The sequence below is a fragment of the Salmo salar genome, chromosome 09 (assembly GCF_965601325.2).
Source record: "Salmo salar chromosome 09, fSalSal1, whole genome shotgun sequence".
NCBI classification, from domain to species: domain Eukaryota; kingdom Metazoa; phylum Chordata; class Actinopteri; order Salmoniformes; family Salmonidae; genus Salmo; species Salmo salar.
This window is the reverse complement of record NC_138299.1, coordinates 116594549-116738727: the sequence shown is the minus strand read 5'-3', so window position 1 is coordinate 116738727 and position 144179 is coordinate 116594549. Positions and strand designations below refer to the sequence as shown.

Genomic DNA, 144179 nt, shown 5'->3' with positions numbered 1-144179 from the left:
TATGGCCAAACAGTTCTATTTTTGTTTCATCAGACCAGAGAACATTTCTCCAAAAAGTACGATCTTTGTCCCCATGTGCAGTTGCGAAGCGTAGTCTGGCTTTTTTAATGGCGGTTTTGGAGAGGTGGCTTATTCCTTGCTGAGCGGCCTTTCAGGTTATGTCGATATAGGACTTGTTTTACTGTGGATATAGATACTTTTGTACCTGTTTCCTCCAGCACCTTCACAAGTCCTTTGCTGTTGTTCTGGGATTGATTTGCACTTTTTGCAACAAAGTGCGTTCATCTCTAGGAGACAGAACGCGTCTCCTTCCTGAGCGGTATGATGGCTGCGTGGTCCCGTTGTGTTTATACTTGCGTACTATTGTTTGTACAGATGAACGTGGTACCTTCAGGTGTTTGGAAATTGCTCCCAAAGATGAACCATACTTGTGGAGGTCTACAATTTTGTTTTTGAGGTCTTGGCTTTCTTTTGATTTTCCCATGATGTCAAGCAACGAGGCACTGAGTGTGAAGGTAGGCCTTGAAATACATCCACAGGTACACCTTCAAATTGACTCAAATGATGTCAATTAGCCTATCTAAAGTTTCTAAGCCATGACGTCATTTTCTGGAATTTTCCAAGCAGTTTAAAGGCACAGTCAACTTAGTGTATATAAACTTCTGACCTACTGGAATTGTGAATTATAAGTAAAATAATCTGTCTGTAAACAATTGTTGGAAAAATGACTTGTGTCATGCACAAAGTAGTCCTAACCAACTTGCCAAAACTATAGTTTGTTAACAAGAAGTTTGTGGAGTGGTTGAAAAACGAGTTTTAGTGACTCCAACCTAAGTGCATGTAAACTTCTGACTTCAACTGTAAATGCCTTCGAGGCAAGCAACACTGAAGCATGTTCTCGACGACTGTGTGATAATGCTCTCGGTAGACGATGTTAGCAAGACCTTTAAACAGGTCAACATTCACAAAGCCACAGGGCCAGACAGATTACCAGGATGTGTACTCAAAGCATTTGCGGACCAACTGACAAGTGTCTTCACTGACATTTTCAACCTCTCCCTGACCGAGTCTGTAATACCTACATGTTTCAAGCAGACCCTGTGCCCAAGGAAGCGACGGTAACCTGCCTAAATGATTATCGCCCCGTAGCACTCATGTCGGCAGCCGTGAAGTGCTTTGAAAGGCTGGTCATAGCGCACATCAACAGCATCCTCCCGGATACCCTAGACCCAGTTCAATTCGCATACCACCCAAACAGATCCACAGATGACACAATCTTAATCGCACTCCACACTGCCCGTTCCCACCTGGACAAAAGGAACACCTATGTGAGAATGCTGTTCGTTGACTACAGCTGAGTGTTCAACACCATAGTGCCCACAAAGCTCATCACTAAGCTAAGGACCCTGGGACTAAACACCTCCCTCTGCAACTGGATCCTGGACTTCCTGACGGGCCGGCCCCAGGTGGTAAGCGTAGGCAACAACACATCTGTTACGCTGATCCTCAACACTGGGGCCCCTCAGGGGTGTGTACTTAGTCCCCTCCTGTACTCCCTGTTCACCAACGATTGCATCGCCAAACACGACTCCAACACCATCATTAGGTTTGCTGACAACACAACAGTGGTAGGCCTGATCACCGACAACGATGAGACAGCTTATAGGGAGGCGGTCAGAGACCTGGCAGTGTGGTGCCAGGACAACAACCTCTCCCTCAATGTGAGCAAGACAAAGAAGCTGATCATGGACTACAGGAAAAGGCGGTCCAAACATGCCCCATTAACATTGTCGGGGCTGTAGTGGAGCGGATCAAGAGTTTCAAGTTCCTTGGTATCCACATCACCAACGAACTATCATGGTCCAAACACACCGAGACAGTCGTGAAGAGGGCACGACGACACCTTTTCCCCCTCAGGAGACTGAAAAGATTTGGCATGGGTCCCCAGATCCTCGCTCTCGTGTGGCTCAGTTGGTAGAGCATGGTGTTTGCAACGCCAGGGTTGTGGGTTCGATACCCACGGGGGACCAGTACGGAAAAAAAAATATGAAATGTATTCACTACTTACTGTAAGTCGCTATGGATAAGAGCGTCTGCTAAATGACTAAAATGTAAATGTAATCCTCAAAAAGTTTTACATCTGCACCATTGAGAGCATCCTGACCGGTTGCATCACCGTCTAGTATGGTAATTACTCGGCATCTGACCATGAGACACTACAGAGGATAGTGCGTACTGCCCAGTCACTGGGGCCAAGCTTCCTGCCATCCAGGACCTATATACTAGGCGGTGTCAGAGGAAAGCCCCAAAAATTGTCAAAGTCTCCAGTCACCAAAGTCACAGACTGTTTTTTTTCTCTGCTCCCACACGGCAAGCGGTACCGGACAACCAACTCTAGGACCAAAAGGCTCCTTAACAGCTTCTAACCCCAAGCCATAAGACTGCTGAACAATGAATCAAATGATTCACATTGACACCCCCCCTCGCCCCACAAATTTGTTTTTTACACTGTCTGTCGTTCTGCCCCTGAACAAGGCAGTTAACCCACTGTTCCTCGGAAGGCCGTCATTGTAAATAAGAACTGACTTGCCTAGTTAAATAAATGTAAAAAAAAAAAATGGGTATATTAATTGTTCATTCTTAAAACAAAAGATTTGCAGGGAAATGTTTTAATTATATACAAAATGTACAGGAGCTCTCTGCCAAAGTGACCTCATGGCACCATGGCAACCACAGAATTAGCATTAGCCTCAAGCATCACTATTATCATTAGCGTCTTGCATCTTTAGCATTAGCCTCTTCCATCACTAGTATTAGCCTCTTGCATTATTAGCATTACCCTCAGTACTAATTTCTTCATACTGTGCTGTCTGTTGAAAATGATGCAGGTGAATAACCATGAACTTACCTTACAGGTGAATGCAGGGCCCATGGCCTATGCCCGAGCTTTCCTGGAAGAGAAAAATGCCAAGAAATACCCTGACAACCAAGTGAAACTGCTCAAGGAGATTTTCAGGTATTCTTCACAACACTTTTCATGACCTGGATCAAAGAAAATACCTTTATGCACCACTTAGCAGATGCTTTTATCCAAAAAGTACATTTTTAGTATGTGTATGTGACCCCTGTGGGAATTGGATCTACGACCTTGGTGTTGCTAGAGCCACGCTCTTACCAACTGCGCCACACATAGATCGATGATGCATTTGATACATCTTAAGCAAAAGGGTTGGGGTCAAGATAACTAGAACCCAGAGTTTTTCCAGATCAGGTCACATGGTCAGGACAGGGAAAACTCTTGGCCCTTACAGTGCCCTAACAATCTCTGTCTGGCCCTGCAGGCAGTTTGCGGAGGCGTGCGGCCAGGCGCTGGACGTCAACGAGCGGCTGATCAAGGAGGACCAGCTGGAGTACCAGGAGGAGATGAGGGCCCACTACAGGGACATGCTCACCGAGCTCTCCACTGTCATGAACGAGCAGGTCTGTGGAGCCGCCCAGAAAACATAGAAACTGCTGTTTCTTTAGAGAACAGGCTGTATGCATCAAATGTCTCAAAACAGGAGTGCTAACCCCCCTTTGTCATCTTATTCATTGTGATGTTAATAAAAAATAAAAAAAAGACCCTATATCAGAACTCGTATTGTGAGAAACTTGATACATGCGGCCATTGGGCTGCATGTATCAAGCCTAGCTACTTACAGTACTAACCTTCATACTCATCTTATCAATGTTTTTGTTCACTTTCGTGTGGTACACTCTTTTGAATCCGTCATTACTTGCTCTGATATCATTGTTTCATTATTTATTTTTACGCATTATATTTTTCTGGACTAACCAGAGTTTTGTCTCTTGGTCTCATCTCTTTGTGTTGTTCTCTTTGTTCATTTGTTCTCTTTCATTGGATCTCAGCTGCATATACACATCCTCTCATTCAGTTTCTGCGCCTCTCTTTCTAACATCTGCCTCACTATCATTTCTAAGACTGGTACGTCACACAATTCCCCCTCCCCCCACACACACACTTTTTGTGTGATTCTTTTTGTGTGATTTGAAACATGAAATTACTATCTATGTCTCTCCTCCATGCCAAGATCCCTCACACAAGACCACCAGGAACAGAACGACACAGCGCCTTCTGAGCAGCCAGCAGGCATGCTGGAATCTGCCAATGCCCAGGAGGACACGTTTCCCCAAAATGGCTCCTGATGACAGACGTCGTTCTTCCTCCTGCCAGGAATTATACAGGAAGGAGCAGGGGACTGGAACTGACTTTATGGGACCTGGAAAAAAGGGAATTGGATGGGGAAGTCCAGAAGTCTGTAGACTTTGGTTGCGGTAGTCTGGAGTTGTGGTTGTATGGCGTCCCGGTAGTCTGCAGTCCTGGTGATGATGATGATGATGTCCAGTAGACCAGGCTGCTGTACCGTTACTTTGTTTTGTTTTTATCCATGTTTTCACTTCCCTGCCGACCGTCTCATCTCCTTACTCTGTACACATACACACACAGACAACACACGCCTTCTCTCCCCAGCCCCGTCCCTTTAGACAATGGTGACCTTAATAATGAGCTCGAAGTGCGTTCAACAGAGCAAACGTTTGGTTGTAATTCTGGCCACAACCATGTCGATCATAATTTGTCCATATTCTGTTGGTTATCTTTATGCCGCAAATGTATGCCACCTGTGTGGTTGTCACTTCCAAATGGTATTGTAAAATGACAATTCAAGGAATTCTATAAAGGAAATTTGGGTCACATTCAGTAGTCAAACATTGTTGAATGTTGCAGATAGAAATAGCATGAATACAGCCTACATGATTACTTCTTCTATAAGGCCGAGAGACATGTTTGTTCCACATCATTTATTTCTATCAGAATGTTCCACATCGTTGTGTCCTGCTGAACAGATTGACATGTAGCCTAATTCTTATTTGATTAAACACACCTCTAGTTCCTGTTTGAATGTAGAACAACTCCGCATAGCTACTTTGTATCCTAACATTATGGAATTCCCAGCTTACAAATTTTCAAATGGAAATTTTATGTTTTATAACATTTGTATTATTGATAATGTTGTTATTATTTACTGTACTGTTTTAAATTGTAAATAAGAATTAATATTTAAAAAATATATGATTTTTTGTTTGGCTAAATAAAAAAAAGAATGAACAAACTAAAGTTTTATGTATAACATTTAAATAAAATTTGTTAACGTCCATAAACCACAGGGTAAGTGCCCATTTCTCTCTAGAAATATGTTTCTTTACATACCGGTACAAACATACATAGGGGCTACATATATGCATATATAGGGACTGTTCCTTATTCCCCTTTGAGAATAACAGTTGAACTCCAATACTATGCAATTACTGAAGTTACTATGTAACAATGTGTCAATACAATGTTACTAGAGTAATTACAGTGTTAATGCACAGGTATAAGACCAACTTAATGCAATAAGTCTGGCTGCACAAAAATAATAAACTGATATGAAGCAAAGAGAAATTATATAAAGAATGATATTAAAAAGCTTTAGAGCACCTTAAATGACATTTTGGGCAAAAAGGCAAACTCAGCTCCATCATTCATTGAATAAGATGGCTCATTTATCACAAAAAAAATACTGATATTGCCACTACTTTAATAATTTTTTCATTGGCATGATTAGCAAACTTAGGCATGACATACCAAAAACAAATTCTGAATCTACACATCCATGCATAACTGACTAAATTATGAAAGACACGCATTGTAATTTTGAATTCCGTAAAGTGAGTGTGGAAGAGGTGAATAATTCTTGTTGGGGTCTGTCAACAATGACAAGCCACCTGGGTCTGACAACTTGGATGGAAAATTACTGAGGATGATAGCGGATGATATTGTCACACTTATTTTCCAGCTAAGCCTACAGGAAAGTGTGTGACCTCAGGCCTGGAGGGAAGCAAAAGTCATTCTGCTACCGAAGAATAGCAAAGCACCCTTTACTGGCTCAAACAGTCGACCAATCAGCTTGTTACCAACCCTTTAGTAGTGCTATTTCACAGTAAACAAATTAACAACAGATTTTCAGCACGCTTATAGGGAAGGGCATTTAACATGTATGACACTTACACAAATGACTGATGATTGGCTGAGAGAAATTGAAAATAAAAAGATTGTAGGAGCTGTTTTGTTAGACTTCAGTGTGGCTTTTGACATTATCGATCATAATCTGCTGCTGGAAAAACGTATAGTACCAGTCAAAGGTTTGGACACACCTACTCATTCAAGGGTTTTTCTTTATTTAGTTTTGATGTCTTCACTATTATTCTGCAATGTAGAAAATAGTAAAAATAAAGAAAAACCCTGGATTGAGTAGGTCTGTCCAAGCTTTTGACTGGTACTGTATGTGTTATGGGTTTACATCCTCTGCTATTTTGTGGATCGAGAGTTACCCGTCTAACATAACACAGAGGGTTCTTTTATGGAAGCCTCTCCAACATAATCCAGGTAGTCAGGCATTCCCCGGGGAAGCTGTCTAGGCCCCTTCATTTTTTCAATCTTTACTAATAACCTGCCACTGACTCAGAGTAAAGCCTGAGGGTCTATGTACGTCAGCTTCCACAGCAAGTGAAATCACTATCACTTAACAAAAAGCTGCAGTCAGTTTCAGAATGGGTGGAAAGAAATAAGTTAGTCCTAAATATTTCAAAAACTAAAAGCATTGTATTTGGGACAAATCATTCACAAACCCTAAACCTCAACTAAAACTTGTAATGAATAATGTGGAAATTTAGCAAGTTGAGGAGACTTCACTGCTTGGAGTAACCCTGGATTGTAAAACTATCATGGTCAAAACATATTGATGCAACAGTAGCTAAGTTGGGGAGAGGTCTGTCCATAATAAAGCACTGCTCTGCCTTCTTAACAACACTATCAACAAGGCAGGTCCTACAGGACCTAGTTTTTTTCGCACCTGGACTACTCTGTAGTCGTGTGGTCAGGTGCCACAAAATAATTATAATTACAATTGGCCCAGAACAGGGCAGCACGGCTGGTCCTTAAATGTACACGGACAGCTAACATTAATAATATGCATGTCAGTTTCTCCTGGCTCAAAGTAGAGGAGAGATTGAATTCATCACTACTTTTTTTTTAGAGAAGTATTGACATGTTGAATGCACCGTTCTGTCTGTTTAAACTACTAGCACACAGCTCGGACACCCATGCATACCCCACAAAACTTGCCACCAGAACTCTGTTCACAGTCCCCAAGTCCAGAACAGACTATGGGAGGTGTACAGTACTACATAGATCCATGACTACATGTAACTCTATTCCACATCAAGTAACTCATGTAAGCAGTAAAATCTGAGGCACATACACATTCATACACGCACACATGATAACATACGCAGTAAACACACACGTACACATTGATTTTGTGTTGTAGAGTGTAATGTGTTGTGAAATGTATTGTAATGTTTTACAAATGTTATATAACTGCCTTCATTTTGATGGACCTCAGGAAGAGTAGCTAATGGAGATCCTTAATAAATACAAATACAAAGTATTACAGTACCACAATTACAGTAAAGCTAAACTTTAGGTTTAGTCAAGCAAGAAGTTAGTCGTGATGTACCCAATGCATTTACAAGCCCACCTTCCCTACCTCGCTCCCTCACACCCTCCCTCCTTCTCTCATTCGTTCTCTCCTTCACCACCACCTCCTTTCTGATCTCACCTCAGAATGGGGTTCTTCATTCGGCCAACGGTCATTTGCATTCACAACATTATCAGAGGCAACACATTCTGTCCTGTTGTTCTGTGAGAATGAGAGGAGGACTGAGCCAGCTGCGCTCTCCCAGCTGTGCCGCTGCCTGCTCCGCTCCTCGACTGTGTCCCGTATGGCAGCCTATTCCATATAAAGTGCACTAATTTTGACTCTGGTCAAAAGTAGTGCACTATAATAGGGTGCCATTTGGGACAACCCCCTCATTTCCTTTTCGTTGAGTGTGTGAGGAGACAGGGCCGCACCGTCATTATACAGTAGATAATTGCAGGGCCTTCACCTATATCAATGGAGGGATGTGTGTGAAGTGGGGAGCGTGTGATCAGAAAACCTCCTTTTATGCTATCTGACTGCTTGAGCCTCTGAGAAACAAGACAACAATGAGGTTTCTCTCTCTCTGCTCTCTCTCCCAGTTCTCTCTCTCTTCTCTCTCTGACACACTTTCTCACTCTTTCTCACTCTCTCTTATCCGCACGGCTGCTGCAGGAACAACACTACAAATCTATTCTGCTCACTGAACAGAACAGGTCAGGAAGAATTGGGTTGGGATTTGACTGAACAATTCACACGTAGCTGAACATTGATGACAATTAGCAGTGTTAAAAAATGCCTCCAGAAAACATTAGCTATCCAAGGTCCTCTTTCTCCAATGCCCCTTTTTTCATAGGTCTGAGTGCTGGAGAAGAGGGACTGTATTGTATTGTGATGCAGAGGAAGAGGCGCTGTTAGCTTGCTGGATGTCAGACTGACCTGGAGGAATGGATGTGCTGCAGAGTTCTCACTGACCTTTCATTGAGAGAGGAAGAGAGGACACTGTGAATTCAGGTGTGTGTGTGCGTGTGAGTGGGTGTGTACTCTGTCTCTCTAGATGTGTCCCAAATGGCATCCTATTCCCACCCTATTGGCCCGGGTCAAAAGTAGTGCCCTAAATAGGGGATAGGGGGCCATTTGTCTCTGTCAAAGGAACAACCACTCTTTCGCTTCCTGATGGTTAGGGGAGAGTGGGGTAAGTTGAGCCAAAGGGATAAGTTGAGCCACCCTTGTTTCTAGGAAACCATACACAAAATGTAGAATTTTACCAAATATTTAGGAAGAGGTGATAATTTCATGGTCTGTGAAGGAAGAAACCACATGGAAAAAGTGGTGTAGGGATCTTAATTTGATCACCCTGTTCCAGGATAACTTTTCTGCAATGCCTTACGAACAATACACTGAACAAAAATATAAACGCAACATGTAAACTGTTGGTCCCATGTTTCATGTGCTGAAATAAAAGATCCCCGAAATGTTCCATACACAAAAAGCTTATTTCTCTCAACTTTTGAGCACAAATTTGTTTACATCCCTGTTAGTGAGCATTTATCCTTTGCCAAGATAATCCATCCACCTGACTTGTGTGGCATATCAATAAGCTGATTAAACAGCATGATTATTATACAGGTTCACCTTGTGCTGGGGACAATAAAAGGCCACTCTAAAATGTGCAGTTTTGTCACACAACGCAATGCCACAGATGTCTCAAATTTTGAGAGATCATGCAATTGGCATGCTGACTGCAGGTATGTCCATCAGAGCGGTTGCCAGATAATTTCATGTTAATTTCTCTACCATTAGCCACCTTCAAAGTCATTTTAGAGAATTTGGCAGTACGTCCAACCGGCCTCACATCCGCAGACCACGTGAACCACGCCAGCTCAGGACCTCCACATCCAGCTTCTTCACCAGTGGGATCATCTGAGACCAGCCACCCAGACAGCTGAGGACACTGTGGGTTTACACAACCGAAGGATTTATGCCCAAAATGTCATAAAACCGTCTCAAGGAAGCTCATCTGCATGCTCGTCGTCCTCACCAGGGTCTTGACCTGACTGCAGTTTGGCGTCGTACCCGACTTCAGTGCGCAAATGCTCACCTTTGATGGCCACTGGCATGCTGGAGAAGTGTGCTCTTCACAGATGAATTCTGGTTTCAACTGTACCAGGCAGATGGCAGACAGTGTATTGTTTGGGCGAGCGGTTTGCTGATGTCAATGTTTGAACTGAGTGCCCCATGGTGGCGGTGGGGTTATGGTATGGGCAGTGCCCTGTCTGGAACTGTGAGGAGTAACAGCGTAACCTACTGTTGTTACCATGACGAAGACCAAAGCCAGCCGGGAGTACCATTGAGGACAGTGGTGTCTCTCTGTCACAGGTGAAGGATCTTTTAAACGAACAGAAAGAGTTCTACAAGCAGTTGTTACAACAACAACAAAATAGCTTCAAGTGTTTTATCCAAATACTGGTGGAGTCAACTAATGAAAGAATGCATGACCTGACCAGAGAGGTCCAGGACCTGAAGAAGAGTTTGCAGTTCTCCCCAGGTCAGCTCGATGAGTCTAAACAGGAGAACGGCAAGATGACAGCAATCTGTAAGTCATTGAGAGAAGATGTCAGTTCTGTATGTAAATCCATGATAACAATGACGGAGAAATCAGAATATCACGAGGGACAATCAAGGTGGAACAACATGGTTGTGGACGGAATTGCAGAATCTCCCCATGAGACTTGGACTGAGTCTGAGGACAAAGTGAGGGAAATGATCTCAGAGAAACTAAAAATGGACCACAGGAAGATTGATTTGGAGCGTGCCCACAGGACTGGAAAACCCACCACCGGCCCAGGTGACAGGCCCAGTCCGATAGTGGTCAAGTTCCTGAGGTTCAAGGACAAGGTAGCTGTTCTGGAAAGAACCAAGAACTTGAGAGGAACGTATATCTTCGTCAACGAGAACTATCCTGAAGCTGTGCGCCAGAAGAGGAAATAACTTATCCCAGCCATGAAAGCTGCCAGAGCGCGTGGGGACATTGCTTACATCCGCTAGGACAGACTCATTGTCCACCCTCCCTCCCGAAAGCCTGGAAGGGATGAGAGAGCCAAGCCTATGGGTTCGTAGTTTAACCCCAGCAGCACACACACACACACACACACACTTACACACTTACACACACCCACCAATTAATGGACTGCTGAATGAATATTCTTTTCTCTTGCTTTGTTTGCTCTTTTCCATATTATGTCTATCTCTGATAAGCTACCCAGGAAAGGGCTGAAAATAGCCCATATTAATATATGTAGCCTTAGAAATAAGGTTCATGAAATCAATAACTTGCTAACATCAAATAGCGTTCATATACTGGCCATTTCTGAGACTCACTTAGATAATTCATTTGATGATACAGCAGTAGCAATACAAGGATATAACATCTATAGAAGAGACAGGAATGCTTACAGGGGAAGTGTTGCTGTATACACTGCATTAGGAAAGTATTCGGACCCGTTCACTTTTTACAGCCTTATTCTAAAATGGATTAAATCGTTTTTTTTCCTCAAAAATCTACACACAATACCCCATAATGACAAAGCAAAAACAGGTTATTAGAAATGTGTGCCAAAGATTAAATAAGTAACTGAAATATCACATTTACATAAGTATTCAGACCCTTTACTCAGAACATTGTTGAAGCTACAGCCTCGAGTCTTCTTGGGTATGACGCTACAAGCTTGGCACACCTGTATGTGGGGAGTTTCTCCCGTTCTTCTCTGCAGATCCTCTAAAGCTCTGTCAGGTTGGGACGCGTCGCAGCACAGCTATTTTCAGGTCACTCCAAAGATGTTCGATCAGGTTCAAGTCCAGGCTCTGGCTGGGCGACTCAAGGACATTGAGACTTGTCCCGAAGCCACTCCTGTGTTGTCTTGGCTGTCTGCTTAGGGTCGTTGTCCTGTTGGAAGGTGACCTTCGCCCAAGTTTGAGGTCCTGAGTACTCTGGAGCAGGTTTTCATCAAGGAACTCTCAGTACTTTGCTCTGTTCATCTTTCCCCCTTTTACTGAGGAGTGGCTTCCGTTTTCCCTAATTGCTCAGTTTGGTCGGGCGGGCCAGCTCTAAGAAGAGTCTTGGTGGTTTCAAACTTCTTCCATTTAAGAATAATGGAGGCCACTGTGTTCTTGTGACCTTCAATGCTGCATAATTGTTGTTGGTACCCTTCCCTATATCTGTGCCTCAACACAATCCTGTCTCAGAGCTCTACAAACAATTCCTTCAACCTCAAGGCTTGGTTTTTGCTCTGACATGCACTCTCAACTATGGGACCTTATATAGACAGGTGTGTGCCATTCCAAATCTTGTCCAATCAATTTAATTTACCAGTGTCCTGGACTCCAATCAAGTGGTAGAAACATTTCAAGGATGATCAACAGGAAGCACCTGAACTCAATTTCAAGTCTCATAGCGAAGGGTCTGAATACTTATGTAAATAAGGTATTTCTGTTTTAATTTTTAATAAATGTTAATAAAACATTTCTAAAAACCTGTTTTTGCTTCGTCATTATGGGGTAGTGTGTGTAGATTGATAAAAACAAATAATATTTAATACATTTTAGAATAAGGCTGTAACGTAACAAAAATGTGGGAAAAGTCAAGGGGTCTGAATACTTTCCCGAATGCGCTGTATTCAGAGCCATGTCCCTCTAATGTTTAGAGAAGATCTCATATCAAATGTTATTGAAGTGTGGTGGTTGCAGGTTCACCTGGCACATCTGAAGCCTTTTCCTTTGGAGTGTTGCTATAGGCCACCAAGTGCTAACAGTCTGTATCTAAATAATATGTGTGAAATGTTTGATAGTGTATGTAATGTAAACAGAGAGGTCTACTTTCTTGGGGACCTGAATATTGACTGGTTTTCATCAAGCTGTCCGCTCAAGAGGAAGCTTCTCACTGTAACCAGTGCCTGTAATCTAGTTCAGGTTATTAATCAACCTACCAGGGTGTTAACAAACACTACAGGAACAAGATCATCCACATGTATTGATCATATTTTTACTAATACTTTAGAACTCTGTTCTAAAGCTTTATTCGTACCCATTGGATGCAGTGATCACAATATAGTGGCTATATCCAAGTAAGCCAACGTTCCAAAAACTGGGCTTAAAATAGTGTATAAGAGATCATAAAAAGGATTTTGCTGTGACTCTTATGTGGATGTTAAAAATATTTTTGGGTCTGATGTGATTAATAAGGAGCATCTAGATGCTGCACTTGATACATTTATGGAATTTTGATCTTCCAATTATTGATAAACATGCACCTGTTATGAAACTTACTGTTAGAACTGTTAAGGCTCCATGGATTGGTAAGAAATGTATAAACTGTATGACTGAAAGAGATGGGGCAAAAGGAGTGACTAATAAGTCTGGCTGCACATCTGACAGGCCGACTTACTGCAAATTGAGAAATTATGTGACTAAACTCAACAAAAAGAAGAAGAAATTGTTATCGATCAATAATGACAGACATCCTGGCATTGACAACTTAAATGGAAAGCTACTGAGGATGATAGCTGACTCTATAGCCACTCCTATCTGTCATATCTTTAATCTGAGCCTAAAGGAAAGTCTTTGTCCTCAGGCATGGAGGGAAGCAAAAGTCTTTCCGCTACCCAAGAGTCGTAAAGCTGCCATTACTGGTTCTAACAGCTAGGGTTGTAAAGGGTTGTAAACTTTCCAGTACATTTCCATGGGAAGTTAAGCTCGGAATTTTGCTAAAATTCATCAAAAAAGTTAGCTTATATCAGTGAACCTTTTTTGTGGGATACACTTAAGGCAACTCTAGGTCTTGTGGAATATTTTGGTTAAACTATCCCCAATTCAATGGAATTGCAACCCTCTGCATGCACAGTGCATTCTTCCATCACATGTGCAGTGAACTCTTCCATCACATGTACAGCTGATTCTCAAGATCTTGCACACTATTACACTGTCTGAGCCAAGGATTACATGCTTTCTAGTCAGTTTTGATTACAATACTGGGTGGGGTGAATATATTTTATGACATACATTATTTTTTGTTAACTAGTAAATAGTAGCCTACAGCAAAGTGTGTTTAAATAATTTCTAACTTGTTAACAATTTCTGCTAGTTAGTTTTTGCTACCATGTGGGTTTTAGCTTGCTTGAGCCTGCTAACTGAGGAGTGTTAATTCACCTGTTTCCATACATGCTTCATTTTAAAACATTTATCTAACAATGGAGTTGTTTAATCTAACTGCTTAACTATTTATCTCTACATGAAATTGTATGTTTTTTCTAATCTTTACAGGAAAACGCTACGGGCACTATCTGATGTGTGGAGACATTTCACTGCAGCTAATGTAGAAGGGAAAGCTGTAAATATTTGCAAATACTGTGCCAAATCATATGTGAAGAATGCAACAAAGATGCAGAATCATCTGGCCAAGTGCATAAAGTTCCCTCAGCGCTCACAACAAGCAACCTCTGACAAAAGTCCCTCTACTTCTACTCAAGGTGAAAATGATGAATCAGACACCTTATTGATAACAACAGCTCATGGTCCTCCTGGAATCAGAAGTTCCTCAATGGAGGAACGTAGTCAGAGAAATGCTGATGAATGTCTTGCTCGAGCTGTGTATGCAACTGGTTCACCTCTGATGCTCACAGGCAATGTGTATTGGAAGAGATTTCTGAATGTTCTTCACCCAGCATACACCCCTCCAACCAGACATGCTTTATCTACTCATTTGCTGGATGCAGAGTTCAAGTGAAGGTCAAGCAAATCATAGAGAAAGCAGTCTGTATTGCAATCAACTCTGATGGGTGGTCGAATGTTCGTGGGCAAGGAATAATTAACTACATTATCTCCACCCCTCAACCAGTATTCTACAAGAGCACAGACACAGACAAGAGCAGGGACAACAGACATATCGGTCTCTACATTTCAGATGAACTGAAGGCAGTCATCAATGACCTTGGACCACAGAAGGTATTTGCACTGGTGACAGACAATGCTGCGAACATGAAGGCTGTTTGGTCTAAAGTGGAGGAGTCCTACCCTCACATCACACCCATTGGCTGTGCTGCTTATGCATTGAATCTGCTCAAGGACATCTTGGCACTGAAAACAATGGATACACTGTACAAGAGAGCCAAGGAAATGGTAAGGTGTGTGAAGGGTCATCAAGTTATAGCAGCAATCTACCTCACCAAGCAAAGTGAGAAGAATAAGAGCACCACATTGAAGCTGCCCAGCAACACCCGTTGGGGTGGTGGTGTCATCATGTTTGACAGTTTCTGGAGGGGAAGGAGTCTCTCCAAGAAATGGCCATATCACAGTCTGCCGATATGGACAGCCCCATCAAGAGGATCCTCCTAGATTATGTATTTTGGGAGAGAGTGGTAAGCAGCTTGATACTCCTGAAACCTATAGCAGTAGCCATTGCACCGATTGAGTGAGACAATGCCATCCTTTCTGACTCTGCCATCCTGTTCAGACCCTGTTCAGACTCTACTTGCAGATGTAAGAGAAGAAATCCGTACTGCCCTGTCCACTTCACTGTTGCTCCAAGCAGAGAAAACTGCAGTTCTGAAATAGATCAAAAAGCATGAAGACTTCTGCCTGAAGCCCATACATGCCACAGCGTACATTTCAGACCCCAAGTATAAAGTCATTTTCTCTGAGGTAGGCATGTCTGACATCCTCACAGGTCCCAGTGTCTGCTCCCAATCCCCCCTCGAACTCATCTCCTGGCACACCTATATAGAGGGAAACACCAAGCCAATTAATGGGCCCAGCTGTGTACTAATTGGCTTTACACTGAGTACCGATCCCATGAGGAGGGTTCTGTCGCGTCGTCTTCCTCCGGCTGTTCACTGAACCCTCACAATATCTTTGTTAGAAAGAATACTATATTTCCCTTGACGGAGTGACACTGAATGTAAAAAATGGCTCAACTTACCCCACTCTCCCCTACTGATTGGCTGACAAGTTGGCATAAGAAAGTCAGTGTACTTGTATAGTCTCTTCTCACAGCCGCTGGAGTGTGCGGAGCGCCCTGAGTCTGGCAATACTTTCCATGTGTGAAAGTGGAAAAATAATATGATGTATAAAATCTTTGAGCTGAAGTGATTTGGACACTTTTCCTCCTTTGCTGTGTTTGTCTCTATTGACCTATTTTCCTTTGAAAGGGACATTTTTCGGAGTCCAGTTTGATTTGGGCGGTGATGGGCAGCAGTCTTAAGGAAAGCTGTGCACTGTGAATGTCAGCTTTCCCATTGTCTGATGTCAGATTGCGTCACTCCTACGCAACGCTTGTCCCTCAGACGGCTTGTCGCGCTATCTGACGTAAGACAATGAGGTTTTCCATAAATCCCGTTTGGAGGATTCCTAGATTTCCTGCTTAATCCCTCAAGATTTCAGTAATATTCCAACAGGGATATTCCAACCCTACCCCTTATATCGTATGCAGACTCTATAGACTGGTTTCTCAGACATAGTCAAGCCTAGTCCTGGACTAAAAAGCATATTCAATGGAGAATCCCTATTGAGCGTGCTATTGCAGGACTAGATTTAGGGCTAGATTTAATCTCGCGGAAGATCCACGTTAAAATGTATGGACATTTCCTAAATATGGTGGTGGATCTTTGATGTTAAGGGGCTATTTTTCTTCCACTGGTCCTGGGGCCCTTGTTACAGTCAATGACATCATGAGCTTTACCCAGTACCATGACATTTTAGCTAAAGACATGGTTGCTGCTGCCAGGAGACTGAAACTTGGCCACAAGTGGATCTTCCAGCAAGAAAATAACCCCAAAATCCACAAAGAAATGGTTAATTGACCAAAAATCAACATTTTGCAATGGCCATCTCAGTCTCCATACTTGAACCCCATAGAAAACTTTTTAGACCTGACTATACTTATTAAGTATATTTCAGTGATGTGTCCTGGAGAGACAGGGGGAGGTGGTAGAGGGGATGGGGGGGCAGTCTCTCTGAAGTTAGCTTTCTGATTGATTTCCACTTCAAAGTAGAACAAAGTCAGAGACCACATTCAATTAGGACTGAGCCATTCTGGAGAGATATGTGAGAGCCCAAAGGCCCAATCCATTGCTCTCTCTCTCTGTATTTCTCCTGTACTGTCTTTCCTCGCTCCACACCTAATCACATTGTTAAAGGACTTAAAACATGTGTTTGAAGCTTGTTGAATGAACTCGTATTAGAATGATCTAAATATAACTACAAAGATGAAAAAGGGTGTAGATTAAGTGTGTGTGTGCGTGCGTGCGATATTAACTCAGGCCAGGATTTAATCTGACCATGTTCTGTCGTCGTGCTTTGTCGATGCACTATTTAAAGGTCATTTAAAATTCAATTAAGCTGACATATGGAGTGGTTACTGTGAATGTTTCCTTTGATTCTCTCTCTTTCTTTCTCTGTATGTATGTGGGTTTGATACTGTGTCGCTCTCGTCTGTCTGTCTCGTCTGTCTGTCTGTCTGTCTGTCTGCCTGCCTGCCTGCCTGCCTGCCTGACTGCCTGCCTGCCTGCCTGCCTGCCTGCCTTTCTTTCTGTCCTTTCGTCTATTTGTCTGTCTCTGTCAATGTTTGCCAGGCTCAAAGGGAAGATAAGGATCATCATTAGGGATGTCATCACTGCATCGGTGTGCCAGGCTCTTAAAAAATTCATCCACCAGACTAATACTTCAACAAGAATATGAAGATGAGTCCTCAATTATTCAGTGGTCATCTCTATTTGTTGTGTGGGCTCATTTCCGGAGCAATGCTTTAATCCAAGAGAGGGTGAACTGGAGTCTTGAAACAAACTATGTCTGAAGACATGTAATGTGTCTGAATGTGATACACCTAGCTATTATTGGAATTTTACTTTTAAATTAGAAACTCTTCATTTTCGATTATCTATGATACAGTAGCATTTAGTCTTAAAGTAACAGTCCTAGACTGGAATTAGGGTGCCATTTGGGACACAGGCCTAATATTTTCCATCTCGCTGGAAGTATAATTACTGCCCATGGAAAGGCGAGGAGCAGAGTGCCTCTTTACTTATTAATGGTAAGCCTCGTGCTCGAGCAGCACACATGAAAACAGGGTTAAGTGTCCCCGTGGCTTAGCGATAAGGGCCCTGAGTGGGGTGGATGGAGGTAGAGAGAGGCTGAAATGAATCATAGGGGTGTCACAAAATCCTTCCCTCCCTTCCACCCCTCCTTGTCTCCTGTGTCCATAGGTCTGAGTGGCAGTCAGTCAGTCTGTGTAAAAGCGATTGGGTTTCTCTCCCACACAGACAGGCTCATGTATGATTCACACACTGGCCTGGACTCTGCAGGCACAGGCAGGGGGTTTGATTGCTCTGAGCCAGCAGAATCCAAGAACTGGGTTGAATCCAAGAACTGTGTTGAATCCCAAATGGCACCCTATTCTATGGGCCCTGGTCAAAAGTAGTGCACTATATAGAGAATAGGGTGCCATTTGGGATGCAACCGTGGCTGGTAAACTAACTAACGATCATATTCATGAAAATCATTATACTGCTAAGTGTGACTGGTGTAGTAGTACTTTGTCTGACACAATATGTTGTTTTGCACAATTTCAGTACTGCATGATTTTTGTGTTATATGGTTTGTTACCATCGTTAAACCTAAATGTGTCTTGTAATGATCAATAGATAAATCAAATGAGCAGTTACCATGGTCATGATTTCTCACTGGTTGTTTGAGCTACTGACCACATGACCTGCATTACAATACCTGACCACACAACTTCTATCACTGCACGGGGAAACCGTGATTCAGAGACTATGCATATTAGTGTAATTACCTGTAATTTTCTCCTTTGTGTGTTTTGCAGTGTGCTTTTATTTGATGTTTATCACCAGGATTTGTTTTCTTGTTTTTATCAAAAGCCCAGTTTAATTTTGTATATATTTTGGCGTACGCTGTCTGTAATCATTGGGCTGACCCCTGACCCATGGCTTTATATAGTTGGGACATGAATATTCAAAGGCCAGGACCATAGAACTGAACTATCAGTACAACATAATAGAACATCATAAGAACGCCCCTGGCCCATACATGGACCCTAATTACACTCACCTGATAGCACAGCCTCTGATTAGATGATTGGATGCTACTTACTTTCATTGCTGGGTTTTGTTTTGACCAAACATGGCCAATCAATTTAGGCCAATTGCTATAATTCCATTATCTTGATTGTAAAAAAAAAAGCTAAAGTAAATAAGAGAAGAGAAGAAAAGGGAGAGATTGTGAACATTTTGGACCAGCGGCTGATTTGATAGTGTCACAGCTGTTTGAAGGATCGGACCAAAATGCAGCGTGTTTGTGGTTCCACATATTTATTAAACGTGAAACTGAATGCAATACACTTAAATACTTCAAAACACAAAAACAACAAACCGTGATGCAGAGAAGAAAACACACTACTCAAAATATAACAACCCACAAAACAGGAAGCGAAAACTCCCCTACTTAAATATGATCTCTAATCAGAGGCAATGAGGATCAGCTGCCTCCAATCAGAGATCAACCCCAAACAATCCCAACATTGAAATAGAAAAACTAGAACTTAAACTTAGAAATAGAAAACATAGAACAACCAAAAACACCCCCTGTCACGCCCTGCCCAACTCTACTATAGAAAATGACATCTTACTAGGGTCAGGACGTGACAGATAGAGATTTGATATTTAACCAGGTAGGCCAGTTGAGAACAAGTTCTCATTTACAACTGCGACCTGGCCAAGATAAAGCAAAGCAATGCGACACAATCAACAACACAGAGTTACACATGACATAAACAAACGTACAGTCAATAACACAATAGAAAAAGTCTATATACAGTGTGTGCAAATGGCGTGAGGAGGTAAGGCAATAAATAGGCCATAGTAGCGAAGTAATTACAATTTAGCAAATTAACACTGGTGATAGATGTGCAGATAATGATGTGCAAGTAGAAATACTGGTGTGCAAAAGAGCAAAAAAGTAAATAAAAACAATATGGGGATGAGGTAGGTAGATTGGATGGGCTATTTACAGATGGGCTGTGTACAGCTGCAGCGATCGGTAAGCTGCTCAGATAGCTGTGCTTAAAGTTAGTGAGGGAGATATAAGTCTCCAACTTCAGCGATTTTTGCAATTCGTTCCAGTCATTGGCAGCAGAGAACTGGAAGGAAAGGCGGCCAAAAGAGTTGTAGGCTTTTGGGATGACCAGTGAGATATACCTGCTGGAGCACGTGCTACGGGTGGGTGTTGTTATGGTGACCAGTGAGCTGAGATAAGGCGGAGCATTACCTAGCAAAGACTTATAGATGACCTGGAGCCCGTTGGTCTGGCGATGAATATGTAGCGAGGGCCAGCCAACGAGAGCATACAGGTCGCAGTGATGGGTGGTATATGGGGCTTTGGTGACAAAACGGATGGTACTGTGATAGACTGTGAGTGAAGGAGGCTTTGTTGCGAAATAGGAAGCCGATTTTAGACTTAATTTTGGATTGGAGATGTTTAATATGAGTCTGGAAGAACAGTTTACAGTCTAGCCAGACACCTAGGTATTTATAGTTGTCCACATATTCTAAGTCAGAACCGTCCAGAGTAGTGATGCTAGTCGGGCGGGCGGGTGCGGGCAGCGATTGTTTGAAAAGCATGCATTTAGTTTTACTGGCGTTTAAGAGCAGTTAGAGGCCACGGAAGGAGTGTTATATGGCATTGAAACTCGTTTGGAGGTTTGTTAACAAAGTGTCCAAAGAAGGGCCAGATGTATACAGAATGGTGTCATCTGCATAGAGGTGGGGTCGAAAGCCTTGGCCAGGTCAATGAAGACGGCTGCACAGTACTGTCTTTTATCGATGGCGGTTATGATATTGTTTAGTACCTTGAGCGTGGCTGAGGTGCACCCGTGACCAGCTCGGAAACTGGATTGCACAGCGGAGAAGGTACGGTGGGATTCAAAATGGTCAGTGATCTGTTTGTTAACTTGGCTTTCGAAGACTTTAGAAAGGGAGGGCAAGATGGACATTTGCCTGTAACAGTTTGGGTCTAGAGTGTCTCCCCCTTTGAAGAGGGGGATGGCCGCGGCAGCTTTCCAATCTTTAGGGATCTCGGACGATACGAAAGAGAGGTTGAAAAGACTGGTAATAAGGGTTGCAACAATGGCGGCAGATAATTTTAGACGAGAGGGTCCAGATTGTCTAGCCCAGCTTATTTGTACGGGTCCAGGTTTTGCAGCTCTTTCAGAACATTTGCTATCTGGATTTGGGTGAAGGAGAAGCTGGGGAGGCTTGGGAGGCTTGGGCAAGTAGCTGCTGGGGGTGCGGAGCAGTTAGAGGCCACGGAAGGTAGCTGCGGGGCGTTTAAGAGCAGTTAGAGGCCACGGAAGGAGTGTTTTATGGCATTGAAGCTCGTTTGGAGGTTTGTTAACACAGTGTCCAAAGAAGGGCCAGATGTATACAGAATGGTGTCATCTGCATAGAGCTGAAGTCGAAAGCCTTGGCCAGGTCAATGAAGACGGCTGCACAGTACTGTCCTTTATCGATGGCGGTTATGATATTGTTTAGTACCTTGAGCGTGGCTGAGGTGCACCCATGACCAGCTGGGTAGACTTGGGCAAGTAGCTGCGGGGGGTGCGGAGCTGTTGGCCGGGGTTGGGGTAGCCAGGTGGAAAGCATGGCCAGCCATAGAGAAATGCTTATAGAAATGCTCGATTATCGTGGATTTATCGGTGGTGACATTTATCGGTGGTTTCCTAGCCTCAGTGCAGTGGGCAGCTGGGAAGAGGTGCTCTTATTCTCCATGGACTTTACAGTGTCCAAAACTTTCTGGAGTTAGAGCTACAGGATGCAAATTTCTGTTTGAAAAAGCTAGCCTTTGCTTTTCTAACTGACTGCGTTTATTGGTTCCTGACTTCCCTGAAAAGTTGCATATCGCGGGGACTATTCGATGCTTGTGCAGTCCGCCACAGGATGTTTTTGTGCTGGTCGAGGGCAGTCAGGTCTGGAGTGAACCAAGGGCTTTATCTGTTCTTAGTTCTACATTTTTTGAAAGGGGCATGCTTATTTAAGATGGTGAGGAAATTACTTTTAAAGAACGACCAGGCATCCTCTGCTGACGGGTTGAGGTCAATATTCTTCCAGGATACCCGGGCCAGGTCGATTAGAAAGGCCTGCTCGCAGAAGTGTTTTAGGGAGCGCTTGACAGTGATGAGGGGTGGTCGTTAGAACGCGGACCCATAGCAGATGCAGGCAGTGATCGCTGAGATCCTGGTTGAAAACAGCAGAGGTGTATTTGGAGGGCAAGTTGGTCAGGATAATATCTGTGAGGGTGCCCATTGTTTACGGATTTAGGGTTGTGCCTGGTGGGTTCCTTGATAATTTGTGTGAGATTAAGGGCATCTATCTTAGATTGTAGGACTGCTGGGGTGTTAAGCATGGGGGGCAATCAATTCACATATGGTGTCCAGGGCACAGCTGGGAGCTGGGGGGGGTCTATAACAGGCGGCAACAGTGAGAGACTTATTTCTGGAGAGATACATTTTTTAAATTAGAAGCTCGAACTGTTTGGGCAAAGACCTGGAAAGTTCTGTTAAACTTTGCAGGCTATCTCTGCAGTAGATTGCAACTCCTCCCGCTTTGGCAGTTCTATCTTGATGGAAAATGTTGTAGTTGGGGATGGAAATCTCAGAATTTATGGTGGCCTTCCTAAGCCAGGATTCAGACACGGCAAGAACAGAGTTGGCGGAGTGTGCTAAAGCAGTGAGTAAAACAAACTTAGGGAGGAGGCTTCTGATGTTAACATGCAAGAAAACAAGGCTTTTACGGTTACAGAAGTCAACAAATGAGAGCACCTGGAGACACGCAGGGCCCGGGTTAACCTCCACATCACCCGAGGAACAGAGGAGGAGTAGGATAAGGGTACGGCTAAAGGCTATCAAAACTGGTCGTCTAGTGCGTTGGGGACAGAGGAGCAGATTTCTGGGCGTGGTAGGATAGATTCAGGGCAAAATGTACAGACAGGGGTATGGTAGGGTGCGGGTACAGTGGCGGTAAACCTAGGCATTGAGTGACGATAAGAGAGGTTGCATCTCTGGACGTACTAGTTACAGTGGGGCAAAAAAGTATTTAGTCAGCCACCAATTGTGCAAGTTCTCCCACCTAAAAAGATGAGAGAGGCCTGTAATTTATCATCATAGGTACACTTCAACTATGACAGACAAAATGAGAAGAAAAAAAATCCAGAAAATCATATTGTAGGATTTTTAATGAATTTATTTGCAAATTATGGTGGAAAATAAGTATTTGGTGAATAACAAAAGTTTATCTCAATACTTTGTTATATACCCTTTGTTGGCAATGACACAGGTCAAACGTTTTCTGTAAGTCTTCACAAGGTTTTCACACACTGTTGCTGGTATTTTGGCCCATTCCTCCATGCAGATCTCCTCTAGAGCAGTGATGTTTTGGGGCTGTCGCTGGGCAACACGGACTTTCAACTCCCTGCAAAGATTTTCTATGGGGTTGAGATCTGGAGACTGGCTAGGCCACTCCAGGACCTTGAAATGCTTCTTACGAAGCCACTCCTTCGTTGCCCGGACGGTGTGTTTGGGATCATTGTCATGCTGAAAGACCCAGCCACGTTTCATCTTCAATGCCCTTGCTGATGGAAGGAGGTTTTCACTCAAAATCTCATGATACATGGCCCCATTCATTCTTTCCTTTACACGGATCAGTCGTCCTGGTCCCTTTGCAGAAAAACAGCCCCAAAGCATGATGTTTCCACCCCCATGCTTCACAGTAGGTATGGTGTTCTTTGGATGCAACTCAGCATTCTTTGTCCTCCAAACACGACGAGTTGAGTTTTTACCAAAAAGTTCTATTTTGGTTTCATTTGACCTTATGACATTCTCCCAATCCTCTTCTGGATCATCCAAATGCTCTCTAGCAAACTTCAGACGGGCCTGGACATGTACTGACTTAAGCAGGGGGACACGTCTGGCACTGCAGGATTTGAGTCCCTGGCGGCGTAGTGTGTTACTGATGGTAGGCTTTGTTACTTTGGTCCCAGCTCTCTGCAGGTCATTCACTAGGTCCCCCCGTGTGGTTCTGGGATTTTTGCTCACCGTTCTTGTGATCATTTTGACCCCACGGGGTGAGATCTTGCGTGGAGCCCCAGATCGAGGGAGATTATCAGTGGTCTTGTATGTCTTCCATTTCCTAATAATTGCTCCCACAGTTGATTTCTTCAAACCAAGCTGCTTACCTATTGCAGATTCAGTCTTCCCAGCCTGGTGCAGGTCTACAATTTTGTTTCTGGTGTCCTTTGACAGCTCTTTGGTCTTGGCCATAGTGGAGTTTGGAGTGTGACTGTTTGAGGTTGTGGACAGGTGTCTTTTATACTGATAACAAGTTCAAACAGGTGCCATTAATACAGGTAACGAGTGGAGGACAGAGGAGCCTCTTAAAGAATAAGTTACAGGTCTGTGAGAGCCAGAAATCTTGCTTGTTTGTAGGTGACCAAATACTTATTTTCCACCATAATTTGCAAGTAAATTCATAAAAAATCCTACAATGTGATTTTCTGGATTTTGTTTTCCAATTTTGTCTGTCATAGTTGACGTGTACCTATGATGAAAATTACAGGCCTCTCTCGTCTTTTTAAGTGGGATAACTTGCACAATTGATGGCTGACTAAATACTTTTTTGCCCCACTGTATGCTGGGTGAGGTCACCGCATGTGTGGGAGGTGGGACAAAATAGGTATCTGAGGCATGTTGATTGGGACTAAGGGCTCCGCAGTGAACTAAAACAATGATAACTATCCTAAACAACAGTATACAAGGCATATTGACATTAGAGAGAGCCAAAACGAGGCATAAAGCAATCACAGGTGTTGATTGGGAGAGCTAGCTAAGACAACAACGGTTAAGACAACAACAGCTAATCAGCTTAGACAACAACAACAGGTAAAATGGCGATGAATGGGCAGAGAGGGTCAGTTAACTACACACAGGGCCTGAGTTCGAGGCTGGGGCCGACAGATAAACAAAATAAACAAAATGGAGTAGCGTGATTAATGAACAGTCCAGCAGGCATCAGCTATGTAGCTAAGTGATCATAAGGTCCAGTGAACAGCAATAGATGAAACAGGGAAGCCGCTAGGTAGTCGTTACTACACTAGCAAGCGGGAGACACAGCGTTAAAAAAAAAAGTTAGCAGGCCGGGGCTAGTAGAAGTGTCTGCTCCGACGTCCGGCAAAGGCCGGTTGAGGGCACAACGGATGGAATTACGTTGGCAGACCAGTCGTGATGGAACGGCGGGGCTCCGTGTCGACAAAGGGTCCAGGCCAGTTGGCAAAAGAGGTATTGTAGCTGGAGTAATTTAGTTTGCTAGCCGGGAGATGCGCCTGGCTCGTGGCTAACTGGTGCTAGCCGGGACAAGGGCTAACGAGCCACTATAGCCACTCGGTAGCAGCTAGCTAGTAGGGATGATCCGATGCAAACGTTCAGAGCTTACGGCAGCAATCCGGTGGTGTAGTGGATTCTAGTCGTGTTAGTGAAGAGTCCGGGAGGCATCAGCTGTGTAGCGGAGTGATCATAGGGTCCACTGAGCAGGCCGGGAGATGGGCTTGGCTCAAGGCTAGCTTCGAGGCTGGGCCACTCGGTGGCAGCTAGATAGCTGAGATGATCTGGAGTAATGGTCCAGGGCTTACGGCAGGAATCCGGTGTTGTAGTGGAGAAAAACAGTCTGATATGCAGGCTGGCAAGTATTATCCAGGCTAAAAGCGGCTGGTGTCTGTGCTAAAGGTAAAGGCCGCTAGCAGTGGCTAACAATGACTAAATACCTAGCAGCTAATTAGCTGGCTAGCTTCTGATGGCTAGCTTCTGATGTAGGTTCTGGCTATATTCCGGCTACATTGATGTTCTGGGTAGTGTTTATTGGCTTATTTCACTGTAGAGCCTCTAGCCCTGCTCATTATACCTTATCCAACCTTTCAGTTCCACCACCCACACATGCTATGACATCTTCTGGTTTCAATGATGTTTCTAGAGACAATATCTCTCTCATCATCACTCAATGCCTAAGTTTACCTCCACTGTATTCACATCCTACCATACCTTTGTCTGTACATTATACCTTGAAGCTTTTTTATCACCCCCAGAAACCTGCTCCTTTTACTCTCTATTCTGGGCGTCATAGACGACCAATTCTCATAGCTTTTAGCCGTACCCTTATCCTACTCTTCCTCTGTTCCTCTGGTGATGTAGAGGTGAATCCAGGCCCTGCAGTGCCTGGCTCCACTCCTATTCCCCAGGTGCTCTCTTTTGATGACTTCTGTAACCGTAATAGCCTTGGTTTCATGCATGTTAACATTAGAAGCCTTCTCCCTAAGTTTGTTTTATTCACTGCCTTAGCACACTCTGCCAACCTGGATGTCCTAGCCGTGTCTGAATCCTGGCTTAGGAAGTCCACCAAAAACTCTGAAATCTTCATCCCTAACTACAACATATTCAGACAAGATAGAACGGCCAAAGGGGGCGGTGTTGCAATCTACTGCAGAGATAGCCTGCAGAGTTCTGTCCTACTATCCAGGTCTATACCCAAACAATTTGAACTCTAAAAACAAGTCTCTCACCGTTGCCGCCTGCTATAGACCACCCTCTGCCCCCAGCTGTGCTCTGGACACCATATGTGAACTGATTGCCCCCCATCTATCTTCAGAGCTCGTGCTGCTAGGTGACCTAAACTGGGACATGCTTAACACCCCAGCCATCCTACAATCTAAGCTTGATGCCCTCAATCTCACACAAATTATCAATAAACCTACCAGGTACCACCCCAAAGCCTTAAACACGGGCACCCTCATAGATATCATCCTAACCAACTTGCCCTCTAAATACACCTCTGCTGTTTTCAACCAAGGTCTCAGCGATCACTGCCTCATTGCCTGCATTCGTAATGGGTCAGCGGTAAAACGACCTCCACTCATCACTGTCAAACGCTCCCTGAAACATTTCAGCGAGCAAACCTTTCTAATCGACCTGGCCCGGGTATCCTGGAAGGATATTGACCTCATCCCGTCAGTAGAGGATGCCTGGTTATTTTTTTTAAATGCCTTCCTCAACATCTTAAATAAGCATGCCCCATTCAAGAAATTTTGAACCAGGAACAGATATAGCCCTTGGTTCTCTCCAGACCTGACTGCCCTTAACCAACACAAAAACATCATGTGGCGTTCTGCATTAGCATCGAACAGCCCCCGTGATATGCAACTTTTCAGGGAAGTTAGAAACCAATATACACAGGCAGTTAGAAAAGCCAAGGCTAGCTTTTTCAAGCAGAAATTTGCTTCCTGCAACACAAACTCAAAAAAGTTATAGGACACTGTAAAGTCCATGGAGAATAAGAACACCTCCTCCCAGCTACCCACTGCACTGAGGATTGGAAACTGTCACCTCCGATAAATCCACTATAATTGAGAATTTCAATAAGCATTTTTCTACGGCTGGCCATGCTTTCCACCTGGCTACCCCTACCGCGGTCAACAGCACTGCACCCCCCACAGTTACTCGCCCAAGCCTTCCTCATTTCTCCTTCTCCCAAATCCAGTCAGCTGATGTTCTGAAAGAGCTGCAAAATCTGTACCCCTACAAATCAGCCGGGCTAGACAATCTGGACCCTTTCTTTCTAAAATTATCTGCCAAAATTGTTGCAACCCCTATTACTAGCCTGTTCAACCTCTCTTTTGTGTCGTCTGAGATTCCAAAAGATTGGAAAGCAGCTGCTGTCATCCCCCTCTTCAAAGGAGGGGACACTCTTGACCCAAACTGCTACAGACCAATATCTATCCTACCCTGCCTTTCTAAGGTCTTCGAAAGCCAAGTCAACAAACAGATTACCGACCATTTTGAATCCCACTGCACCTTCTCCGCTATGCAATCTGGTTTCAGAGCTGGTCATGGGTGCACCTCAGCCACGCTCAAGGTCCTAAACGATATCGTAACCGCCATCGATAAGAAACAATACTGTGCTGCCGTATTCATTGACCTGGCCAAGGCTTTCGACTCTGTCAATCACCACATCCTCATCGGCAGACTCAATAGCCTTGGTTTCTCAAATGATTGCCTCGCCTGGTTCACCAACTACTTCTCTGATAGAGTTCAATGTGTCAAATCCGATGGCCTGATGTCCGGGCCTCTGGTAGTCTCTATGGGGGTGCCACAGGGTTCAATTCTTGGGCCAACTCTTTTCTCTGTATACATCAATGACGTCGCTCTTGCTGCTGGTGAGTCTCTGATCCACTTCTACGCAGACGACACCATTCTGTATACTTCTGGCCCTTCTTTGGACACTGTTAACAATCCTCCAGACGAGCTTCAATGCCATACAACTCTCCTTCCGTGGCCAACCAACTGCTCTTAAATACTAGTAAAACTAAATGCATGCTCTTCAACCGATCGCTGCCCGTACCTGCCCGCCCGTCCAGCATCACTACTCTGGACGGTTCTTACTTAGAATATGTGGACAACTACAAATACCTAGGTGTCTGGTTAGACTGTAAGCTCTCCTTCCAGACTCACATCAAACATCTCCAATCCAAAGTTAAATCTAGAATTGGCTTCCTATTTCGCAACAAAGCATCCTTCACTCATGCTGCCAAACATACCCTCGTAAAACTGACCATCCTACCGATCCTCGACTTTGGCGATGTCATTTACAAAATAGCCTCCAATACTCTACTCAATAAACTGGATGCAGTCTATCACAGTGCCATCCGTTTTGTCACCAAAGCCCCATATACTACCCACCACTGCGACCTGTACGCTCTCGTTGGCTGGCCCTCGCTTCATACTCGTCGCCAAACCCACTGGCTCCAGGTCATCTACAAGACCCTGCTAGGTAAAGTCCCCCTTTTATCTCAGATCACTGGTCACCATAGCAGCACCCACCTGTAGCACGCGCTCCAGCAGGTATATCTCTCTGGTCACCCCCGCAGCCAATTCCTCCTTTGGCCGTCTCTCCTTCCAGTTCTCTGTTGCCAATGACTGGAACGAACTACAAAAATCTCTGAAACTGGAAACACTTATCTCCCTCACTAGCTTTAAGTACCAGCTGTCAGAGCAGCTCACAGATCACTGCACCTGTACATAGCCCATCTATAATTTAGCCCAAACAACTACTTCATCCCCTACTGTATTTATTTATTTATTTACTTTGCTCCTTTGCACCCCATTATTTCTAATTCTACTTTGCACTTTCTTCCACTACAAATCTACCATTCCAGTGTTTTTACTTGCTATATTGTATTTACTTTGCCACCATGGCCTTTTTTTGCCTTTACCTCCCTTATCTCACCTCATTTGCTCACATTGTATATAGACTTATTTTTCTACTGTATTATTGACTGTATGTTTGTTTTACTCCATGTGTAACTCTGTGTTGTTGTATGTGTCGAACTGCTTTGCTTTATCTTGGCCAGGTCGCAATTGTAAATGAGAACTTGTTCTCAACTTGCCTACCTGGTTAAATAAAGGTTAAATAAATAAATAAGGTCTAAAAATAGCATGTTGCGTTTATATTTTCGTTCAGTGTAGTTTATCAAACGTTGTCAAGCCAAAGGAGTTTGCATAGCATAAAAATACTGGCACTCGAGCTATGCTTTTGCCTCTTTTTCATGGTAATGTTTGTTTACAGTAAATAATTTGTAGTGACAAATGGTGATGGCTTGGCCATCCGTCATCACGACAACAAAACCTAGGGTAGGGTGAATTACTGGTGTTATAAAAAGGGAAAATTGGGCAAAGAAACAAGATCAGGATTGTATCCCAATGGTACCCTATTCCTTTTACAGTGCACCACTTTTGACTTGGGCCCATAGGGCTCTGCAGTCAATGTATGCAACAATAACAGAAATAGGCCTACATCTATGTTAAAAAAAAGTACACACACACACATACACATTTCTGTGTCGATATGTTGCGTTTGTTCTGCTTTTACCACATTGTATGTCCAGCATTTGGGTGACCAGTGGGCAATGGCCGGCCCCCTTACCAAGATAGCCCTGCCCGGTTTTCTGAGGTTGCGTATTCAAAGTCAAACGCGCATCATCAAACAGAAAGGTGATGCCGAAAAAGATAGAGAACAAAATAAACGCTCTTGAGGCCGACGCTGCTAAATGTGGGAAATGAATCAAGTTATTTGTGAATATACCCTTAGCCGTGGTATATTGGCCGTATATCACAAACCCCTGAGGTGCCTTAATGCTATTATAAACAGCTTACCAGCATAATTTGAGCAGTAGAAATAAATGTTTTGTGAGACCCGTGGTTTAAGGTCTGACATACCACGGCTGTCAGCCTGTCACAAGCGTCGAAAGGATTCGACCAAGGCGCAGCGTGTATAGTGCTCATCTTTGGATTTTAATGAATGCACTTCAACAACAAAATAATAAACGCTCAACAGTTCCGTCAGGTAAAATCACTAAACGGAAAAATAAACACCCACAAAACCCAAAGAAAAACAGGCTGCCTAAGTATGGCTTCCAATCAGAGACAACGAAAGACACCTGCCTCTGATTGGTAACCATACTCGGCCACACATGGAAAATGAAACATAGAATCAGAAAACTAGAACAAATTCGTGACTGTCACGTCCCGACCAGTGAGAAGGGTCATTTTGCCATAATAGAATGGTCAGGGCGTGGCAGGGGGGTTGTTTTGGGGTTGGTTTGTTTCTAGGGGAATTTGTTCTAGTTTTCTGATTCTTCCTACGGGGAGCCTCCTGTGAAGAACCGGTCTCACCAGACTGGGGAGACGCACAGGAGACTGGGTGCGCAGAGCAGGCACAAGGAACACTGGGCCGTGGAGGCGCACCAGCGGTCTGGAGCTCAGGGCTGGCATACCCCGTCCTGGCTGGATGGTCACTGTAGCCCGGCACGGGCGGAGCGCTGGCACAGGGCGAACTGGGCTGTGCTGCCATGCATAGAGCAGGCGCAGGATAAACTGGGCCGAGGAGACGCACTGGCGGCCACATGCGTTGTGCCGGCGCACTTCTTCCTGGCTGCCGGCCAACTCTCGCCTGGCATCGCTGCGGAGCCCGTACCGACCGCACCGGTCTGTGCGTGCGGATGGGCGAGAGAGTGCGCATTACCCCGTAGTGCATTTCTCGCCCCTCTGCACGCCCGCTCCACAGTGCCCTCTCCGCCAGCACCATTTCCCGGAATCTCTCGTTGAACTCAGCGCTTGACTCCCTTATTGGCTCCGGTTTGCTCCATGGCTCTCTCCTGTACGCCCGGGAAGTTAGATCAGGGCTCCCCCCTGACCTAGCCACACTACCCGTATGCCCCCCCCAACAAAAAAAATTGGGGGCTGCCTCTCAGCCTCCTCTTGCCGTTCCAGCCGTTCCTCCAAGTAACGCCGTTCCGCTTTCGCTGCCTCTATCTCCTCCGGCGGGCGGCGATAGTCTCCCGGCCTTGTCCACGGTCCTGCCCCATCCAGGATTTCCTCCCAGGTCCACGACTCGACGTACCTCCTCCCATGCTGCTTGGTCTTCTTATGGTGGTTGTTTCTGTCACCAGAGTCGAAAGGATTAGACCAAGGGGCAGTGTGTATAGTGCTCATCTTTGGATTTTAATGAATGCACTTCAACAACAAAATGATAAACGCTCAACAGTTCCGTCAGGTAAAATCACTAAACGGAAAATAAACACCCACAAAACCCAAAGAAAAACAGGCTGCCTAAGTATGGCTTCCAATCAGAGACAACGAAAGACACCTGTCTCTGATTGGAAGCCATACTTAGGCAGCCTGTTTTCCTTTGGGTTTTGTGGGTGGTTATTTTTTGTTTAGTTATTGTACCTGACGGAACTGTTGGTCGTTTTTGTTATTTTGTAAGTGTTACTCATTAAAGTATTCAAGAATGAGCACTCAACACGCTGCGCCTTGGTCTGTTCAATACGACGCTGGTGACACAGCCAATCAGCATTATGGGCTTGACCCACCCAGTTTATAATGGCTTTTGTAACACATAGGTAAGGCAATAGCCATCTACTTGATATGTGTACAGTTCTTTTCACTAAACACAAGTCATCATGTATTACAATAAAGGTCAATTCGGGGACTCTTTGTGTATTTTAATTGTTTCATCAATGTTTATTAGCTTCTGAATCTCAGTATCTATGGCCCAGCGTGTGGGTATATGAGCTGTAGTAACAAGTGACTCTGGTGTCGGATTACATTGCATAGCCACCGCACTGAAGGCTGTAAAGTCCTGCCTATCTCCCACTTATTTCATTCGCTGAAAAGCCTGTCACTTCTTAACAGAAAAATACGAATACCGAGTGGCAGTGTCAAACGAAGCACAACACTGGAAATCTATCCGCATCCACATAAACTAGTCCCGGCATCGTTCTTTGACAAACACAGAAGGTTGCATATTGAATTCAATAGAAGAAAACAGAGAGGGAGATAGAGACTGCGAGTTCTTTAATGCAGCCATTGACTGTATTATACAGCCAAAACATTAAGGAACTGGCAGTCCCTCTCTATCCGCTCTATGTTTTCTTCTATTAAATTATATGTAGCCTAATATTTAAACACTTAGCTAAGTGGGCAGGGGGAAACACTTGACCAGCACTAATTTGAAATATGTAGTTAGTCTGTTATAAGATATTATAATAGCCAATGGTCATCTATAAGGGATTTATTCTGTGATTTTCTTCTCTGTCTAATACACAGTACCAGTCAAAAGTTTGGACACACCTACTCAGTCAAGGGTTTTTCTTTATTTTTACTATTTTCTACATTGCAGAATAATAGTGAGACATCAAAACTATGAAATAACACATATGGTATCATGTAGTAACCAAAAAAGTGTTAAACAAATCAAAATATAGTTATATTTGAGATTCTTCAAAGTAGCCACCCTTTGCCTTTATGACAGCTTTGCACACTCTTGATGTTCCTACTTTATACACTGCACTCTTGAGAGAGGTAGTTATAAAACCAGGCCAAAGACCCCTCATAGACACCAACACTCCTTAGCCGGCCCACAAGAACGGAATGGTCTACTGTCCCAAAAGCTTTGCCCAAGTCAATAAAAATGGCAGCACAACATTGCTTAGAATCAAGGGCAATGGTGACATCATTTAGGACCTTTAATGTTGCGGTGACACATCCATCACCTGAGCGGAAACCAGATTGCATAGCAGAAAGTATACTATAGGCATCAAGAAAGCCAATCAGTTGATTGTAGACAAGTTTTACTTGTTCACTTTTGATAAACAAGGCAAAATAGAAATTGGCCTACAACAGTTAGGATCAGCTTGATCTCCCCTTTTAAATAAAGGACTAACTGTGGCTTCTTTATGGGGGCATGTTTGTTAACAATACCACTGAAAATATATATATTTTAAAAGGTCCAAGCGTCTTCAACAGAGGGGTTCAATCTAATTCTATACCAATTTACAGAGGCCAAGTCATGAAGGAAGGCTAGCTCATTAAAGTTTTTTAGCAAGCTTCTATGTCAAATCAGGACAGATCAAAACAGTGATCACTAAGGTCATTACAGAAAACACCAGACTGACACCTATCAGGATTATTTCTGAGGATAACATCAAGGAGAGTAGCCTTTTCTGGGTGTATGGAGTCATACCTTGTGGGATTGGTAATAATCTGAGAAAGATTTAGGGAGTCCCATTGCTTTAGGACTTACTCCGGTGGTTTAAGCATGTCCCTGTTTTGGTCACCTAGCAGGACAAATTCAGACTTAGTGTAAGGGGCCAGGAGAGAGCTTAGGGCAGGTAGGTTACAGGCCGGTGGTGATGGTGGACGATTACACCCAGCGACAGTCAACAAAGAACGTTTTGAACGTTTAATGCTTAAAACCAGCAAATCAAATTGTTTGGGGACATACTTGGTGGAGACAACCGAGCACTGAAGGTGTTCCTTGGTGAAGATTGCCACTCCACCACCTTTGGAAGATGTCTTGCCGAAAAAAGTTATAACCAGAAAGGTTAAGATCAGTGTTCAAAACACTCTTTCTTAACCACGTCTCAGTAATGACCAACACATCTGGATTGGAGTTGTGAACCCACACTTCCAATTGATCCATTTTAGGTACTAAGCTTCTGGTGTTAACGTGCAGAAAACCCAGGCTTTTATGAGAGCAGAAATCAGTGAAACAGATATCAGAGCACAAGTCAGAATTGAGGCTAGCAACAGTAGATGGGCCAGGGTGTACATGCACATTTCCAGATATCATCAGCAGTAATACAATCAGGGCACGGCAGAGGACAGGGTGAAATCTGCACTGTTGATTTTTTTATGACATTTGAATGTGCATCAGATGGCAACAATATCATATTGTACAGCAATTTTATCAGGTAACATGAATACAAAGCCGACGAGAGGTGGTTAGAATAGTATGGGAGGCCAAAAGTCCATTTAACCAATAGAGAGTCAGAGTCCCTACTGTGTGAAAAAAACATAGTCTGTCCCATGGTTGGGTTAACAAGCAAGTTCATAATCAACAAAGCACGCAGGAGTCACGAGGCAAATAGCATAAAGCACAACAAAAAATATAACAACTTGGGGCTAGCTATTGTAAGTTCAACTAGGCCACGAACATTCAATGTCGTCTTGGTAAGCAACCCTGGTGTAGATTTGGCCTTGTGTTTTAGGGTATTGTCCTGCTGAAAGGTGAATTTGTCTCCCAGTGTCTGTTGTGTTGGAAAGCAGACTGAACCAGGATTTCCTCTAGGATTTTGCCTGTGCTTAGCTCTATTCCATTTTTATCCCATACCCATAACATGATGCAGCCACCACCATGCTTGAAAATATGAAGAGTGGTACTCAGTGATGTGTTGGATTTTCCCCAAACATAACGCTTTGTATTCAGGACATAAAGTTAATTTCTTTGCCTCATTGGAATATTTTTTATTCAGTACAGGCTTCCTTCTTTTCACTCTGTCATTTAGGTTAGTATTGTGGAGTAACTACACTGTTGATCCATCCTCTGCTTAGTTTTCTCCTATCACAGCCATTCAACTGGAGGACGCCTGTACCTTTGTAGTGGCTGGATGTATTGATACACCATCCAAAGTGTAATTAATAACTTCACTATTCTCAAAGGGATATTCAAAGTCCGATTTTTAAATGTTTTACCCATCTACCTCACTGTTCTTTGTGGTTGAATCTGTGTTTGAAATTCCCTTCTCGACTAAGGGACCTTGCAGATCATTGTATGTGTGTGGTAAAGAGATGAAGTAGTCAATCAAAAATCCTGTTAAACACTATTATTTCACACAGCGAGTCCATGCAACTTATTATTTGACAGCTCATTTTTACTCCTGAACTTATTTAGACTTGTCATAAGAAAGGGGTTGAATACTTATTAACTTATGACATTTCACCTTTTCATTTTTTATTAATTTGTGAACATTTCTAAAAACATAATTCCACTTTGACATCATTGGGTATTGTGTGTAGGCCAGTGACACAAAATCTCAGTGTAATAAATGTTAAATTCTGTCTGTAACACAACAAAATGTGGAAGAAGTCAAGGGGTCTGAATACTTTCTAAAGGCACCCTATCTTATAGGCATAGACCTACATGTAATAGCCTAGCTCATTACAGCGTTGAAATTTAACACAGCATTGTTTATGCTATCCTACCTTTTCTTCATTCCTCCAATATCTGAGCTGCATGGCTGAAAAACAAACGAAATTGATATTTTCAATTAAATGGTTATGCTGACAGATGCCTGCAAATTTGATTAAATAGATGATGCGTTTACTGCGCTATCCTAACGTTACCATTTTACTTCGGCGTGCGAGCATTTGGCCTCCCTTGATAAAAACAATTATTTAAAAAATTGCCAATCAGCATTGAGCTAAACTGAGCGAGCTAAAAAAAAGTGTCAAGGTCCTTGCAAACCCCCCAAAATTGTCAAGGGAAGCCAGCGTCACTCCTATCAAAAAGCATTTAGAGCACTAGCATACATCATTGACAGAAACAACTTGAATTGTTGTGTCTCATTGTGTTGTTGTTGTCCTCCGGTGGCTAGCTAGCTAGCTAGCTAGCTAGCTAACGTTGGCCCTTTCCTAAATTAGCAATGGATGAAGATAGATATTTGGTTTTACTTAATTATCCGTACTGGTCAACGATTATAAAGGTGATTCTGATCCAGCCATTAATTCATACATTTTAGTGCCCCTGGCCTGAGAGCATGGAAGTTGAATATGTAGCTAGTAGAATGCTAATGTCTGTTACATGCAATATGCTTTGTGGACTGAACCGGACAGAGGCTGCTATCCGGTTGTGAATTTATTCTGCCGCTGTGTCTTCTTATCGTCTCGGCCTTTAGGCCTATATATCACGGTCGCAAGGCATATGAATTAACAGGTTATAGAGCAAACAACGCAATTATCACACCAAATAGGTTGTAATATGGCTTTTTTTTCTGGCTCCCCAGTGATTTTACCCTTGCGCAGCTACTGTCTCTCACCTGTTAATGGCTGGGACCATGCAATTAAAGATCCGTGCACTTTTCTCACATTGGATGAGAAAATAGCAAATATACTGAACAAAAAATATAAACGCAACATTCAACAATTTTACTGAGTTACAGTTAATATAAGGAAATCAGTACATTTAAATAAATAAATTAGACCAAAGGAGGCCGAAATGCAAAAATAATATAATTAATTTAATCAATGCTCATAAGAATACAAAAACGCAAAGTGCAAGGTGCTGATTAAAAAAATATATCAACAGAGCATACTTTCGGCCTTATGCCTTCTTGAAGTCATGTAGCAGATAGTTAATTAGAGCCTGGCGAATAGGGAGTCAACGCATAGGAATATATAAGAGTATAAAAAAATGAAAATTCACGTCATATATAATAGGGAAGAGACAACAGTCTGGGCTACATAGCAATATCAGAACAGTAGATATGAAATACTTGAGTAGCCTAAAAAGGTCGGGGGACGACTTTTTAGACTATTAATGAACGTGAGTGATAACCATGTCTTTTTTGTTTCATATTTATTATCACAATGGGACCCAACCAAACTGTGACAACCAACCTGTTGTGAGCGATATCACATGATCATGTGTCTACTTTGCTCTGCACGTGCTGCAATGTGTAAACTTGTAATGTTTCGTTTGGTTCTGGTGGCTGCAGTCTTTCTGGTAACAGATAAATGAACCTGATGTCATCCGACCTAAACCCATCAAAACCTATAGTAGCCTAATAGAACCTTCTCGTCCATTTATGACACCTTTTTATTGAGGCGTTTCATTAAATAAAAGAGAGCAACTATAACGTGTCTGCAGGTTGTTTTGCCACCCTAGATTAATAGTTGCTATTTGTTGACAGAGCTAATTAATATTTTAGGTGTTGTGGGTGGTGTGAAGGAGATACACATCATTTGCCCCAGGGTACAATTGTAATCTGCCTCATGATCAGATTCACACAATGGTCTAGCCTACGTTTAATTCAAGACACCGGTTATTATAGTTTACCTGCTTTGCTGAAATGTTCGGACCAAGGATTTCACCTCCTTGTCCATTGTTTATTCCGCAGCATGCTTTTCCTGAAACACGACACCCTGCGCCAATTAATAAAACATTGCTGATGGCTGATCACCCGAGCCCTTTCGGCTGTATAGGTGGTGAAAGGTGACATAATCGTCTTTGCACAAGATCTAGATTGAGATTGAGAGATTCAGACAGAGACTGGCAGAGAGCTAGTACAGGCAGCATGTTAAAACCGCAGCAAAGCGAGCTCCTCTTGCACGAGTCGCGGTTGTATGGGAAGCCGTGGTTCTGGCAGCGGAATTCCAGCACCATGGAGAGCAGCCGGAGCCTCGCGCAGGTGATCATGGAGATGCGCAACGAAATCAAGAAGCTCGAGACCGAGAACAGTGTGCTAAGGGGGGAAATCGGTCAGCCGACGATTGGGACTGAGCAAGGAGAACCGAATCCGTATTCACCGGCAGGACAGCCCAGGATCGGGGCTGACGACAACCCATCCCACATGAACCTGAGACGAAATGCGTCCGCGCCCGCACTCGAGCGGCAATACAAGGGTAAAGTCGCACTATTAGGCTATTATGTTGTAACGGCATTTTTTCGTTTTTAGCAGCAAGATAAAGCAAACAATTGTAATATATCAACATTGTTTGAAATTAGGCTATTTAAAGCTAGGCTTAGTTTGAACAAAATAATCTGATCAATATGGTTTATTGATTTCACAGAGAACATTGTAATGACTGTCCGGAGATACTCAATCGCCTCAAACATGCCAAGTGTGATCAGGAAGAGTGAGAGCGAAGATAGGGTGTCGAAGAATAGAGAGGTTGCGAAAGGAAGTAACTCAAGTTGGGGTCGAATTCACGAGGAAGTCAATGGAAGGGCCCCATCCGTCTTCGGGAATTCCACGCGAGACGAGTTCAGCACCACTGCAAAGAAGTTAACCAACAGGTTATTTCTCCAAGAATATGTGCACAAAAACAGGTGAGTGGCCCAGTGGGCCTTCTCATCCAACCTCACCAGAACTTTTAGATAACCTAATTTAAAACTAAATGTAGAATATCGCTTAGGTTGCTATTAATTCCCTCTTATTTGCAGGACCAAAGTAAAGACGGTCACATTTCTTCTGCCCGTGGATAACATCTACACCAACCGACCAGTTCTGGCCAACCATCTGACAGATTTGGATGCGATTGCGGAGACGGATTCGTAAAGTGAAGATGGATGGCGACAGGTGGCGGAACAATATTTCATCTATAGCCCATCAGTATGTGAAGAGCAGGGAGTTAGGGCTACATAAATGGGCCTGTCACACAAACAGTATCTAGGGCAGAGTGTCAGCTACATCGTTTTTTTAGGTCAGCCAGAAGATTGATTTTATCGCACCTGACCTGAACTCCGGAACTCCACACACGGAGACTCCGGTTACAGGTGTTGTTTCCATACGGCCGAGGTGATCCAACGCCCGGTCATCAGTGATGAGCTGCCAGCCCTCCCTCTGTTGCAACACCAACAACACTCCCTCCACGGATCAGATGTCCAGCCCTGCAGCCCATCGTGTCAACCTTGAGAACCTTGAGGTGACGATCGTTTTAGTGACAGTGTGGTCTCTTTTTTTCAGAGCAATGGGCATGCAGCCTCTTGGTGAATTTCAGGGTCATCACTTGTTTTTGTTAACTATGTAATGTAGGGTGGCTTTGAGAAAAAATCAATTGGCCTATCAATATTTTGCATTGGGTCAAGACAGAGAGAACACAAATTCGTTAGAATCAGGGTGTTTCTTTTTACAGATTTTATTTTATTCTCTCAAATGTAATATTGTCCCTTCTTTTCCTTGGTATTCATGTACAGTAAATGAAGTAAATAAATTCCCAGTGCAAGTTATTTTATCTGCTTTGGTTCTGCTGAAATGAACAGTAGGCCTATGTCATACTGTATATCATTTGTAAATAGTCAATAAGTACTTACTTATTTTGTCTAACTTTAAATATAATTTTGTCTTTATTAAATATTTCAGTCTTATAAATGTTAAGATTTGTTCATTCTTTTTCTAGATATAATATTTACACACATGATTGACCTTTTCATAATATAAAATGTAATCTTATTGCTAGGGTATTTTAATATTTTAGGCTTAAACATAGTCTTCAACCGTTTAAAAAAAACATTAATAGGAGGCTACATTTCTTTTTTAACGCATTAAAACTTCATAGACAATATAATATTGCCACAGGACTGTCAAATACCTCATCAGGAAATACAAATGATATGTATGTAAATGGCCAACCTTGATATGTCCATTACTGAAATATATACAGTACGAGTCAAAAGTTTGGACACACCTACTCATTGAAAGGTTTTCTTTATTTTTACTATTTTCTACACGGTATAATAATAGTGAAGACATCAAACTATGAAATTACACATATGGAATCATGTAGTAACCAAAAAACTGTTAAACAAATCAAAATAGATTTTTGATTCTTCAAAGTAGCCACCCTTTGCCTTGATGACAGCTTTGCACACTCTTTGTTATTTAAATACTTATTTTCTGTGCATTTTAGTATTTTAAAAAAAACTGTTACCATGTCAGCTACTTCTAATTGAAGTATTTTAAAGTATTTTCAAATAACTTCCTATAAATAGGGGCTCCCGAGTGGCGCAGCGGTCTAAGGGACTAAACAGACCTGGGTTCAAATGCATGGATTAGAAAATGTGTGTATTTGAATATTTTTCAAATACATGCCATGTGTATTTCCAGTATTTCCATATTCATTCCAATATTCAACTGCTTCTATTTAAAATTAAAATTAATTAAAAAACTTACTTTGAAATGCCTTAAATATTATTTGAACACAGGTCTGGTATACATTCACCCTGCAGTCTGGTAGCTCTGGTCCCATCACACAACGACAACGAGTTACCTATGCACACTATTTTTATTTATTTAATTTCACCTTTATTTAACCAGGTAGGCCAGTTGAGAACAAGTAATCATTTACAACTGCGACCTGGCCAAGATAAAGCAAAGCAGTGCAACAAAAACAACACAGAGTTACACATGGGATAAGCAAACGTACAGTCAATAACACAATAGAAAAATCTGTATACAGTGTGTGCAAATGAAGTAAGGAGGTAAGGCAATAAATAGGCCAATAGTGGCGAAGTAATTACAATTTAGCAATTTACACTGGAGTGATATATGTGCAGATGTGCAAGTAGAAATACTGGTGTGCAAAAGATCAGAAAAACAAATATGGGGATGAGGTAGGTAGTTGGTTGGATGGGCTACTTACAGATGGGCTGTGTACAGCTGCAGCGATTGGTAAACTGCTTTGACAGCTGACGCTTAAAGTTAGTGAGGGAGATATAATTCTCCAACTTCAGCGATTTTTGCAATTAGTTCCAGTCATTGGCTTTGGGGATGGCTTTGGGGATGACCAGTGAAATATACCTGCTGGAGCACGTGCTATGGGTGGGTGTTGCTATGGTGACCAGTGAGCTGAGATAAGGCGGCGCTTTACCTAGCAAAGACTTATAGATGACCTGGAACCAGTGGGTTTGGCGATGAGTATGTAGCGAGGACCAGCCACCGAGAGCATACAGGTAGCAGTGGTGGGTAGTATATGGGGCTTTGGTGACAAAACAAATGGCACTGTGATAGACTGCATCCAATTTGGTTAGTAGAGTGTTGGAGGCTATTTTGTAAATGACATCTCCGAAGTCAAGGATTGGTAGGATGGTCAGTTTTACGAGGGTATGTTTGGCAGCATGAGTGAAGGAGGCTTTGTTGCGAAATAGGAAGCCAATTCTAGATATAACTTTGGATTGGAGATGCTTAATGTGAGTCTGGAAGGAGAGTTTACAGTCTAGCCAGACACCTAGGTATTTATAGTTGTCCACATATTTTAAGTCAGAACCGTCCAGAGTGGTGATGCTAGTTGGGCGGGCGGGTGCGGGCAGCGATCGGTTGAAGAGCATGCATTTTGTTTTACTAGCATTTAAGAGCAGTTGGAGGCCACGGAAGGAGTGTTATATGGCGTTGAAGCTCGTTTGGAGGTTTGTTAACACAGTATCCAAAGAAGGGCCAGAAGTATACAGAATGGTGTCGTTAGCATAGAGGTGGATCAAAGAATCACCAGCAGCAAGAGCGACATCATTGATATATACAGAGAAAGGAGTCGGCCCGAGAATTGAAACCTGTGGCACCCACATAGACTGCCAGAGATGTCCGGACAACAGGCCCTCCGATTTGACACACTGAACTCTATCTGAGAAATAGTTAGTGAACCAGGCGAGGCAGTCATTAGAGAAACCAAGGCTGTTGAGTCTGCCGATAAGAATACGGTGATTGACAGAGTCGAAGGCCTTGGCCAGGTCGATGAAGATGGCTGCACAGTACTGTCTTTTATCGATGGCGGTTACGATATCGTTTAGGACCTTGAGTGTGGCTGAGGTGCACCCATGACCAGCTCGGAAACCAGATTGCAGAGAGGAGAAGGTACGGTGGGATTCAAAATGGTCGGTGATCTGTTTGTTCACTTGGCTTTTGAAGACTTTAGAAAGGTAGGGCAGGATGGACATAGGTCTGTAACAGTTTGGGTCAAGAGTGTCTCCCCCTTTGAAGAGGGGGATGACCGTGGCCGCTTTACAATCTTTAGGAATCTCAGATGATATGAAAGAGAGGTTGAGCAGACTAGTAACAGGGGTTGCAACAATGGCGGTGGATCATTTTAGGAAGAAAGGGTCCAGATTGTGTAGCCCAGCTGATTTGTAGGGATCCAGATTTTGCAGCTCTTAGCTGTCTGGATCTGGGTGAAGGAGAAGCGGGCGGGCTCGGGGGGGGGGGGGGGGGGGGGGTTGCTTGGGCCAGTTGCTGCGGGGGGTGCAGAGTTGTTGGCCGGGTTTGGGGTAGCCAGGTGGAAAGCATGGCCAGCTGTAGAGAAATGCTTATTGAAATTCTCGATTATCATGGATTTATCGGTGGTGACAGTGTTTCCTAGCCACAGTGCAGTGGGTAGATGGGAGGAGGTGCTCTTATTCTCCATGGACTCTACAGTGTCCCAAAACTTTTTGGAATTAGTGCTGCAGTATGCAAATTTCTGTTTGAAAAAGCTGCCTTTGCTTTCCCAACTGACTGTGTGTATTGGTTCCTGACTTCTCTGAAAAGTTGCATATTGCGGGGACTATTCGAAGCTAGTGCAGTACACCACAGGGTGTTTTTGTGCTGGTCAAGGGCAGTCAAGTCTGGAGTGAACCAAAGGCTATATCTGTTCTTAGTTCTACATTTTTTGAAAGGGGCATGCTTATTTAAGATGGTGAGGAAATTACTTTTAAAGAACAATCAGGCATCCTCTACTGACAGGATGAGGTCAATATCCTTCCAGGATACCTGGGTCAGGTCGATTTAGAAAGGACATCAGGTTTGGCAGAGTGTGTTAAAGCAGTGAGTAAAACAAACTTAGGGAGGAGGCTTCTGATGTTAACATGCATGAACCCAAGGCTTTTACAGTTGCAGAAGTCAACAAATGAGAGCGCCTGGGGACACACAGGGCCTGGGTTAACCTCCACATCACCAGAAAAACAGAGGAGGAGTAGGATGAGAGTACGGCTAAAGGCTATAAGAACTGGTCGTCTAGTGCGTTGGGAACAGAGAATAAAAGGAGCAGATTTTTGGGCGTGGTAGGATAGATTCAGGGCATAGTGTACAGACAAGGGTGTGGTAGGATGTGAGTACAGTGGGGGTAAACCTAGGCACTGAGTGACAATGAGAGAGGTTTCATCTCTGGAGGTGCCAGTTAAGCTAGGTGTGGTCTCCGCTTGTGTGGGGGGTGGGACAAGGGGGCTATCTGAGGCTTGTTGAGCAGGACTAGGGGCTCCGCAGTAAAATAAAACAATGAGAGCTGCCCTAAACAACAGTATACATGGCATATTGACATTAGAGAAATGCATAAAGCAATCACATGTGTTGATTTGGAGAGCTAAGACAACAACGGGTGAGACAACTACGGGTAAATAGCTAGGACAACAACAACGGGTAAATGGCGATGAATGGGCAGAGAGTGTCAGTTAGCTACACACAGGGCCTGAGTTCGAGGCTGGGGCCGACAGATAAACAAAATGAAGTATCGTGTTAATGAACAGTCCAGCAGACATCAGCTGTGTAGCAGAGTGATCATAGGGTCCAATGAGCAGCAAAGATGAAACAGGGAGCCGTTCGGTAGTAGATTCCTACGCAAGGCGAGCAGGAGACACGGCGTTCAGGTAGATCAACACCAACATCCATGACACAGAGGCCGGTTGAGAGCACATCGGCCGAATTACGTCAGCAGACCAGTCGTGATGGATCGGCGGTGTCGACAAAGGGTCCAGGCCAATTGGCAAGAGAGGTATTGTTGTTGGTGTACTTCATTTGCTAGCCACAATAGCCACTCGGTAGCAACTAGCTAGCTGCGAAGATCCGGTGTAATAGTCCAGAGCTTGCGGCAGGAATCCGGTGATGTAGTGGGGAAAAAAGCAGTCCGATTTGCTCAGGACTGATATTGTGCTGTGCAGACTGGCAGGTATTATCCAGGCTATCCAGGCTAAAGCGGCTGGAGTCCGAGCTAAAGATAAAGACCGCTAGCAGTGGCTAACAATGACTAAAAAGCCAGTAGCTTATTAAGATTGCTAGCTTCTGATGGAGGTTAGAGTTATAAGGTCTAAAAACTAGCAGATCCGTAACACATTGGGTGAGGCGGGTTGCAAGAAGGTATATTTAATTTGAAAATGGAAAAAAGAGATTGAAATGTATACAACAACAAAAAAGAAAGAAAGAAAAAGACAATATTTACATGGGACGGAAACAAACACGTCTTACTGCTCCGCTGTCTTGGTTCATAGTGCCCTGGACCAGAGGTACTCGTCTGGTTACAGTTGACTTATATATATCACATAGATAGCAGTGCCCCGGGGGAGAGATCACATATAATGAAACATTAGCAAGATGACCATAGACACTGTAATTTCAATATTCATAAAACACAGAGTATAGGCTCATCAGCAGAGATAATCCAATTTAATTAAATGTCCTATATTCCAGCAGTTGTGATCCAATTGAATGGGTGGGTCACTTAAGCTCAGTTTATACCTGGTGCTAACATGCGTCCTTTGCCTGATCTTGTCCACATTCAAATTGTGCCCACCTTTTTAGACAGGTGTAGACGATTAGAATATGTATTGTGATCTGATGTTCCTGACGACCTCTGGAGGTATTTAGGGATGCATTGTGTCTGAATATCTTAGGCGGATCTGGACAGTAAAACTTATTAAATCATCATTATCCCTCCCTCTAAAACCATTGACAGTTGGCACCATTGACTTCAATATGTGTCTTAAATTATTTTATTGCATACCGGGAAATCTGGTCACATTTTAATATGTGTCTCTTATCATGTGTAGATGCAACAGCTAAAATGTGGGCACAATCAGAATGATGACAAGATCAGGATCAAGGACGTATGTGTTAGCACCAGGTATAAACGGGGCTACAGTGACTAGTCTGGATAGTACTACAACAGCTCAGAGGACCACACAGAAACTGGTCCGGATGTGTTTGGTGGAAGGAAGAGCCTCAGCCTCTATGGGAGTGGGACTCTGGGACAAGGTTGCTCTGGTCAGCTGGTGGTCTGGGTTGGGGAGACCTCCCTCCACTGACTTGTTGTCACTGTGGAGACTGCCGTAGCTCTCTGAGTCCCGAGGTTTTCCTGTGAAACACACACACCGCTGAGTGGAAGGCAATGGAGGTAACGAATAGGAGAAATGTAAAAGAAATGGAGGAGCAGTCTTTTACCTGTGACTTAAAGATCATCTTAGAATAAGATAAAGAATACAAGATACTAAGAATATAATACTTAAATAAAATGTACATATTAAAGAATATGATTCAATAAAAAGAAAGAAAGAATGAATGATCGAATAAAAGAAAGAGGAGGAGGCACCTTTGAGGCTCTTGGCTCTGGCTTGCGGCTGGGGGTCAGTGAGCTGGACTGGGGGCTGTGGGTCAGTCAGGCTGTCTCCATACTCCATGGGCACTGCAGGATTCCTGTCCTCACTCTGCACCCTCTGGATGGCTGTGGGATTATAGATTACAACAAAGAGGTCTAGCTTTAGAGTGAGGCATTAACAATATACCACAGCCATGAGAGGGAAGCTAGAATGGGGTTAGTGTTTGTCTCTGTGGTGATTATGGCTAAATGCGCCATAAATATCAGGGAACAGAAAACCTGTTGAGATAATGCACACAGAGGCTGAGCTACCGCAAAGAACTAGACACACAAATAAGGTGCAACAAGGTGAGACACACATCTAAGAAATTTCCTCAGGTGTACTGTATTTTTATAAAGGTGTGTATTTTTAGTAGTTGAGTAGTTGAGAGGCAGACAGACAGGAGAACCTTGTTTACCCGGTCTGTACAGGGCTGCCTCTGTGCTGCAGTCCCGTGCCGACTGGACAGACGCACGGCCCGAGTCGGCCTCCTTAACTGAACGGCCCATGATCTCATGCTCCGTGGAGGTCAGGTTCCCTTCCAGGAAGTAGGTGGACATCCTGCCCTTCCCCTTCACATCGATCTCCCCTCGCTCCTGGAGCATGAAGCCCTTGTCTTTCAGAACCCTGGAGGAGGAAGACATATAAAAACAAAGCCTGCATCCCAAATGGAACCCTTTTCCTTATATAGTGCACTACTTTTGAACAGAGCCCTGTGGGCTCAACCAATCAAGCACTCAATTAATAAATCAATAAATCAATCCATCATCCAACCAACTAACCAACCAACCAATCAACCAATCATCAAGCACTTTTGACAACAGTTGATGTAAAAATGGCTTTCTAAATAAAATTGCTGGCTTGCTTTCTTGATCGATTGCTTGATTGATTTAATTTCCTGCAGTTCAGTCATGTGACATGAGCTGAGGTCTTACAGGTAAACACTGGGGCTGAGGTGGATCTTGTTGGGGAGGCCGTGGCTCTCCATGCGAGACGCCGTGTTTACTGTGTCTCCGAACAGGCAGTACCGAGGCATCTTCTCCCCCACCACACCAGCTAGAACCGGCCCGCTGTGTACACCCACCCGGATCTACAGCAGAGAGGTATTGTTTGTTTTTTAAATATATTTTGTGGGATATTTTTACTTTATTGAGACAGAAATGGGTGGAAATGAGCATTGAGTAGTGGAAGGATTCGAATCCACGCTGGGGGTTGACCTTTATGTGCTGCTGGCGGCTGCGTTACCCACTAGACCAGCCTCAGACACAGAGAGAGGTATTGTATTGTGATAATAAACTAGCAGGAGAACTGAGAAAGATCAGCTCAAAAAGAAAGACAAGGGCAGGGAAATACAACCCTTTGGATTTGGATCAATGGAACAATGATGTTACAAAAATATTGGGAAAAATCAATCCAGCATTCAAACACACCAGCCATCTGTGGGTCTCACCTGGATAGGCCCCCCTGTGATGGGGTTGATGACCTCCCTAGCTGCTATGATCATGCCCAGGGCAAAGTTGGCCACCCTCTCAGCATGGCTGGACACTGGGATGGGCACGCCACCTACCACCATGTAGGCATCACCTATGGTCTCCACCTGATGCAGACACAACCACAGGCAGATTGATATTGATGAGTTAAGTACTGGAATGGCTATTCCAGGCTGCCTGGTCTAGATGAATGAATAGATGGATATGTAGAATAATTCACAAGATGTTTCAATTATGAATGATAAATGTTTAGCCTATCTGACAAATGTAATATTTTTGTTACCTTATAAACTGTGTGTACTGTGGTGAGCCGGTCGAACTTGAGGTACATGGAGTTGAGCATGTTGACGATCTGGATGGGCTCACACTCCGAGCAGATGTTGGTGAAGGTGACCACATCACTGAAGAGGATGGTGCACTCCTTGAACTCTCCTTTAGAGCAAACATAACCACAACCACCACCGACCATATGTCCATTTCCATAAATATACCACTGTTTCAGTCCTTTTACAATGTCGAGAACAATAGTGAAAACGAGTTATTCTGCTTAATACTTATCCACATGTAGCTGGCCTGTTGATTCATTTCAATCAATTTCGTGTGTGTGTCCGTGCGCATGTGTGTGTGCTGTTCATGCATGAGAGTTGTGTGTGTGCATTGTGCATGCGTGTTTGTCTGTTTGTATCTCTGTATGTCTGTCTGTCTTTCTGGCTGTCTGTGTCCGTCTGTCTGCGCCTATGTTTGTTTGTCTGTCTGTCTGTGTTCTGTGCTTCAAAGACAGATGTGTCTGGGAGCCGCTGGCTGTGTCGTGGTGTTGTTTCAATCTGTAATTCACGCCTTCATTAAATATGTAATACACTGCAGCAAGGCAGGGAAATATCCTTCAAAAATCCCCCCAATTCCACTCTGTACATCTCTACTGTCTGTTGTGTGTCAGAGCAAGGGAGGCATAGGCTACTGTGTACAGGTATTGGCAAAGGAGTTTTTGGCCCTACTAGGGCATTTCACACGACACCAATCCTCTCACCAATTATTTTCTTTCCACTCCTCTTTTTTACTCTCATCTTCTCTACTTTCTTCCCTTTTCTCCTTTCCTCACCCTTTCTCCCCTACTCTCCTCTCCCCACATCTCCTCCCCACTTCCTCTCCTTTCCTCTTCTCTCCTCTTCTCGCGTCTCTGCACCTTTCCTCTCCTCTGTTCTACTCTCCCCATCTCTCCTCTCCCTGTGTCATTCACCTGCTTCCACTCTCTTCCCCTCCTTCAGCTGGTTGGCCACATGTTTGGGCAGCATGGCGTACAGCAGGTTCTCCGTCTTGGTCCTCTCCTCCTCCAGATGCTGGGACAGGTGTCGGAGCTCCTCCTTCTTCCTCTCCAGCTGGTTGGAGAGCTCCATCTCGGCCAGCCGCTGCTGGTTGAGCAGGATGAGGTCCCGCGTGACGTCGTGAGGGGCGATGTCAGAGATGTGCATGCTCCGCTCCTCCAGCTCGTGGAGGCTCCGCAGCAAAGGGGAGGCCTGGTACAGCATGCACTGCAGAGACTCCATCCACAACATCTGACCTGGGAACAGGGGAGTAAGGGGTGGAGATAAAGAGAGAGTGAATGGGGGGAAATTAAATGGAGGGGGGATGTGTGTGTTTATGTTAAATGGTTATGGTGGGATAGGTTGCATAAGTGGCATGACTCAATAACAAATAACCATTCATGTATTTCTTCCTTCCTTCTATTATCCATCCATGCATTAATCCGTTCATCCATCCATTTTTTCATTACTTCATCCGTTCATTCATCCGTTCATTCATTAATTCATCAATTAATTCATTAATTCCACCTCTGAGCTCCAGCATGGGTCTATCCCTCCAGGCCTCGGGCATCATGTCCCGTCGCGTCTGCAGGACAAAGTGGCTGTTGATGAACTTCCTGATGCTGGAGATGGTGAAGGTGACCTCGGGGTGGACGATACTGAAGTACTGGTCCAGGTGAATGCTCATGGTCTGCAGCCCGGGGACGATCTTCTGGATGTTCACCCCCGCCTGTCTCACCATCAGCTGCAAGGGTTGGAGCAGAGATTCAGGCTGGGTCCCAAATTTCACCCTATTCCCTATATACTGCAGTGCACTACTTTTACGAGGGTCAATAGGGCTCTGGTCAAAAGCAGTGCACTTCAGCAGCCAGGTATTAACATTACAATTCATATCTACATAAAGGGCCAGTTTCTGGACACACAATAAGCCCAGTCCTGGACTAAGAAGCACTTCTAATTGAGATTCCCCATTGAGAATGCTTTTTAGCCCATGACTAGCCTAATCTGTGTCCGGGAAACCATCCCAGTGATTATCTGGCATTACTAAACCACGCTGTAAAAAGTGGGACGGCACTGTTGTTCATCTGAAGTGCTTTTTGTGATTGACATGATCCAAAATTGCGCTTTGGTTCGTTTAACCTATTCTATTCAATTTGTATGAATCAAATAAAGAATCATGTGATGTTTTTAATTGAATTAAAGCTTATAAATTGCTTTCAACACCACATAGCGGTGGCAGCCTATCAGAAGAGTTGGAGGCATGGCTTACTGGGGGTGTGGCTTTCAGTTTGTTATTTTTGGCCACCTGTGAGAGTGAATGTCATTCCAAGTAATGTGTTGTTTTTTTAATGATTATATGTTCACTGCCAGCACTGAATCTTAAAGGGAAATTGAAAAAATAAAATCTTCATATTCATCATCTCCAGCACCACCCCAACATCAACATATGTGAAAATGGCGCATTTCTATGTTTTGTTGTAAAAAAGATAGAAGGTAAGTGTTTCCAATGACATCATCAACCAATTAGTAGACAATTAACAGGCAATAAGTAGGCAATGCCTCCTCATGATTGGTTAAAATCCCATGATGCACACCGATGATGTTATTGGAAACGCTTAACTTCCTATATGTTTTTTTACTACAAAATATAAAAACATGCCTTTTTCACATGTTGGGGTGGTGCTGGAGATGATGAATATGAAGTTGAACAATTTTGACATTTCTCTTTCTATGATATCTCTGTAAGTACTGTAACTCTAAAGAGCCTGGAAAGGTTTCAGTTGATGAGACGGTCACCATTTGGTTACAATATCGGTAACCAGTTCATGTGAAATTCTTATGGAAAGAAAGTGTTTGGAGTCATTATTTCATGTTATGGAACCAACTTAATATCTTGATTAACAGGAAACTGATTTAATTGCTTGTAACCCAATTGAATAAATTTGGATAGGTAACTCCAAACTGAAAAATCAACTTGGTACAACATGAAAAAATGGGTTGTAGCCATTTAGTTTGTATTTATGTTATCTATTCAGCTTAACCAATGGGGAAAAGTTTGTAACAGTTGGCATTGAATGATATATTTGGTTTCAACAAATGTTGTTTTTTTCAATTGATAAAACCAAACAAATTTACTAACAAAATATTTTTTGGGGGGTTGATCCAAATATATATATATATATATATATATATATATATATATATATATATATATATATATATATATATATTTTTTTTTTTACAGTGCATGTACTCAATACCAAGAGGTAATCTGGGAGATAATACTTTTGTACCTCCTTGTCAAACACTATATGGAAGGGAAAGGCATTGCAAAATGTCTTCAGGTCGATGCAAAGGTTCTTCGGGTAGACTGGCTCAAATCCTCTCAAGAGTTTGCCTATAAGTGAAGCAAACATCTATTAACGATAGTAAGGATATCAAGATTAGAGATATCAAGACAAGCGAGATGGAATAGACAGGCGGACTGAGCCAATCCATTAGAAAAGGAATGTTAAGAGAAGTTTGGCCTTTACCCTTCCCAAGCTGGACCAACCCCCTCACAGTCTCCCAGTGGTTCCTACACATGGAAAATCCCTGAGATTGGAGTTTCCTCTGCAGTGATTTCTGTATGTCCTGATAGATGGGGCGAGGGACACATTGGAGGAAATTCGTGTTATGGTTAAATTGCATAAAAAGGTTAACTTTTAAACCATTTGGAAAGTTGTCTGTGTTGGGTTGGGTTATTGAGATAGTTTAGGGACAATTCTTTCCTCAGAGATGGCATCTGCTTGTTTCTGTAGCCTATGTACGCATCGCAAATAGCACCCTCTTACCTATGAGCCCTGGTCAAAAGTGGTGTACTATCAAGAGAATAGGGTGCCATTTAGGATGCAAGCCAATGATTTGTGGGTCATCTGCTGTCCTGACCCGGATTTTACCTCCTTGTTTGGGTTCCAGTGCATTGCGTTGCGCCTGGAAAATGTCGGTTTCTGAGTGACGAGGAATACTACATGCTCCTTCTTTCCTGTCCTCTCTACTTCCTCTATTTGGTTGACGATTTCCATCGTTATCTCGCTGTTGAAGAAGTCCTTTGCTACAGCTTCAATGATACCTGTGGAAATGGGAAACAGTCGTTTCACTTTTACGCACAAAGCCCCTACTTTTACGCACGCTAAAATCTCACGATATTGAGTGTATTAAGTTGTATAACACATTTGTTCTTAACGTCAATAATTTAATCTAGCAGCATTCAGCATAATTACCGGGTACAATTTGGCATAGGCCTCGGCGGTCGGAGTAATAGTGAAGAAACATCGTGCCGTCACCGTTCCTCTCCGCTCGAAATGACGGCGCGTTCATCTCCTGCAAGCATATTTACAAATCATTTGACCGTTTTTTTCTGTCCAAAATATAACGTGTGTCCATTGTCCACTATTTATAGATCGAGGCCGTGACCGAATCCTTTGACCCCCCCCCCCCCCCCCCCCCCCACACACACACATTATACCTTGTAAGAAAGGGCGAGGTAGCTGTGCAGTGCATCCAGATTCTCGATAAACTCGAACAGGTTCCCTCCCAGAGTCCGTAACATGTGGTCGTATCCAGATCGTTTACAAAAGTCAAAAAAATATTCCCCAAATTGTCTCAACACCACCTCTGGTTTAACATCTTCGAACAGAAAATAAAGTAGGCCTAATGAATATATAGGTTAATACCAACATGTACGCCTTTACGTAAAATATCACATAAAACACATTTTGTTCTATCATGTAATATTCCTAATATGTATTTGTATCATCATCTTGAGTCATGTATTTTGCCTGTCAGCCACAGAGTTTTGATTCCATTTAAAATCAAGCCATGCAGTGCAAGAAATTCACTATTCTAAAATGATTCCTAACTTTTTGTAGCTATTTCTCAATCCATGACTTGAATTATAATTCATAATCTGGAAGTAACCGTGATTGGCATGGAATTGTACGCTTTTATAAAACCGCTCAGAATATATATTAGCTCCGGTGCAGATCGTTGGTGCGCGATCTGGTCCAGAGCTACATTGATATGATGTCGCTGGTTATTCATCAAATAATGATACATTTGCCTACCCAGTAGCTTGGAGGCCGCAGCCACCAGTTGCATGGTGATGTCGTCTTTGTACACTTCATATGTCAAGAATGTATCTTGAACCCCGGCCTCATCTCTGCATATAATTGTGATGATGATGATGATGATGATGAGCTCATTTCAGCAGGTTACACATCCCATTGATGACCAATAAACAGAAAGCAGTGAATGAATCCATCAATTAGCTAGCATATAGGTCCACGCTGAGGGGCCGTGCTCAATGCTAGCCTTTAACGCCACCTTCTGGAATTACGCAACATATTATTACAATGAATCAGTTATCAAGAGATATTCATGTTGTCTAATATGATGTTAGTGAGTCCACTGTTAATTAATAACATTGTTACCGGAGCTTCATCCATGTCTCCTCGCCAAACTTGTCAACAACCAGCGACTTCAAACAGGTGTTGATAAATCCATACTGCAGAAAGAGCATTAAAAATTTAGCAGCATTTTTGATTTTGATGCCATTCATAAAATATAGGCTATATTTATATATGTAAGAGTGACATAGCCTATTGAATCGTCCATGTAGCCTAATACGCCTAATGAGTAGGCCTACAGGCTGGAAACACATTGAGTCATAATTTTCGATCAGTTCAGTCCAGTAACCTATACAACATATGCTTGCCTATACTGTAACATGTCAATTTAGACTATCACTATGAGTTAATTTATGGTTCGACACACAACTTACCATCTCTTTTGGTTTGGATTCTGCCGACACTTTGTTTAAAAACCTTATTTCCCAATGTATCCTTGCACGAACACGACCCCAAGTTGACCACATACTCTAGCGCACAACATTATCTCCGTCGACAGCCTGCCTGAATATAATTAATTAAAGTGATATGTCTAGGCCTATATCCTGTTTATACAGAAAAGCTTCAGCTCCTTATTCCATCACTTCTGCCGCTGCGCATCGAACAGTGACTGAAGAAAGCCGTTCACCCATCTCCAGCTGTAGGCGAGAGCGTTGGTGCGCGGTGCGGTACAGATGAGTGTCAAAGGCGCTGTTCAGGCGATAGATGTGCTGATCTCAACTCCGTACACGCAGGGGCATCTAGGTGCACAAGTTCGAATTCGCATTAGGCTACCAATGTGACGTTCAACAAACGGTTTAGATTAAATATTTGAAATAAAACGACTAATTTATTTATTTAACAGGGACAATGTAGGCCTACATTATTAATTAACATTTATGTAAATGTGCTGGATTTAGCCAGTTGGCTAGATAGATAGATGAAAACATTTAGCGTCACAAACTTTTCACACAGAAAAGCAAGAATAATTATAATAACAAATAATAATTGTAAAAAAAACAATAAATACAAACAACTAAATACACTGGACAAAAATATGCAACAATTTCAAAGATTTTACTGAGTTACAGTTCATATAAGGAAATCAGTCAATTGAAATACATTCATTAGGCCCTAATCTATGGATTTCACATGACTGTGAATACACATATGCATTGTTCACAGATACTTTAAAAAGGTAGGGGCATGGATCAGAAAATCATTCGGTATCTGGTGGGACCACCATTTGCCTCATGCAGCGTGACACATCTCCTTTGCATAGACTTGATCAAGCTGTTGATTGTGGCCTCTGGAATGTTGTCCCAATCCTCTTCAATGGCTGCGCGAAGTTGCTGGATATTGGCGGGAACTGGAACAGACTGTCGTACTCGTCGATCCAGAGCATCCCAAACGTGCTCAATGGTTGACATGTCTGGTGAGTATGCAGGCCATGGAAGAACTGGGAAATTTTCAGCTTCCAGGAATTGTGTACAGAACCTTGCAACATGGGGTTGTGCATTATCTTGCTGAAACATGAGGCGATGGCGGCGGATGAATGGCACGACAATGGGCCTCAGGATCTCTTCACGGTATCTCTGTGCATTCAAATTGCCATCGATAAAATGGAATTGTATTCGTTGTCCGTAGATTATGCCTGTCCATACAATAACCCCACCGCCACCATGGGGCACTCTGTTCACAACGTCGACATCAGCAAACTGCTCGCTAACACGACGCTATACAAGTAGTATGCCATCTGCCTGGTACAGTTGAAACAGGGATGAATCCTTGAAGAGCACACTTCTCCAACGTGCCAGTGATCATCGAAAGTGAGCATTTGCCCACTTTAGTTGGTTACAACGTCGAACTGCAGTCAGGTCAAGACCCTGGTTAGGACGACAAAGCATGCAGATACGTTTCTCTGAGACGGTTTCTGACAGTTTGTGCAGAAATTCTTTGGTTGTGCAAACCCACAGTTTCATCAGCTGGTCTCAGACGATCCTGCAGGTGTAGAAGCCTGATGTCCTGGGCTGGCGTGGCTACACGTGGTCTGTGGTTGTGATGCCGGTTGGATGCACTGCCAAATTCTCTAAAACGAAGTTGGAGGCAGCTTATGGAAGATAAATTAACATTCAATTCTCTGGCAACAGCTCTGGTTAACATTGTAGCAGTCAGCATGCCAATTGTATGCTCCCTCAAAACTTGAGACATCTGTTGGATTTTGTTTTGTGACAAAACTGCACATTTTAGAGTGGCCTTTTATTGTCCCCCAGCACAAGGTGCACCTGTGTAATGCTGTTTAATAAGCTTCTTCATATGCCACACCTGTCATGCTCACCAACAGCGTAGTACAAACAGCAAAAAAAAAAGGATCATAAGTGACTTTTAATTAAAAGTTAAATATGCATATGTTCACACCAATGTTGTTGTCAGAAAATCATATTGGTGTACAAAGGGCCCCGGTTTCATGGTTGAGTGCCATTTCAATATAATACGCCGTATCAATTGACTATTATTAGATGAATCTACATAATCCCACCTCATTACCCCCCCTTCCAACCCCCGCCACACACACACACACACACACACACACACACACACACACACACACACCACACACACCAACAACAACAACAACAACAACAACAAAATAATGTGTTTTATACTGTATATATTTCCACACTATGCGATTGGAATAAATCTGTGAAATTGTTAAATTATGATAATGCTCACCTGAAAAATGCTCACCTTATGATAAAAGACCACCTGAAATTTCAGCCTGTTTTGGTGGGATGGAATTTTGGCCTGCCTGGTGACCACCAGGCCGTAAATTTGTTAATAGAGAGATGAAAGAGATTTCCAAACCTCTCTATCAATAACAGCTAGTAGTCAGTTTTCCCCTACCCACTCAGACCACTCCCAGACAGTCCTAGCTAGCAAAATTATAGCGTTTGAAATAGCTCTTGCTAAGAAGCTATTTTGTTTGTTTTGATTTAAAACGGTCAAAAAAATCACAGTAAGGTACTCAATTGGGGTAGCAATTTATGATAACTCTGCGTAATAAAGCATTTATAATGGATTAGTAAATATTTTATTTACTAATCATTAATCCATTCATGATGTTTAATGTAGGTCCCTATAAACTATTTACTAATCATTAGTTAAGTATTTTTGCGTGGACTCATCTAAAGTGTGGGCTATTTATACTTTATAAATGTTTTGAGTGACCAGTGTATAATTTAACAAAAGGATGGACATGCCATTGGTAGACATTCCAGCAGTAGGCCTGATGCTCCTTAAACCTGTTGGGGCTAGGGGGCAGTATTTTCACGGCTGGATAAAAAAACGTACCCGATTTAATCTGGTTACTAATCCTACCCAGTAACTAGAATATGCATATACTTATTATATATGGATAGAAAACACCCTAAAGTTTCTAAAACTGTTTGAATGGTGTCTGTGAGTATAACAGAACTCATTTGGCAGGCAAAACCCTGAGACATTTTCTGACAGGAAGTGGATACCTGATGTGTTGAATTACCTTTAAGCCTATGCCATTGAAACACACAGGGGTTGATTAATGTTTTGGCACTTCCTATTGCTTCCACTAGATGTCACCAGCCTTTACAAAGTGTTTTGAGTCTTTTACTCATTGACTCTGGGGCCGACGAGAGCTTTATGGACACTACCCTGGTGTCGGAGCCGGGTATCTCGACTCAACCCCTTTCCACCCGGATAGACGTCAGAGTGCTGGATGGGCGCTCTATCGGCAGAGTCACCCACAATACGGTTCCTATCAACCTGCGAGTGTCAGAAAACCACAGTGAGTCTATGCCGTTTCTGCTCCTGGAGTCTCCTCATTTACCCATGGTTGTGGGGTTTTCATGTCTTTGTGGTTTAATCTGTGCTTAAAATTCACTGCTCGATTGTGAGACCTTACAGATAATTGTATGTGTGGGGTACAGAGATGGGGTAGTCATTCAAAAATTATGTTAACCACTATTATCGAACACAAATTAAGTCCATGCAACTTATGTGATTTGTTAAGCACATTTTACTCCTGAACTTATTTAGGCTTACCATAACAAAGGTGTTGAATACTTATTGACTCAAGACATTTCAACTTCTCATTTTTTATTACAAACAAAATTCCACTTTGACATGTGTAGATCAGTGACACAATCTCAATTTAATCAATTTTAAATTCAGGCTGTAACACAACAAAATGTGGAAAAAGTCAAGTAAATACTTTCTGAAGGCACTAGGTTAAGCCTCTCAATAGTAGAATGCAGTTCACTGAAATGTATTGCCCCGTTGGAAAATCTAAATGGACTGCTTTAAAATGTGAATCACATTTTTATTTGGCGAACCCCGGCGGGGAATATCCGATGTAGATGATGTCGCCATATTCTAGGACATGAAGGAACGTCGACTGAATGATGTTGTTTTTTCTCGTCTGAGTAGCCTCGTTTCACTGCCAAAAAATAAAATGAAACCATCTAGTGTTCAGCGAAATAACAACAATGTCAAATACTGTCACGGCTGTTCGAAGGAGCGGACCAAGATGCAGCGTTTTCATAGTTCCACATATTTATTCAAAGTGACACTGAATCCAATACACTAATAACTTGAAAATAGGAAAACAACAAACCGTGACGCAGAGAGGACAACACACTACTCAAAAGACAATAACCCACAAACCACAATGAGAAAAACCCCTACTTAAATATGATTTCTAATCAGAGGCAATGAGGATCAGCTGCCTCCAATTAGAGATCAACCCCAAACAATCCCAACATAGAAATAGACAAACTAGAACCTAAACATAGAAAACATAGATAGACCAAAAACACCCCCTGTCACGCCCTGCCCTACTATAGAAAATGACATCTTACTAGGGTCAGGATGTGAGAAATACAGATAGTCTAGTCAAATAATTAACATCCAAACACATTAACCGTTACTCTATCGCGGGAAACCTTCACTCTTGCGCAGACATTTAGAAACGAAACAGTCCAATTTTCTAAGACGACTTTCAAATAGTAAGACATGTATAAAAGCAACAGATACCATTAATAAGAAGGGGCTAGAAGTGTCTTATATGGTGAGCTACCGAGTGGCTAGGACAGGCAAGCCCCATACTATTGTGGAGGACTTAATTCTTCTTGCTGCCGCGGATATGGGTTGGACAATGCTGGGGGAAAAGGTCAAAATGCCTTCGTCAAACAACACGAAGCATCAGTGACATGGCAGGAGATGTTTTGAAACAATTACTGCTTCGCATACAAGCCAGTGAACTCTATGCGTTACAGCTGGTATATGTCCGTTACATTTATGGGGGGACTTTTAAGGAGGACATCATCTTCTGGAAACCAGGAGAGGATATTTTTAAAGTACTGGACAGCTTTGTGACATCAAATGGACTTTGGTGGTCAAGATGTGTTTGTATATGTACTGATGGCACAAAAGCCATGACAGGGAGACATAGTGGAGTGGGAACGCGCATGCAAGCAGTTGCTCCCGACGCCACTTGGGTACACTGCAGCATCCACCGAGAGGCTCTTGCTGCCAAAGGAATGCCTGACAGCTTGAAAGACGTTTTGGACACTACAGTGAAAATAGTTAACTTTTTTAAAGCAAGGCCCCTGAACTCTCGTGTATTTCCTGCACTATGCAATAATATGGGCAGCGACCATGTAACGCTTTTACAACATACAGAAGTGCGCTGTTTATCAAGGAGCAAAGTATTGACACGTTTTTTTGCATTGAGAGACAAGCTTAAAGTTTTCTTTACTGACCATAATTTTCACTTGTCTGACCGCTTGCATGATGACGAGTTTCTCACACGACTGGTCTATCTGGGTGATGTTTTTTCTCACCTGAATGATCTGAATCTAGGATTACAGCGACTCTCAGCAACTATATTCAATGTACAGGACAAAGTTGAGGCCACAATTAAGAAGTTGGAGCTCTTCTCTGTCTGCATTAACAAGGACAACACACAGGTCTTTCCATCACTGTATGATTTTTTTGTGTGCAAATGAACTCAAGCTTACGGACAATGTCAAATGGGATATAGCGAAGCACCTGAGTGAGCTGGGTGCACAATTACGCAAGTACCTTCCCGAAACAGACGACACAAACAACTGGATTCGTTATCCCTTTCAATGTCCTGCCTCCAGTCCACTTACCCATATCTGAACAAGAGAGTCTCATCGAAATTGCAGCAAGCGGTTCTCTGAAAATGTAATTTAATCAGAAGCCTCCGCCAGATTTCTGGATAGGGCTGTGCTCAGAGTTGCCTGCCTCGGCAAATCGTGCTGTTAAGACACTGATGCCCTTTGCAACCACGTACCTATGTGAAAGTGGATTCTCGGCCCTCACTAGCATGAAAACTAAATACAGGCACAGACTGTGTGTGGAAAATTATATGACTGCGACTCTCTCCAATAAAACCCAACATTACAGAGTTATGTGCATCCTTTCAAACACACCCTTCTCATTAACCTGTGGTGAGTTATTCACAATTTTTGATGAACAAATAAGGTTTTATATGTAAGATGGCTAAATAAAAAGCAAAATTATTTATTATTATTATAGTATTATTTGTGCCCTGGTCCTATAAGAGCTCTTAGTCACTTCCCACGAGCCAGGTTGTGACAAAAACTCAAACTAATTCTTATGTTTAATAAATGTATTGTATAGTGTGTGTGTGGCAGGCTTACAATGATGGCAAAAAACATTTGAGAGTGCTAGAGGGGGTACGCAGCTGGAGGTTGAATGTTTGAATGGCTACGGGACTATAAAACGTTTGGGAACCACTGATCTACATGAATGCAGCTGTCACTTCATTAAAGCCGTTAGATGCAGTTCACCATAGTGCGCTTTGTTCTATCAGGGGTGAGAGGTTTTGCACTCATCACTGCTTGCTCTATCAGAAAGTAGGATGGTCCTCTTTGACCTCATGTATGTCGAAACACTGCATTTTATTCATTTTTAAAGCCCTTTTGCAAAAACTCCCACATTACCTGACATCTTTACTTACCCATATATGTACGAGTTACCATACCCATCACAGGGATAGATAACTGGAAATTCCCTGTTGCTACAGAATTAGGAAAAACAGCTTTTAGTTTCTTCAGAGTTCCCTACAAATGGATGCATGGGTGCCTTTCGGGCAGTTCAGAGTGCTGATTGAGGACCTTTTTGCTGAGGAATGTGATTGTTTTTCATGTGTGTTTTCTTTTCTTTTTTGTAATCTCTGTATTTTTATTTTCTGGTGTATTTTCTATGTGTAATTTGTTGTTTAATTATAAGATGCAGGGCTCCCTTGCAGAAGACACCTTGGTCTCAATGGGAAAATTAAACAGCTGAAGAAAGTTAAACTGTATTTTTCTCCCATATGACATCACAAAGGTAGGTTACATTATATGTACCTCATAATAATGTCTGACTAGTTAAAATCTCATGTAAGGAGATCAAAAGTTGCCGAACTAAGCTTGCCATCTTTATATTTGGATAGAACTCTGGCGTGGTATAGCCTGCATTTGACTACTGATATATTGAGAGGGTGGTGGTACATGGCTGCTCCATGAAGGCCAAGTGATGTCCAATGCAGACATTCAAGGGCAGAGACCAGTGGAGGCTTGACTTCAGTGCAGGACAGAATTTGACTGTGAGGACAAAAAACAATAACACAACACACTACACAGTTAGACAAAAGAGCGAAGAATGAGTTAGTCCAAGCAAGGAGTAAGATTATTGATGTGTAATAATTTTATTGTGTTTGTGTATGTGATTGACTCTACATAGAGTAATGAGAGAAAATTGATAGGGATACTCACAGTGTTTGGAGAGGAAACATTAAATGTAACAGTGGATGAGCGGGAACATGAGACGTGGCTTCAGTTCATGTCAGGAGAGAGTTGACAATCGTAGTGGAGAGGAGTGTTCACTTCTTAAATCAGGGAACAGGAGGGGACTTAGATGGAAATACAAATAGCAGATACATTCCATTACAGCTGCGCCGATGTAAGTTTGAACAAGTTTGTCCATGAAGTTAAACAAAGACTGCGCATCTCGCCCAAGAAACGTTCCTGAATAAAGCCCTGATCATCCACATACCTGACGATAACTGACAACGGCTAGCAGGCTGGTGGAAACCAGTTGGGGGGAAATTTTTACCCCCTGGGGCCTGGAGTTTCTCCTTATCTGTTAACCTAACCAGGAAAACTCTGACCCCCATATGGTCCCTAATCAGGTCACATAGTTTAAAAATTATGAGGGAAAAACTCTCCTGGGGGGGGGGGGGGGGGTCAGCAATCTTATACTTCTTCATAGTAATTATATTTATTTAGACTTGATTAGGTGGGGGATTTCCTCTACCCAGACACAGAGACAACAAATGATAGAGAAAATAGAACTCACCTTGCTTTATGCATCATGCAGGCCTATGCAACTGCAGGCCTTATAAAAATGTACTTACATCTGTCATCACTATTATGATGATTGATTCATTCCAGTTAATAATTTTGGATTGAAAACGTATAGGCAGTCTAGCCAGCCCAATTCTGAATATAAACCAAATTTGATCACATTCACATTTTCTCCTGACACACAAATGGACTATAAATACATAACGCTACCAATGAATTACCCTGACCAAATGGACAGCGCATAGTAGGCTGTATGCCGCTGCTCTTATTAGTAGTTTACAGTTGGTCAGACTGTAGACTGACAAAAATGGTCTCGTTTTCATCCCATACAGCAAGTCAAATCACGAATGTTTAGGTGTGGCCTAGGCTGCTGCAACATTTAGTTAATTCGTTTTTGCTTGTGTCTGCCCCGAGTGATTATGTTTTATCTATCGTCTTTGCTAAATAAATACCGGAGGAAAATGGAAAGCCTACTTGAGCGCGCTGCGTCAACCTCTCTCTTTAATGTAACTTTTAATGGATGATGCGATGGAAGCTATCAAACCATTCTGAATGATCCCAGAAAAGACTGAAAGTTCCATATGTTCAGCAAGTAAAGCATCGAAACGTGCAATTACCGCTACAAGCTCCTTGTGGTTGCACTTGTTAGACAGCGGAACATTCCCTCTCGTTGTGCCCTCCACTTTTTGCATGCCCAAAAACGCAGTGCTGTTGATAAACCGCTTGAGAATATCCCTGTTTCTTCTTACTTTCTCATTGTGTTGCGCATTTTGAATACGCAGACCGTCGTCATGATAGATGCGGGTTTTTCCCAGAAGTTTGAATCTTATAACGTTACGCTCCCTGCTTTTGTTTTGTCGTTTAGCTGAACGATCAATGTTCTTCTGGGCACTGTACCCCTCTTTCGCCCAAGGCTCAGACTTTCCAAAAAGCAGGCAAGGCCAGCAATACAGGCGGATTGATGAAAGGCTCCCTGTTAACCAGCTATACTTTTGATAGAAATTGGTATTGAACGCCATCACCTTTTCATCTTTCTTCATCAAACTGATCTCAGGCAGTCGACCTCGGTTTTAATTCGCACTTTTTCCGTGTACCCCAGAGAATGAAAGGGGTTCAACAAAAAATAAAAGCAATTTGAGGTAGCGTTGGCGGCGAAATAAATTGCCGTATCTGGACACAAACATAAAGTTATAAAACCAAGAAACAATGTATAATTAACCTCCTCCGTCTCCTGTAATTTGAGGAAACTAATTTGAATAATAAAAGTGATAGTTGATGGCTGTGCGTCCACTGAATCCTCAATGATCCCCTACATTAGCTCTCGATAACCCTTCTCTTCATAGGGTTTCCAGCAGTAAGCTTCGCCCACTGCTGGCTCCATGTGAACTACAATTCCGACTCTGTGTTTTAAAGTTTATAAACGTAAATAATCACTGCTTGCGAAAAGGTTTTCGAAACATATAGCCCTTTCATATCTGTGAGAAGATATCTTTTAACATTTATTTAAAAAAAATGTTAACCCCTTTTTCTCCACAATTTTGTGGTATCAAATTGGTAGTTGGTCTTGTCCCATCGCTGCAAATCCCGTACGGACTCTGGAAAGGCGAAGGTCTAGAGCCGTGCGTCCTCCGAAACACAACCCTGCCGACCAAACCCTCCCCACAAAAATATTAGTTATAAAACCAAGAAAACAATGTATAATCAACCTCCCCCGTCTCCTGTAATTTGAAGAAACTAATTTGAATGGAACAATATCAAAAACATGCTAAACCATCACGTTTCAATATCTATCCAATGAAGCTTCTCATAGAACCCCTCATAACAGTGTTGCCAAGAAAGTAGCTAATAGCTGTCCTAAAAGTCGCTAAATGACGTCATCACCTAATCTGCATAATTGGCCATGCGAATGTAATTGTGATGGACACTAGGAGAGAGAAAATGTGAGTAAAAAACACCCTAAATATGTTTAGAACTACAAATTAAATTTCTTCTGTCGATTCTTGTTTTTTTTAATGTCACAATTCCAACCCTCCTCCTTTATGCGGGCTTGAGACCGGCAAAAGTGACCCAAAAGAGACACCATGAGGTTAAAAACAAAAAAAAATTAATTAAACTAAACAAAATTTTTTTTTAAAATTAATTCATTAAATTAATTAAATTAAATTAATTAATTAATTAGTTTTTGTTTTTAACCTCATGGTCCACTTAGGAGCCTACAACAAGTCACAGTAAAACATAAACATTTTTAACCGTAACATTTTTTACATTTTTTTTGTATACAATCTAAATGCACCAAAAAGAGACAATAGAAAAAAAACTTTCAACGGCAATGTGAGAAAATTATGGTAACCAGTCTGGCCCAAATTCAGGTTAATAGATAAAAAATTAAAAACGTAAACCAGGGCGGGATCAGCCAGCGGTGGCTTCCCTCACGCGCGATTCATATGCAGTCTGGACGCGGAAGGGTGGACATCTCCTGCTCTGACTGCAGCTACTGCTGCGAGAGGACTGGGCACCTGTGAGTGCTTTGGGACGGGGGTGGGGCCCATGGCAGCACCCGCTGCTCGTTGAGAAGAGTAAGAACGATACGTGCTTTCACGTCAGAGTCTCCAATAACACCAGAAAAAGTCGCTAGATTTGTCGCTAGATTTGTCGCTAGTCGCTTTTTTGAGGGTCTGAATACTCGCTAAATATAGCGACAAAGTCGCTAAGTTGGCAACACTGCTCATAATGCTCTGCAGCACAACCCCAAAACAACGCACTAGGTTCGTTCTCTGATCCCAATCGTATGATTGGATTGGCAACATGTCAGTTCATACTGAAAAAGGCTTTGATTGGTTGGAAGACGTCCTCCGGAAGTGGTCATAATTACCTCCTAGGTTTTCTATTGAAGTCAATGGATCCAGAGCTGTCCTCAGGCCACACCATGGTGCTGACCCATTGAGTGCTGTTGAAGTTACTATAGACATTCATTGCAAAATAGTGTGTTTCAATCAATTATTTGGTGACATGTGAATATATTTAGTATAGTTTTATCTAAAAATGAAAACTTTTTTAGTGTTTTACTATTTTTATTTTTATGAAATTTCACAGAGGATGGTCCTCCCCTTCCTCCTCTGAGGAGCCTCCACTGACAGCGATGCAGTGCCTTAGAACACTGCGCCACTCGGGAGGCCGTACTATTGTTTTTTCATTGAGATTCAAAGACATACAGTTTATTATATTATATTTTTAGTTCAAAACATTTAGCATATTTCATATATTGATACAGATATTCTCCCCATTATATCAAGTCTCTAAGCATTATCACTGCTAATTGTGGTATTGGGTTCCTCATACAGAACAATGGGATGAAAACATTAGACACAATATATTAAGGTATGCAGTGGCCTGCGGACAGAATACGTGTGTGCTGGCACTGTGTGAGGATGGAAACCAGATGTCTGTCTGACCTGAATACCTTCACAGCACCACTATATGGTATCTGACCTCCAACCTTCCTACATATTTCTATTATTCTGGTCTGGGTGTACGGCCGAGGAAACTGCTTTAGAAACCTTATTTTGTCTTAGGGTGCATCACAAATGGTACCCTATTCCCTATGTAGTGCATTACTTTTGACCAGGGCCCATAGGGACTGGCATAGGGCTCTGGTTAAAAGTAGTGCACTATTCAGGGAGCCATTTGGGATGGAAGCTTGATCTTAGTGATAATGTCATGTCACAGTGAATGAGATTTTGCAGTTGACTTGGCTAAACGAGTCTGTAATCTAGCACTTGTTATATGTTTTGAATTATTTGTGTAGAGACTGACCCAAGTATACAGTATGTTTAGATTAGACACAGTAGCATCGATCTCACCAAATAATCTCTGTTATATTCTTCCTGCCAGGTGCCATTTTTTGTCAGCTTTTCCTCCTCTCCTTGGTGATGCTGATATCATCCACTGCGAAGACAAATGTTTGCTCAGCCTGTTGCAAACAAAGTGTGTGTGATGTCCAGAGCCTTATCATAGGATGCTGCTTTGTGTTTCGTTTTACATCCTTTTGCAGTACCCACATGTGTCTTTCTTCATTCCTTTCAAAGAAAATGACATTCTCAACATTTACCAGTAAACAGCCAGAATTTTGGTATCTTTCAAAGATTTTATGTAATCGATCATAAGACTAGCGGCCCTTTAGGTGTCTAATTATCTTAGGCCCTCTCTGGTCTTATCACATGTAAAATATATGAAACAATTCAATAAGATTATTAAAAAATAGAATGCAAAGCTGTAAAACATTATCCTAAATATCAACCATCAACTTAGTGAATACCATTGGTGTTTAATATGAGGGTTTCAGCATGAAATACTGTATAATTAAAAAAATGTTTTGCACACTTATTTATTTTACTATGTTAATATGTATTTGTTGTCAATGTTTTGGTGTCAAACTAATGGCAGTTGTGAAAAAAGTCAATAATTGGACAAGTTGCAGAGGTAATTGAAAATAATACCATTGCTGATTAGATGCTTTTTTTCATTAATTACGCTAATTTTCTCTTGAACCATATCGTCTATCTACTAGAAACTCATAGACACATAACAAATTAATACTATATATGAATACATTTTTGTTTTGTTATTCAAGTATACAGTGCCTTCAGAAACTATTCAGACCCCTTGACTTTTTCTACATTTTGTTATGTTACAGCCTTACTCTACAATTTATTAAATCGTTTTTTACCCTCACATCAATCTACACACAATACCCCATAATGACAAAGCAAAAACAGGTTTAGAAATTCTTGCTAATTTATATTTAAAAAAACTGAAATATCACATTTGCATAAATATTCAGACCCTTTAGTACTTTGTTGAAGCCCCTTTGGCAGTGACTACAGCCTCGAGTTCTTGGTTATGACGCTACAAGCTTGACACATCTGTATTTGGGGAGTTTCTCAGATTCTTCTCTGCAGATCTTATAAAACTCTGTCAGGTTGGATGGGGAGCGTTTCTTCACAGCTATTTTCAGGTCTCTCCAGAGATGTTAGATCAGGTTCAAGTCCAGGCTCTGGCTGGGCCACTCAAGGACATTCAGAGACTTGTACCGAAGCCACTCCTGCGCTGTCTTGGTTGTGTGCTTAGGGTCGTTGTCCTGTTGGAAGGTGAACCTTCGCCCCAGTCTGAGGTACTGAGCGGTCTGGAGCAGGTTTTCATCAAGGATCTCTCTGTACAGGGGTGCAGTGGTCTAAGGCACTGCATTGCAGTGCTAGCTGTGCCACTAGAGATCCTGGTTTGAGTCCAGGCTCTGTCGCAGCTGGGTGCGACCGGGAGACCCATGGGGCAGTGCGCAATTTGCCCAGCGTTGTCCGGATTAGGGGAGGGTTTGGCCGGCAGGGATGTTCTTGTCCCATCGCGCTCTAGCGACTCCTGTGGCAGGCCGGGCGCAATGCACGCTGACACGGTCGCCAGGTGTAAGGTGTTTCCTCCGACACATTGGTGTGGCTGGCTTCCGAGTTAAGTGGGTGTTGTGTCGAGAAGCAGTGCGGCTTGGCTGTGTTGTGTTTCGGAGGATACACGGCTCTCGACCTTTGCCTCTCCTGAGTCCGTATGGGAGTTGCAGCGATGAGACAAGACTAACTACCAACTGGATACCACAAAAAGGGTTATAAAAAAAAGAATCTCTGTGCTTTGCTCTGTTCATGTTTGCCTCGATCCTGACTAGTCTCCCAGTCCCGGCCGCTGACAAACATCCCCCCAGCATGATACAGCCTCCACCATGCTTCACCGTAAGGATGGTGCCAGGTTTCCTCCAGACGTGATGCTTGGCATTCAGGCCAAAGAGTTCAATCTTGGTTTCATCAGTCCTTTTTGTTTCTCATGGTCTGACAGTCTTTAGGTACCTTTTGGCAAACTCCAAGCGGGCTGTCATATGGCTCTTACTGAGGAGTGGCTTCTGTCTGGCCACTCTACCATAAATGTCTGATTGGTAGAGTGCTACACAGATGGTTGTCCTTCTGGAAGGTTCTCCCATCTCCACAAAGGAACTCTAAAGCGCTGTCAGAGTGACCATCGGGTTCTTGGTCACCTCCCTGACCAAGGCCCTTCTCCCCCAATTGCTCAGTTTGGCCGGGCAGCCAGCTCTAGGAAGAGTCTTGGTAGTTCTGTGTTCTTGGGGACCTTCAATGCTGCAGACATTTTTTGGTACCCTTCCCAAGATCTTTGCTTTGACACAATCCTGCCTCGGAGCTCTACGGACAATTCCTTCGACTGCAGGGCTTGGTTTTTGTTCTGACATGCACTGACAACTGTGGGACCTTTTATAGACTGTTGTGTGCCTTTCCAATCAATTTAATTGACCACAGGTGGACACCAATGAAGTTGTAGAAACATCTCAAGGATGATCAATGGAAACATGATGCACCAGAGCTCAATTTCGAGTCTCGTAGCAAAGTGTCTGAATACTTATGTAAATAAGGTATGTTTTTTATTTTTAATACATTTGCAAAAATGTCTAAAAACCTGTTTTCGCTTTGTGATTATGGGGTATTGTGTGTAGATTGCTGTGGAAATGTTTTATTTAATCCATTTTAGAGTAAGGCTGTAACGTAACAACATTTGGAAAAAGTCAAGGGGCCTTTCCGAAGGCACTGTACATTACCAAAGTTATGATAGATTGCCATAGATTTTCTGTTAATTACCAAAATTCCTGAAGATTCCAGTAACTTTGCAACCCTTTGTCCAGTACACAGCAACTGGTTTGGATTTTTCATATTTTTTTAAGGGAAAACATTACATAGAAGACTTCATCTATCAAGTATCAACCAACATTTGTCCCATAGGAGAAGTAAATTAATCTGTAAGCCAATATTTGGCCTAACATTAATTTATATTCACAAGGTAGTTCATTATAATCAGTGGCCATTAACCTGATATAAACTCAGCCAAAAAAGAAACGTCCTCTCACTGTCAACTGTGTTTATTTTCAGCAAACTTAACATATGTTCACACAACTATTTACACAACAAGATTCAATAACTGTGACATAAACAGAACAAGTTCCACAGACATTTGACTAACAGAAATGGAATAATGTGTCCCTGAACAAAGGGGGGGTCAAAATCAAAAGTAACAGTCAGTATCTGGTGTGGCCACCAGCTGCATTTAAGTACGGCAGTGCATCTCCTCCTCATGGACTGCACCAGATTTGCCAGTTCTTGCTGTGAGATGTTACCCCAATCTTCCACCAAGGCGCCTGCAAGTTCCTGGACATTTCTGGGGGGAATGGCCCTAGCCCTCACCCTCCGATCCAACAGGTCCCAGACGTGCTCAATGGGATTGAGATCCGGGCTCTTCGCTGGCCATGGCAGAACACTGACATTCCTGTCTTGCAGGAAATCACGCATAGAACGAGCAGTATGGCTGGTGGCATTGTCATGCTGGAGGGTCATGTCAGGATGAGCCTGCAGGAAGTGTACCACATGAGGGAGGAGGATGTCTTCCCTGTAACGCACAGTGTTGAGATTGCCTGCAATGACAACAAGCTCAGTCCGATGATGCTGTGAGACACCACCCCAGACCATGACGGACCCTCCACCTCGAAATCGATCCCGCTCCAAAGTACAGGCCTCAGTGTAATGCTCATTCCTTTGATGATAAACGCAAATCTGACCATCACCCCTGGTGAGACAAAACTGCGACTCGTCAGTGAAGAGCAGTTTTTGCCAGTCCTGTCTGGTCCAGCGACGGTGGGTTTGTGCCCATAGGTGACGTTGTTGCCGGTGATGTCTGGTGAGGACCTGCCTTACAACAGGCCTACAAGCCCTTAGTCCAGCCTCTCTCAGCCTATTACGGACAGTCTGAGCACTGATGGAGTGATTGTGCATTCCTGGTGTAACTTGGGAAGTTGTTGTTGCCATCCTGTACCTGTCCCGCAGGCGTGATGTTCGGATGTACCGATCCTGTGCAGGTGTTACACGTGGTCTGCCACTGCGAGGACGATCAGCTGTCCGTCCTGTCTCCCTGTAGCGTTGTCTGTAGCGTTGTACGGACATTGCAATTTATTGCCCTGGCCACATCTGCAGCCCTCATGCCTCCTTGCAGCATGCCTAAGGCATGTTCACGCAGATAAGCAGGGACCCTGGGCATCTTTCTTTTGGTGTTTTTCAGAGTCAGTAGAAAGGCCTCTTTAGTGTCCTAAGTTTTATTAACTGTGACCTTAATTGCCTACCGTCTGTAAGCTGTTAGTGTCTTAACGACCGCTCCACAGGTGCATGTTCATTAATTGTTTATGGTTCATTGAACAAGCATGGGAAACAGTGTTTAAACCCTTTACAATGAAGATCTGTGAAGTTATTTGGATTTTTACAAATAATCTTTGAAAGACAGGGTCCTGAAAAAGGGACGTTTCTTTTTTTGCTGAGTTTAGATTGTGAAAGTAACACTTGTAAGACTTTAGTTTAGATGACCGACAAAACATTCTCTTGGAAGATGCAATGGAACGCTCATACATCAACATCATAGTACCTATCGCTTATCACCCCATTACTTAAAATGCTCCCATTCCATATGGTCTCATTCTCTTATCCTGACTATCCCGGATCTGTATGCGCTTCAGCAAACACTTTTTTGGGGGGTTGGGGGATAACATGGACAATATTTAAAGTTATTTCATATCACATTTTCCATTCATTATGTCACAAATATATATTATTTTTGTACCTGTGGGCTGCCACTCAGAAGAATAAAATAAAACTTTAAAAAAGGTACATAACTACAAATTATTGCTCATATTACAGAGTTTAAGTAATAATACATTCAGTATGTACAGGAAAAAACTAAAAAAGAAGTGGGCCTCAACCACCAACCTCCCATTCCCCCAATCAGCCAAAATGTCCCCACCCAGCCCCTCCTTCTGTCTACTGTTGTCATTCCAACCCCTCCGTTGGTCAGATTAGTTGTCTACTGACAAGGCTACTGATGGTCTCCCCATCTCTGTTCTCCCCAGGAAAGCCTCTGGGGAGGTCAGCCTGTGAGGTTACCAGGCCAGGCATTCAGCTCAGCTCTGCAGGAGTGGGAGCTGGCTGAGGTGCCCGAGGGACATCCTGAAATGACCGACCCTCTACTGCCATCACTATGGATAGGGCACGATTGTACTCACACTCATTTGAAATCCCCCCCAAACATGAATAAGTTATTCATTTGGATATTATAATCTGGGTGGCTTGAGCCCTGAATTCTGATTGGCTGACACCCGTGGTACATCAGACCGTATCCCGTGCATATGACAAAATATTCATTTTTACTGCTCTAATTACATTGGTAACCAGTTTATAATAGCATAAGGCACCACGGGGGTTTTTGGTAGATGGCCAATAGACCACGGCTAAGGGCTGTATCCAGGCACTCCGCAAAGAACAGCCCTTAGCCGTGGTATACTAGCCATATACCACACCCCCTCGTGCCTTATTGCTTAAATGTAACATTGTCATGTATTCTTATCTAGTCTTTCTTCGTGTGTTCAGACCAGAACGACACAGTGTTGATGTCCCGGGGCAGTGCGTACTGGATGGTGTCGGCTCAGGGGAACGTGAGCGTGCCTCTCCTTCTCCAGCAGTGCTGCCCTCACCTCCCACTGGCCATCGAGGCAGAGGCCTTCTCCCCGCTGGACAGCAAGTGATACTTCTTCAAAGGTAAAGTTATCTCCTTAAATTCACTTTAGTCAGTGAAAGATCTGGGACCAGGCCACTTCACATGATCAATGTCTTTAGCCAACTCCCCTGACTATGGCTGCATGACAATGAATTAAACACAGCAGAGGACCTTGCTAAAGCACAAACAGGCTAAAGTACCTCAGTGAGTAAGTAGTGTTGTTGATTGTGCGGAATTGTCTCGCTCCCTACCCGTCCCTCTCGAGGTAAGCGTACGGTGTTACTCGGCCGTGCCCTGGATCCTGGCTTCCCCCACCACTCAGACTCTGCCTTCTACTATGTCCCCCTGGGACAAATGGTCCTCTTTAAGGGCTCCTGCTACTCCATGCTCAACCTGCACACGCTGAGGTCTGACCCTTACTGGCTGACTGGCACCTCTATCTCTTCAGGGAGCAGCAGTACAAGAGGTTTGACCCGGTGAAGGTGCGCATGACCAGAGAGGGCCAGTGAGCTCAGGACCTGGAATGGATAGGCTGCAGGAACAGGACTCACCAGGACAACAACATCCTGTGACAAACAGTGGGAGCTACAGCCCTCACATCAAAGTTGATGAGCCAAAAGGCTGAAACATTAGCTTGGGTACAAATCTGTTTCTGCTAATATTCCAGTCCTTGTACTCCATATCATATGCCAAACAGTTTTGAATGACAAGGAGTGGAATGATGGCGAAACAGACTGGTACCCAGGCTACCAAAACATATAAAAGGCCATAATGTCTGTGCAATCTAAATATGGAAGACGTGGCTGGAGCCGGCCGGGGTCATTGGCCTAAAACTCACTGTCATCAGTGCCATTGAACTGGACTTCCTTTGGTAAGACTCATGAAACAATAAAACGGACACTAGTCATGAACATTGTTGAGCTCGTTACACCTGGGCCGGGCCAGGCACGTTGAAGAGCACTGTCGACAATTCATATTTTAAAGGCAATGTTCCAACATTCGTGAAGATCGCATTCATGGCAAATGCTGCAGATATTGGCTCAATAGGAAATTATCTTTACAGACAAACGCTCTACAACGTGCCTCTGATTTAATCCCGGCTCTAGTGACAAATACCTGCAGTGGTAAATCAACAACTCCATGGAAAATGCTTTTCAATATCATATACGGTGCATTCGGAAAGTATTCAGACCCCATGACTTTTTTTTCACATTTTGCTACGTTTTAGCCTTATCTTAAAATTTATGAAATCGTTTTTTTCCTCATCAATCTACACACAATACCCCATAATGACAGAGCAAAAACAGGTAAAGAAATGCTTGCAAATGTATAAAAACTGAAATATCACATTTACCTAAGTATTCAGACCTTTTACTCATTACTTTGCTGAAGCACCTTTGGCAGCCTCAAATCTTCTTCGTTATGAGGCTACAAGCTTGGCACACCTGTATTTGGGGAGTTCCTCCCATTCTTCTCTGCAGATCCTCTAAAGCTCAGTCAGGTTGGATGGACAGCGTCGCTGCACAGCTATTTTCATGTCTCTCCAGAGATGTTAGATCAGGTTCAAGTTCGGGCAATGGCTGGGCCACTCAAGGACATTCAAAGACTTGTCCTGAAGCCACTCCTGCGTTGTCTTGGCTGTGTGCTTAAGGTCATTGTTCTGTTGGAAGGTGAACCCCATGTTTGAGGTCCTGAGCACTCTGGAGCAGATTTTCATCATCAAGGATCTCTCTGTAACTTGCTCCGTTCATCTTTCCCTTGATCCTGACTAGTCTCCCAGTCACTGCCGCTGAAAAACATCCCCATGCTTCACCGTAGGGATGGTGCCAGGTGTTCTCCAGACGCTCTTGGCATTCAGGCCAGAGCTCAATCTTGGTTTCATCAGTCCTTTAAGTTTCTTTTGGCAAACTGTCATGTGGCTTTTACTGAGGAGTGACTTCCGTCTGGCCACTCTACCATAAAGGCCTAATTGGTAGAGTGCTGCAGAGATGGTTGTCCTTCTGGAAGGCTTCGTCATTATGGGGGGTGTGTAGATTGATGAGGGAAAACAATTTAATCCATTTTAGAATAATAACGTAACAAAATGTGGAAAAAGTCAAGGGGTCTGAACACTTTCCAAATGCACTGTACGTTTATGCTGTGTCTTCTTAAAGATTTCTTAAGAATTTTTATGCTTTGGTATTGCACTTGTATATTTAAGATATTCAACAAAGCCAACTGAATGTGTAATTCACTTTTTTGAGAAAGGGCATCGGCAAGATTAGAACCTGTGACCTTCTGTGCCAGTAAGGGGGAGGGCATCATAACGCTTTATTTTTGGAAAAAAGGTCAGTGAGTTAGTAATTTCCTATATCAGTAGATTATAAAGTTGCATTGGGATTTAACAAGAGCGAACAACACTAACGCATGTAAAAACTCCAAAGGGGTGGATTAAATCTGTAAGATCAGCGTTAAAATGTAAAGGCAAGTTCCGATTGAGCCGAAAAGATGCAGCATTTACCGTGAATGCAGTCTCCGCGAACGCAGGAATATCCCCTTTAAATTGAGCTATAACCTGGATATTCCGCAATACTTCTGCGATACAGTTTGAATCCAGCCCTAAGTCATTACTCCACGTGCTTGACATAAGCCTACATCACTTTGTTCTGAGCCAACTTCAACATCGGCTTTGAATGGGGCACCCGGCCCATCATGACTGGTGGGACAGCCCGGTTTCAAAACAGATGCAGTCACTTTTCACCCACTGCAAACACCGCCCACCCGGACCAGCACTAACATCCTCATTACCAAACTCTGCCCACTGTGCTTTTATCCAACCAATCAATTTGTCCCCGACTACCTCCGAAGGTGGTCAGGAAGATCTGATCACAATCAGTTATTTTAATAGTCTATACCTGTCTACAAATGTCGGCACAATCAGAATGTGGACAAGATCCGTACAGATGTTAGCACCAGGTATAAACAGGGCTCAATAGATGATACCCAATGCATCAGTACAAAAGGTATTGAAGTTACATTCATCACCATAATGTCTTAAAAACAATCTGAAACAAATGACAGTATATTCCCAAATTAGTCAGAATAGTCAATAATAATTTAGTGATGCATAATGCTGGTTCATACTTGTTTTTAGAAACATGATTAAACAACAACCATTCTATTTCACAACTCACGTCTCAATTCATTAAATTATTAAGGGATGGTTTCCCCAGACACAGATTACGCATAGTCCTGGACTAAAAGGCACTCTCAATGGAGATTCTCCATTGAAAGCGCTTTTTAGTCTAAGTTTAGGCTAATTGGTGTAAGAAAATGGGCCTCTAGACAGTCAGTTTGGTAAACATTGTCTAGCCCTAGGTTATAGACAGCCTTGCAAGGCCCCATGGTAATGTCAGCCAACACTTTATACATTATTAACAAAGTACCATCTCAGACAAGCAGTATCTCTTAGTTCTCTAGTCTTTCGTTGTATTCTAGTCTTCAATCCATCTTTGAAAACACAGATTACAAAAATATGCAGCCTAACCACAGTCCTTGAAACAAACGGCTTTACGAAAAAGTTTCCCGAAAATAAATGAATTATCAGCATTTAATGTCTTATCAAAATGTGTCCTTTCAACAGTGGTTTGGCAAGGTCTACTGAATACAACCAATGGTTTAGTATAGTATTAGAAGATACAACAGTCATTGTTGAAATACAATGTGTTAATTCTAGAAAAATAGGATAATGATACTGTACAATAGTAACCTCTGACCCAGGAGTCAGAACGAATAGACAGGGCGTTCTTGGGGTAAGGATTTAGTTCACTCAGATACGCTACCACTCCGATACCACACAGATTTCACAGCTTTCACAGTGCACAGAAACCACATGAACTAACCAACCACACAAATGTATCTACTCACTCGCAGCACATATTTGTATCCATTTCTACTTCCACTGGTAATAAAATGCATAGTAGCCTAGTTAGTTATACAATAATTGTGTATCTGAAATCCCTGGGCGTAACATTGTTTCATTTACTATAGGCTTTACCCGTCCTAGCCTAGCTAGTTTGCGTCCAAAAGGGCACTCTATTCCCTATTGCGCACTACTTTTGACTAGAGGCCACCAGCACTACATAGGGGATAGGGTGACATTTTGGACGCAAACCTAGACTGGCATGACGGTCTGAGCACCAGGAACTTAGGTCCTTTGTGTCTCCATGGTTTCAATGAGCTTCCCAGTCTCTCTCTGGAGGGAACATCAAGTTACATTATGTTAGATAGTGACAAAATGTCCTACAATTGCCTGCCTGCTACACTGCACAAAGGAGTCAGATGAAGAACTCATCTATTGGGTCTGTGCCGTGTGTGGGTGACAGAGCCTTTGCTGCTGGCTTAGCAGGAGTCTGTGGCCCTACAGGCCCTCTGGAGTGGCTCTGACCCGGCGATGCCCAGCTGATAACACTGCTATCCCAGGCTTGTGACCCTGCCTTGCACCCAGGACTGGCAGCTTTGGTTGAGCTGCTCACAACCCAAGTCCTGTGGTGGGGTGGAGGTGTGAGAGCTTCCGGTAGACAGGCACTCAGCTCCCTTGCCAGGCTCTCCAGGGCAGAGGCCCCCACAGCGGCTGGTCTCTCGGAACGCAGCGTCACCGAGACGCCTGTGTCCCTCGAGCTGGTCGCCATGGTGAAGTCTGTGTCAGAGCGCGGGGTCGTTGTCACGGGGACACCCGTGTCCACGTTGGTCTCCGGCTCTTCCTCCTCCTCCAGCAGTAGATGGGAGATGGACAGGGAGGGCCGCGCCGGGGAGGCGGAGCATGAGAGAGGGGAGGATTCGTGGGGTTGGTTAACGGATAGCGTGGCGGGACTGCTGCGCTGAGATGAGTAGCAGGAGCTGCCTGGAGGGGTGCTGTAGCAGCTGTCTGAGCCCATGCTCTCCCCCCCTCCCCCACACCGCAGACCCCCGGGTAAAACAGGCCTATCCAGGCCTGGGTCGGTGCGCGGCCTGTTCCCTGGACGGGTCACTGGGGTCATCTGGCCGCAGGGCTGCAGGGCGTGGGCTGCTGGCGGGGCGGACACGACGCTCCTCAATAGCCCTCTGGGCGAGACGCTGGGGCAGGTCAGAGGGAAGGCACAGGTCAGGGGTCGCTGAGGCTGCTCTGGGGCTTTCACCTGGGGGACAGAGATTGACAGTCTTAACTTTCTCTGGAAGACTTGAGGTGAAAGGAATGGATGGTTCAACAATTATGGAGCCCACAGAGACAGGAATAACAAACCTAAGTTCCAATTAAAAGATGCATTATGCAGAAATCGCCCCGCCATTTCCTGGTTGCTAAAACTCTAATAGTTTGCCTAATTTCAGTTTCTGTGACAAAACAAGCAAGTATAGTGTAGAGAATCATTGTACTATCTATACCCGCTGTGAAATATATTTTCCATAACCAAAAATGTTGTATTTTTAGCTGGCGTACAAAACTGAAAGTAAAAGACGCAAAAACAAAATTTAAAAATGGGAAGAATAGAAATAGCGCATATAGAACAGATCTACCACTTCTTAGATTTGCTTTCAATGGGAATTACAGATTTTTAACTCCCATTTTGGTCGGGTCGGACAAAAAAAGTATATATTGCAGCTTTAAGATTGGTTGTCAATCTTAGCTTGTATCCAGCCCATTCGGACGATTCATGCCTCTCAAAGTTAATATGCATTTATGCAGTGGTTGCAATGGGGAAAGTATGTTTCAATGTTAACCATTTTATGCTTTGCCTTCCTGAACACAGCGTTGGCTTGGAGTGTTTTCCATTTATTGGCCAACATTTGGTGAAGGAAAGGTAAATGAGAGTGTTTGATACTGTATAAAACCCGAGAACACCTGAAGGCCATCATTCTGTGTGGGAGTGGGTGTATTTATAGATTAGGGGAAACCAGTGCAGTGATATACAGTGAGCTCCAAAAGTATTGGGACTGTGACACGTTTTGTTGTTTAGGCTCTGTACTGCAGAACTTTGGATTTGAAATGATACAATACCTATGAGGTTAAAGTGCAGACTGTCAGCTTTAATTTTAGGGTATTTTCATCCATATCGGGTGAACCTTTTTGAAAGTATAGCACTTTTTGTACATCATCCCCCCATTTTAGGGAACCAAATGTATTGGGACAAATTCACTTACGTATTAAAGTTGTCAAAAGTTTAGTATTTGGTCCCATATTCATAGCACACAATGATTACATCAAGCTTGTGACGCCACAAACTTGTTGGATGCATTTGCTGTTTGTTTTGATTATTAATATTGATTATTGCCTGAATCAGTTTATTGTGATTTCATGCCTGTATTTGAACCTGCTAATTGATGATTGGTTATTAATGCTATGGTCCATATTGAGGGTTCCAAGGTAGGGTATTTAAGCCTTGTCATTTATGCCTAGGCCAGGGAGGGGACAGGTGATATAGAGGCCTGGGTTGTTTGAGCACAACCTTTTATTTGGTTTATCCCCAGTTTATGTTCCTCTTGCAACTTCCTTTGTTACTTCTTTTTGTAAAGTTCTCTATTGGCCACAAAATAATCTGAAACCCAACAAAAACCAAGAGCAAATGCATCCAACAAATTTGAAGTCACAAGCTTGATGTAATCATTGCGTACTCTGAATATGGGACCAAATACTACACTTTTGACTAATTTAATACACATAAGTCTCCTAAAATGGGGGAACCATGTTCAAAAAGTTCTGTCATTTCTAAACGGTTTATCTGATACGGATGAAAATATCCTGGTCATTGTATCATTTCAAATCCAAAGTGCTGGAGAACAGAGCCAAAACAACAACAACAACGTGTCACTGTCCCAATACTTTGAGCTCGCTGCATCTCTGTGCTGCACACAGACTGCATTTACATTCTTTTGCTACTGGCCTACTCTTTATCCTGATGGTTTTACAAGACAATCAGCCTGAATGCAGACCAGTAGTCTCACTGTAGCTAATAGATAATCATAGAGTAACTTCATCCAGCGTTACATGGTTTCCAGAGGAGGCTGGTGGGGGGGAAATATAGGAGGGGCTCATTGTATCGGCTGGAATTGTATCAATGAAACAGAGTCAAACACATTGTTTCCATTTGTTTGATACCATTGCAGCCCGTCCTCATAGCGCCTCCCACCAGCCTCTGGTGTTCACAGCCATAGAGGATTGCTTCCAATAGCTCCTCAGGAGGCAGAAACCACAGAGGTTTCACATAGCAGCTAAACATTTACCACAACTCTAAACCCAAACATATTTCCATCTCGAGAAGCAACTGGGCTTCGCACTTATCATTTAAATGTAGGGAAAGAAATGCAGCAAGAAGACGCAGTGTGGCGAAGGTAAGACAAAAGGCAAATCATAAAATACACAGTAGCTTATTTCCATCTATATATTACTGGCACTATCTCTGACCACAGATCCACACAGGAGTCTGAATACAAGTACTGTAGTGCAATATAGGAAATAGTGTCATGTCAATTAAAATACCTGGAAGAGTATCTTGTTCCCGTCCAGGTCTTCGGTCTGCCAGCGTATGGCGCTGATGGGCGTGCACGGATTGGGCAGCAGGGGCACGAGCTGACCCATCTCCTCCACCCTGAACTGCAGCACAGCAGAGTTGCAGGCCTCCACCCTGACCCCTGGAGAGAGCTGTTTGAGAGCCAGCTGCAGACACAGCCCTGGTTCTGTGTAGAGCGTAAACCAACAGAACCCAGTCTTTTGCTCCTCCACCTGCCTCTGCAGCACCGTCTCATAAAGCCGCACCGCGTCGTCAAAGTTATCGTAGCTGCTGTAGAGCGTCACCCGCAGCATCTCCCCGCCGCAGTGCACCGGGCGCACCCCCCACACAGGCATCCCCGTGCCCAGGCTGTAGAAGTCTCGGCTGGGCAGGAGGTAGGGCCGGAGCAGGGCATTGGCCGGGGAGGTGGAGGAGGTAATGTGGACGCCCCCAGTCCTCCCACCGCAGCTCTCCGTGTGGTGGTACTGCCAGGGGGGGCGCTGCAGGAAGTCCAGCACCCGGAGGATGCGCTCCTCGCCGTAGGCCTCATGGAGGAAGACGGTCACAGCCAGGGAGGGGTACCCAGCCACGGGGCACAAGCGGGAGCGGGCGTAGTCGCGGAGGGGGCAGGCCCGTTCGGAGACGTGGAAGAGGCACAGGCTGGGGCATACCCAGCGGAGGAGGCGGTCCAGGGTGTGCTGCAGCAGGAGCGAGTCCCCGGGGTTGGCCAGGAGGTGCATGCTCATCATCAGGGGCTCCTGGACCCGACTGGCCAGTAGCTCACCTGACAATATAGCCACAGAGGAACAGGGTTAGGGAGGTATGAACCAAGACATGAAGATCACAATGAAACTGAAGAAAAATCCTTCCACTGACATTACAGAATAAGAGTCAGTTTGAACAGAATATTGTCTGTATCAGAAGAGACACCAACAACATGCATGTGCGAAAGAAATATAAATGGTATAATACTTACTGCTTGATGTTGTCATCTTACTGCAATCAGATCTAGAAAATAAGAGTGGCAGACAATTATAAAGGCAATTCCAAAAACACATAATGGAAAAACAAAATCAATAAGCCATTGTTTTAGCACACATTAAAACTATACCTTTGTACCATAATCTGTTCAGTAGTAAATGATCTAGCAGCCAGATACCCCTCATGCTTGAAATCAAATGTAGTCACCATGGCAGCTAGGAACATACAGGGAAGAGTCATAATAGCCAGGAAGTAAAGCCGCACTGGATTTTTTTGTTGTTGAATTCAAACACGATTTAAAATGTATTTTCAGAAGGGCTCTTCACACTATATACATCTCTTGGTAGTCAGGAGCCATTTTATAATTTTGGTCCATTATCTTCCCGTTTACATCTTATAGCAAACCTATATTCTTGGCAGCCCTAGTGTGATGGGGAAGAATGGCAGAGCAGACAATCATATAACCCTAAATAATTTGATGTGCAACTTGTAATTACAATTAATATAGAGAAGAAGAAAAATCTGACATCTGTGCCGTTTGGAAGCAATGTTGTACATCTCGTTGTTTTCTTTTCAAAGCCCACTGGTGCACAAGTGATACATTGTATCGTTTCGCTTGACTGAGAACAATGCGTTCTTTCAAGTTTCGCAGTGTGTAAAGTGTATAGGCTGGAGTAGCCTATAGACCTACTATTACATTTTTTTCACGGAATCTAAACTGATTGGATCCCCCTCACCTACTGAACAAACGCGCTATACAGCGCAAAGATCGCCACGATTACAAGCCCAGAGCACCCACTCCACCACTGCTTTGATCTCCCATCAGGTCATAGAAATTAGACAATTAAATGGCGCGCACTCCACGCTTTGGGATGGTTTTCATCCCAGGGTCTATCACTATTATGAAGAACTCCCCATATGCGCAGGCATGGGATGGTAGGAAAGTTATCGTTCTGACTGTTCCTATTGTTTGTTTCCTGCTGTGTTTTCTGTTTTGTTTAGGCCTATGTGATGTGTGAGAAGTGCTAAGATTTCCTCTTGTAGGACAAACATATATCTGAATAGTTTCCCTTTTCCATTATACGACCATCAATTCAAAATATTTTTTTTGTCACATGCCCGAATACAACAGGTGTAGATCTTAGTGAAAAATATTTACTAAATCAACTAAAAAGTTTAATAAAAGTACCAAATAACAATAACGATGCTACAGTTGAAGTCGGAAGTTTACGTACACTTAGGTTGGAGTCATTAAAACTCGTTTTTCAACCACTCCACAAATTTCTTGTTAACAAACTATAGTTTTGGCAAGTCGGTTAGGACATCTACTTTGTGCATGACACAAGTCATTTTCCCAACAATTGTTTACATACAGATTATTTCACACTGTATCACAATTCCAGTGGGTCAGAAGTTTACATACACTAAGTTGACTGTGCCTTTAAACAGCTTGGAAAATTCCAGAAAATGATGTCATGGCTTTAGAAGCTTCTGACATAATTTGAGTCAATTGGAGGTGCACCTGTGGCTGTATTTAAAGGCCGACCTTCAAACTCAGTGCCTCTTTGCTTGACATCATGGGGAAATCAAAAGAAATCAGCCAAGACCTCAGAAAAACCATTGTAGACCGCCACAAGTCTGGTTCATCCTTGGGAGCAATTTTCAAATGCCTGAAGGTACCACGTTCATCTGTACAAACAATAGTACGCAAGTATAAACTAGAGGTCGATCGGTTATGATTTTTCAAAGCCGATACCGATAATTGGAGGACCAAAAAAAGCCGATACCGATTAATTGGCTGATATATAAAAAAATATGTAATAATGACAATTACAACAATACTGAATGAACACTTATTTTAACTTAATATAATACATCAATAAAATCAATTTAGTCTCAAATAAATAAACATGCTCAATTTAGTTTAAATAATGCAAAAACAAAGTGTTGGAGAAGAAAGTAAAAGTGCAATATTTGTCGTTTAAGTTTCTTGCTCAGAACATGAGAACATATGAAAGCTGGTGGTTCCTTTTAACATGAGTCTTCAATATTCCCAGGTAAGAAATTTCAGGTTGTAGTTATTATAGGACTATTTCTCTCTATACCATTTGTATTTCATATAACTTTGACTATTGGATGTTCTTATAGGCACTATAGTATTACCAGCCTAATCTCGGGAGTTGATAGGCTTGTAGTCATAAACAGCGCAATGCTTGAAGCACAGCGAAGAGCTGCTGGCAAATGCAGGAAAGTGATGTTTGAATGAATGCTTACGAGCCTGCTGCTGCCTACAACCGCTCAGTCAGACTGCTCTATCAAATATCAAATCATAGACTTAATTATAATATAACACACAGAAATACGAGCCTTAGGTCATTAATATGGTCAAATCTGGAAACTATAATTTCGAAAACAAAACATTTATTCTTTCAGTGAAATACGGAACCATTCCGTATTTTATCAAACGGGTGGCAACCCTATGTCTAAATATTGCTGTTACATTTCACAACCTTCAATGTTATGTCATAATTATGTACAATTCTAGCAAATTAATTACGGTCTTTGTTAGGAAGAAATGGTCTTCACATAGTTCGCAACGAGCCAGACAGCCCAAACTGCTGCATATACCCTGACTCTGCTTGCACAGAACGCAAGAGAAGTGACACAATTTCCCTAGTTAAAAGAAATTCATGTTAGCAGTCAATATTAACTAAATATGCAGGTTTAAAAATATATACTTGTGTATTGATTTTAAGAAAGGCATTGATGTTTATGGTTAGGTACACATTGGTGCAACGACAGTGCTTTTTTCACGAATGCACTTGTTAAATTATCACCCATTTGGCGAAGTAGGGTGTGATTCGATGATAAATTAACATGCACCGCATCGATTATATGCAACGCAGGACAAGCTAATAGACATCCACAAGTCTGGTTCATCCTTGAGAGTAATTTCCAGAACGCCTGAAGGTACCACGTTCATCTGTACAAACAATAGTATGCAAGTATAAAAACCATGGGCCCACGGAGCTCAGGAAGGAGATGCGTTCTGTCTCCTAGAGATGAACGTACTTTGGTGCGAAAAGTGCAAATCAATCCCAGAACAACAACAAAGGACCTTGTGAAGATGCTAGAGGAAACAGGTACAAAAAGTATCTATATCCACAGTAAAACAAGTCCTATATCCACATAAGCTGAAAGGCCACTCAGCAAGGAAGAAGCCACTGCTCCAAAACCGCCATAAAAAAGACAGACTACGGTTTGCAACTGCACATGGGGACAAAGATTGTAGTTTTTGGAGAAATGTCCTCTGGTCTGATGAAACAAAAATAGAACTGTTTGGCCATAATGACCATCGTTATGTTTGGAGGAAAAAGGGGGAGGTTTGCAAGCCGAAGAACACCATTCCAACCGTGAAGCACGGGGGTGGCAGCATCATGTTGTGGGGGTGCTTTGCTGCAGGAGGGACTTGTGCACTTCACAAAATAGATGACATCATGAGGACAGAAAATTCTGTGGATATATTGAAGCAACATCTCTAGACATCAGTCAGGAAGCTTGGTCGCAAATGGGTCTTCCAAATTGACAATGACCCAAAGCATGCTTCCAAAGTTGTGGCAAAATGGCTTAAGAACAACAAAGTCAGGGTATTGGCCCTGACCTCAATCCTATAGACAATTTGTAGGCAGACCTGAAAAAGCGTGTGCAAGCAAGGAGGCCTACAAACCTGACTCAGTTACACCAGCTCTGTCAGGAGGAATGGCCCAAAATTCACCCAACTTATTGTGGGAAGCTTGTGGAAGGCTACCCGAAACGTTTGACCCAAGTTAAACAATTTAAAGGCAATGCTACCAAATACTAATTGAGTGTATGTAAACTTCTGACCCACTGGGAATGTGATGAAAGAAATAAAAGCTGAAATAAATCACTAATATTATTCTGGCATTTCACATTCTTAAAATAAAGTGGTGATCCTATCTGACCTAAGACAGGGAATTTGTATTAGGATTAAATGTCAGGAATTGTGAAAAACTGAGTTTAAATGTATTTGGCTAAGGTGTATGTAAACTTCTGACTTCAATTGTATATACAGGGGGTCCGGATTCGAGTCAATGTGCGTTGGTACACGCTAGTCGAGGTAATTTGGGGGGGGGCAATGCAAATAGTCCGGGTAGCCATTTGATTAGCTGTTCAGCAGTCTTATGGCTTGGGGTACAGGATGGGTGTCCCTATATCGGGACGGTTGAGCTAATGTGAGTAACATGACAGTCTCAAAGTCAAGAGGCGATTCCGGGATGCTGGCCTTCTAGGCAGAGTTCCTCTGTCCAGTGTCTGTTCTTTTTCCCCCATCTTAATTTTTTCTTTTTATTGGCCAATCTAACATATGGCTTTTTCTTTGCAACTCTGCCTAGAAGGCCAGCATCCCGGAGTCGCCCCTTCACTATTGACGTTGAGAATGGTGTTTTGCGGGTACTATTTAATGAAGCTGCCAGTTGAGGACTTGTGAGGCATCTGTTTCTTAAACTAGACACTAATGTACTTGTCCTCTTGCTCAGTTGTGCACCGTGGCCTCCCACTCCTCTTTCTATTCTGGTTAGAGCCAGTTTGCGCTGTTCTGTGAAGGGAGTAGTACACAGCGTTGTACGAGATCTTCAGTTTCTTGGCAATTTCTTGCATGGAATAGCCTTCATTTCTCAGAACAAGAATAGACTGATGAGTTTCAGAAGTTCTTTGTTCCTAGCCATTTTGAGCCTGTAATCAAACCGGCTAATGCTCCAGATACTCAACTAGTCTAAAGGTCAGTTTTATTACTTCTTTAAATCAGCACAACAGCTTTCAGCTGTGCTAACGTCATTGCAAAAGGGTTTTCTAATGAACAAGTAGCCTTTTAAAATGATAAACTTGGATTAGCTAACACAATGTGCCATTGGAACACAGGAGTGATGGTTGCTGATAATTCCATAAAAAAAAATCAGCCGTTTCCAGCTACAATAGTAGTGTACTTACATCCTGATGGTCCAAGAGATAAAATGTAGCATAGTTTTGTTTGATAAAATCCATTTTTATATTCAAATGTAGGAACTGGGTTCTACAGTTTGAACCCCTGCTGTCTCTGGCTCCACACCCACCCCGGCATCTAGATGTGTGAAAGTTGGTGTATAAGCTAATGATCCATCATGTATAACATTCCTGGGAGTGTGTAAACTTAAAATTTGTATTACCATACCAATTTTGTATGTTCTCTATATTTATGTATTTGAAAATATATCAATTGGCCAAGTCGGCACATTTGGGTAGAATTGATACAAAATATTGTCCAGTATTGCCATGCTTCACTGGATCAATCTGAAACTTTGCACACACTGTGGCCAAAATCAAAATTGTGCCTAAACTGCAATAATACATTATGGCCTTTCTGGACAAAGCATGTTTTTTTTTTGTATCATCTTTTACCAGATCTAATGTGTTATATTCTCCTACATTAATTTCACATACTTCGAAGTGTTGTTTCCTTTCATAGGTATCAAGAATGTGCATATCCTTGCTTCAGGTCCTGAGATACAGGCAGTTATATTTGGGTATGTCATTTTAGGCGAAAATTGAAAAAAAGGGTACTTAAGAGGTTGAAGCCTTTTGTAACTAGAGTTGGCACTCCAGTACCCCTTGCCGTGCAGTAGCAGAGAACACACTGACTAGGGTGGCTGGAGTCTTTGGCAATTTTTAGGGCCTTCTTCTGACACCGCCTGGTATAGAGGTCCTGGATGGCAGGAAGCTTGGCCCTTTTGAGGACCCATGACAAATCTTTTCAGTCTCCTGAGGGGAATAGGCCCTCTTCACAACTATCTTGTTGTGTTTGGACCATGTTAGTTTGTTGGTGATGTGGACACCAAGGAACTTGATGCTCTCAAACTGCTCCACTTTAGCCCCATCAATGACAATGGGGGCTTGCTCGGCCCTGCTTTTCCTGTAGTCAATGATCATCTCCTTTGTCTTAATCACGTTGAGGGAGAGGTTGTTGTCCTGGCACAACACCGCCAGGTCCCTGACCACCTCCCTATAGGCAGTCTCATCATTGTAGGTGATCAGGCCTACCACCGTTGTGTCGTCGGCAAACTTGATGGTGTTGGAGTCGTGCTTGGCCATGCAGTCATGGGTGAACAGGAAGGCCCCCGTCTTGAGGATCAGCGTGGAAGATGTCTTGTTGCCTACCCTTGCCACCTGGGGAAGGCCCGTCAGGAAGGATCCAAATGCAGAGGGATGTGTTTAGTCCCAGTGTCCTTAGCATGGTGATGTGTTTTGAGGGCGCTGAGCTGTAGTCAATGAACAGCATTTTCTTTTCTTTTTACCCCTTTATCTCCCCAATTTCATGGTATCCAAATTGGTAGTTACAGCCTTGTCATCGCTGCAACTCCCGTACGGACTCGGGAGAGGGGAAGGTTGAGAGCCGTGCGTCATCCGAAACACAATGCCCGCTTAACCCGGAAGCCAGCCGCACCAATGTGTCGGAGGAAACACTGTACACCTGGCGACTGTGTCAGCGTGCATTGCGCCTGGCCCGCCACAGGAGTCACTAGAGTGCGATGGGTCAAGAACATCCCTGCCGGCCAAACCCTCCCCCTAACCCGGACGACGCTGGGCCAATTGTGCGCCGCCCCATGGGTCTCCCGGTCGCGGCCAGCTGCGACAGAGCCTCGACTTGAACCAGGATCTCTAGTGGCACAGTGCCTTAGATCACTGTACCACTCGGGAGGCCACAATGAACAGCATTCTCACGTAGGTGTTCTTTTTGTCCAGGTGGGAAAGGGCAGTGTGGAGTGCAATAGAGATTGCGTCATCTGTGGATCTGTTGGGGTGGTATGCAAACTGGAGTAGGTCTAAGGTTTCTGGGATGATGGTGTTGATGTGAGCCATGTCCAGCCTTTCAAAGCACTTCATGGCTACAGACTCCTTAAATAGGCCTACCTCCTTTCTGCGTCGGACTCGGGCCTCATGTCTAGGCTGAAAAATCTACTTTTGAAAAGTAGCATGCTCAGATTCTCAGACTGAATTCTTGGTAAACTGCTATTTTTGTTGCAAACAAGACGTACTAGTTTGGCGTTAGAGAAATAAAGTAAGATTAATATATTTTAATAGAGTAGGTAGGCCTATTAATTAGGGATGCACCAACATATCCACAGATGACACAATCTCTATTGCACTCCACACTGCACTTTCCCACCTGGACAAAAATAACACCTACGTGAGAATGCTGTGGACTGTTCCCAAGAAAGCGAAGGTAACTGAACTAAATGACTATTGCCCCATAGCAGTCACTTCTGTCATCATGAAGTGCTTTGAGAGACTAGTCAAGGATCATATCACCTCCATCCTACCGGATACCCTAGACCCACTTCAATTTGCATACCGCCCCAATAGGTCCACAGACGATGCAATCGCCAATACACTGCCCTTTCCCATCTGGACAAGAGGAATACCTATGTAAGAATGCTGTTCATTGACTACAGCTCAGCATTCAACACCATAGTTCCGTCCAAGCTCATCATTAACCTGTTGGGGCTAGGGGGCAGCATTTGCACGTCTGGATAAAAAAAATTTACCCGATTTAATCTGGTTACTAATCCTACCCAGTAACTAGAATATGCATATACTTATTATATATGGATAGAAAACACCCTAAAGTTTCTAAAACTGTTTGAATGGTGTCTGTGAGTATAACAGAACTCATTTGGCAGGCAAAACCCTGAGACATTTTCTGACAGGAAGTGGATACCTGATGTGTTGTATTGACTTTAAACCTATCCCATTGAAAAACACAGGGGCTTAGGAATATTTTGGCACTTCCTATTGCTTCCACTAGATGTCACCAGCCTTTACAAAGTGTTTTGAGTCTTCTGGAGGGAGATCTGACCGAACAAGAGCCATGGAACGATGATGTCCCATTAGACACCTGGCGCGCGAGTTCATGTTGGGTACCCTCGTTCCAATACGTTATAAAAGAGTATGCATTCGTCCACCTTGAATATTATTCATGTTCTGGTTAAAAAAGGCCCTAATGATTTATGCTATACAACGTTTGACATGTTTGAACGAACGGAAATATATTTTTTCCCCTCGTTCATGACGAGAAGTCCGGCTGGCTTACATCATGTGCTAACGAGACGGAGATTTTTGGACATAAATGATGAGCTTTTTTGAACAAAACTACATTCGTTATGGACCTGTGATACCTGGAAGTGACATCTGATGAAGAGAATCAAAGGTAATGGATTATTTACATAGTATTTTCGATTTTAGATCTCCCCAACATGACGTCTAGTCTGTATCGCAACGCGTATTTTTCTGGGCACAGTGCTCAGATTATTGCAAAGTGTGATTTCCCAGTAAGGTTATTTTTAAATCTGGCAAGTTGATTGCGTTCAAGAGATGTAAATCTATAATTCTTTAAATGACAATATAATATTTTACCAATGTTTTCTAATTTTAATTATTTAATTTGTGACGCTGACTTGACTGCCGGTTATTGGAGGGAAACGATTTCCTCAACATCAATGCCATAGTAAAACGCTGTTTTTGGATATAAATATGAACTTGATAGAACTAAAAATGCATGCATTGTCTAACATAATGTCCTAGGAGTGTCATCTGATGGAGATTGTAAAAGGTTAGTGCATCATTTTAGCTGGTTTTATGGTTTTGGTGACCCTGTCTTTGACTTGACAAAACATTACACACAACTCTTGTAAATGTACTGTCCTAACATACTCTAAATTTATGCTTTCGCCATAAAACCTTTTTGAAATTGTAAAACGTGGTTAGATTAAGGAGATGTTTATCTTTCAAAGGGTGTAAAATAGTTGTATGTTTGAAAAATTTGAATTTTGACATTTATTTGGATTCAAATTTGCCGCTCTTGAAATGCACCTGCTGTTGATGGAGTGCACCACGGGTGGCACGCTAGCGTCCCACCTAGCCCCAAGAGGTTAAGCTTGAGGCGCTGGGTCTCGACCCCACCCTGTGCAACTCGGTCCTGGACTTTGACGGGCTGCCCCCAGGTGGTGAAGGTAGGAAACAACATCTCCACCCCGCTGCTCCTCAACACTGGGGCCCCACAAGGGTGCTTTCTCAGCCCTCTCCTGTACTCCCTGTTCACCCATGACTGCGTGGCCATGCACGCCTCCAACTCAATTATCAAGTTTGCAGACGACACTACAGTGGTAGGCTTGATTACCAACAACGACAAGACAGCCTACAGGGAGGAGGTGAGGGCCCTCGGAGTGTGGTGTCAGGAAAATAACCCCTCACTCAATGTCAATAAAACAAAGGAGATGATTGTGGACTTCGGGAAACAGCAGAGGGAGCACCCCCCATCCACATCGATGGGACAGTAGTGGAGAAGGTGGAAAGTTAAGCTCCTCTGCGTACACATCATGGACAAACTGAAATAGTCCACCCACACAGACTGCGTGGTGAAGGAGGCTGAAGAAATTTGGCTTGTCACCTAAAACCCTCAAACTTCTACAGATACACAATCGAGAGCATCCTGTCGAGCTGTATTACCGCCTGGTACGGCAACTGCACCGCCTTCAACTGCAAAGCTCTCCAGAAGGTAGTGCGGTCTGCACAATGCATCACCGGGGGCAAACTACCTGCCCTCCAGGGCCCAATGTCACAGGAAGGCCAAAAAGATCATCAAGGACAACAACCACCCGAGCCACTGCCTGTTCACCCCGCTATCATCTAGAAGGCGAGGTCAGAACAGGTGCATCAAAGCTGGGACCGAGAGACTGAAAAACAGCTTCTATCGCAAGGCCATCAGACAGTCATCACTACCACAGAGAGGCTGCTGCCAACATACAGACTCATATCACTGGCCACTTTAATAATTGGTATCACTAGTCACTTTAAATAATGGCACTTTAATAATGTTTACATATCCTACATTACTCATCTCATATGTGTATATACTGTATTTTATACCATCTATTGCATCTTGCCTGTGCCGCACGGCCATCGCACATCCATATATGTACATACTCTTATTCCATCCCCTTACATTGTCTGTGTAAGGTAGTCGTGAATTTGTTAGATTAGATGTTAGATATTACTGCACTGTCGGAACTAGAAGCACAAGCATTTTGCTACACTCGCATTAACATCTGCTAACCATGTGTATGTGACAAATACAATTTTTTATTTGAATTTGACTGTGCTCTGAAGCTATGCAGTACAAGATGCTAGCAGAGAAGGATCTAACATTCAGAAAGGCATGTGAGATGGCATTGTCAATGGAGTTAGCTCCCTGGTGTTCTTGGAATATTCAGGGAAAGCAAGAGAGGCTCAAATCATAAATGCAGTGAATACAGTTTACACTACTTCCAATGGGGAAAAGGGCATTACAGTGAATGTCACTTTGGATGGAAAGGATTTGGACATGCAGTTAGACACAGGGGCCGCTGTCTCTCTGGTCTCAGAAGTGTGTTACCATTGCTCTGTCTCACCTGTAGTTAACCTCTATGGGCTAGGTGGGACGCATGCGTCCCACCTACTCAAAAGCCAGTGTAACCCCGTGGCGCGATATTCAAATACCTTAGAAATGCTATTACTTCAATTTCTCAAACATATGACTATTTTACACCATTTTAAAGACAAGACTCTCGTTTATCTAACCACACTGTCCGATTTCAAAAAGGCTTTACAACGAAAGCAAAACATTAGATTATGTCAGCAGAGTACCCAGCCAGAAATAATCAGACACCCATTTTTCGAGCTAGCATATAATGTCACATAAACCCAAACCACAGCTAAATGCAGCACTAACCTTTGATGATATTCATCAGATGACACGCCTAGGGCATTATGTTATACATGCATGTTTTGTTCAATCAAGTTCCTATTTATATCAAAAACCAGCTTTTTACATTAGCATGTGACGTTCAGAACTAGCATACCCCCCGCAAACCTCCGGTGAATTTACTAAATTACTCACGATAAACGTTCACAAAAAACAAATTATTTTAAGAATTATAGATACAGAACTCCTCTATGCACTCGCTATGTCCGATTTTAAAATAGCTTTTCGGTGAAAGCACATTTTGCAATATTCGAAGTAGATAGCCCGGCATCACAGGGCTAGCTATTTAGACACCCACCAAGTTTAGCCCTCACCAAAGTCAGATTTACTATAAGAAAAATGTTATTACCTTTGGTGTTCTTCGTCAGAATGCACTCCCAGGACTTCTACTTCAATAACAAATGTTGGTTTGGTTCAAAATAATCCATAGTTATGTTCAAATATCCTCTGTTTTGTTCGTGTGTTCAAGACACTATCCGAAGTGTAAAGAAGGGTGACGCGCCCGACGCGTTTCGTGACAAAAAAATTCTAAATATTCCATTACCGTACTTCGAAGCATGTCAACCGCTGTTTAAAATCAATTTTTATGCCATTTTTCTCGTAAAAAAGCGATAATATTCCGACCGGGAATCTGTGTTTTAGTACAAAGAGAGAAAATAAAAACATGGGGGTCGCCTCGTGCACGCGCCTCAGTCTCATTGTTCTCTGATAGACCACTTACCAAAGGCGCTAATGTTTTTCAGCCAGGGGCTGCCTCGACATCATTCAGCTTTTTCCCAGGTTCTGAGAGCCTATGGGAGCCGTAGGAAGTGTCACGTTACAGCAAAGATCCTAAGTTTTCAATAAAAAGAGTCAAGAAGCCGAAGGAATGGTCAGAGAGGGCACTTCCTGTACAGAATCTTCTCAGGTTTTTGCCTGCCATATGAGTTCTGTTATACTCACAGACACCATTCAAACAGTTTTAGAAACTTTAGGGTGTTTTCTATCCAAAGCCAATAATTATATGCATATTCTAGTTTCTGGGCAGTAGTAATAACCAGATTAAATCGGGTACGTTTTTTATCCGGCCGTGTAAATACTGCCCCCTAGCCCTAACAGGTTAAAGAAACCTGTAACTGCGTTGACTACCTAGTCAGGTGAGAAAATTCCTTCGCTAGAGTATGTTAAAGAGCCAGTGTAGTATGAAAAACAACATGCGACTTTGCCATTGGTAATTGTCAAAGGAAACAGACCTGCACTGATGGGCCATAACTGGCTAGAGAAAAGTTGAACTGGCAGAACATCTTTTCAGTGGAAAAGGCTGTGACAGACAGACCCGGCATTTAAAGCTGTACTACAGCGCCACCAGGTGGTTTTCAGAAGGGACACATTTCTAAGAAAAGGTCAGGACGTGTCCTGACACTCAGCCCATTTTCCAGAAGGCAAAACCGGTGCCATACTCATTGAAGGAAGCAGTGGACAAGGAGTTGGATAAGCTTGAGGAGACAAAGATCAAAGTCGAAAGGAGTTACTGGCACGCGCCAATAGTCCTCATTCCAAAGAGTGACAAATCCAGTCGGATATGTGGCGATTATAAGGTCACCAACCAGAGCGTAGAAGAGGAGACTTATCCCTTACCAAACACTGAGAACTTATTCGCTGCACTAGTTGGAGGGACATTGTTCAGCAAATTAGATATCTCGCACACCTACCAGCAGCTCTAGTTGGACACAGATTCTGAGAAATATCTGAAAATCAACACTCACCGTGGGCTGTACAGGTATGTATACACCTCAGCTACGGTGTCTCAAGTGCTCCTTCAATGTTTCAGTCGGTCATGGACCAGATTTTACAAGCAATCGAACATGTCACCTGTTTCCTGGATGACATCCTCATCCCGGATGGTTCTAAAGAAGAACATCTGAAAAAGCTGAGTGAAACTCTCAAAGTGCAAGTTTTTACAAATCAGTGCGGAATACTTGGGCCATCAGATTGACAAGGACTGCATCCCACAGATGAAAAACTTGTAGCCATCATCAAAGCACCCAAGCCAACCAACGTAACAGAACTGAAGTCGTTCTTAGGCCTGTTAAAGTATTATGACTGATTACTATTGGACCTGTCAACCTTGCTCCAGCCGTTGCACAACCTGTTAAGAATAGAAGAATTGGACTGCCTCATGCGACGCAGTGTTTGAGAAAAGCAAACAACTGCTTCTACAGAGTAATGTCCTGGTGCACTACGACACCAAACGACCCTTCAAGCTTGCCTGTGAGGCATCACAATATGGTGTGGGTGCCGTGATCTCCCACATCATGGACAATTGAGAAGAAAAACCCATTGTGTTTGCGTCGCGGACGCTATCAGACGCAGAAAAAAAAAAGAGGCCCTGTCAATCATCTTTGGAGTCATGAAGTTTCATAAGTACCTATACGGATGAAAGTTTACGTTAATCACTGGTTGCAAGCCTTTGCTGGCTATTTTGGGACCCAAGTCTATGGTTCCAATCTTAGCAGCATTGAGAATGCAAAGATGGGCACTCCTACTCATGGCGTACAACTAAGACATTGAATACCGAAAGTCAACTGATCACAGTAATGCTGACAGCGTTGTCAAGACCACCAAGAGAAGCATATTTTACTTCTCACAAGTGGATGAGTTGCCAGTGTGTGCGCAAAGTACAAGAAAAGATCCGCTACTCAGCAAGGTTTGGAGTTACACTGTAAATGGGTGGCCAAGATACGTGACGGATGTACTCACATGAAGTATGAAACCATACTTCATGTGAAGACACAAGTTGTCTGAAGATCAAGGCTGTGTACGCTGGGGTTTGTGAGTGATCATACCCCCAGCACAGACAGAGACTGTTGGAGGACTTTCCCCACAAACATCCTGGCATCTGTCAGATGAAGGCCTTAACCCATAGCTACATCTGGTGGCCAGGGTTGGACAGTGACAGAAGAAAGTGCAGAGTTGAGAAATCTGCCAAGCAGTACAGAAGATGCCAGCTGTCGCACCACTTCATGTTTGGAGATGGCCGAGAGGGTGTGGCAGAGAATTCACATCACCTTTGCTGAAAAGGAAAAGCAGAACTTTTGAGTGATCATCAACAGCCATTCAAAGTGGTTAGAAGTTCTTCACGTCTTCAATGACATCAACAAACCTCATCGAAAAGGTACGAAGCCTGTTCACAGCCTAAAGATTGTGCAAAGAAATTGTGTCAGATAACGGACCCCAACTGGTCCGATTTCAAACAATTCCTAAAAAAATTATGGAATCAAGCAGACCCTTGTTCCTGCCTACAATCCTGCCTCGAATGGTGCCGCAGAAAGGTCAGTCCAGATATTCAAGAGAGCTCTGATTGAAAAACGTCTTGGGAGGATAACAGACTATCTACTGTCTCGCTCAAGCATCGCTTAGCCAACTTTCAGCCCGTGTACCGCAGTACCCCTCACAGTCACAGGTCGGACCCAGCCAAGCTCTTCCTGAATCGCCAGATCTGAACATGCTTCAACCAACTCTGACCTGACTTCGCTGAAACAGTGGAAGAAAAACAAGGCAAACAAAAGAAACACCATGACCATGGTGGACAACACAGACTTTTCCAGGAGGAAGACAGTTCAGGAGACAGTAAACCAGAGACTGGGACCTGTGACTTACCTCATTCAGGACAGACAAACACACTGTTCACATGTTGCCATCCCTTTTTCTCCCTAATTTCGTGGTATCCAAGTGGTAGTTAGTCTTGTCTCATCGCTGCAACTCCTGTACGGACTCGGGAGAGGCAAAGGTCGAGAGCCGTGCGTCGCCCGAAATATAACACAACGCCTGCTTAACCCGGAAGCCAGCTGCACCAATGTGTCGGAGGAAACACTGTACACCTGGCGACAGGGTCAGCGTGCATTGTGAGTCACTAGAGCGCAATGGGACAAGAACATCCCTGCCGGCCAAACCCTCCCCTAACCCGGACGACGCTGGGCCAATTGTGCACCGCCCCATGGGTCTCCCGGTCGCGACAGAGCCTGGACTCGAACCAGGATCTCTAGTGGCACAGCTAGCAATGCGATGACAAACAGGACTACTTACCTGAGGACAGAGAGCTGTCAACCCCAGAGGACATCCCCGATATCCCACAGACGGCTCCAGTTCTGACCGCTCATCAATGTTCCTGGACAGCAACCTCAGCCCAAGTCAAGTTGCCTAGCCAACACTGGAAACTTACCAACTCCAGCAAGCTCAAGGAGTCCCACAAAGCAGCCTGAGGAACGTAGGTATCCTGAAAGGATCTGTAATGTTCTGAAAACCCTTGACCTGTAAGTAACAAAAACAAGACTGTTCAGTTCAAAGACTATTGAGTTCAAAGACTGAAAAAACAAAACAAATGTAGCCTGTTGACATTTATTGATCTCTGTTAAAAATGGGGCTTAGTTTACAATTGCGGTAATGCTTAAAATGTATATGTGAGATGTTACGGTGTAAACGAGTGTAATAGATTGGTCTATTAACATGGTAATCTACCTAGATAGGATTATCACTTACTTGATTGGTTAATACTGTGGCCTCTTAATTTCGATACGTTGATAAAACGTGCTGCCTCGAACATGCCCCTGTGTTGTACTACCATGGTTTGGATTAGTAAAGGTTCCCAACAAAGCTCTTCTCTCCCGTCCAGTTATTTTATGTGATAAAACCAAAAATACTACAAATAGTACAGGAGAGAAATGCTGGTTAATGAGGAAGGCATTATAAAATAATTGCCTCTATGTTTCTACGGATGGATTTTTGCAAGGCTACTTTGAAGGAAGGTACAGCATGTCTTATTATTTGAAGTAAAGTAAAATATTCAGGTTTCAAACAATTATACTGCCTCAAGCTCACACTGCAATGTGGTGGGTGACGTGCTGATAGTACTTTAATTACAAGTTGAGAAATAAAAATAGCTCCTTTTAAATCGTGGCCACAAGTTAACACATGATTGCATTTAGAATTGTTATTTGTTGCGCAATGACTGGTCTTACGAAAGTAGGTTTCACTCCAGTAGCCTACAGACTTTGAGGAGCTACTCTCGGGCTGCCTGACAGGTGGTAGGCTATTCCGTTCCCCAAACTAGGCTCTGTATGCTGTGATAAATAATATGCATGATGACTAGGGATGCACGATATATCGGTAAGCTTATCGGAATCGGACGATATTAGCTAAAAATGCCAATGTCGGCCCGATGTCTAGTGTAACGCCGATGTGCAAAACCGATGTCAAAGCTGACGTGCATACCTATATAACATAGGTAGATGACGTAATGACGCCACGAAAAATACAGTGCTACACAGAACAAAAGCAGAAAAATACCAAGCGCACACTTCCAAGAACTAAACAAGTTAAGTCGAGCAGTCATTTGAAAGAATAAGAACATTTCAGCGAGACAACTCAAAAGGTGAAATGGAATTCATTGACTATCAACCGATCTCTGTCGTGGATGATGTTGGCTTTCGCCGACTGGTCGAGCACCGGTACACACTACCAAGTAGATGCAATTTTTCAGATGTTGCCCTACCGGAGTTACACAGTATTGTTAATGCACTAGAGGTCGACCGATTAATCGGAATGGCTGATTAATTAGGGCCGATTTCAAGTTTTCATAACAATCGGAAATCGGTATTTTTGCACGCCGGATAAAAAAAAAAAGGTTTACACACCTTTATTTAACTAGGCAAGTCAGTTAAGAACACATTCTTATTTTCAATGACGGCCTAGGAATGGTGGGTTAACTGCCTTGTTCAGGGGCAGAACGACAGATTTTTACCTTGTCAGCTCGGGGATTCAATCTTGCAACCTTACGGTTAACTAGTCCAACGCTCTAACCACCTGCTTTACATTGCACTCCACGAGGAACCTGCCTGTTACGCGAATGCAGTAAGAAGCCAAGGTAAGTTGCTAACTAGCATTAAACTTACCTTATTAAAAAACAATCAATCATAATCACTAGTTAACTACACATGGTTGATGATATTACTAGTTTATCTAGCCTGTCCTGCGTTGCATATAATCGCTTAGGTACACGTTGCTCCAACATGTACCTAACCATAAACATCAATGCCTTTCTTAAAATCAATACACAGAAGTATATATTTTTAAACCTGCATATTTAGCTAAAAGAAATCCAGGTTAGCAGGCAATATTAACCAGGTGAAATTGTGTCATTTTGCATTCATTGCACACAGTCAGGGTATATGTGACAGTTTGGGCCGCCTGGCTCGTTGCGAACTAATTTGCCAGAATTTTACATAATTATGACATAACATTGAAGGTTGTGCAATGTAACAGGAATATTTAGACTTAGGGATGCCACCCGTTAGATAACATATGGAACGGTTCCGTATTTCACTGACAGGAAAAACGTTTTGTTTTCGAGATGAGTTTCCGGATTCGACCATATTAATGACCTAAGGCTCGTATTTCTGTGTGTTATTATGTTATAATTAAGTCTATGATTTGATAGAGCAGTCTGACTGAGCGATGGTAGGCAGCAGCAGGCTCGTAAGCATTCATTCAAACAGCCCTTCGCAATGCATTGCGCTGTTTATGACTTCAAGCCTGTCAACTCCCAAGATTAGGCTGGTGTAACCGATGTGAAATGGCTAGCTAGTTAGCCAGGTGCGCGCTAATAGCGTTTCAAACGTCACTCGCTCTGAGACTTGGAGTAGTTGTTTCCCTTGCTCTACATGGGTAACGCTGCTTCGAGGGTGGCTGTTGTCGATGTGTTCCTGGTTTGAGCCCAGGTAGGAGCGAGGAGAGGGACGGAAGCTATACTGTTACACTGGCAATACTAAAGTGCCTATAAGAACATCCAATAGTAAAAGGTATATGAAATACAAATCGTATAGAGAGAAATAGTCCTATAATTCCTATCATACCTAAAACATCTTACCTGGGAATATTGAAGACTCATGTTAAAAGGAACCACCAGCTTTCAAATGTTCTCATGTTCTGAGCAAGGAACTTAAACGTTAGCTTTTTTACATGGCACATATTGCACTTTTACTTTCTTCTCCAACACTTTGTTTCTGCATTATTTAAACCAAATTGAACATGTTTCATTATTTATTTGAGGCTAAATTGATTTTGATGTATTATATTAAGTTAAAGTGTTCATTCAGTATTGTTGTAATTGTCATTATTACAAAAAAATTAAATTAAAATAATTTAAAAAAAAAAACAATTGGCCGATTAATCGGCATCTTTTGGCCTTCCAATAATCGGTATCGGCATTGAAAAATCATAATCGGCCGACCTCTAAACTGTACTAGAATGCTTCAAGGCCACAGAAAATTCTAATATCTGTATCGTTTTTTTGGGGGCAAGGAAAATATTGGATATCGGCCAAAAATGTCATATCGGTGGATCCCTAATGACGACTAATGAAAATATACATGCACCAATTTAAATCCACAAAATTATGCAAATGTCCTATAGACCAATAAGCATGACCAGTCAAATGTATTTTCAGCAGCTAACCGATTAACGGTTAACATATGTACTATTAATAGACATGGGTGATTTTACCACTAATCAGAAAGAAATTATTAGTCATTGAATTGATTGGCCAATAACCAAGTTAAATGTGTAGTGTAGGGCTATGAATTGGGCAGCTAGTAACCTATTTTCTAATTATATTCTGGCCGCCGACAAGCTCAGGAACAAATTGGCTGGAGGTCAAACCTAGCTGCCAAACCCTGTTGTATATTTAAGCAATAACGAGGAGGTGTGGTGTGAATTCACATTATAAACTGGGTGGTTCGACCCCTGAATGCTGATTGTCTGACAGCTGTGGTATATCAGGGGTATGACAAAATATGTATTTTTACTACCCTAACTACATTGGTAACCAGTTTATAATAGCAATAAGGCACCTCGGGGTTTTGTGGTAAATGGCCAATATACCATGGCTAAGGGCTGTTCTTCAGCACAATGCAACACGGAGTGCTTGGATAACACCCTTAGCCATGATTTAACCTGTGTTTAACTAGGCAAGTCAGTTAAGAACAAATTCTAATTTACAATGATGGCCTACCAAAAGACCTCCTGCGGGGACAGGGGCTGGGATTAAAAATACATTAAATAAAAATAGGACAAAACAGACATAAGAGAGACAACACGACATAGAGAGAACTAGGACAACAACATAGCATGGCAGCAACACATGACAACAACATGGTAGCAAACAACATCGCAGCAGCATAAAACATGGTAGAAACATTGGGCACAGGCAGATGTATATATTTAATGTATTACATGAATGGTGACCACAACCCTCCCGAAAATACATTTACATAGTGTATTATGCGACTTTTTCCACCCTGCTCAATGTATTCAATTTCAAATGTGGCTCCCAGTGCGACCTTACTTGCTGGCAGCTCCTTCTCTGTACGTTCCTAGCCCAGCAGTGTCATCTCGCCGTGGAAACGTGCATCTTTCGTTACTATGACAACGGCTATGTGGTGAGTTAGAGAAGCCTAGCTGGTAACTAAACAGCAACAATCAAGCCAACAGTTATTTTTTTGCTAGCTAGTTACGGTTAGTAAACCACATTAAGTTCTTACTTGTAAGTTGACATAAGATGATTGTAACTGACATAAGTGTAACTGTAGCTACCTAGCTAATTTAGACCAGAAAGAGGTTGACCATTTACAATTGCCTGTTTGGGCTGTTGTTGCATGCAAAAACGTTCGGCAAGCTAACTTTAGCTATTGTAGCTAGCTAGTGATTCCCACCCACTAAGTTTTAAATTACTAACGTTTGCTAATCACACCGCCTGTAACGTTGATAGAAAACACTGAAGTAGATTTTGCTGGGGAACTTATACTGCACAAAGGGAAATGGTAATGATTCACATCTTGCCAGTACTTGGATACCGCAAACAAATGCTAGCTAGCTAACTAGCTTAAGGAACTTACTCGGCAGTCTCAGCTCCCGAATCCACGTTTTCATCAACGGTTCCGTTGAATAGAATCGATCTTCGTAGCATTGTCCTTTAATGCCACCGGACTTCAATCGAGTCCTATGGAGTAAAGCACATTTTTGTAGTGGCCTTAACTTCTAGACTGATGACAAGAATTGGCACCGTTCAGTCAGCCCGTTAGCGAAGTCTGTTTTTTTTTCTCACGAGCATCGTTCTAGCTGGGACACTGACGTCATCTGCTGTACTGGTACCTTTAGACATAGCTATTTTATACAGGGAGTAGAATGTCATTAAGGAAGGCTGTAAAAAAAAAGATAAATAGAAAAGTCATGTCTACTCACCAGCACATGAATAAAGACGTGCAGAGTTGACCAGGAGAAATGAAAAATGGGAGAAAGGGCTTAGTCTAAATGAGGAAAATAATATGCAGAATAGCGCCAGATGGCAGTCGTCTCACCGTCACGTATGAGCAGACAAAGGATAGTCCAGACGGGTTAACTAGACTTTGAGGGGCAAAGGAGGTAATACCACTTCCGTAATGTAAATGAGAATGGAATCCTGTGAAATTGAGGCCATCATCTGTCACATTTCTGTTAAAGAGCATTAACAACCCTGGCACCTATGCCCCATTTTAGCCCTTGTTACATTGCCACATTCTTGATGTGTCTAGCATGTGATTTGTTTGTAGACATAGCAAATATAATGATTCTAGTTCTGTGGTAGCCATTCTGGAACATTGGAGTCTATAATTGGCATCTTCTGTTGGCCACAAATGTCTCATTAAATTAATTTTCTAATAATCAACATTAACTTGTCATAGCAGTTGTCTGTAGTATTTGTGAGATGCACATTTATCCCATGTCATGTGGCCTCAACCAACTTAATTGCACACTGAGAAATAACATTCACTTGAGGGGATTCAGTAAGAAACATTGCAGTTCTAAAGCAAGTGCACACTCAAAGTTGGCTACCACTGTTTGAAAGCAATACAAATGGTTATTTTGAATTCCTCTTCTTGGCTGAGTAACAGTTTGACTGTGGTTCCCTCTATGCATTAAGCTTCAATTATGGTCAGAGGCGAAGATATTTCACAGTAAAGACCATTTTAGTGTGGCTTTCTCTGCTCTCAGAGAGGAATACACAAGGCAGAGTTGTGAAACAGGTAGGAGGCAAAATACCCTTCGTTGTACAATTTATTTTTCTACACTTAATATGATGAAAACTAGGCCCTGTACAGTCCACTTTAGTGAGTATAATTATTTACAATTTATACACATTAAAACATGGTGATAAATTGGTTCCAATTGAAATGCAATAAGAAGAAAAAAAAAAAAAGAACTTCCCATTGTGATCTGCATTGGGAAGACCTACAATTCCAAGGAGAGAAATATTTTCTGGGCTGGCGATCCAATTTTACAATAGGCCACATTGAAAAATAAAAAATACACCTTGTATAGAGCACTCCATAAGATAAAGCATGCTATCAAGCAACTGCTCCTGTTCTCTGCAAACCAGCAACAACATCCATGTCCTCTTCTCTTTGATTAAAGTCCTAGAGGGGAAAAAAGGCCAATAGTGTCTGACAACCTGTACAACCAGCATGGTGCCACGAAAAAACACAAACACATTTACATCAACATTTAAAACGGGAGAAATTTCAAATATTTTCTTGGTCTTTGTGTAGCCAACCCACATTCGCTTGGTATATGTTTTGTATTATTTTGTTTATGCTAGTTTTCTTTTCCTTTGTTTATTGGGCTTGAATGCAGTACATTTGATGCATTCCCACTCTCCGCCCAAATTCTCCCCAAGGCCACATAAGGAACATGAAACTGTAACAAAGCTATATCCAATCCCTCCATTTAGCTAAAATGTATTAAAAAAACCTTGTCTTTTTTTTTTCCAATGAAAGAAAGGTAAGCTTCCCAATATCAGCCAAACTTCCAAGTTCATACACATAACAAGACCCCCCCCCCAAAAAAAGTATTGTTTATTTTTGTGTCAAGTTTGATTGAATTCACGCCTTTATGCTACATAAGTGTACACTTTGCGATCCTCCGGTGTCCGTGCCAAATATTCCCGCTCAATGAGTCCTTCAATGCGCTTCTTGATGACTACAGGACTGGGGAGGAATCGCGATCGCAATTGCTGGGTGACCTGGAGAGATGGTACAAACAGACACAATCAGAACCGGATCTTACATCTAATTACTGAGAGGTACAGACAGAAGTACCCCGAAACACAATGTTCATACACTGTATTCCACTGACCTCTGCTACCAACACGTTATGCTGCATCTTCTTTCTAGACTTCATGATGCGGACGATGGCCGCCTCGATCTCATGCTTCCTATCATCGTCCACTTTCTGCCGCGTCTCCTTCCTCTCCGGGTCCGTCTCTCCTTGCTTAGCGGCGACTAGCGACCAACACAAGGAAACCAATTTCAGCCGGGCCTCTCATATGACAGCTATATGCACAGGACTATATCATTCACAGGGCTATATCATTGGGCTCCCGAGTGGCGCAGCGGTCTAAAGCACTGCATCTCAGTACAAGAGGCATCACTACAGTCCCTGGTTTGTATCCAGGCTGTATCACATCCGGCCGTGATTGGGAGTCCCATAGGGCAGCACACAATTGGCCCAGCGTTATCCGGGTTAGGCTGAGTAGGCCGTCATTGTAAATAAGACTTTGTTCTTAACCGACTTGCCTAGTTAAATAAAAAATAAATTCACGCTACACAGGTGAATCTTTGGCTGGGCTATCCAGACGAGTGGAGATCAGTGGGGTTTTCACTACAATTATCTGAGAGGTAGAATCAGATAAATAGAATCTCATTATAATTCTGTGGTTAGAATGACCCTAGAAGGTTGGTATGCATACAGTTCAACGCCATGCTTCAGAAACCAATGTTGAAACAAGATAAATCCTGGTTGTTTTTGTGCCATTTCGGTTTTGCATGCCCTAGCTCTTTAAATCTGTGTTCTACAAGACCGGTCTGTATGGCTAACTGGGTTTGTCTACCTGTCTGGATTTTGACGCGGTGCAGCTTGGAGGTGAACTGGTCGTTGACGGTGAACACATGACCGTTCTCGATCTCCTTCGACTTGGGCTCCTTGGTGAGGACCCGCTGGGTGGGCTTCCCGCAGGCCAGCGACTGCAGCGCTCGCACTAGCTCCCTCTCCGGGATGTCTGTCTCCTGCTGGATCTCCTACACCGCGAGAGCGAGAGATGGGGACAAAGAGGAGAGATGGAGATGAGGCAGAGGGATCCTTTGATCCATGACGCACTATACTGAAACCAAAAGAATAAATAGTTTTTTAGAGAAACAAGAGTGTCTAACTTTTTCAGTTCAATATAACTTTATTTATTCCCTCAGGGAAAGACATTGCCAGACCACAAACATGAACATCCTGCACATATAATAATGACATCACTTTACCCAAATACATCACATCCTTACAAACTTGACTTTATTACTTGACTCCTGACAAACTTGACTTTATTCTGTGATGTGCTATGCATTCAATTAGTGGCTGTACCTCAAACATGGACTTCTCCCGGTTGTTGAAGAGCATAAGTATTGTCATCTGGAAGGTGGACACCTGCAGTATGTGCTTCCTGGTGTTGGAGCCTGTTACTTGGGCGCCGCCCACCCCCACCTCCAAGCCGTCCTCCTGGGAGGAGAGGAGAAGAGAGGTCACCACCGGCCGGCCGCCTTCAGGTAACTCAGTCACACAGGAGTAATCAATGTAGCCTCTGTTCAATCACTGACTATGTCATGCTTATATAAACACATACAGTTGAAGTCGGAAGTTTATATTCACCTTAGCCAAATACATTTAAACTCAGTTTTTCACAATTCCTGACATTTAACTCTAGTAAAAACTCCCTGTTTTAGGTCAGTTAGGATCACCACTTTATTTTAAGAATGTGAAACGTCAGAATAATAGTAGAATTATTTCAGCTTTTATTTCTTTCATCACATTCCCAGTGGGTCAGAAGTTTACATACACTCAATTAGTATTTGGTAGCATTGCCTTTAAATTGTTTAACTTGGGTCAAACGTGTCAGGTAGCCTTCCACAAGCTTCCCGCAATAAGTTGGGTGAATTTTGGCCCATTCCTCCAGACAGAGCTGGTGTAACTGAGTCAGGTTTGTAGGCCTCCTTGCTCGCACACGCTTTTTCAGGTCTGCCTACAAATTGTCTATAGGATTGAGGTCAAGGCTTTGTGATGGTTACTCCAATACCCTGACTTTGTTGTCCTTTTTTTTGCCACAACTTTGGAAGTATACATGGGGTCATTGTCACCAGTCCCTCCTGCAGCAAAGCACCCCCACAACATGATGCTGTCACCCCCGTGCTTCACGGTTGGGATGGTGTTCTTCGGCTTGCAAGCCTCCCCCTTTTTCCTCCAAACATAACGATGGTCATTATGGCCAAACAGTTCTATTTTTGTTTCATCAGACCAGAGGACATTTCTCCAAAAAGTAAGATCTTTGTCCCCAGGTGCAGTTGCAAACTGCAAACCTTCCCTGTAGCTCAGTTGGTAGAGCATGGTGTTTGCAACGCCAGGGTTGTGGGTTCGATTCCCACGGGGGGCCAGCACAGAAAAAAAATGTATGAAATGAAATGTATGCATTCACTACTGTAAGTCTGGATAAGCGCTGGATAAGAGCGTCTGCTAAATGACTAAAATGTAAATGTAAATGTAGTCTTGTCTTTTTTATGCCGGTTTTGGAGCAGTGGTTTCTTCCTTGCTGAGCGGCCTTTCAGGTTATGTCGATATAGGACTCGTTTTACTGTGGATATAGATACTTTTGTACCTGTTTCCTCCAGCATCTTCACAAGGTCCTTTGTTGTTGTTCTGGGATTGATTTGCACTTTTTGCACCAAAGTACATTCATCTCTAGGAGACAGAACGCATCTCCTTCCTGAGCGGTATGACGGCTCCGTGGTCCCATGGTGTTTATACTTGCGTACTATTGTTTGTACAGATGAATGTGGTACCTTCAGGCGTTTGGAAATTGCTCTCAAGGATGAACCAGACTTGTGGAGGTCTACAATTTGTTTTCTGAGGTCTTGGCTGACTTCTTTGGATTTTCCCATGATGTCACGCAAAGAGGCACTGTGTATGAAGGTAGGCCTTGAAATACATCCACAGGTACACCTCCAATTGACTAAAATGATGTCAATCAGCCTATCAGAAGCTTCTAAAGCCATGACATCATTTTCTGGAATTTTCCAAGCTGTTTAAAGGCACAGTCAACTTAGTGTATGTAAACTTCTGACCCACTGGAATTGTGATACAGTGAATTATACTTGAAATAATCTGTCTGTAAACAATTGTTGGAAAAATTACTTGTTTCATGCACAAAGTAGATGTCCTAACCAACTTGCCAAAACTAGTTTGTTAACAAGAAATTTGTGGAGTGGTTGAAAAACTTGTTTTAATGACTCCAACCTAAGTGTATTTAAACTTCTGACTTCAACTTTAGCCCCCCCCCCCCCCCCCCACACACACACACATCAATGTTCATCCCATATTCAAAGGCAAGTACAGCCTTCATACACCTGCTGTTATCAAGGCCTGATGTTGACATTAGTGGTGTGTGTGTGTGTATCAGTCTGTATACCTGCCAGCCAGTCAAAGGCTGTCCCCTGCATACCTTTTTGATTGGGCCGTAGAAGGTGGCGTTGAGGTCTGCAGAACCCATGTGATGCTGCAACGTGAGCTGCCTGCCGCTGTGTTTTGCCAGATAAAATCTATTGCCACAAAATCAGAGGACAGTCACACACTACAGCATTAAAGATAAACACAGACAATGGACCGCGCCCCACTTCCACAACCTGCAGCAGAGAATTACATGGCCTCTGTTATTCAAAGTAGCTGAGATACAGTGAAGGACAAAGAGGAGATGGACAAACCTTCTAAAGACTTCAAATGCATGTCGAGGAGAAGGGGGGATATTACATTTGGGTGTGGCGGACTGCGTTGGCCAGTAACCGGTCGTCAAAACTCTCACTGTGAGATCGACTCCACCCAACGACACCTGGGGATGGAAGTTAGATATACGTCTTTCACCGAGGTTCCCAACGGTCAGAATGACCATCAAAAGCTCCATAAGATGTGCTCTTCGCTTTGAGAGAGCTAATGCTAGGTTAAATAGAGAGCAATAGTAATGGCTTCTTTGGACAAAGCCTATGGGAAAATGAATGGAGTTTTTGATTAATGCCAAAAATAAGGTCTGTGGTAAACACAGGCTTAGGTGAGCTTATATGTTTTGTCCCAAAACCCTATTCTTTCCCCATAGGAATGGCTGAACGAACCAGAGGTAACTCATGTCTATTTTTTTAGGACTACAAGCTGGCGAGCTCTATGTTCCCCAGAACCAACATTGGACTGGTTCTGTGAGTGGGTGTCTCTGTGTCTCACCGCCGTTGACTGTAGATGTTGGCGGAACTCGTCCATGGTTGTGTTTGAGATGCTCATGTCTCGGAACATGCCTTCCAGTTTGGAGGTGAACTGGCAACCACACTCCGTCTGGCCAGGGGAACCAGAGAAAGAGCGAGAGGAAGAGAGAGATATACGGGATGATACAGATCTATTAAACAACACTTCACTCGCGCTATCGTTTCTGTCACACTGACTCTTCACTCAGCTGAGCTATAGTTCAACATACAGTTTGTACAGTTCAAAAGGTATGAAAGTATGTTTTACTTAAGTAGTTTTTTGGGGTATCTGTACTTTACTATTTCTATTTTTTACCATTTTTAATTTGACTTCACTACATTATTTAAAAAAAAAGAAAAAAAAAAAAGGACTTTTTACTCCATACATTTTCCCTGAACCCCAAAAGTACTTTGTACATTTCGAATGCTTAGCAGCACAGAGAAATGGTCCAATTCACGCACTTATCAAGAGACCATCCCTGGTCATCCCTACTGCCTCTGACCTGGCGGACTCACGAAACACAAATGCTTTGTTTATGAATGATGTCCGAGTGTGCCCCGTCTATCCGTAAATTAAAAAAAGAAAAGAAAATGGTGACATCTGGTTTGCTTAATCTAAGGAATTTGAAATAATTTGTACTTTTACTTTTGATACTTAAGGATATTTAAAGCCAAATACTTTTAGACTTTTACTCAAGTAGTATTTTACTGAGTGCCTTACTTTTACTTTAGTTATTTTCTATTAAGGTATCTTTACTTTTACTCAAGCATAACAATTGGGTACTTTTTCCACCACTGGTGCAGTTCAAGTTAAAAATGTATTGCATTGTGTAAAGTATCAGAACTGGGATCAAAATACAATTTAAAATATTTTAGCTTTGCAATTGAACCAAATTGAAAATTACCAAAAGTGCAAACCCCACCCACATGGCACCCCAAGCAGGCTAACGCAAATGCTCAAAGTATTTGAACACAGGTCTGGTATATACTTTTATTGCAAATCTTAAGGTTGCACTTATTAGGTATTGAAGGTGCTACAATACAATGCATTCGGAAAGTATTCAGACCCCTTGACTTTTTCCACATTTTGTTATGTTAAAGCCTTATTAAAAAAAAAAATCTCATCAATCTACACACAATACCTCATAATGACAAAGTGAAAACAGGTTTTTCGAAATTGTTGCAAATGTATTAATTTAAAAAAAACAAAAAAACAGATGCCTTACTTCCATAAGTATTCAGACCCTTTGCAATGAGACTCGAAATTGAGCTCAGGTGCATCCTGTTTCCATTGATCATCCTTGATGTTTCTACAACTTGATTGGAGACCACCTGTGGTAAATTCAATTGATAGGACATGATTTTGAAAAGACACCCACCTGTCTATATAAGGTCTCACAGTTGACAGTGCATGTCAGAGCAAAAACCAAGCCACGAGGTCGAAGGAATTGTCCGTAGAGCTACGAGACAGGATTGTGATGAGGCACAGATCTGGTGAAGATTACCAAAAAAATGTATGTAGCATTGAAGGTCCCCAAGAACACAGTGGCCTCCATCATTCTTAAAATGGAAGAAGTTTGGAACCACCAAGACTCTTCCTAGAGCTGGCCGCCAGGCAATCGGGGGAGAAGGGCCTTGGTCAGGGAGCTGACCAAGAACCCAATGGTCACTGACAACCATCTCTGTAGTACTCCAGAAATCAGGCCTTTATGGTAGAGTGGCCAGACAGAAGCCACTCCTCAGTAAAAGGCACATGACAGCCTGCTTGGAGTTGCCAAAAGGCATCTAAAGTACTCAGACCATGATAAACAAGATTCTCTTGTCTGATGAAACCAAGATCGAACTCTTTGGCCTGAATGCCAGGCGTCATGTCTGGAGGAAACCTGGCACCCTTCCTACGGTGAAGCATGGTGGAGTCAGCATCATGCTCTGTGGATTTTTTTCAGCGGCAAGGACTGGGAGACTAGTCAGGATCGAGGGAAAGATGAACAGAGCAAAGTACAGAGATATCCTTAATGAAAACCTTCACCAACCTCAGACTGGGGCGAAGGTTCACCTCTAACAGGACAACGACCCTAAGCACAAAGCCAAGACAAAGCAGGACTGGCTTCGGAACAAGTCTCTGAATGTCCTTGAGTGGCCCAGCCAGAGACAACATCTCTGGAGAGACCTGAAAATAGCTATGCAGCGACGCTCCCCATCCAACCTGACAGAGCTCGAGAGGATCTGCAGAGAAGAATGGGAGAAACTCCCCAAATACAGTTGTGCCACGCTTGTAGCGTCATATCCAAGAAGACTCAAGGCTGTAATCGCTGCCAAAGGTTCTTCAACAAAGTACTGAGTAAAGGGTCTGGATGCTAATGTAAATGTGATATTTCAGTATTCTATTTGTAATAAATTTGAAAAAATTACTTATATTCATTTTAGAATAAGACTAAGGTCACAACATGTGGAAAAAGTAAAAGGGTCTGAATACTTTCCAAATGCACTGTATATCTGAAACAAACAGTTGATGAATCTGTTAATGGATGGATGATCTTAAGATACGCAGCTACTACTCTTCCTCCTCCTGTTTCCTCACCTTGAGCTTAGAGATCATGTTCTTCTCCGAGTCGTCCGAGACGCTCTTGTTGGTGAGCAGCCTCCTGGCCAGGTGCTGTTTGTAGTACCTCTCAAACACATCCTTCTCCTGCATGAACCTGAAGAGCACCATGGCCTTGTCCAGGATCGACTCCACCTCCTGCTCCGTCAACTACACACACACAGAACAAGAGGACATCGAATGTTACACGAGCACACATACACACTTTAAATGATTACATTTGAAACACTGATTTAATCAAATATATTGAACTCCTTATACAGTGAGCTCCAAAAGTTTTGGGACAGTGACCAGTTTGTTGCTGTTTTGGCTCTGTACTCTGGCACTTTGAATTTGAAACGATACAATGAGGTTAAAGTGGAGTCCGTCAGCTTTCATTTTAGGTCATTTTCATCCATATCAGGTGAACCGTTCAGCAATTACATCACTTTTTGTACATTTTAGGGGACCAAAAGTACCGGGACAAATTCACTTATGTGTATTAAAGTAGTAAAAAGTGTAGTATTCGGTCCCATATTCATTGCATGCAATGACTACATCAAGCGTGTGACTCTACAAATGTGTTGGATGCATTTTCTGTTATATTTGGTTGTGTTTCAGATTATTTTGTGCCCAATAGAAATTCATGGTAAATAATGTATTGTTATATTTGTGCGTATAACTTTCACACTTATCATTATTCACGATTCATTCAGGATTATCTGTAATCATGGTAGCATCCAAATTAATGTAGAAGTGTTTAGAAATATATTATATTCTTATTAACAATAAAAGTTACTCCTAAATGACAATACATTATTTACCATTAATTTCTACTGGGCACAACATAATCAGAAACACAACCAAATATGTGTCACAATCAAATGGCACCTATTCCTTATATTGGGCCCTGGTCAAAAGTAGGGCACTATGTAGTGAATATGGTGCCATCGGGCTCTGGTTAAAAGTAGAGCACTATATAGAGAATATGGTGTCATTAGGGACGCAGCCTGTGTGCCCTGAGGAGAGAAACGTTCCACCCCATTACATCAGAAAACGACTCACTCCTTTTACGCCTTTCTTCAGCTTGTCGTCGATGAACAAGGAGAGGTACTCGGGGGAGCGCGAGTTGAGGTTGAGGAAGTATTCAAAGTCCCCTGCGATGGTCTGCTTGAAGAGCCGGTCGTTGTTGAACGACTCTAGAAGGAAGCGGTCGAAACGCGACTTCAGATCCAACAGACCCTGCAGAGAACAAAAACCAGAGGAAGGAAGAACACATGCTCTTGTGTATCTGCCATCTAGTGGCAATATGGAGTATAACAACAGAAATTGCATCCCTGCAGTGGATTTAAAAACATTGAATCGGTGTAAGCATTCAGTGGAGTTTCCCCTATTGTTAAATCCATGACCAGGGAGTGTGGAAATGCACACTTTGGGAGAATGGGAAGGAATGGGAATATAGCCAGAGATACATTTTTTGTGGACCCCCTGCCCCGTGCCAATGATGTCACTTCCGGTGTAAATTACCTGGATGTAATCCACAGGGTTTTTGCCCTCGCCCTCCTCTGACACCAGCGCCTTGCCCTGCTCGCGGAGGTAGGAGCTCATGCACTCACACATGGTCTTCAGTCCGTTTGGCACTCTGCTAAAGAGCTTATACATACACGCCAGGTCTGTGTTCACGCATGCACACACGCACACACACATCAGTACAAACACATTAGTATCCAAAGACCACCCACTAATATCTTTCACAATAAATATTGAATTGCTGACATTGATATCAAAACAATGGCACGGGTGGTGCCAAGTATGCACACGATAACAACACACATTCACACAATGTACATTACTCAATTATTCTGCTCTGCAAAAGACCTCTTAAGAGGTATGCAAATGTCTGAAAAACTTTAACATCAGGGTGAAATATCCCTTTCATGAAAAAATTAAAAAGGCTGGTGTCCCAAATGGCACCCTATGTCCTATATAGTGCACTACTTTTGACCAGAGCCCTATCGGCCCTGTCAAAGGTATTTCACTGCATAGGGAATAAGATGCCATTTGGGATGCAAAGTATAGCCGGGACTGGAGTAGTAGTAGTGTGGCAAACTGACCCTCTGTCTTTCCGTTCTTGAGCATGTGGACAAGGCCCGAGTTCTCCATTTCCACGATGGTCTTCATGTGCTTGGAGATGAGCTCCCGCTCCACCACCTTGACGATGGGCTCTTCCGTCGTCTTGTCCAGGCAGTGCAGCACTCGCTCAATCTCCTCGTTTATCCGCGCCTCCACTTTCTTTATGTACACGCTTGCGCTGTTCTCCGCCAAAAACTTTTGACTTTCCATCTGGAGGGCAAACAAACATGGGGTTAGGAGCGCCTTGGGTGACTGAGAGGGCATACACATGATGTACATAATATGATAACAGTAGGCAAACAACAAATATCAATGCAAGTCAACGTGCATGACACATAGCATTCATGCGAATGAAATGTATGAATAGATGTGGGGGGGAGGGGATTCTTACAAACCTGGAAGAACTCTGCAGACATTTCTAAAAACGGGGCCTCAAAGTCCTCTTCGTAAACCGACCTCCCTTCGAGGCCTAAGATCATTAACATCTGGCAGGCATTTCTGATCGCCCCCCTGAGAGAGAGAGCGAAAGAGCGAGAGTGAGACAGACAGAGAGAGACAGACAGACACAGAGAGACAGACAGAGACAAACAGGGTCAGGTTAAAAGACACCTCTACAGATTCATTCTAATTCAGTCCATGTGTCAAGTACAGTGAGTCCCAAATTGCATTCTATTATGTGCCTGTCCATGACAGACTGACCAGGTGAAAGCCATGATCCCTTATTGATGTCACTTGTTAAATCCACTTCAAAATCAATGAAGATGAAGGGGAGGAGACAGGTTAAAGAAGAATTTTTAAGTCGAGACAATTGAGACATTTCAGTGTGTCAAGAACTGCAACGCTGCTGGGTTTTTCACACTCAAGTTTCCTGTGTGTATCAAGAATGGTCCACCACCCAAAGGACATCCAGCCAACTTGACAACTGTGGGAAGCATTGGGGTCAACATGGGCCAGCATCCCTGTGGAACGCTTTAGACACCTTGTAGAGTCCATGCCCCGACGAATTGAGGCTGTTCTGAGAGAAAAAGTGGGTGCAACTCCTAATGTTTTGTACGCTCAGTGTATAGGATACCATTTAGGTCTGGGTCAGCTCAAAGACTGTATCAGATACGTTTTAAATTCAACAAAGAGCACAATGAAATAATCATGGATTACAGTTGTGGTTTTCTTTATCGGGAAAAACACTGCTTCCTTCAGCTCAGAAACTGTGGCTTTGTTCGAATTCCTTCAAAGTGCATCCTTCCCTCCTCCCTTCAAACAGTCGATGCTTAGACATGACTGGACAGACGAACACAAGCGTTCTGCCGCATGGCTTACAGTCACTTCCAGTGATTACACTTGTCAAGTCATTTCAGTGATTCCTTCAACGAAGCTAGGAGTTTGTACACTTTTAAAGAAGTCGAACGGGGCCTGTATATAAACGGGTCATATTATTATACCTGTCCACCACTTCGCCCTTCCTCTCTCGTGCGATCATGTCCAGGAGGGTCTGTCGGAGGTGGTCTCGGATGCAGCCGTAGCGCACCACCTGGTCTCTGAAGATGATCAGGCCCAGGTTGTAGACATTCTCCACATTGTTCTGCTGCACGTACACCCGGTCCTGGGAAACAAGAGGAAGAGAGGTTGAAGCTTTGACATTCAAGGCTGATCTTGGGCAAGTTTTCCATTTCCCCCTCTAATGGTTATGTTTAGGATTGGTGGATGGGAAGCTGATCTCAGATCTGTACCTCACCCCGGAGCGCGTTTGAGACCTGCAGCCAGGAAGCAATGCATTACCAGTCCAAGGGAGGGTTACGAGATGACACTGTATTGAGAAATACAGTCAAATCCTAATAACTAAGAAGTGTGCACGTCTGATAAGGACAAATTGTGCATGTCAGCAGTTACGTTTTCTAAAAGTGTGATGATGCAAAACACAATGATGCAAAACGTAGCATCACTTTTAGATTTGTTCTGTATCTTGAAAACGTATCTGCTGACTGGAACAACGAATGAACAAAATACTAAAAACATGTTTTTTTTGTAAAACATCCCTGGTTTACGACTGCACCTTGTAGCTGTCAGAGCCATGTATTTAGAGAGTTTGGACATTGAGGTTTCTGCATAATGATGCATTTACATGACCCTACAATACTATGGCAGCCATGTTAGCATCCCATTCACTTTACATGGGGAATATTAAAATAATGCTATGTATGTCTAGAATTAAAACATAACTCTCTAAATACATGGCTCTGGTAGCTGGTGGTGCCACTCACCATGTACATGAGGATGTCTCTGATCATGACCATGGCTGTCTGGTGGTCGTTCCAGGCTTGGTTTAGTGTTTGGAGGAAGTTGTTGTTTAGTGAGTTGAGGACATCTTCCCGTACCTGTGGGGAAGCAGCAGCACAGTCAGGCAGAGAGGCAGAGAGGTTTGATACTACAACACCACACTGATGACTTGGCACACTGAGCCCAACTCGATTTCTCTGCATGACACACTCTCTCTGTCCGTGAGTCTCTCCCTCCACAAGCTCCTCTCTCTGTATGGGACTCTAAAGAACACTGTGCTCATCAACTTCGGGCAGAGAAATATCATCCATTTAGTGAAACAGTGCCCAGCATACTGACACACTATCTCAATGGAAAGTGAACCCCTCTCAGCTCACTATAATCACCTACTGATGAATCTGTTGTACTTACAGTGCATTCGGAAAGTATTCAGACCCCTTGACATTTTCCACATTTTGTTACGCTACAGCCTTATTCTAAAATGGATGAAATACAAAACATTCCTCAGCAATCTACACACAATAACCCATAGTGACAAAGCGATAACAGGTTTAGAATTTTTTTGCAAATGTATTACAAATAAAAAACAATTTCTTCATTTAAGTATTCAGACACTTTGCTAAGAGTCTCGAAATTGAGCTCAGGTGCATCCTGTTTTCATTGATTCTCCTTGACATGTTTCTACAACTTTATTGGAGTCCACGTGTGTTAAATTCAATTGATTGGGCATGATTTGGAAAGGCACACACCTGTCTATATAAAAGGTACCACAGTTGACAGTGCATGTCAGAGCAAAAACCAAGCCACGAGGTCGAAGGAATTGTTCGTAGAGCTACGAGACAGGATTGTGTCGAGGCACATATCTGGGGAAGGGTACGAAAAAAAAATGGACGTGGCATTGAAGGTCCCCAAGAACACAGTCGCCTCCATCATTCTTAAATGGAAGAAGTTTGGAACCACCGAGACTCTTCCTAGAGCTGGCCGCCCTGCTGTTCAGTTTGGCCGAAGGGCCTTGGTCAGGGAGGTGACCAAGAACCCGATGGTCACTCTGACAGAGCTCCAGAGTTCCTCTTTGGAGATGGGAGACCCTTCCAGAAGGACAACCATCTCTGTAGCACTCCAGCAATCAGGCCTTTATAGTAGAGTGGCGAAACAGAAGCCACTCCTTAGTAAAAGGCACATTTTATTTGTTATTATTTAACCTTTATTGAACTAGGCAAGCCAGTTGAGAACAAATTCTTATTTACAAAGATGGCCTAGGAACAGTGGGTTAACTGCCTTGTTCAGGGGCAGAACAACAGATTTTTACCTTGTCAGCTCGGGGATTCGATCTAGCATCCTTCCGGTTACTAGTCCAACGCTCTAACCACTAGGCTACCTGCCGCCCCAATAAAAGGCACATGACAGCCCGCTTGGAGTTTGCCAAAAGGCACCTAAAGACTCAGACCATGAGAAACAAGATTCTCTGGTCTGATGAAACCAAGATTGAACACTTTGGCCTGAATCCCAAGCGTCACATCTGGAGGAAACCTGGCACCATCCCTACTGTGAAGAATGGTGGTGGCAGCATCATCATGATGTGGTGATGTTTTTCAGTGGCAGGGACTGGGAGACTAGTCAGGATCGAGGGAGATGTACGGAGCAAAGTAGAGTGATCCTTGATGAAAATCTGCTCCAGAGCGCTCAGGACCTCAGACTGGGGCGAAGGTTCACCTTCCAACAGGACAACAACCCTAAGCACACATCCAAGACAACACAGGAGTGGCTTCGGGACAATTCTCTGAATGTCTGTGAGTGGCCCAGCCAGAGATCCGGACTTGAACCCGATCAAACATCTCTGGAGATTTCGTGGTATCCAATTGGTAGTTACAGTCTTGTCCCATCGCTGCAACTCTCGTACGGACTCGGGAGAGGCGAAGGTCGAGAGCCATGCGTCCCCCGAAACATGACCCTGCCAAGCCGCACTGCTTGTTGACACACTGCTCGCTTAAACCGGAAGCCAGCCGCACCAATGTGTTGGAGGAAACACTGTACAACTGGCGACCGTGTCAGAGTGCATGCCACCGGCCTGCCACACGAGTCGCTAGAGCGCGATGGGACAAGGTCATCCCGGCCGGCCAAACCCTGCCTTAGACCACTGGGCTGGGCCTCAAGCACTGCAGTGCCTTAGACTGCTGCACCACTCAGAAGGACCAATGCAACTTATTTATATCTGAAAACTTAAATGGCCATTTCATTCCTATTACATTTTAGTAGATGGTCTTATCCAGAGCAACTTACAGTAGTGAGTGCATACATTTTCATACTGATCCCCCGTGGGAATCGAACCCACAACCCTAGCATTGCAAGTGCCATGCTCTACCAACTGAGCCGCATCACAAACCACTTGATGTCTCAATTAGAGGTCGGACGATTAAATTAGGGCCGATTTCAAGTTTTCATAATTGGTAATCAGCCTTTTTGGACGCCGATTACATAGCAATCCACGAGGAAACTGCGTGGCAGGCTGACCACCTGTTACGCGAGTGCAGCGTCAAAAGGACCTTGTGGCTGCAAGGAGCCAAGGTAAGTTGCTTGCTAGCATTAAACTTTTTTTTTTATAAGCTATCAATCTTCACATAAATCGCTAGTTAACTACACATGGTTGATGATATTACTAGGTTAACTAGCTTGTCCTGCGTTGCATATAATCAATGCTGTGCCTGTTAATTTATCATTGAATCACAGCCTACTTCGCCAAACGGGTGATGATGTAACAAAAGCGCATTCGCGAAAAAAGCACAATCGTTGCACGAATGTACCGAACCATAAACATCAATGCCTTTCTTAAAATCAATACACAGAAGTATTTTTTTTCTTTAAACCTGCATATTTAGTTCATGTTAGCGGGCAATATTAACTAGGGAAATTGTGTCACTTCTCTTGCGTTAAGTGCAAGCAGAGTCAGGGTATATTCAACAGTTTGGGCCGCCTGGCTTGTTGCGTACTAATTTGCCATAATTTTACATAATTATGATATAACATTGAAGGTTGTGCAATGTAACAGCATTATTTAGACTTAGGGTTGCCACCCGTTCGATAAAATACAGAAGGGTTCCGTATTTCACTGAAAGAATAAACGTTTTGTTTTCGAAATGATAGTTTCCGGATTTGACCATATTAATGACCAAAGGCTCATATTTCTGTGTTTATTATATTATAATTAAGTCTATGATTTGATAGAGCAGTCTGACTGAGCGGTGGTAAGCAGCAGCAGGCTCGTAAGCATTCATTCAAACATCACTTTACTGCCTTTGCCAACAGCTCTTAACAATGCTTGATGCACAGCGCTGTTTATGACTTCAAGCCTATCAACTTCCGAGATTAGGCTGGCAATACTAAAGTGCCTATAAGAACATCTAATAGTCAAAGGTATATGAAATACAAATGGTATAGAGAGTAATAGTCGACGCGTCCTAATTCCTGTAATAACTACAACCTAAAACTTCTTAACTGGGAATATTTAACCACCAGCTTTCATATGTTCTCATGTTTTGAGCAAGGAACTTAAACGTTAGCTTAGCTTTTTGGATCTGAATGCCAAAACATTCAAGGGGAGGACGGTATTGAAAATCATACCGTCTGCATTTCAAAATACCACCGGTAAATGGTATATCGCCCAAGAATTGCAGTGGTCTGAAATAATTAATAGAATGGACCTATCCTATTTCGATGATTGAAATGACACCCACCCTTTATTTAAGAGCACGTTGTGTCTCAAACGATGGCAGGCACAACACAAAAACCTCAGATATGAAATAGCGTCTAAGCTGCAACTTATGCAAATTTGAGTACATGGACTTGTTGATAATTGATAATAAAAGGCAATAAAGGTTAAAAAAGGAACATTGAAATAACTTTTTTTCCTCAATAAATAATCACATAGTTTGACTACACTGTTTGTAAGCTTTTAAATTATATCAAATTCAACAGTTTATATTTTCCAGTGAGAAAGACATGGATGTCTCATTGTATGGTAGGGTGTGCAAAATGGGTCAACTTTGAGCACCTTTATTTTTACTTAACCTTTATTTAACTAGGCAAGCCAGTATGAACAAATTCTTATTTACAATGACGGCCTACGTAAAGGCCTCCTGCAGGGATGGGTGCTCAGATTAAAAATACAGGACAAAACACACATCACGACAAGAGAGACAACAACACTACATAAAGAGAGACCTAAGACGACAACATACCATGACAGCAACACATGACAACACAGCATGGTAGCAACAACATGACAACATGGTAGCAACACAGCATGGCAGCAGCACAACATGGTAGTTGCACAAAACAGGGTACAAACATTGTTGGGCACAGACAACAGCAAAGGGCAAGAAGGTTTGACAACAATACATCACGCAAAGCAGCCACAACTGTCAGTAAGAGTGTCCATGATTGAGACTTTGAATGAAGAGATTGAGATAAAACTGGTGTTGTATGTGGAGGTTGAGGGCTGCAGTAGATATCATAGATAACCCTCTTAGGGGGGAGTGAGGGCCTTTCTAAATAACAAACAACCAGTGGGTCTTGCGACGTGTATACAGGGATGACCAGTTTACAGGAGAGTATAGAGTGCAGTGATGTGTCCTATAAGGAGCATTGGTGGCAAATCTGATGGCCAAATGGTAAAGAACATCTAGCCGCTCGAGAGCACCCTTACCCGCTGAACACAAAATCGGGGGGGCAGTTGGGTATAAAACTATCATCTGAATATAAATGGATGAGAGAGCTTCCTACTGCCTGAGCTATGTTGTTGATGCAAATGGAGAAGAGCGTGGGGCCTAGGATCGACCCTTGGGATACACCCTTGGTGACAGACAGTGGCTGAGACAGCAGATGTTCTGACTTTATACACTGCCCTCGGAGGTAGTTAGAAAACCAGGTCAAAGACCCCTCAGAGACACCAATGCGCCTTAGCTGGCCCACAAGAATGGAACGGTCAAAAGCTTTGGCCAAGTCAATAAAAAATAGCTGCACAACATTGCTTAGAATCAAGGGCAATGGTGACATCATTGAGGACCTTTAAGGTTGCAGTGACACATCCATAACCTGAGGAGAAACCAGATTGCATACCAGAGAGAATACTATAGACATCAAGAAAGCCAGTCAGTTGATTATTGACAAGTTTTTCCAATACTTTTGATAAACGGGGCAAAATAGAAATTGGCCTATAATAGTTAAGATCAGCTTGATCTCCCCCTTTAAATAAAGGACTAACCATGGCTGCCTTCCAAGCAATGGGAATCTCCCCAGAGAGGAGAGACGGGTTAAAAAGGTCAGAGATAGGCTTGGCGATTATATGGGCAGCAACCTTAGAAGAAAAGGTCTAAACCATTTGACCCAGATGTTTTTTGGGGGTTAAATTTAAGGAGCTCCTTTAGCACCTCGGACTCAGTGACCGCCTGCAGGGAGAAACTTTGTAGCGGGGCAGGGAAAAAAGAGGGAGGAGCATCAGAGCTAGTCATATTAGAAGGGGTGGGAGATGAGGAAATGTTGGACGGGCAAGGAGGCATGGCTGAGTCAAATAGGAATCCTGATTTAATGAAGTGATGATTAAAGAGCTCAGCCATGTGCTCCTTGTTAGTAAAAACCACATCAACAACATTAAGGGACATGGGCAGCTGTGTGGAGGAGGGTTTATTCTCCAGGTCTTTAACCATTTTCCAGAACTTCTTGGGGTTAAACCCTGAGAGAGAGAGAGAACTGCTCCTTAAACTTCTTAGGGATAGGAAGTAACTAACTTTGGCCTTCCAGATAGCCTGATTGCACTTATTTCTCATTTGCCTGAACGAGAGCCAGTCAACCTGAGTATGCTTGTGCTGAGCCTTTCGCCAAATGCAATTCTTGATGTGGAGTAACTCGGCAACATCAAGGTCAAACCAGGGTCTGAATCGGTTTTAATTCAAATGTTCTTTATGGGGGCGTGTTTGTTAACAATATCACTGAAGATTTCAAAAAAGAAGGTCCAAGCTTCTTTGACAGAGGGGATCAATTTGATTCTATACCAATATACAGAGGCCACGTCATGAAGGAAGGCTTGCTCATTAAAGTTTTTTTAGCAAGCTTCTATGACAAAACAGGACAGGACGTTTCACTGAGCAGCCATTATGAACACGGGCTGTAAAACAGTTGTCACTAAGGTCATTACAGAAAACACCAGACTGGTACCTATCAGGATTATTTGTGAGGATAACACTGAGGAGAGTAGCCTTTTCTGGGTGTTTGGAGTCATACCTTGTGGGATTGGTAATAATCTGAGAAAAATGTAGGGAGTCTCATTGCTTTAGGACATGGTTAGATGGTTTAAGCATGTCCCAGTTTAGGTCACCTAAGCAGGACAAATTCAGACTTAATGTAAGGGGCCAGGAGAGAGCTTGGGTCAGCTAGGGTTCAGGCCGGTGCTGAAGGAGGACGATCTAACGCCCTGCAACAGTCAACGAAGAGCTATTTGAAAGTTTACCTTTATTTAACCAGGTAGGCTAGTTGAGAACAAGTACTCATTTGCAACTGCGACCTGGCCAAGATAAAGCGTAGCAGTTCGACACATACAACACAGTTACACATGGAATAAACAAACATACAGTCAATAATACAGTGGAGAAAGTCTATATACAGTATGTGCAAATGAGGTAAGATAAGGGAGGTAAGGCAATAAATAGGCCATGGTGGCGAAGTAATTACATTTACATTTAAGTCATTTAGCAGACGCTCTTATCCAGAGCGACTTACAAATTGGTGCATTCACCTTATAATATCCAGTGGAACAACCACTTTACAATAGTGCATCTAAATCTTTTAAGTGGGGGGGGGGGGTTAGAAGGATTACTTTATCCTATCCCAGGTATTCCTTAGAGGTGGGGTTTCAGGTGTCTCCGGAAGGTGGTGATTGACTCCGCTGTCCTGGCGTCGTGAGGGAGCTTGTTCCACCATTGGGGTGCCAGAGCAGCGAACAGTTTTGACTGGGCTGAGCGGGAACTGTGCTTCCTCAGAGGTAGAGAGGCGAGCAGGCCAGAGGTGGATGAACGCAGTGCCCTTGTTTGGGTGTAGGGCCTGATCAGAGCCTGAAGGTACGGAGGTGCCGTTCCCCTCACAGCTCCGTAGGCAAGCACCATGGTCTTGTAGCGGATGCGAGCTTCAACTGGAAGCCAGTGGAGAGAGCGGAGGAGCGGGGTGACGTGAGAGAACTTGGGAAGGTTGAACACCAGACGGGCTGCGGCGTTCTGGATGAGTTGTAGGGGTTTAATGGCACAGGCAGGGAGCCCAGCCAACAGCGAGTTGCAGTAATCCAGGCGGGAGATGACAAGTGCCTGGATTAGGACCTGCGCCGCTTCCTGTGTGAGGCAGGGTCGTACTCTGCGAATGTTGTAGAGCATGAACCTACAGGCTCGGGTCACCGCCTTGATGTTAGTGGAAATTACAATATAGCAATTAAACAATGGAATGGTAGATGTGCAGAAGATGAATGTGCAAGTAGAGATACTGGAGTGCAAAGGAGCAAGATAAATAAATAAATACAGTATGGGGATGAGGTAGTTGGATGGGCTATTTACAGGTGCAGTGATCTATGAGCTGCTCTGACAGCTGGTGCTTAAGCTAGTGAGGGAGATATGAGCCTCCAGCTTCAGTGATTTTTGCCACTTTATGACCAGTTCTTCCATAGTTAAACTTGTTTGGAAAGTTTTGTTTAAATCAAAATGGATGCTGTCAAAAAGGGATTGAATTCAAATGGATTTACCCTATTACTCTGATTGCAAATGTGGGGGACAAGAACAGAATGTCAATGGGAGAGAATTTGTTTTAATTCTGAGATGCCAATTGGGTGGTGTTTTTTTTTTTTAAGGCCACTGCTGAAATATTGACTACCAATCATCGCTCTGGATATCTGAAAAGGTAGGCATGCGCCCTACATAGGGCTATGGTGACCGTAGTACAGCCACACTGGCAGTCAGGAGTCATGACCACAGTCATCTGATGCCTCTGATTGTCATTAGTAGCCTACCAAACTTGCTAATGGCCAGTAGCTAATGGCCGGTACTCAGCACTCTCGTCCCTCTAATCACTCTGACATCAATACAAATGAAATCTAAAAGTAAATACTTCATGAGAGCCCTGGCATTCAGAGTTTGAGCAGAATAGGATCATCTTTTGCACAGGGAGAGACAGCTTCTCATAGCTGTTTGATGCATGGAATGAAAGTGTTCCTGTTGCGTTTCTATAGGCTATGCAATCTGTTAAAAAGAGGAGAATCCCATCAGCTTTCTATAGGCTAGGCCTAATATATGTACGTCTCAGCTTTCCAAATATTAAGCAAATTGCTTCGCTTTACAACCGAAGTTGCCTAACTGGCTTGCATGAAAATTAACCGCGGGAAAAGCGTACTCCATTTGCTATTCAAGTGCATATGGAAGACGTCTTTTTTTCCCCTGCCCCGACAGGTGCATGATAGTTGCCCATTCTGAATCAAAACTAATTTCACACATTATTTAGTATATGTAAAGACAATATTAAATTGAGAATAGTCTGAACAATGAAAATATTATCACTTGTTAATGATTCACAGTGCAAGCATTTTTTTGCAACTTTTTCAAATCATAGTGGCATGCATTATCCTGTTAGGGACAGACGTTCCGCTAGCTTTACAACGAAAGCAAAACATTAGATTATGTCAGGAGAGTACCCAGCCAGAAATAATCACACACCCATTTTTCAAGGTGGCATATATGTCACAAAAACCAAAACCACAGCTAAATGCAGCACTAACCTTTGATGATCTTCATCAGATGACACTCCTAGGACATTATGTTATACAATACATGCATGTTTTGTTCAATCAAGTTCATATTTATATCAAAAAGCAGCTTTTTACATTAGCATGTTTTGTTCAGAACTAGCATACCCACCGAAAACTTCCGGTGAATTTACTAAATTACTCACGATAAACGTTGACAAAAAACATAATAATTATTTTAAGAATTATAGATACAGAACTCCTTTATGCAATCGCGGTGTCCGATTTTAAAATAGCTTTTCGGTGAAAGCACATTTTGCAATATTCTGAGTAGATAGCCCGGCCACTCACCAAAGTCAGATTTACTATAAGAAAAATTTGATTACCTTTGCTGTTCTTCGTCAGAATGCACTCCCAGGACTTCTACTTCAACAACCAATGTTGTTTTGGTTCCAAATAATCCATAGTTATATCCAAATAGCTCCGTTTTGTTCGTGCGTTCAAGACACTATCCGAAGGGTGACGCGCCGGCGCATTTCGTGACAAAAAATGTAAAAATGTTCCATTACTGTACTTCAAATCATGTCAAACGCTGTTTAAAATAAATTTTTATGCGATTTTTCTCGTAAAATAGCGATAATATTCCAACCGGGAAACGTTGTATCCGTTCAAACACTGAAAGAAGAAAATGGAGTCGTCACATGCACGCGCACACCAGTGTCATTGTTCTCAGAAGTACCACTCTCCAAAACCCCTGCTGTTTTTCGCCCAGAGACTGCAGAGTTATCATTCCAAGTTCTGGCGCCTTCTGAGAGCCAATGAAAGCCTTAGAAAATGTCACGTTACAGCAGAGATCCTGTATTTTCGATAAAGAGGCTACAGAAGGCCAAGAAATGGTCAGACAGGGCACTTCCCATATAGAATCTTCTCAGGTTTTGGCCTGCCATATGAGTTCTGTTATACTCACAGACACCATTCAAACAGTTTTAGAAACTTTAGGGTGTTTTCTATCCAAATCTACTAATTATGTGCATATTCTAGTTTCCGGGCAGGAGTAATAACCAGATTAAATCGGGTACGTTTTTTATCTGGCCGTGAAAATACTGCCCCCTATCCCAAACAGGTTATGTAACCTGAAGTGGCCAAATACATCCAAAACGTAGCCTATATGCTCAAGACCCCTGGAACATGGTTGGAGAGCCCATAGCCTACACAGCCTGGTGAAACGTGTTCTGACTGAGTTTTGACTGGCCACTATTTAATAAAAGTGTATCCCAGCTTTCTTGTGCTGCTATATTTAAATTAAGCACATTAATCTGCTTTACAAACAGTGTAGCCTACCTGGCATATTAAAAAAGTAACTGCACATAACCTCCATTCGCTATTCGAGTGCAGGCTATGGATGATTTTCATTTTTTGTGGGCCATTCTAAATAAAAAATAATTCCACACATATGTAAAGACCAGATTAAATGGAGAATACTGCGTGAGGATATTATCAAGTGCATGTCAAATTCTGAATGTGAGACTGATGACGTGTGTGTAGCCTGCGCAAGAAAAAGAGCAGAGCACTTCCCTTTCATGCAACTTTTTTCAAATCATCATTCTTTGCTTCATGTAGCCTTCATGTATTAGAAATCAAAACATATAACCTAACATTTGTATCACAACTAAAGTTGAATAAATAACTGTAAATTAAGCATATAGGAGGACCTGTTTCTTTGTTAACCACTCAACACCGAATAGCCGCATGTGCGCACTCCCTCGAAAATCGTTTGGGAGAAAAAATACCCTATTTTATTCAGTTATGTTCAATTGTATTGTTCTTACTATAAAAGAATGAATTATAAGCAAATATTGCCTGATAAATGAACTAGTGTAGCCAACTGCCATATGGCACAGCCAGATCAGGGCCTACCATAAGGAATATGCTATTCTGTTCTTCTGGAATAGGCTACATTTTCTTCATAGACCTGCCTAAAAAAAATTGATTTATTGTGATGTGCTGGCTATATTAAATTGATTTATTAGACGTTTTAAAATGTAGATGTTCCAAAGGTCCGCATCAGTGGCTTGTAGGCTATAAGTGGAAACCGGAGATGCAAAGCATGTTTATGTTAATTAAATGGTCAGAATTGTAATGGCCACTAAAGCCCCTAGCCCTGCATAGATATTTAATTGGCCCAGTAATGTCATCGTTTCCAAATAGTTTGCAGACGCCATAGAAACCTGTCACGGCTTCAAGATAATCTGATGCTGCTTCCTGCTGCTACTCATTCAGTGGAATATGTTGGCCTACATGGTGTGTGGTTTAAACATGAACGTTATAGGGATCATGTGATAGAAAACTGTCTGAGGATAGTTTGTGGAACTAAATCACACAAACGCTTTCCCAAGGTCAAAGGCTATCACAACCACTGATTAAAGCACCAAAAGGCAGATTGATCTGCTTCCTAGTACCTACATAATTCGACAAAACACAAAGCAAAACCAAAAACACAAATCCTGCTTCACTCTCCGAAACAGGATACTTTTTCAATCAACCGAGCTTGTCATTGATCAGGACTGTGTGTGATTACTGAAAGAGAGCTTTCAAATCTCCAGTCAGATGCCTATGGGCCCTAGTGGAGCTGGGCCTTCTGATAGCCCCATTCCTCAAACTTAACTCATTTAAATTCCAACCACTAAATATAAGGCTTCTGAATGAATGGAAGCAACTTATGTTTTCCGAATAGTTTGCTTTATTTTGCAAGTCCACCGCATCCAGCCATAGTCAGACAGATTCTCTGAGATTTCCACAGTAATTGGTTTAATATGAGCACTCCACTTCATCACGCTGTCAGCATACCAAACAGGCCCAACACTGAACAGGCTAATCGGCCTGTAATTTAATATCGCCTGGATTCGATTGACAGACGTTCACAAGGTTTGTTTCCTTGCTTTTCAACAATGAAAATATTATTATGGTCAAGGTGAGTAACATATTGTGGTCAAGCTCAGTGACTATTCTACCACTGTAGAGATCCTGTAAGTGTACTGATGTAAAATACGCTGCCACTGATTTTACAAGGGTGATTACTGCCATACCCGCACAAATCCAGCAAAGGGACGTTAATCCAGACCCGGGTAGTGTTCATGAAAAACCAAACGAAAGAAAACTGGCTGAAACAGGGAGGGACTACCTGGACTGGTCCAATAAGAAACACTCGTTTTCATTGTCTGTTGTAAAATGTTTTAACATTATTCCATCACATTCCCTAATGAACAGCACCCAGTAGTGAATCAACTCCCCGACTTGCGCTGGGATGAGCACGAGTCTACCACCCTGCGTTCATTGGCCTTACTTTGTTGATGAGGTGCTCTGTGACCACCTCCCGGAGGCCCGTGTACAGCTTCTCGCCGTGTTTGTGCAGCACCATGGTGTAGGCGTTCCTGTAGAGCTCCTCGAAGCTCAGCCCGCTGTTGTTCTTCCTCTGGATCTCCTGGATGGCATTCTTCAGAAGGTCCCAGATGTTGTTTACATACTTCTCGTCCATTGTCATCTGCAGTGGACAAAGGAAGTAAGAGTGAGAGGAGAGCAGACAAATAGACTGACAGGCCAAAGTTTCGGGGATCTTTGGCTCCCTCGTTTGAGGGAGAACTGGAGCAAAGCAAGCTTGATAGACACCGTGTGCATAGCCTCCATTTTTATCACAGTCTCCTGCTAGGCTAGCCTACTTCTTTAGGTCAGCAACCTGTGAGAGAGACAAGACAAGTATACATGTTCTACACTTCTGCAACTCAAAAAACCCTACTTATTTAAAGAGTAGACAATATTATATTGCAATATCTTACAGTTTGAGTGTAACATTGATAAAAGAATGCTCCTCCTGAAAATGTATGATTTATATTCCTACTTTCGATCCTATATGTAAAAGTATATTAAAACAAATCACTGTAAGGGAAACGGAGGTGTGTCCCTATTTGTGTTCCTTGTGATGAACTAAGACTGCAGGACTGCAATATCATGACAATATTCCCAATAAGGTTCCATCCAGTCCATAGCATGAATGAAAGCGTTTTATATTTTCCATATCATATTACTCACGGCCACCTTTAACTGTGCCTCGTAACATTTGCCTTTCCCCCAAATTCTCCTTTTAACTGGACAGACAGTAATTCCACTGTAGCCAACCATCACACTCGGATAAACATGGCCATATTCACAGCTTGACATAAATCCCTTGTCCCCTTTGGCTGTCACACTCAACCATGGCCTGTTAAACCTGGAGGCTCTCCAAAGTGAGGCTGGCCGAAAGCTGCATACAAGGTGTCTGGATATAGCACCATCCACACACACAGACAAACACAAGCATATTTCACAGGAAGGAAGTAACAGTGTGATTGGACAGGGTTCACAGGGATCCGGGAGGTAACATAGCAGGACAATCCATGACCCTACTCAACCCGAGAACAATTATGCAAAGTTGGTATTTGGATTTCTTATTGGAGTGAGGGACGGGGTTCAGGACGAAGTGAAACCCTTTGCAACTAATAGGCATTTTACTCACAAGTCATTTTTGTAAAACCTAGTAACTTACCACAATAAATTAACTGTCATATATCCCACTAATAATCCAGGTAGAGGGCCTGAACCTTTTTCGGCCCATGATTGCACAGTTTTGTTTTACGCTCTGGTCAACGTTAGTAGAGGAAGTGCACTAACGCCCTGGACCAGAACTACACAAAACAGTCCTATTTTCTGTGGTACTCAACATAATTTTAGTCTGTGGCCAGACTAATTGCTGATTCTGAAGACATCTCTGAATGTCTGAAATGGACCCTAGGAAGTCCCAGCCAAGACATAAAACAAGACTTTTAAAGATTTATTCTACACCATCTCTCTGCATATCAAAAGGGTGTTCCAAAGTGGCTTCAGCCGCTTCACATGGGTTAGTGTGACACTCAGTAGATGGCAAACTGGATAGAATCTGAGGAGCACTCATATCCTTCCCATCCCTTTCATGATAATGATTTAAAGTTTTGTCATATGGAGATCTGAACAGCCAGGGAGGTAACATGATCTGATGGCAGTGAACTTTCAACTAAACACTGGACTTTGGCCTTAAATGAAAGGATCATGTGCTAAGGTAATTTGACGTTTATGATGAGTCACTGCATTGGTGAAGATTAATCTAACAAAACTGGCAAAACTAGCTACCTGATGTCACAATCCATTCATAGACGCTAACTACCTTTAGCCCGATGCTTGCTCTAAACGTTAACGTGAAAGTGGTACGGTTTTGGAAACACAAGTAATGCATCTCTCATATCAGCGAGAAATTATTTTCTAAAAACAAAATGTGAAATTACTACACACATTTATAGGGTTAGTGTTCCCACATGGCCATATTTCCACGTTACAGCGCTTGTTTACAGAAGACAGACAAGAGGAGACCAACTGTGCCAATTAGCCTGTTTCGAACACCTGTGTAAGCATAACTGGGAGGAAGTGTAGTTCATCAACTGGAGGCACACACAGCATATGGATCTGTGCAAATCTGCTACAGTAAGTGTATAATTGTTTGTATTTAAAAGATAATTTCTCGGGCCTCCTGAGTGTTGCAGAGGTCTAAGAAACTGCATCACAGTGCTAGTTGTGCCACTAGAGAACCTGGTTCTCTGTCGCAGCCGGCCGTGACCCATGGGGCAGCGCACAATTGGCCAAGCGTCGTATATTCTTGTCCCATCGCGCACTAGCGACTCCTGGGCCGGGCCGGGCCGGGCGCAATGCATGCTGACACCGTTGCCAGGTGTACGGTGTTTTCTCCAACACATTGGTGCGTCTGGCTTCCGGGTTAAGCGGGCACTGTGTCAAGAAGCAGTGCGGCTTGGTTGGGTTGTGTTTCGGAGGACGCACGGCTCTCGACCTTCGCCTTTCCCGAGTCCGTACAGGATTTGCAGCGATGGGACAAGACCAACTACCAATTGGATACCACGAAATTGTGGAGAAGGGGGAAAACTACAAATATAAAAAAATATTTTAAATTGATTATTTGACTGATATGAAAGGGCCATTTGTTTCGAAAACCTTTTCGCAAGCAGTGATTATTTACGTTTCTAAACTTTAAAACACAGAGTCGGAATTGTAGTTCACATGGAGCCAGCAGTGGGCGAAGCTAACTGCTGGAAACCCTATGAAGAGAAGGGTTATCGAGAGCTAATGTAGGGGATCATTGAGGATTCAGTGGAGGTACATCTGTCATAACTGAATACTGATGTCAGCCAATAGCTTACTCCCATTAGCTTTCGTCCATTAGTTCTAGCAAGCTGTTTCCCAATTAAACTTAGGCTAACGTTAGATACTTTCTTTCAAGATTGAAGTAGCTAACGTTACATTAACTAGGTGTAACAGTCGACGCAAAATGTTAGCTATCTATATAACAGTTAAAGTTAGTTGGGGTATCGCAAGGTTTTATTGGCATGTAACTAAAGAACGTGATTCAGCAAACCATGTCATGCAGAATAACGTCACCAACAACAATTCTCTCCAGTTCAACCCACCAGTTTCTGAATTGACCTAACGTTAAATACAAGTCATTTGCCACAAACAAAGCTACGACGCCAAATATTTAGTTAACTAGTTAACTATTACTAGCTAGAAACCATGTTTTTCTCCAGGTAAAATGACAGTTGGTCGTTCGCTAGCTAATGTTAATAATTGTCTGACAACAGTAACGTTACTAGCTACTGTATCTAACTGTAGGTAGCTAACAAGCAGCTATCCATAACCTCTAGTAGGGGGTAGCTAGCTATCTACTTGTTTTTACTGAAAGACCGGCCTTGCAAACTGCACTCCCCAGCTAGCTAGTTACTCGAACCTCGGTGGTCCAGTCACCGCCTGCTGCTGGCAGAGACAGGTCCTATATGCGGTGTGTACTTACAGGAAAAGCTCGTATCCTCATCTTGGTGTCCTTTTTTGTGCCGCCTTTGCTGAGATTGGACATGGTTACCTCGTCTGTGTGTTCTGTATTTACATGAAAATATTATCTGGTTAGGTACAGGGAAGTATACTTGTGGAGCTTCCACTCGACCCTCGCTAGTCCGTAGTTGGTTGTTGACAACCAAACGGCAATGTTTCTCTAACGTAGATCTCCACACACAGCAATGGCGGACTACCTAGCTACAGTTCTCACTGTGCAGAGCTCACGCGAGACTAAGGGTACTGGGCTGGGAAGGGTAATTTTCTCATGAATATAATGTTTTGATCAACAAATTCCATTGGGCTTTGCCAAACACTTAAATAATAATATATAATATATGACATTTAGCAGACGCTTTTATCCAAATCACACATGACAAATCCAAATGCTTAAATGTTTTTATAGCATACCACCCACTCCATCCCAGTATACTAGGAATTATTTGGGCTCTGTCTCTGCCAGTGGAGGCTCCTCAGAGGAGGAAGGGGAGGACCATCCTCATCAGTGAAATTTCATAAAAATAAAAATAGTGAAACACAAAAAAGGTTTAGCTTTTTAGATAAAACTATACTAAATATATTCATATGTCACCAAATAATTCATTAAAACACACTATTTTGCAATGAAGGTCTATAGTAACTTCAAAAGCACTATCTAGGTCAGCACAATGGTGTAGCTCGCTTCTGTCCTCCTCTGGATCCATTGACTTCAATACAAAACCTAGGAGGCTCATAGACCTCACCCCTTTCCATAGACCTACATGATAATTATGACCACTTCTGGAAGAAGTCCTCCAAAAAATCAAAGCTTTTTCAATGAACTGACATGTTGTCCATCCAATCATACGATTAGGATCAGAGAAGGAACCTACTGCGTTGTATTGAGGTTGTGCTGCAGAGCATTATTGGGGGGGTTCTATGTGTTGAGAAGCGTTGGTGACATTGGATAGAGATTGAAAATATATATTTGAGCATTTTTTAAATTATTCAATTCAAATTAGTTTCTTCAAATTGCAGGAGATGGAGGAGGTTAATTATACATTGTTTTATAACTTTATTTTTGTGTCCAGTTAGTGCAGTTTATTTCAATTTTCCCTGCTAACAAGCTAGCTACCAGTTCGAGTGTGCACCTTTCGCCGCTAACGCTACCTCAAAAAGTGCGAATTAAAACCGAGGTCGACTGCCTGAGATCAGTTTCATGAAGAAAGATGAAAAGGTGATGGCGTTCAATACCAATTGCTATCAAAAGTATAGCTGGTTAACAGGGAACCTTTAATCAATCCGTCTGTATTTTTGCTTTTTGGAAAGTCTGAGCCTTGGGCGAAAGAGGGGTACAGTGCCCAGAAGAACATTTGATCATTCAGCTAAACGACAAAACAAAAGCAGGGAGCGTAACGTTATAAGATTCAAGCTTCTGGGAAAAAGCCGCATCTATCATGACGACGGTCTGCGTATTCAAAATGCGCAACACAATGAGAAAGTAAGAAGAAACAGGGATATTCTCAAGCGGTTTATCAACAGCACTGCGTTTTTGGGCATGCAAAACGAGACCATTTTTGTCAGTCTACAGTCTGACCAACTGTAAACTACTAATAAGAGCAGCGGCATACAGCCTACTATGCGCTGTCCATTTGGTCAGGGTAAACTAATTGGTAGCGTTATGTATTTATAGTCCATTTGTGTGTCAGGAGAAAATGTGAATGTGGTCAAATTTGGTTTATATTCAAAATTGGGCTGGCTAGACTGCCTATACGTTTTCAATCCAAAATTATTAACTGGAATTAATCAATCAACATAATAGTGATGACAGATGTAAGTAAAAAACATTTATACGGCCTTTTTATACGGCCCAGTTGCATAGGTCTGCATGATACAAACATGCATAAAGCAAGCTCAGCCCTTTGAGTTCTATTGTCTATCAATTGTTGTCTCTGGGTAGAGGAAATCCCCCACCTACTCTCCTCTAAATATAATTCATATGAACAAGTATAAGGTTGCCCCCTGTGACCTGATTCTGATTAGGGACCTAAAGGTCCAGAGTTTTCCTGGTTAGGTTAACAGATAAGGAGAAACTCCAGGCCCCTGGGGGTAAAAATTTCCCCCCAACTGGTTTCCACCAGCCTGCTAGCCGTTGTCAGTTATCGTCAGGTATGTGGATGATCAGGGCTTTATTCAGGAACGTTTCTTGGGCGAGATGCGCAGTCTTTGTTTAACTTCATGGACAAACTTGTTCAAACTTACATCGGCGCAGCTGTAATGGAATGTATCTGCTATTTGTATTTCCATCTAAGTCCCCTCCTGTTCCCTGATTTAAGAAGTGACCACTCCTCTCCACTACGATTGTCAACTCTCTCCTGGCATGAACTGAAGCCACGTCTCATGTTCCCGCTCATCCACTGTTACATTTAATGTTTCCTCTCCAAACACTGTGAGTACCCCTATCAATTTTTTCTCATTACTGTATGTATAGTCAATCACATTACACATCAATGATTTTACTCCTTGCTTGGACTAAATCATTCTTAGCTCTTTTGTCTAACTGTGTAGTGTGTTGTGTTATTGTTTTTTGTCTTCCCAGTCAAATCCTGTCCTGCACTAAAGTCAAGCCATTGAAGACCTCAATTCATGCCTCATACCCTCATTCAATCACTGCTGTGATCCCTTCCCAAAACGGTGTATGTAGCCCTCTCATTCCCCATAATATTGTACTATAAATGTCTTTATTAAATGCTTTAGTTTAAAACAATTACTCTGACGATTTTTGAAACACGCTTTGACATCTCCGTGTGTCTATACTGTGGGCCTCCTCAGTTTTTCAAGTCACCAGCCTCCACTGATCACAGAGCTAGCTGTGCCACTAGAGATCCTGGTTCGAGTCCAGGCTCATTCGCAGCCGGCTACGACCGGGAGACACATGGGGCGGCGCATATTTGGCCCAGCGTTGTCCGGGTTAGGGGAGGGTTTGGCCGGCAGGGATGTTCTTGTCCCATCGCGCTCGAAATTGGGGAGAAAAATAAATAACAAAATACAATTGTTTCCAGAGGGGTGGGGTTGATTCTCCTCCAGAAATCAAACTGAGAAAGGCATCTAGAATTAGCATGTCAACAAGACTACATTTTGTTGGATCCAGGTAGGACTGTATCATAGCCACAGCGACATTCCTGCATAAATGCCTGCAGGAGGATGGATGGGACTCCTCATACAACAGCAACATCAACCTGTGGAAACCTATCTTACACATGCCAGGAGGGAGTGAAAACCTCCAGTGCAAACAGCAACTCCATTTGTTCTACATAAAAGCATTTACTGTAGGCTATGCATGCAGAGTAGGGTTGATTATTTTCCCCGGTATTTTACAAATGTTCCATCCCGAGAATAAATCACTTTTTACTCAGGGAACCTGGTGTCATTCAAAAGCATATAATTAGGCCTATGTCTGGATTTGATTAGAGCTTTGATCTAAAATTCAAGCCTGATGCTACCTGAGCCTGATGAGCCATACATTAAATACATTTTATGACCCCTACATTAAAGACATTTAATGAGCCGAAGCCCAAATTATTGTGCCATTATTCAATACATACAGTGCATTCGGAAAGTATTCAGACCCTTTGACTTTTAACACATTTTGTTACGTTACAGCCTTATTCTAAAATTGATTTTTATTCCCTCATCAAGCTACACACAAAACCCCATAATGACAAAGCGAAAACTGGTTTTTAGAAATGTTTTCTGATATGACAGTGTTGGTATTTCTGCTGTAAAATCACATATATTGTAATGTCCTTAAGTCTATTGACCAACTGGTCAATCTAAGTAACATAATAAAAAAGTCCCCATCAAAATCCGTCAATTTAATCCAGTTTAATATTTTAGCATATTTGCCTACGGGGAAGGATGGCCAGCCACACAGGAGGGTGATTTTTACTAAGGGGGAAAAGGAGGCTGTGCTGACCGAGATGCATGTTGGCCATTTCGGAGTGAAGCGCATGATTGACAAAATCAACCTACGCTTCTTCTGACGGGGAATTGTCAAGGATGTGGACAGCTGGGCAAGTGAAATAACCTTTTGTTTATCAATCACATTCTATTATATCGGAAATGATTATGATTTCAATGAATGTCATATCAGAGAGCACACAATGTTTAAATGTGTTACTTTTAGCTTAAAAAAGGTCGGTACCCTGTCTAGCCTGACAGAAGTTTGAAAAGGCAAAGACTGTGGCGCCGGAGTTGAAGCCCATCGAAGTAGTTTCACCATGGCACATGATCGGTAAGTGTCCCAATTCAAATTTTGCAGAGTTCAGTCAAATCAAAGTTTATTTGTCACGCGCGCCGAAAACAACAGGATACCGAATACCTTACAGTGAAATGCTTACTTACAGGCTCTAACCAATAGTGCAATAAAAAAAAAAAGTGTTAGGTAAGTAAAGAAATAAAAAGACAGTGAGAAATAACAGTAGTGAGGCTATATACAGGCACCGGTTAGTCGGGCTGATTGAGGTAGTATGTACATGTAGATATGGTTAAAGTGACTATGCATATATGATAACCAGAGTGTAGCAGTAGCGTAAAAGGGGGTGGTGAGTGGTGGGACACAATGAAGATAGTCCGGTTAGTCAATGTGCGGGACACTGGTTGGTCGGGCTAATTGAGGTAGTATGTACATGAATGTATAGTTAAAGTGACTATGCATATCCACCTCTATGCAGACGACACCATTCTGTATACTTCTGGCCCTTCTTTGGACACTGTGTTAACAACCCTCCAGATGAGCTTCAATGCCATACAACTCTCCTTCCGTGGCCTCCAACTGCTCTTAAATACAAGTAAAACTAAGTGCATGCTCTTCAACCGATCGCTGCCTGCACCTGCCCGCCCGTCCAGCATCACTACTCTGGATGGTTCTGACTTAGAATATGTGGACAACTACAAATACCTTGGTGTCTGGTTAGACTGTTAGCTCTCCTTCCAGACTCACATCAAACATCTCCAATCCAAAATCTAGAATTGGCTTCCTATTTCGCACCCTCGTAAAACTGACCATCCTACCGAACCTCGACTTCGGCGATGTCATTTACAAAATAGCCTCCAATACCCTACTCAATAAACTGGATGCAGTCTATCACAGTGCCATCCGTTTTGTCACCAAAGCCCCATATACTACCCACCACTGCGACCTGTACGCTCTCGTTGGCTGGCCTTCGCTTCATACTCGTCACCAAACCCACTGGCTCCAGATCATCTACAAGACCCTGCTAGGTAAAGTCCCCCCTTATCTCAGATCACTGGTCACCATAGCAGCACCCACCTGTAGCACGCGCTCCAGCAGGTATATCTCTCTGGTCACCCCCAAAGCCAATTCCTCCTTTGGCCATCTCTCCTTCCAGTTCTCTGCTGCCAATGACTGGAACGAACTACAAAAATCTCTGAAACTGGAAACACTTATCTCCCTCACTAGCTTTAAGCACCAGCTGTCAGAGCTGCTCACAGATCACTGCACCTGTACATAGCCCATCTATAATTTAGCCCAAACAACTACCTCTTCCCCTACTGTATTTATTTATTTATTTATTTATTTATTTTGCTCCTTTGCACCCCATTATTTCTATTTCTACTTTGCACTTTCTTCCACTACAAATCTACCATTCCAGTGTTTTACTTGCTATATTGTATTTACTTTGCCACCATGGCCTTGTTTGCCTTTACCTCCCTTATCGCACCTCATTTGCTCACATTGTATATAGACTTATTTTTTATACTTAATTATTGACTGTATGCAAATAGTCCGGGCTATATTATTATTATTATTGTGTGTGTGTCAGTATCCTAACAAATATGAAAATCTGCATACTTTTAGCCCTTTCCAGCTTTATGCAAGTCAACAATTCTGAGATCTTTGTTCGAGGCATGGTTCACATCAGGCATGGCTTCTTGTGAATAGCAAACTCAAATGTTGTGTTTTTTATAGGGCAAGGCAGCTCTAACCAACATCTCCGATCTTGTCTCATTGATTGGACTCCAGGTTAGTCATTAGCCTAGGGGTTCATACTTTTTCCAACCTACACTGAATGTTTCAATTATGTATTCAATGTAGAGAAGAAAAATACAATAATTTGTGTGTTATTAGTTTAAGCACACTGTTTGTCTATTGTTGTGACTTAGATGAAGATCAGATCAAATTTGATGACCAATTTATGCAGAAATCCAGGTAATTCCAAAGGGTTCTCTTACTTTTTCTTGCCACTATCTCCCATTTATAACACTGCACTAATCCATCAAATTTTCTCACAGTAAGGTGTAACCTGTGTATGTGCTTGTTTACGTCTCTGTCTCCTACCCTGTTCCCTTTAACTCTGCTCCTGTTCTCCAGGACCTAGGGGTTCTGCCCAACACCCAGACGTGGATCCACCTGATGTCCTCCATCACCAACCACCCTCCAACTTTTCATTACATCATCTACAGCTACTGTTGTTTTCATGTTGTCATTATCTGTTTTCATGTTGTCATTATCTGTTTTCATGTTGTCATTATCTAAAAAGTTTTCTTTCTCGATCATACCGGGCACATAATGTGAGATACACAGATTAACTTAACAAGAGCACTGCAAACACTCAGAACACCTTCTTTGCCTGCTTTGAGGAGAATACAGTGCCACCGACGCAGCCCGCTACCAAGGACTGTGTGGCCCCCCGTCTCCTTCTCTGTGGCCGACGTGAGTAAGACATTTAAATGTGTTTACGGGCATATTTAATCTCTCCCTATCCCAGTCTGCTGTCCCCACATGCTTTAAGATGGCCACCATTGTTCCTATACCCAAGAAGGCAAAGATAACTGAACTAAATTACTATCATCCCCTTAGCACTCACTTCTGTCATCATGAAGTGCTTTGAGAGACTAGTCAAGGATCATATCACCTCCACCTTACCTGCCACCCTAGACCCACTTCAATTTGCATACTGCCTCAATATGTACAAAGACGATGCAATCACACTGCACACTGCCCTATCCCATCTGTACAAGAGGATGTACAGCATGTAATAATGCTGTTCATTGACTACAGCTCATTATTCAACACCATAGTTCCCTCCAAGCTCATCATTAAGCTTGAGGCCCTGGGTCTCAACCCCACCCTTTGCAATTGGGTCCTGGACTTTCTGATGGGCCGCCCCCAGGCGGTGAAGGTAGGAAACAACATCTCCACTTCGCTGATCCTCAACACCTGGGCCCCACAAGGGTGCGTGTTCAACCCCTCCTGTACTCCCTGTTCACCCACGACTGCGTGGCCATGCACGCCTTCATCTCAATCATCAAGTTTGCAGACGACACAACAGTAGTGGGCTTGATTACCAACAATGACAAGACATCCTACAGGGAGGAGGTGAGGGCACTCGGAGTGTGATGTCAGGAAATAAACCTCTCACTCAACGTCAACAAAACAAAGGAAATGATCGTGCACTTCAGGAAACATCAGAGGGAGCGGCCCCCTATCCACATCGAATGGACAGCAGCGGAGAAGGTAGAAAGTTTTAAGTTCCTCTGCATACACATCACGGACAAACTGAAATGGTCCACCCACACAGGCAGTGTGGTGAAGAAGGCACAACAGCTTCTCTTCAACCTCAGGAGGCTGAAGAAATGTGGCTTTCGTCACCTAAAACCCTCTGAAACTTTTACAGATGCACAATTGAGAGGTTCCTGTCGGGCTGTATCACCACCTGGTAAGGCAACTGCACTGCACACAACCGCAAGGCTCTCCAGAGGGTGGTGTGGTCTGCACAACGCATCACCGGGGGCAAACCATCTACCCTCCAGGACATCTACAGCACCCACTGTCACAGGAAGGCCAAAAAGATCATCAAGGACAACGACCACCGGAGCCACTGCCTGTTCACCCCGCTATCATCCAGAACGTGAGGTCAGTACAGGTGCATCAAAGCTGGGACCGAGAGACTGAAAAACAGCTTCTATCTCAAGGCCATCAGACTGTTAAACAGCCACCACTAACACAGAGAGGCTGCTGCCTACATTCAGACTTGAAATCAATGGCCACTTTAATAAATTAATCAGTAGTTACTTTAATAATGCCACTTTAATAATGTTTACATATCTGACATTACTCATCTCATATGTGTATATACTGTATTTAATGCCATCTATTGCATCTTGCCTATGCTGCTCGGTCATCGCTCATCCATATACAGTTGAAGTTGGAAGTTTACATTCACCGTAGCCAAATACATTTAAACTCAGTTTTTCACAATTCCTGACATTTAATCCAAGTAAAGAATTCCATGTCTTAGGTCAGTTAGGATCACCACTTTATTTTAAGAATGTGAAATGTCAGAATAATAGTAGAGAGAATGATTTATTTCAGTTAAAAAAATAATAATCACATTCACAGTGGGTTAGAAGTTTACATACACTCAATTAGTATTTGGTTGCATTGCCTTTAAATTGTTTAACTTGGGTCACACGTTTTGTGTAGCCTTCCACAAGCTTCCCACAATAAGTTGGGTGAATCTTGGCCCATTCCTCCTGACAGAGCTGATGTAACTGAGTCAGGTTTGTAGGCCTCGTTGCTCGCACACGCTTTTTCAGTTCTGCCCACAAATTTTCTATAGGATTAAGGTCAGGGCTTTGTGATGGCCACTCTAGTACCTTGACGTTGTTGTCCTTAAGCCATTTTGCCACAACTTTGGAAGTATGCTTGGGGTCATTCTCCATTTGGAAGACCCATTTGTGACCAAGCTTTAACTTACTGACTGATGTCTTGAGATGTTGCTTCAATACATGCTTCAATGTTCCTCGGCTTGCAAGCCTCCCCCTTTTTCCTCCAAACATAACAATGGTCATTATGCCCAAACAGTTCTATTTTTGTTTCATCAGACCAGAGGACATTTCTCCAAAAAGTACGATCTTTGTCCCCATGTGCAGTTGCAAACCGTAGTCTTGCTTTTTTTATGGTGGTTTTGGAGCAGTGGCTTCTTCCTTGCTGAGCGGCCTTTCAGGTTATGTCGATATAGGACTCGTTTTACTGTGGCTATATATACTTTTGTACCTGTTTCCTCCAGCATCTTCACAAGGTCCTTTGCTGTTGTTCTGGGATTGATTTGCACTTTTTGCACCAAAGTACGTTCATCGCTAGTAGACAGAACACGTCTCCTTCCTGAGCGGTATGACGGCTGCGTGGTCCCATGGTGTTTATACTTGCGTACTGTTGTTTGTACAGATGAACGTGGTACCCTCAGGCTTTTGGAAATTGCTCCCAAGGATGAACCAGACTTGTGGGGGTCTACAATTTATTTTCTGAAGTCTTGGCTGATTTCTTTTGATTTTCCCATGATGTCACGCAAAGAGGCACTGAGTTTGAAGGTAGTCCTTGAAATACATCCACAGGTACACCTCCAATTGACTAAAATGATGTCAATTAGCATTTCAGAAGCTTCTAAAGCCATGACATCATTTTCTGGAATTTTCCAAGCTGTTTAAAGGCACAGTCAACTTAGTGTATGTAAACTTCTGACCCACTGGAATTGTGATACAGTGTGAAATAATCTGTATGTAAACAATTGTTGGGAAAATGACTTGTGTCATGCACAAAGTAGATGTCCTAACCGACTTGCCAAAACTATAGTTTGTTAACAAGACATTTGTGGAGTGGTTGAAACACTTAGGTTGGAGTCATTAAAACTAGTTTATGTAAACTTCTGACTTCAACTGATTTATATGTACATTTTGTTATTCCATCCCTTTAGATTTGTGTGTATTAAGTAGTAGTTGTTGTGGAATTGTTCGATTACTTGTTAGATCTTATTGCACTGTTGGAACTAGAAGCACAAGAATTTCGCTACACTCACATTAACATCTGCTAACCATGTGTATGTGACCAATACAATTTGATTTGAACAAAAAGAGCAGCAGTGCCTGGACTTTGCAGTCTCCCTCTTCAAGTCCCCCTTCTGAGACTAGCTGTCTGTTGAGAACAAGTGACAGGCAGAACCTCGCAACCACCTCTATATTCCAAACACCAGAATGCAGTTTTTTAGTCTATGATGGCTATGTGAGTGGTCAAGAAATCTTAGAAAATAAATGAATCATACAATTGTACCAAAAACGATCAACGTTTATGTATTAAAATCTTAATATTGCCAGGTTGGTTTTCACAGCTGTTTCACAAGGTATTAGTTGTAAATTATCCTTTGATCGTAGTTATTTGCTCCACGTTATTGTTGTATTCTAGGACCTACAATAGATACAACCACAAGGGTGTACTAATGAGCTATGCGAGATAGAAAAAAAATAAATAATTGGGGGACTACTGAAATTATATTATTTCAGTGTAGATAAGGGAAGGGCAGGTTAAAAGAAAAACATGATTGCCAGACAAGCCAGTCTATTAATCAAACGAATTTGCATATAAATGGAGTGGAAATTAGCTGACTTCGTGATCTGTAAGGTAAATAACTGTTGTCAAGCAGATTACACGTTCTTTGCCTTTTCCGAAAGGTAGCAATGTTTAAGACAGAACACGAAATCTAATGTTAACAAGGTACCCAAAAGTAGTTCGAATTAATGTTTTCATTTTATTAGCTTAAAGCTTGTTCAAACAGCGAAATTGTCGCGGAAACGATGAAAATAATGTCATTTAGGCCTTAATGATCATCACAGCGTTGATAAAGCAACGGACGACAATATTTGGCATGATAGGCCCCCATTTGATTTTATTAAAATGTTTAAGTCACTCAAAGAGCATAAGAACAAGGCAAAAGCCCCCCTCCTTCTCATATCTCTGGTAGGGGAAACACTGAAGATATTCGTGTAAACTCGAGAGATCAGGCGTTTACACGGCTACTACTATTGACCAGAGCCAAAAGGAGTGTAAATTGGGATTGGGCCTGTCAAAGAGCAGCCACAGAGATGTGACTGGGAGGTCTCGCCAGAGCTGTAGTGAATGCAGTGCACACTTGAGCCATCTCGATCATGGACAAGATTTCTTGGTAATCTGGAAATTATTAATTAAAAACTAAGACTGGTGAATTTGTAATTGTTTTCAAGAGTGCGATCTAGCAGACGTATTCTTTAAATCTATATCCTTGAAATACGCGAGCATGGTTTTACGCGCAGCAAGCAATTATAACACACTGAATTGAGCTAAATTACATAAAGATGAACCACATTCGTGGCAGGCAGAATATAATGAGAGGAAATACAAGTATGTGGTTTTGTTCCTTGGGTTAGTACGAATCCGAATATTACGCTAATTATTATTATGATTATTATCCTAATCCAGGCACTTGTCATCTCCCGTCTGGATTACTGCAACTCGCTGTTGGCTGGGCTCCCTGCCTGTGCCATTAAACCCCTACAACTCATCCAGAACGCCGCAGCCCGTCTGGTGTTCAACCTTCCCAAGTTCTCTCACGTCACCCCGCTCCTCCGCTCTCTCCACTGGCTTCCAGTTGAAGCTCGCATCCGCTACAAGACCATGGTGATTGCCTACGGAGCTGTGAAGGGAACGGCACCTCCATACCTTCAGGCTCTGATCAGGCCCTACACCCAAACAAGGGCACTGCGTTCATCCACCACTGGCCTGCTGGCCCCCCTACCTCTGAGCAAGCACAGTTCCCGCTCAGCCCAGTCAAAACTGTTCGCTGCTCTGGCACCCCAATGGTGGAACAAGCTCCCTCACGACGCCAGGACAGCGGAGTCAATCACCACCTTCCGGAGACACCTGAAACCCCACCTCTTTAAGGAATACCTAGGATAGGATAAAGTAATCCTTCTAACCCCCCCCCCCCCCCCCCCCTTAAAAGATTTAGATGCACTATTGTAAAGTGGTTGTTCCACTGGATATCATAAGGTGAATGCATCATTTTGTAAGTCGCTCTGGATAAGAGCGTCTGCTAAATGACTTAAATGTAAATGTACGCAACATATTCAAGGACTATTATGGATTCCTAGTCATTATGACGCAGCTGTCACAAAGAATCGTGAGGGATTCATTTCGTCAGTTGCTGTCAACTTCGAGCATTACCTGCGTCTTACCAGTGTATTTTACTTAATTGTTTCCTTATCCGTGTCTTCTCGTGATATTGAAAAGTCATTAGCTAGTCTACTTGTTTCTTTTCAAGCAATTATTATTGAACAAGTGTCTTTCTTTTATTGGGTGATCAAAGAGATCTGCATCCATAAATTCAGCTTGTCATGGATGGAAGCTCAAGTTGTGGATGGGCATGTGCAGGCGATAGTTCACCACAGCCCCCCTCCCCTCCTGAGGCCCTCCTGGTGAAGATGCAAAAGCTCTGCCAAGAGCTTGGCGAGTTGACTGCATTAATGCAGCCTGTCCTGGACCAAAGCAGCAACGCTTTGGAGGCTTCACCACAGCACCCCCCCACACCTGGAACTTTCCTGTTAGGAACTTTCCTGCGCCAACAAGGGGTTGCTGACCTGATTGCATTAACTGAACCTGTCCTGCTGGATCAAAGCCCAGTGGACACTTCACCACAGATATGGACACGGCCCCTCTCCCCTGAAGCCCTCCTAACACAGATGCAGCTGCTCCGCCAAGAGGTTGTGGAGCTGAGTGCTTCAATCAGCCAAGTTCTGGATGAACCCGAGACAACATATTTGGACGCACCGACACCACCTCTCCCTAAAGCCGCCTGGGCCTCCAAGGGTGAGCCTCAGAGGGCCCTGAGCCGGTCCTCCATCTCCAAGAGTGTGGGCATGTCATGGCCGTACTCCATCTACCCTCACTGTGACCTCATCGGCCAACCAGTTCCTGAGGAGAAGCCTGTGGTAATGGCTGACAAGGCTCCCTCAACGCCCAAGAAGGTGTCTTTCTGGAGGAGGCTGGCATGCTGTTTTGGGAAGAGGGAAAAGACTGGATCCACTAAGAACAACAAGGTCAAGAAGAAGACCAAGGCAAAGGGGGAGAAGACCAAGGTCCAGGAGAAGACCAAGGTGGAGAAGGTGAGATGACCACTGGCTTGTCAGTCATTAATAAATATTGTTATTATGTGCCAGTGTACCATGATCTATCCTCTAAAGTCTTGTCTCTGTTCTTTTCTTATAGGACACTGCCATGACCAGGGGATATTTCTCCACGTATTTCAACCTCATAAAACTGCTCACAAAGTAATACAACAAACGGGTGAAGAAGTGAACTAGGATTTTTATCAAATTGTTTTTCCTAGAGCCTTTATTTAACCAGGATAAACCTCTTTATTGAGGTAGACCTGGGAAGATTCAGCCGGAAAAACCTGGTTGCCTGATCCAAAGACAAACATCCTATCTATCAGGATATCCCGAATGGGAGAGATCATAACATACTTATCATACTTATCTTCTGTTAATGTTGTTAATCATGTTTTCAATTAAGTTTTCTAAATGATCTACAGATTCTACGTGACTTTCATATTATGATAACTTTAGAGTTATGACATGAGAAAAAAGACTCAACATCAAACCCAATGTGGTGATCTGATAAACTGTGGGTTACAAATCTGGAGAAGTTAAAGCTCCTTTTAAAACACTCTCATTCAGCACCCTATGTTGATATGGGTTGCTAAGTCTTATCAAAGAGAAGGTTGTTAATAAAATAACTGCCCACCACCAGACTAATTTAAAAGCAGTTTAAATAAAACAATGGTAAAACAGTACAAATGTAGGGTCAAATTACAGTAAGTATATTCAGGCAAATTATCTTGGTGGACTCATCAAGAGCAGATCAAAGACCATTTACATGAATGCAGTTACGTCCACACTGACATTTGCAGTGGGCAGCAGCCTTGAGTCATTGCCTTGTGCAGCAATATCCAACAAGTGAACTAACAATTCCACAACTACCAAATACACACAAACCTTTACTTAGATTTGTGTGTATTAGGTAGCTGTTGTGGAATAGCTTTTCTATATATATATATATTTGTATTTGTATTGAATATTTAAAACATACAGTATACTTGCTGTGAAGCCGCTCAATAACTTCATCACATTAGTCATCTAACAGACTCCCATCCAGAGCAACACACAGAGGCAACCAACACCCTGCTCGTCGACAGATCTCCCACAAGGTCAAAAACGGGGACCCGAACCAGCGATCCATCAGCCACCAGCCCAAGCTCCCAACCGCCAGGCAACCAGCCCTCCAAGATCCCCCCCCCCCACAGTTCCCCAAGAGCTGCCCCTCAACCATCTGAGACCCCCACAGTCCTCCAGGTTAGTCAGCTAACCTGGAGTCCAATCAATGAGACGAGATTGGAGATGTTGGTTAGCACTGCCTTGCCCTATAAAAAAAGAAACTCAAATTTGAGTTTGCTATTCATAAGAAGCATTGCCTGATGTGAACCATGGCTCAAACAAAAGAGATCTAAGACCTAAGATTAAGAATTGTTGACTTGCATAGAGCTAGAAAGGGTTACAAAAGTATCTCTAAAAGCCTTGATGTTCATCAGTCCACGTTAAGACAAATTGTCGTCTATAAATGGAGAAAGTTCAGCACTGTTGCTACTCTCTCTAGGAGGGGCCGTCCTGCAAAGATGACTGCAAGAGCACAGCGCAGAATGCTCAATGTGGTTAAGAAGAATCCTAGAGTGTCAGCTAAAGACTTACAGAACTCTCTGGAACATGCTAACATCTCTGTTGACGAGTCTATGATATGTAAAACACTAAACAAGAATGGTGTTCATGGAAGGACACCACGGAAGAAGCTACTGCGTCCCAAAAAAACATTGCGGCATGTCTGAAGTTTGCAAAAGTGCACCTGGATGTTCCACAGCGCTACTGGCAAAATATTCTGTGGACAGATGAAACTACAGTTGAGTTGTTTGGAAGAACACTGTGTGGAGAAAATAAGGCACAGCACACCAGCATCAAAACCTCATCCCAACTGTAAAGTATGGTGGAGGGAGCATCATGGTTTGAGGCTGCTTTGCTGCCTCAGGGCCTGGACAGCTTGCTATCATCAACGGAAAAAATGAATTCCCAAGTTTATGAAGACATTTTGCAGGAAAGTGTTAGGCTATCTGTCCGCCAATTGAAGCGCAACAGAAGTTGGGTGACGCCAACAAGTGGGAACAAGTGACAACGACCCAAAACACAGAAGTAAATCAAAAGAATGGCTTCAACAGAAGAAAATACGCTTTCTGGAGTGGCCCAGTTAGTCCTGACCTCAACCCGATTTGAGATGCTGTGGCATGACCTCGAGCAGTTCACACCAGACATCCCAAGAATATTGCTTTCGTCCAAAATTCCTCCGGGCCATTGTGCAGGTCTGATCCACAACTACAGAAAATGTTTGGCTGAGGTTATTGCTGCCAAAGGAGGGTCAACCAGTTATTAAATCTAATGGTTCACATACTTTTTCCACCCTACACTGTGAATGTTTACAGGGTGTGTTCAATAAAGACATTAAAACTTATAATTGTTTGTGTTATTAGTTTAAGCAGACTGTGTTTGTCTATTGTTGTGACCTAAATGAAGATCAGATAAAATTTTATGAGGGTTCGCATACTTCTTCTTGCCACTGTGTAGTACCAGTCAAACGTTTGGACACACCTACTCCTTCAAGGGTTTTTCTTTATTTTTACCATTTTCTACATTTTGTGGAATAATAGTGATGACATCAAAACTATGAAATAACACATGTAGTAACCAAAAAAAGGGTTAAACAAATCAAAATATATTTGAGATTCTTCAAAGTAGCCACCCTTTGCCTTGCTAACAGCTTTGCACACTTTTGGCATTCTCTCAACCAGCTTCACTTGGAATGCTTTTCCAACAGTCTTGAAGGAGTTCCCACTTGTTGGCTGCTTTTCCTTCAATCTGTGGTCCAACTCAACCCAATTGAGATGGTTGGGATGAGGTCGGGTGTTGTGGAGGCCAGGTCATCTGATGCAGCACTCCATCACTCTCCTTCTTGGTCAAATAGCCCTTACACAGCCTGGAGGTGTGTTGGGTCATTGTCCCAAATGACAAGTCCCACTAAGCGCAAACCAGATGGGATGGCGTATCGCTGCAAAATGCTGTGGTAGCCATGCTGGTTAAGTGTGCCTTGAATAATAAATAAATCACAGACAGTGTCACCAGCAAAGCACCCCACAGCATCACACCTCTTCCAGGCTTCACGGTGGGAACCACACATGTGGAGATCCTCCATTCGCCTACTCTGCGTCTCACAAAGACACAGCGGTTGTGTCAAAAATCTCAAATTTGGACTCATCAGACCAAAGGACAGATTTCAAGCAAGTAAGTCTCTTTTTCTTATTGGTGTCCTTTA

At 42.9% G+C, this 144179-nt stretch overlaps 5 protein-coding genes and 1 long non-coding RNA gene across 23 annotated transcripts in view; 3 read left to right on the top strand and 3 right to left on the bottom strand.

Moving 5' to 3' along the window:
- Positions 1-4384, top strand: part of dock10 (dedicator of cytokinesis 10) — a 180947-nt gene extending 176563 nt beyond the window's left edge. For all 6 annotated transcript variants that reach the window (XM_082956145.1, XM_082956144.1, XM_082956148.1 and 3 more), the window contains 3 exons: positions 2916-3016; positions 3342-3480; positions 4092-4384. In XM_082956145.1, coding sequence (XP_082812271.1) covers positions 2916-3016; positions 3342-3480; positions 4092-4139 — 288 coding nt within the window. In that variant the 3' untranslated portion in view covers positions 4140-4384. The remainder of the gene's footprint in view (positions 1-2915; positions 3017-3341; positions 3481-4091) is intronic.
- Positions 4385-46100: 41716 nt separating this feature from the next.
- LOC106612451 (guanylate cyclase soluble subunit beta-2) lies at positions 46101-52205 on the bottom strand (the record flags this gene model as incomplete). The annotated part of the gene is made up of 11 exons (XM_082955532.1): positions 46101-46259; positions 46620-46766; positions 46943-47091; positions 47897-48217; positions 48489-48705; positions 50255-50377; positions 50523-50594; positions 50900-51072; positions 51224-51323; positions 51469-51629; positions 52067-52205. Coding segments are annotated over 11 exons (1761 nt in total), but the record flags the coding sequence as incomplete, so codon positions are not given.
- A 21322-nt stretch (positions 52206-73527) lies between these two features.
- On the bottom strand, positions 73528-99317 carry fam124b (family with sequence similarity 124B). 6 transcript variants are annotated; one of them, XM_014213580.3, is made up of 7 exons: positions 99067-99317; positions 98721-98824; positions 93992-94080; positions 79069-79153; positions 78934-78965; positions 77948-78741; positions 73528-75611 (listed from the first exon to the last, which is right to left on the bottom strand). In XM_014213580.3, the coding sequence occupies exons 2-7, from the start codon at positions 98789-98791 to the stop codon at positions 74772-74774; spliced, it is 1911 nt and encodes a 636-aa protein (XP_014069055.2). In that variant the 5' UTR covers positions 98792-98824; positions 99067-99317; the 3' UTR covers positions 73528-74771. The 6 variants fall into 6 exon arrangements, with proteins under 6 accessions (XP_014069055.2, XP_045580281.1, XP_014069058.1 ...); XM_045724325.2 differs by lacking the exon at positions 99067-99317 and having other exon boundaries at positions 98721-98979; XM_014213583.3 differs by lacking the exons at positions 79069-79153; positions 93992-94080.
- Positions 99318-99900: 583 nt separating this feature from the next.
- Positions 99901-128106, bottom strand: LOC106612448 (cullin-3). Of its 2 annotated transcripts, XM_014213577.3 has the most exons (17): positions 127860-128106; positions 124281-124478; positions 112152-112265; positions 111626-111697; positions 111333-111493; positions 110289-110403; positions 109875-110103; positions 109288-109433; positions 108826-109002; positions 107761-107931; positions 105163-105270; positions 104655-104779; positions 104396-104492; positions 102268-102402; positions 101750-101936; positions 100996-101141; positions 99901-100882 (listed from the first exon to the last, which is right to left on the bottom strand). In XM_014213577.3, the coding sequence occupies exons 1-17, from the start codon at positions 127920-127922 to the stop codon at positions 100751-100753; spliced, it is 2376 nt and encodes a 791-aa protein (XP_014069052.3). In that variant the 5' UTR covers positions 127923-128106; the 3' UTR covers positions 99901-100750. The 2 variants fall into 2 exon arrangements, with proteins under 2 accessions (XP_014069052.3, XP_014069053.3); XM_014213578.3 differs by lacking the exon at positions 111626-111697.
- LOC106612449 (uncharacterized) lies at positions 126156-138048 on the top strand. 7 transcript variants are annotated; one of them, XR_014378851.1, is made up of 6 exons: positions 126156-126484; positions 130213-130325; positions 130476-130572; positions 131774-132170; positions 133869-133922; positions 134063-138048. It is a non-coding gene; the product is annotated as an uncharacterized LOC106612449 (long non-coding RNA). The 7 variants fall into 7 exon arrangements; XR_014378852.1 differs by having other exon boundaries at positions 131774-133922; positions 134063-134108; positions 134271-138048; XR_014378855.1 differs by having other exon boundaries at positions 131774-133922; positions 134063-134612; positions 134760-138048.
- A 1661-nt stretch (positions 138049-139709) lies between these two features.
- Positions 139710-143318, top strand: LOC106612502 (uncharacterized). The gene is made up of 2 exons (XM_014213687.3): positions 139710-140872; positions 140976-143318. The coding sequence occupies exons 1-2, from the start codon at positions 140105-140107 to the stop codon at positions 141039-141041; spliced, it is 834 nt and encodes a 277-aa protein (XP_014069162.2). The 5' UTR covers positions 139710-140104; the 3' UTR covers positions 141042-143318.
- The last annotated feature ends 861 nt before the right edge of the window (positions 143319-144179 follow it).

Excerpts from the sequence above, each read along its gene's own strand:
- fam124b (XM_014213580.3), bottom strand. The coding sequence starts at position 98,791 with ATGCTACGAAGATCGATTCTATTCAACGGAACCGTTGATGAAAACGTG. Across the intron at positions 94,081-98,720 it reads TCGGGAGCTGAGACTGCCGA|GTCAAGGGTTTTCAGAACAT; the intron begins GTAAGTTCCTTA and ends TGTTACTTACAG. Across the intron at positions 78,742-78,933 it reads TAAGATGACAACATCAAGCA|GTGAGCTACTGGCCAGTCGG; the intron begins GTAAGTATTATA and ends CTATATTGTCAG.
- LOC106612448 (XM_014213577.3), bottom strand. The coding sequence starts at position 127,922 with ATGTCCAATCTCAGCAAAGGCGGCACAAAAAAGGACACCAAGATGAGG. Across the intron at positions 111,698-112,151 it reads GAGACATCCTCATGTACATG|TGTCATCTCGTAACCCTCCC; the intron begins GTGAGTGGCACC and ends TTCTCAATACAG. Across the intron at positions 101,937-102,267 it reads GGGAGAAGTCCATGTTTGAG|GAGATCCAGCAGGAGACAGA; the intron begins GTACAGCCACTA and ends CTCGCGGTGTAG.
- LOC106612502 (XM_014213687.3), top strand. The coding sequence starts at position 140,105 with ATGGATGGAAGCTCAAGTTGTGGATGGGCATGTGCAGGCGATAGTTCA. Across the intron at positions 140,873-140,975 it reads AGAAGACCAAGGTGGAGAAG|GACACTGCCATGACCAGGGG; the intron begins GTGAGATGACCA and ends CTTTTCTTATAG.